At 53.5% G+C, this 141,300-nt stretch overlaps 2 protein-coding genes across 2 annotated transcripts; one reads left to right on the top strand and one right to left on the bottom strand.

Moving 5' to 3' along the window:
• Positions 1–43,371: 43,371 nt before the first annotated feature.
• PITRM1 (pitrilysin metallopeptidase 1) lies at positions 43,372–87,052 on the top strand. Its single transcript, XM_055331984.1, has 27 exons — positions 43,372–43,482; positions 47,231–47,330; positions 48,862–48,968; positions 49,489–49,640; positions 50,215–50,329; positions 50,404–50,500; positions 51,658–51,818; positions 58,812–58,938; positions 59,432–59,520; positions 60,326–60,454; positions 61,090–61,203; positions 61,388–61,484; positions 62,193–62,327; positions 73,311–73,449; positions 77,549–77,665; positions 78,763–78,895; positions 79,998–80,118; positions 80,212–80,288; positions 80,496–80,661; positions 80,893–80,993; positions 82,438–82,558; positions 83,175–83,246; positions 83,718–83,830; positions 85,058–85,183; positions 85,881–86,026; positions 86,452–86,554; positions 86,630–87,052. The coding sequence occupies exons 1-27, from the start codon at positions 43,430–43,432 to the stop codon at positions 86,721–86,723; spliced, it is 3,105 nt and encodes a 1,034-aa protein (XP_055187959.1). The 5' UTR covers positions 43,372–43,429; the 3' UTR covers positions 86,724–87,052.
• A 710-nt stretch (positions 87,053–87,762) lies between these two features.
• Positions 87,763–131,422, bottom strand: PFKP (phosphofructokinase, platelet). The gene is made up of 22 exons (XM_055331807.1): positions 131,240–131,422; positions 121,191–121,264; positions 112,556–112,633; positions 109,387–109,576; positions 108,321–108,486; positions 107,268–107,312; positions 106,996–107,104; positions 104,371–104,466; positions 103,653–103,745; positions 103,127–103,252; positions 102,726–102,790; positions 102,235–102,304; positions 101,969–102,115; positions 100,570–100,640; positions 99,729–99,816; positions 99,101–99,253; positions 93,768–93,932; positions 93,403–93,464; positions 93,031–93,142; positions 92,105–92,204; positions 88,439–88,541; positions 87,763–88,147 (listed from the first exon to the last, which is right to left on the bottom strand). Exons 1-22 carry the CDS (start codon positions 131,349–131,351, stop codon positions 88,000–88,002), a joined length of 2,373 nt encoding a protein of 790 aa, XP_055187782.1. The 5' UTR covers positions 131,352–131,422; the 3' UTR covers positions 87,763–87,999.
• Positions 131,423–141,300: the final 9,878 nt, after the last annotated feature.

The following is a 141,300-nucleotide window of genomic DNA, read 5'->3' as shown; positions in this document are numbered from 1 at the left end:
GGCGGGGATCCCCGGGTGGCTCAGCGGTTTAGCACCTGCCTTCGGCCCAGGGTGTGATCCTGGAGTCCTGGGATCGAGTCCCATGTTGGGCTCCCTACATGGAGCCTGTGTCTCTGCCTCTCTCTCTCTCTCTCTCTCTCTCTCTCTCTCTCATGAATAAATAAATAAAATCTTAAAAAAAAAAAGATACACCGTGGCAAAGGCTCGCAGAAGCTGGATGCCAGAGAGCTTCTGACCGAGCCTTGCGACTCTGTCATTAAGCTCTAGTTTTATCTATTTATCACCATGGTCGTCAGAGCCGTTGGTAAAAATTCAGATGCCTTGTGATTTTTTTTTTATTGTCTACAATATCATAAAAAAATATATGGGATGGATGGAGGGGGAGCATATGACGAGGTGGAGCATGGATCTGTGGGACAGTGAAAGGGATCTGAGTGACGCTGTGATGGTGGGTACAGGTCATCACGCACGTGCCCAAGCCCAGAGCACGTACGGCATGGACCGCGGGCCCCGATGCAGAGCACAGACTTTGGGTGCCCATGGCGTGCCGGCCAGGTTCAGCGACCACACCAAATATACCACCTGGGGGAGGGGAGTGGGGGGCGCTGGCCGGAGGAGACTGTGCATGTGTCGGGACAGGGACGGGGCACATGTGGGAGATCTCTCTACCTTCCTCTCAATTTCACCATGAACCTAAAATCGTTCTAAAAATATTTTTTTTTGATCAAACGCGCTGTGATATGGAACCAAATCCCACAGCACCTTGCTTTTGGAGGTGGCCTGGTTGGAAGACAGAGAGGGGCAATGGGAAAGTGCTCTGTGGCTCCAACTGATCCATAGACACCTAGAGCATTATTATAAGTGTAGGTGTTTCTTTCTACAGGAATAAAGTAAGTTGAGTAGAACTTTCTAGTTGGAAAGAATCACTTCAACCAACCATCTTCAAAAGCCCATGTGAGCCTTCAATGTCCACCTTCCAACACAGCTCCTTTCTTTCCTCCAGATGATTTATGCCTTGGTAAGATGAGTCTTTCTGTAACCATTGCCGCCGCCTCCAGCTGAGTGTGACACAGGTCATGCCCCCGGCTGCTGAGCCCACTCATGCATATGGATGGACGGTCCAGCAGCCGGCTGCCCGGGATAATGAAGGCCCATGCTGCAGGGATCGTACTCTAAAAATGCTTACATCAATGCTATCCTAGGACCCATGGAGTACAAGGGCACTGCTTTTACTTCCATTATGTCTATTTTTGATAAAATGTTTTTATTCTGTTGATAATGGGTAGGACTGGTCAGTTGAGCGTCTATGCGATGATAATGGTTAATACAAACTAATTAATTTATCAGCTCGTGTTAGTGACATCAGCACCGTTCTTTCATAGTTATTATTCTTTGCTTTTGGATATATTTGAATATTTTTGAATTTATACATGGTATGCGGTTTGAATACATGAAAGCCTATTCTGGGGAGACGGTACCTTCTGCTTGCTCACCGTAACCACAGTCTTATAGATCCTTCCAGATGACCTAGATTACCCATATTTATTAATTTTTATATTTTGCTCAGAACTGTTGCCCTGGGCCAGGTCTTGCCTCTCTCCTATGTTATGCCCTCTGTGTTTTTTTTTTAATTTTTTAAATATGTTCAATGTGGTTAAAATACAACATGCATTTTACCATTCAGTGGCATTACGGACATTCCCGCTGCTGTGCAATCATCTTCCCAAAGGAGAACTCTGTCCCCATGAATACATATTCCCTGGTCCTCTCCTGGGGCCCCTGGACGACCATCCTACCTTCTGTCCTTATGACCGTTGACTCCTCCAGGATCCTCCCAGAAGTGGCATCATATGGTGTTCATGCTTTTGCGTCTGGGAGTCTTCCACCAGCATGAGGTCCCCAAGCTCCGTCCGTGCCGTGGCAGGTGTCAGAGTGTCCTTCCTTCTCAAGCCTGAGTAATATTCCAGCACACAGCATGTTTTCCTTGTCCATTCAGCCATCGACAGACACTGGGCTCGCTTCCACTTTGTTGCCTTGTGAATAGTGCTGCTGTGAGCAAGCGCGGGTGTGCAAGCATCACCCTGCTTTCACTTCCTTTGACTAAGCACCCAGGACAGAATTACTGGGTCATGGGATGATTCTAGCTTTATGTCTGTCTTCTGTTGTTAATGCTCCTTCTTTTCCTTTTTTTTTTTTTTTCTTTAAATTTTTGCTACACGGTCTAGGGGGTAATCTCTCTCTCTTTTTTTTTTTTTAGTAGTTTATTTATTTATTCCTGAGAGACACAGAGTGAGGCAGAGGCACAGGCAGAGGGAGAAGCAGGCTCCCTTCGGGGAGCCAGATGCAGGACTCCATCCCAGGTCACGCCCTGGGCCAAAGGCAGAGGCTCCACGGAGCCACCCAGGGGCCCCTATGAGCGTGATCTTTACCCTGCTTGTGCTTCTGCCTCCTTTCTTTTATGCTAATTTGAAAGTATCTCCATTTTGTTCTTAATTCTTTTACTGGACATTTAAAAACTATTTATAATATCCTTAATTCTCTGTCTCTGGGCTTCCTGTTCAATATGAAATCAGCATATTTCCGACTTGTCTGGCTTCCCTTTTCTTGCCTCAGTAAATCTACTTTGTTATTTTATCACCCTTCGCTCTTCTAATATGTCATTCTTTCCAATACGCGTGACTCGCCAGTGCCGTGCAAGCTCTTACGCCCCAGACCAGCCAAGGAGGGGGCCGCGGTGTGTCTGCACCCCTCCCCGACATGGCCAGTGAGCGGCGGACCGCTGGCGTCACCCTCCCAGGAGCTGCAGCCGTCCCCACATGCCCATGGCTTCCGTGATCGCTGCTCGTGCTGGATTTTAGTTTCCCCGTGTGTCACGGGGACATCATGTCGCAACTCCTCCGGGGCAGCGCACCTGCCTACCTCATCTGGCCACGACCCCACGAGGCTTAGACCTGAGTGGCGGCGCACTCCCGCCTTCTAGAATTAGACATGGCTACCAAGCCGGGGGGGTGCCTGAGGTTTCCCCTTACGACCGTGTCCTTTGTTCTGTGTGGTTGGCCGCACACCTGAGGAACCTGGATCTACAGACATGAACCCGCTGTGTCTGTCTTCTTAGCGTCCAGCACGTCCTTGCGTCCGATGATGGCAGCTTCCGTTGTTTCTATACTGACCTCGGTCTGTGCTCATTCACCTTCTCCTCCTTGAGGGGCCTGCACACGAGCCTCTCAGCCCCGGGCTCACTCCGCCCGTCCCCATCCCCCCCACTTCTCAGACCTGCCGGCAGCACCCAGTGGGGATGCGTGTCTGCCACGATGTCATTGTCACCGCGTGCAGTCTGTCCAGCGCTGATGTCCCAGTGCAGATCTCTGCCCACCTGGGCCCGTGTCTCCCCTGCGGCATCTCCAAGAAAGGTGCCCGCTGGGCCGCGACCACTGGACACACTGTTTGCACCTGCTCCCCGGCCTGCAGTGGGCGGGCTCCTGCTTCCTTTATGCTTCTCCTCCTTGTTTCTTATAGTGTCTTTAACAGATCTGTGCCTTTCCCTTTCCTACGGAATCCAACTTTTAATAAAGGGAACCTTTCTGGACCGGCTATTCACACAAGATACAAATGGGGTCAGGTCCGTCTTCCCTGGTTCAGAACAGATCCCCTTCCTTGTGACTCGGGGCTGCGTGCATGCACACCTGTATACTTGTGTGTGTGCATGCATTATTTTCCTTTTTAAAAGATATTTATTTATTTATTTATTTATTTATTTATTTATTTGAGAGAGCACAAGCAGGGGGGAGGAGCAGATGGAGAGGGAGGAGCAGATTCATGCTGAGCAGGGAGCCCGATGCAGGACTGGATCCCAGGATCCCGAGATCATGACCTGAGCTGAAGGCATCCACTTTACCGATGGAGCCCCCCACCCAGGCGCCCTGCATGCATTATGTTAGCCGTGATTTCTCCCCAGCTCACAGGAGGTGAGGATGCAGGTTGCCCCCAGTCTGGAGCCCCTCGCCCTCACCCCACTGAGAGGTCGCCTTCTGCAGAGCTCACTTGTTAAAGGACCAGCGAAAATGCTTGGCATGAGGCCTGACACACAGCAAATGCTCACAAAGTGCGGGCTCTGTCGTGAGGCAATGTCTCCTGCTCCTTTGTGGCACCCGGGGAACGTTCTCCTGCAGCCCCGCATCGGCTCACACGCCTCCAGAGGGGGACCCTCTGCAGTGTCACTTGAGAAGCTCCGGAGCCGCTGGTTGAGTCGGGGACCTGCAGGTGGGCACCCTGTCCTCCAGGCCCCACTGCGCCCACTCGACCCCATGTCCAATGTGTCATACACGCCATGGCTCACGGCCACACAGCCTCCCTGAAGGGAGAGTTTGCTTTCTGGATTTCTGTTCATCCTCGTCTCTGGGGATAAGTTTAGAAGGGACATAACAGATGTTTTAATGTGGGCTCAGTGTGCTGTTTGCATTGAAGAGACTGAAAGGCCAGCCCATCCAGGGCGCGTATTCATTCGTATGCCCACCATCTACAATGCAAGTCGGTGTTCGTGTTGGTAATCTGGTGGGTGTTAGGGATGTGCAGATAAACAAGACCTGAAAGAATGGAAAGCACGGACTCAAACACCTGTCTCTGCGTCCCTGTTCACAGCAGCATCATTCACAACAGCTAAACAGCAGAAGGAACCAAACACCCATCAACAAGTGAATAGTTGAGCAAAATGTGGTAAATGCACAGAACTAAGCATTATTCACCCTAAAGGGGAAGGGAATCTGACCCATGCTACAATAATGAATCTTGAGGACGTTATGCCCAGCAGACAAGCCAGTCCCAAAACCAAATCCACTAACTTTGGTCTGACTCTACTTCCATGAGGTACTTAGAAATGTCATGTTCATCAGATGGAATGGTCAGTGCCGGGACCTGGGGTGGGACGATGAGGACTTTGTGTTTCAATGGGATGGAGTTTCAGCATGAGATGGAAAGTTCTGGAGGTGGACGGTGGTGATGTTTGCACGACCTGTGAGTGTAGATCATGCCTCTGAACTGTGCACCCAAATATCATCAGGATGGAAGATTTTACATTGTATGTATTTTATCATAATTAAAAATAAGCAAAAAGGGCAGCCTGGGTGCCTCAACAGTTTAGCACCACCTTCAGCCCAGGGCCTGATCTTAGAGACCTGGGATGGAGCCCTACGTTGGGCTCCCTGCATGGAGCCTGCTTCTCCCTCTGCCTGTGTCTCTGCCTCCCTCTCTTTGTCTCTCACGAATAAAAAAAAAAAAAAAAAAAAAAAAAAACATTGTATGGTCTCATTCATTTGGGGAATATAAATAATAGTGAAAGGTGAAAGGGAATAAAGGGAAAAGGAGAAAAAAATGAATGGGAAATATCAGAAAGGGAGACAGAACATGGAAGGCTCCTAACTCTGGGAAACGAACTAGGGGTGGTGGAAGGGGAGGAGGGCGGGGGGTGGGGGTGACTGGGTGACGGGCACTGAGGGGGGCACTTGACGGGATGAGCACTGGGTGCTTTTCTGTATGTTGGCAAATTGAACACCAATAAAAAATAAATTTATTATTAAAAAATAAAAAATAAAATAAATAAATAAATAAATAAATAAAATCTTTTAAAATATATAAATAAATAAATAATAAAAATAAGCAAATGAAAGTAAATAAGCAAGTAAGACACAGTCCCAGCGTTCAAGAAACCCACAGAAGGGTCAAGGAGTACTGGGAAGGGACCAGACCCCTGCCCTCTGGAGCTTTGAGACCTCCCTTGCCCTTTGGGACTTTGGCCCCTCCACCACAAAAACCCTGGACTGAACCCACAGGTTCTTCGACTCCCTGTGACACTCTGACACCGCTCTGCATCACAGCCCCCAAAAGACCGTGAACATAACAAAGTTGTTATCAGAAGTCCCCGCAGCTGTGCACAGCCGCTTGCCCCGGGGCAAACCGAGGTAGAAGCATGGGGTTTGGAAACCGGCCCCCGGAGCCGCCCAGCTGCCCAGGCCGACCCAGGCAGTCCCACAGCCCCATCGGCCTCTCTCCACCAAGAGGTCTGCATTTTCAAGCCACACAGTTCCTGTAGCCAGCTCTGGGTAGGCCTTAGCCCAACGTGGCAGAGGTCAAGTTAGAGTAGCTCTAGTTCCAAAGAACTCCAGCCCTGGCTTGGCTTTGCCGTGGATGCAGCCAACCAGAGCTCGGAGACGCTGAGAGGGACAGTGCACCAGGAGCCCATAAATATGTCAGAGACAGACGGCTGGAAACCCTGCTTTATTACGCTGGAACCCGCGGCGCGGAGCTGCGATGAAGGATGAGTCTGGGACTTGGCTTCAGAATGACCAAACTCGGGCTAATTTACATCACTTTTTGGCCTAAGCACTTGGCCCTTACATTAGGTTTTATTTCTGTTCCCCCGACCCCTCCCCAAAGACTCTTCTCTCTGGTCACAAATAGACTTTTACTAGCATTTTTGAAAAGAAAAAGGAGGAAAGGATTGAGGTCAGGTGGCCCACGTCGACTTGGCTCTGCTTTCTGCGGTCATTACTCACTGGAATTTGAAATGCATAGTTAATCATCTGCAAAGTGAGGAAAACAAAAAGCAGAGCCCTGGCCCGGCTTCTCCAGGAGGTCGGCCCGGCCTGCCGCACGCACTCTGGGGAGTCCTCTGCACGCAGAGATGGGCAGGCGGAGGCCCTGGAGGGACACACATGCAGACACACATACAGACACACAGACACATCATGCAGACACACAGACACATCATGCAGACACACACACACACACAAAAGTGTAGACACACGTACACAATGACACACGTAGACACACACACAGATGAAGAAAATAAAGGACATACTTGGTGTTGACACAGTGCTGCTTTAGGCATTAAGCAGGAAGTTGTGGCACCAGAACTGATGCATCTTATAGGCCCCAAGGAGTCATGAGCAAAGCCCATGTTTAGAGGCCTGTGTGGAGTGTGTGGGGTGGCCCACCCTGCCCTGGAATGACACTGGGACCCCACGGCTCACCCCGACTCTGACCTGACCCCCTGCCCTGGAATGACACCGGGACCCCACGGCTCACCCCAACTCTGACCTGACCCCCTGCCCTGAACGACACCAGGACCCCACGGCTCACCCCGACTCTGACCTGACCCCTTGCCCTGAACGTCACCGGGACCCCATTCCAGTCTGGGATCTCGGAGTCATGTCCCTGCCCGCGTGGAATTCATGGTGTGTAGGGGTGTGGGAGCCTGGCTCAGCTCACCACCCTGGCCCAGACTCGGAGACACAAGGTGGCACCCAGCCCGGGGCACCAGAGAGGGACCCCAGGGAGAAGGGAACACCTACAGGTTTGTGAGGTTGCCCGGGGGGCTCAGGAGGCCCAGAGAAGGAGGCAGGAGGGGATCCGTCGCTGTGCTGGGCACAGGCCACTGCAAGCCGCCGTGTGGACAGCAAGGTGGGCCGGGAAGGCAAGTGGCCCAGCTGGGGAGAGGGACGGGCAGGGCTCCAGTGGCCTCCACCTCCCAGAAGGGCTGGAACCTTCCAGAATACAGAAATGTCTTCTCACTGGTTGGTAAACAGCAGCTGCTCTGAAGCCCCTACAATAGCCTCCTGCTGCCCGGTGACCCCACCTCCACCCATGGCCCCCCAGCTCCCCCAAACCCAGACAGTGAAAGGCAAACTCCCAGCCGAGCACGCCCCCCCCCCCACCGAGACCCGGCCCTACGCGTGTGAGCGGGACCCGGGGCCACCACGCTGTGCTGCTTGCTAGATACCCCAGCCTCACCGATGATCCTAGAGGAGGACGACCTTCCGGAAGCCGCCGTGCAGGGACAGACTGGAGGGGCGCCTGCCACAGTGGAGGCTGGCTCCTTGTCCTCGGGGGTAAGGATGCAGGCGGGGGGCAGGTGCAGGAGCATCCGCCGGGCCTTCCAGAACCACGAGGCGTCGCTGCTGACGCCCAGGAGCTCCGGCCCCTGCTGGGGGGCGGGGGGGGGGGGTGGTGACAAGCCCCCGTCCTGACCAGAGACCTGCTGGGGCTCAGAGCCGCTTTCACGCTTGGCCGTGAGGGTGAGACGGCTGCAGACTCCCTCCCAAGGGCCTGCAGAGGACGGTCCCCTGCCCCAGCCCCGACCCCAGACCCCCACCCCCTGCCGAGCATGCTCTGAGACCTGGCGCTCCCCCGACGGCCAACGGTGCACGGGCCCGGAGCTCGGGGCTCCAAGGGCTCCTGGCCAGGTTTCCCAACAAGTGGAAGGAGAAGAGCGGCCCTGGGCCAGGGAGCCGTTTGCCCCTTGCAGGCACCTTGGCAGCGAGTCCACGCATCAGCGGGCCTTGGCCGCGGGTCTGGGCCGCAGGACGCCCGGGTGCTGCTTGGCATTACCCCGGGGCTGTCCGTAAGGATGTTTTTAGAAGACAGGGTGGGAGATGAAGTGGAGCGGATCGTCCGCACCCCAGCCTCAATCAGTTGAGGACCCAGCGGAGCAATGGGGTGAAGGGGGAGAAGCTGCCCTGTGCCCAAGAGCACGTCCGGGGCCCTGTGTGCATGCAGAACCCCAGCTGACACGCCCCCGCGAGAGGTGACAGCCCGGGGACTCCGGGTACGACGGGTGATCGACATTCATCGGGCAGTTTTCGTCCCTTCCAAACCAGACCCTAAGTTTTCATCGCCGTGTATGTAGCTCGGCCGTGTGCGGTGCCTGGAGCACAGCAGATGCTCAGGAAATGACTCGGGGTTTTGTTTGTCTGTTTTAGATCGGCTTTCTGGACAGGCAAGGTCAGGAGGGAGGTTCCAGGTGCCCCTAAACTCGTGTGCTAAAGGTGTGCATCTGTTTTTTTATTTATTTTTTATTTTTTTTTTAAGATTTATTTATTTATTCATGAGAGACACAGAGAGAAAGGCAGAGACATAGAGGGAGGAGCAGGCTCCATGCGGAGAGCCCGATGCGGGACTCGATCCAGGATCCCAGGATCATGCCCTGAGCTGAAGGCCAATGCTCAACCGCTGAGCCACCCGGGCGTCCCATGTGCATCTGTTTTTAAATCGGCAAAATAGTCTGCAAATCTCATACCATCGGGAAGTTAAAATGAGCCCAGAAACAGGAAAACAGATTATGGGAAAAAAAAAAAAAAAAAAAAGCTGCTCTTGGATCCACAGGCCATGTGCCAGCCTCGACCCCGAACTGATGCTGTGCGGATCCACGGGACAGTCGGCTTCTGCCATGAAGCATCTCCGGTGCGGGACCAGGGCACTTGGGGGGCACTTTCCTGCCCAGGGCTGCCCCCCCTGGGCCCCCGTGCAGGACGCTCACTTCTTATCTCCAAACGGATGGACCAGCTGTCTTCCGGGGAAACCCTATAATTCTAGCAGGGCCCGTGCCTTGCACAGAGCTCCGTGTTTAACATATAGGCTGTGCTTAATGCCCCCCATTTTATTCTACAGTCCCTGTTTGAGGCAACACACTCATAAGGCAAAGCAACTGCTCAAAGTCCCCGACTAACAATCAGCTGGCCAGAGCCCCTGTCCCGGGCCTACATCACCTGTGTTACCTCCCGTCCCCAACAGCATCATTGGTTTGAGTGGAGGTGCTGCAGACGGAGTGTCTGTGTCCCCAAACTCCTATGCTGAGACCCTAAACCCCCAGTGGGATGGTGTCGGGGAGCAAGGCCTCGGGGAGGCCACGAGGTCAGGACGTGGAGCCTCACCGGGGTGAGTCCCCTCACAGAAGGCACCCCGAGGTGCCCCCCCCGCCCCTTCCCCTGCATGAGGACACGGCGAGAAGAGAGTGTGTGCCCCTGGGACCGGGTTCCTGGCCAACACTGAATGTTCCGGGGCCTCGGTCTTGGTTGGCCAGGCTCCGGAGCTGTGGGGAGCACACTTGCACCGTCCACAAGGACCCCAGCCTCGTGCACTAAATCACAGGGTCACATGAGAATGAAAATGCCGTGAACACCCAGCAGATGAGCACCTAGGTCGGGGCTGTGGACACACAGAGTAAGGGACAGTACTCCCCGGTGACAGCGTGCTACAAATAAGTGGTGCATTTGTTCATTTTTCACCTGGTGGAAAGAGCAGCGTGCTCTGTTTTATGCTCCTGGACCAGACTCGTGTCCCCCAGGCCAGCGCATCTGCCTGCCTGATGCGTGGGCAGCCTGGCTCCGTCCAAAGGATGGAAACCCCATACCGATTTGTGGGGCTGGGGTTGTGTCTCCCTCTTCGCAAGCAAAGCCGAGGATATATTTTTCTTCTCTCTAGGGCTTGAGGCAAGCTTGAGCTACAAGTTAATGGAACCCAAAATATCTCTATTTTATGTTATTAAAGGTAATCTTCTTTAATTAACATAATCTGAGGTAAATAATACACTCTGGAGGCCAAAGAAGTGGCATATCTTAGATCAAAGCTTCCTCCTGGTGATTGTGTTTGATTATCTTTTAAAAACATGCATCATAAGAATTTCTACAATGTAGTCATTTGACTCTTGATTTTATTTATTTTGTAGGTACTTATTCTGACTTTTAAATCATAAGACAGTTGGGCTGTCCTTTGCTAATGTTTACAATGTTGGTAACCCAGAGGGAGAAAACGATATAAACTATACATTTTCTTAATGTTGGGTTTTTTTTAATAGAAGTATTTCTAGAACTGTAATTACTTTTTATAAACAGCTTCGTTGAGATCAGAGCATACCCCCTGTCGGCCCTCCTTGTTTCTAGAGCCTTCCGCTCCGTCCGAGGGAAAGTAAAAATAAAAAGCAGTAGCCCCTCCACCTGTGATGCTGGTAGGTGTGTGCTTCCAAGAACAGCAAACCCAGACGAGGTTAGGACTTTGTACTTCACGTGGAAGATCTGTTGACCGAGGCCTCGGCCAGCCCTTCGGAGAACCTGACTGCTTGCCCTGCTGATCTCGCTTCTGCAGGGTAGAGCAGGTGCAGAAATAAATGTTATAACACACACAAAGTGCTTGCATGGACCCGGCCCGTGGTGAGATCAAGGCGCCATGAGAGGCGGTGTCTGGAGAGGGCGCTCTTCCTGCTTTGTAAACGGTTCCCTTCTCTCTGTGTCTGCACAGGTTAGAGAGAGAGCTCTCTGGCGTCTCTTCCTCTTCTTATGAAGACCTCCGTCCTATCAGATCAGGGTTCCACCCTCATGACCTCATTGAACCCTAATGACCTACCCAGAGACCCCAGCTCCAAACACCACCCCACTCAGGATTAGGGTCAACATGTGAACTGGGGGTGATGGGCACAATCCGGTCCCTGACTGGGAGCAAGGGGACTCCTCATCCACACACAGTGTTGTTCTTTTGCCTTTTTTCACCCTCAATCTTTCAGTATCCCTAAGACCTCTCACCCCAAAGAAAACGTGGAATCTCATGGGGAAAGTCTAAATGCAACATTACTTTTACCCATGATAACTCCTCGTATAGCAGGAAACAACCGGTTCTCACTGTGGGAAATGTGAATATGGGAGATGGTGTGTGGAGAAGACGCAGACCAGAGCCACCTGTGCGTCTACACCCAAGGCTGTCTCCTCTTGTCAAACCAGATCCGGCAGGTTCTGGAGAAAAAGCTTCAGAAAGGTAAACTAGGTTCTTTTTTTTTATTTTTTTTAATTTTTATTTATTTATGATAGTCACAGAAAGAGAAAGAGAGAGAGGCAGAGACATAGGCAGAGGGAGAAGCAGGCTCCATGCACCGGGAGCCCGATGTGGGATTCGATCCCGGGTCTCCAGGATCGCGCCCTGGGCCAAAGGCAGGCGCCAAACTGCTGCGCCACCCAGGGATCCCGGTAAACTAGGTTCTGTCTCCAATTCTTTACTTTTCCTCTCATAGCGCTCAGGCTTGGAGTCACGATGTAGAGTCCTAGGGAACCTGCCAAGCATTCCCCTACCTAAAGAAAAAGAAAAGTAGGAGAGTCTAAAGTCATGTGCAACTGGGAAAGTCATGAGGTCCCAGGATATCAAGTGCGAGGACCCTGGAGCAAGGCCGGGCATGGTGCTGGAGCAGATGCCTTGAGAGGAAGAGCCTACCTTCTCATGACTTGACTCGTGTGAATTAGGACAGCTCTCCAAGCCTTTGACCCTCATTACCACTTTCCTTGTCACATCTCAGAGGACAGATGACACAGCCATGTAAAGCAACCCAGTTATTTCTAAAAGACAAAGTCCAGGACCTGAACTCTTTTAAGTTCAACAACCAGTTCGACGTGCTGCAGCGGCCTCATTTACTGTGTGTTTTATTGGCCTACCTGAGACAGCTTCGTGAGGCGACGTGAAAGCTTCTGCTTGAACACAGGGACCTGACCTCAACTTGAGCAGTCAGGCTGAAACAATGTGAACACTGCAGAGATGAAGAGTGATTTTGCAGGATCTATTTTGCACTAAAAATATTGGACATGCTTCAGAGCACCTAGGGGCCACCGCTTGGGGTCAACTTGCATACTGCTAAGTGTCCTTGGAGATGTCACAGGACTAGTGCTTCTCAATGCAAATTTAAAGAATTCATGAAAAGAGCAAGGTGTCTATAAAATTATAATAGAGGGGAAAGCTTGGCTTCAGAAGATAATCTTCTCCTTGACTGCAGACCTTGATAGGGTTTCCTGCTGCAGGTTGACTTAGGGGCTGCATCTTACAGCAAACTCTGAAGTTGGATAGTACGTCTGTAGGAAACCATGTGATGGATGTAAAGCCAGGGAAGCGAAGACCAAGCAAAGCACGTTCTTACTCTTATACAAGACCAGCCTGTGTCCTGTCTGGAGGGTTCCAGGGGTTCCTGCGTGCCCCATCCCACACAGACAAGCAAAAGCCAACCGGTCCAGAAGTGAGAGGAACTCTTATGACCAGAGACCACCAGTAGACATCTCAGTCTGGAAAGACAACTGATGAAAAGCATTTGGATGAAAACTTTGGCACGATCAAGTAAATTTGGTGAAGGAGGGGAATTTTAGATTTGAAAGGTGATTGCAAGAATGTCTTTCCAAGACACAGAACAAGAGTGGAATGCATTATCCCAGGCAAAACATGACTGCAAAGACTACTGTTCTGGAAGCACGTCTGTGTAAGATCATGAATTATCCATGAGAGACTGGTATGGTGAAGCTTCGGAGCTGGGCACGGACGTAGAGAGGAAACATGTAGCAAGCTAAGCTATGCATTGATCCGTGGCCATGATGCTCCTCAGGCTCTTCTAGATCACAGCACAGAGCAAACCGGTGCAGCTGGAGCCATGTGCCTAAGGATCACAGCAGCACATGGCCCGAGTGTCGGAAGCGAATCGTAGCACGTGATCTGCATGATCCCACGTGCAGTGCGGGAAATAGAGAAACACCATCTAAGTCATATCTGATTCATATGGCCGTCGCATCAATGTGGAGTCATGATCCATTTGGGATGCATTCAATATTCCTCCTTCTATAATATGTTCATTTCCCTAGCAAGTGTCTCAATATCCTCATTAATCTTTGTCTTGCACATTCCTGGTCTTATTCTCCCAAAGGAGTTCTCATATTGTCTCTTCTGTTTCAGTGATACTTTCCATGGATGGGAACCCCAGACTTGAAAGGGATAAAGAGCTCGTTGACATGTGTCTTAGGGAGAAGTGACTAGGGACTTCTGCTGGGATTTCCAATGGAGGGGTCCAATGGGAGAAAAAGCTCATCCTCTCCGACTGTAGAAGGGCCCCGGGTTCTTGGAACAGCACTTCACTTCCCTTTGCATGGCATTTATCACGCATTAGAGTAGGTTGGCACCCCAAGGGAGGTGCCCACCACATTGCTAGCTGCGGTCTGGTACCCGACTGGTTATACGGGGTTCTGAGAGTGTTCTATGTTTTCTTCAGCCATATATTCGTCATGACCACAGAACGTTATGTCTTCTCCTTATGTCCTTAAGGTACTCTCCAGTTGGGAGACAAAAAGATCATTGGAGAGAATTGCATTATCTTGCTGGGGTTTCAAAGAGTTCTACCCTGAGGAAGAAGCCATAAATATTCATAACAGGTCCTGCTTCCCTGGATTCTGATAGAGATGAAGACTTTGTAGGTTTTTAAGAAGGGTGTTTAAGACGTTAGCTTTGGTTGATAGCGTATTTGTTTTTAATAAAACTCAACAAAATATATCTGTCTCGCATCTCCCCAGGATATTAGATTTTTGCTACATTTGGTTTCCTAATGTCCTTTTGTAAACTGGAAGGACAGGGGAAAAAAATCATTCATTAGCAGAGGGAAAATTAGATAATCCACTGCCTTTCTGGAGGTTTTGTCAACCGACTGGCCTGACCTTCAGGATGATGTTCTTCATTTTGCCCTTATCTCCTTGAATTACTGCTATGCTAATAATGCCTGATTTTTGTGTTATTCCCATGGTTGGATTTTCTCAGGCTTTTTTACTGAGGTCAAAGCTTTCAGATATTCCATTGTTATTGCTCAAAATAAACAGTCTCATTATTGAACTTAACCTGGTACTCAAAACAATGAAAAGTTTTCAAAAAGGCAGAAAACCAGGAGATATTCAGCTCTTTCAACTTTTGGTTTCAGAAACTTTATCGTGGTCATTCCAGGAAATGGAGTCTACCCAGGCAGCAAGGATTCAAAGGGAAAAAACAAAACAAAACAAAACAAAACTTCTGAGACACACATAAAGAGAGTCTCTGGGAACAGAGCACTTGGCTGACGTGAAGCTCTGGATGTGCACCGTCCAGGGCTCTTGCCTCCCTCCTGGCGATGTATAATTACCCCCAAGTGCTGAGGTAGTCCCTCGGGCTGTCTGCCTGGACCCCTTTGAAGACCAAAGAACTATTGCATTTCAGATTTTCAGATTCCATGGCAAATATTCTCAAAAATAATGTGTAGATTCACCTCTGCTTGCGTATCAGAAAATTCAATCATCGTGGCTTGAAAGTGGTCATGTAACACCTGACTAAGTAGAGTAAGGACTAAATCCAGGGCCTCAGCACACATGGGCAAAGGTAACGCAGTGGACAACGACTGCTCTGAAGGCCTCCAAATAGAAGATGGCCTGTGATTCTGTAGGTGGAACAGGACCATCTGGCTATTGATTGGCACCCCCGTTGGAATGGAAATAATCAACATCACCAAGAAGCCCATCATCACCAAAGCCTTCAGTCGGAGTTTCTCCCAGGCATCCCGAGCTCCTCATGAGCTTCCAAACTTGTGTCTCAAAGGCAACTGGCCCCTCAATCACCATCCCCCAGCCTGGAGCACCTGCCTCTCCTGCCACAATATGAGCTGGTCCTCAACAGGAACCAGCACACTTATGTCTATCTTTCCAGAGCCCCGTGCACAGCCTGACACCCTTCTAGGCCTCAAACAAGGATTTATTGAGTCAATGAATGAACAAATGAAATGATGTACTGTGTTTCAAAAATCTTTTTTTTAATAAATTAATTTTTATTGGTGTTCAATTTACCAACATACAGAATAACACCCAGTGCTCATTCCGTCAAGTGTCCCCCTCAGTGCCCGTCACCCATTCACCCCCACCCCCCACCCTCCTCCCCCTCCACCACCCCTAGTTCATTTCCCAGAGTTAGAAGTCTTTATGTTCTGTCTCCCTTTCTGATATTTCCCACACATTTCTTCTCCCTTCCCTTATATTCCCTTTCACTATTATTCATATTCCCCAAATGAATGAGAACATACACTGTTTGTCCTTCTCTGATTGACTTACTTCACTCAGCATAATACCCTCCGGTTCCATCCACGTTGAAGCAAATGGTGGGTATTTGTCGTTTCTAATGGCTGAGTAATATTCCATTGTATACATAGACCACATCTTCTTTATCCATTCATCTTTCGATGGGCACCGAGGCTCCTTCCACAGTTTGGCTATTGTGGACATGGCTGCTAGAAACATCGGGGTGCAGGTGTCCCGGCGTTTCATTGCATCTGAATCTTTGGGGTAAATCCCTAAAGTGCAATTGCTGGGTCGTAAGGCATGTCTATTTTTAATTCTTTGAGGAACCTCCACACGGTTTTCCAGAGTGGCTGCACCAGTTCACATTCCCACCAACAGTGTAAGAGGGTTCCCCTTTCTCTGCATCCTCTCCAACATTTGTTGTTTCCTGCTTGTTAATTTTCCCCATTCTCACTGGTGTGAGGTGGTATCTCATTGTGGTTTTGATCTGTATTTCCCTGATGGCAAGTGATGCAGAGCATTTTCTCATGTGCATGTTGGCCATGTCTATGTCTTCCTCTGTGAGATTTCTCTTCATGTCTTTTGCCCATTTCATGATTCGATTGTTTGTTTCTTTGCTGTTGAGTTTAATAAGTTCTTTATAGATTTTGGAAACTAGCCCTTTATCTGATACGTTATTTGCAAATATCTTCTCCCATTCTGTAGGTTGTCTTTGAGTTTTGTTGACTGTATCCTTTGCTGTGCAAAAGCTTCTTATCTTGATGAAGTCCCAATAGTTCATTTTTGCTTTTGTTTCTTTTGCTTTCGTGGATGTATCTTGCAAGAAGTTACTGTGGACACGTTCAAAAAGGGTGTTGCCTGTGTTCTCCTCTAGGATTTTGATGGACTCTTGTCTCACATTTAGATCTTTCATCCATTTTGAGTTTATCTTTGTGTATGGTGCAAGAGAGTGGTCTACTTTCATTCTTCTGCATGTGGATGTCCAATTTTCCCAGCACCGTTTATTGAAGAGACTGTCTTTCTTCCAGTGGATCGTCTTTCCTCCTTTATCGAATATTAGTTGACCATAAAGTTCAGGGTCCACTTCTGGGTTCTCTATTCTGTTCCATTGGTCTATGTGTCTGTTTTTGTGCCAGTACCACACTGTCTTGATGACCACAGCTTTGTAGTACAACCTGAAATCTGGCATTGTGATGCCCCCAGATATGGTTTTCTTCTTTAAAATTCCCCTGGCTATTCGGGGTCTTTTCTGATTCCACACAAATCTTAAAATAATTTGTTCTAAGTCTCTGAAGAAAGTCCATGGTATTTTGATAGGGATTGCATTATACGTGTAAATTGCCCTGGGTAACACTGACATTTTCACAATATTAATTCTGCCAATCCATGAGCATGGAATATTTTTCCATATCTTTGTGTCTTCCTCAATTTCTTTCAGAAGTGTTCTATAGTTTTTAGGGTATAGATCCTTTACCTCTTTGGTTAGGTTTATTCCTAGGTATCTTATGCTTTTGGGTGCAATTGTAAATGGGATTGACTCCTTAATTTCTCTTTCTTCAGTCTCATTGTTAGTGTATAGAAATGCCATTGATCTCTGGGCATTGATTTTGTATCCTGCCACACTACCAAATTGCTGTATGAGTTCTAGCAATCTTGGGGTGGAGGCTTTTGGGTTTTCTATGTAGAGTATCATGTCATGGCAAAGAGGGAGAGTTTGACTTCTTCTTTGCCAATTTGAATGCCTTTAATGTCTTTTTGTTGTCTGATTGCTGAGGCTATGACTTCCAATACTATGTTGAATAGCAGTGGTGAGAGTGGACATCCCTGTCTTGTTCCTGATCTTAGGGGAAAGGCTCCCAGTGCTTCCCCATTGAGAATGATATTTGCTGTGGGCTTTTCGTAGATGGCTTTTAAGATGTCGAGGAAATTCCCTCTATCCCTACACTCTGAAGAGTTTTGAAAATCTATCTACTGTGCCTGTGATATATAGAGATGGGAAGCCCTCACAGGACAGTTGACTTTGTCACTCTTAACCCTATACGGTGTGACTGATGGAGCTGGGGTCTGACGTCTGCTCCCCTCCACTTTAGCATGCTTGCACCACCAGTGTTGGCTTGGCTTCCTTCCTTCCTTATTGATCTGGATGCATCAGGATACTGAACCTCCCCCGTGACTTCTTTCTTTCCTGCTTGTGCCTCTCCATCCCCCAGTCCCGTGGCCCCCGACACCAGCTCTGACTTGAAATCATGTTGCAAAACCCAGCAATTTCAGTCATGCGGAACTCTTAACTGCTGACCTGATTTTCAAAGCAGAACGATCCAAATGTCCTTGGCCGTCAAGGGGGCTCCATGTATTCACCTGCCTGCACACTGCAAGGTGTGCAGATGTGGGATGAGCAGCTCTGTCGTCAGATCCTGAACGTGCGGCCTGCCCTCCCCGCTGCTGCCCTGCTCGCTCTCTCAAGTCAGCACCCCCAGCCCACCAGAGAGCCCCTGTACCACAACGACTCCACAGGTGCAGCTTCTCAACTTGGACACACGTCTCTTGGGTAAACCCCCCCAACAGCCACCCGGGTCAGCTTCCATCCTCGGGTCATGAGGGGCTGCCGCTGGGCTTCCTGAACGCCCCGGTGCCGGGTCCCACCCTCCATTCCTCGGCCCCAGGACTCAGACAGGTGCTCCTCCTTCTGGATCCCAGGCTAAAATTTCCTGAAGGCAGCTCTTTTTCCAGATGTGTGGAAGTCATCCGTGATGTGCTAGGCACCCTAAGAAGTGAACAAGATGGACTTTGGCCTAACTTTATAGAACTTTCCACTGGGACAGGACAAGCAGACAAGGAAACTGGCAGATTTTCAGGTGGTGGTCTGTGCTGATGAGGGACCCCTCCCATGGGCGGAGTCCTCTGCCCGGAACACAGCCACGGGGGATGCCCGGCTCTGGCCCCGCCCGGGTCCAGTTGGTTCTGGGGTAGGCAGGCCAGGACCGTTCCAGCCAATATCAGAGATGTGGCTGCTACTCAGGCAGGGAGGAGACCCATGAGACCCAACTGTCGTCTTCCCCAACTGGGGGAGTCCTCAGGGCAGAAGCTGGGGTGACATGTGGGGAGGATCGCAGAGCCAAGGCCAGGGAAATGTGCTCACCCCGCAGGCCCGGCATAGAGCGTTGTTCCTGTGCCCCGAAAACACAGCTTAGAAGATGAGATTTCAACACCGGGCAGCCTCGATACCCTAGAATAGCATAATCCACTTTGGGCCTCGTTGGGCCTCCCAGCCTTGGTCTTGGACTGTTTTTAGCAAACATTTTTCTAAACTTCCAATTAAAATCTCTTTTCAAACCAGTTCACATAAACTTCCTGCTTCTTGCCACCTGTTCTCTCGAGATTTTTTTTTTCCTCCTGTCACTTAACTTTTCCTGAATCAAGCAACATTTCTTTCAGGAGAGGCATGAGATATATAGGAAGGATGCAACTTTGATCCTCCCAGATATGATTCTGATAGGCAAACAGAATGATCAATAAATATGTATGGAGAACCAACGACGTGCGTAGACTCTACAGCAGGCTTGACAGGACCTCGCAGAGAGAAGCCGCTCGCTGCACGACAGTCAAGTTAATATGACCAAGGGGCCAACAGGTGCCCCTTCGCTTTGTTCAGGAAATCTGTGGCTACTGTAACCAAAAGTAAAGAAGCTCTTTTGAAGCATCGTTGATGCCTGCTTTGAAAGAAATAAAATCTTGGGGCTTTTCGGTGGCTCAGATGCTGAAGTATCTGCCTTGGGCTCAGGTCATGATCTCAGGGTCCTGGGATGGAGCCTCACGTCGGGCTCCCTGCACAATCGGGAGTCTGCTTCTCCCTCTCCCTCCTGCTTGTTCTCCCTTTGTCTCCCTGTCAAGTAAATACATACATACATACATACATACATCTTAAAAAAAAAAAGGAAAGAAAGAAGTAAAATCTGCCACCACAGGCATGTTCTGTGCATATGAAATAGAATTCAGTTTAGAAACAAAAAAAAAAAAAGGAAGAAAGAAACAGGGGTGTATGGTATGGCTGGGTGGCTCAGCGGTTGAGCATCTGCCTTTGGCACAGGGTGTGATCCTGGGGTCCTGGGATGGAGTCCCGCATCGGGCTCCCTGCATGGAGCCTGCTTCTCCCTCTGCCTGTGTCTCTGCCTCTCTCTCTCTCTGTGTGTGTCTCTCATGAATAAATAAGTAAAATCTTAAAAAAAAAAAAAAAAGAAACAGGAGCGTGGATAAGGACGTATCCACATGGACTTGGGCAGAGGGCAGGGATCGTGTCCTAAGGGGATTGATTTTTATTTTTAAATTTGGAAGACAGCAGCCAAGGGAAAGCGAAACAGTCATCATAATGGGCTAACCGAAACTGGAAGCGCTGTTAGAGATTCCATTTTCTTTTTTTTTTCTTTTTTTTATAATAAATCTATTTTTTTATTGGTGTTCAATTTACCAACATACAGAATAACACCTCATTGCTCATCCCGTCAAGTGTCCCCCTCAGTGCCTGTCACCCATTCACCCCACCCCTGCCCTCCTCCCCTCCACCACCCCTAGGAGATTCCATTTTCTGTTATAATAGGGATAAAACTTAGAGATGGAAATTGTTACTGTTTTCATTACTAGAGAGTCCTTAAGCACCAAAAACATTAACTCTATTGAATTGTAATCACCTGATATTCAATCCTTGTTACAATCCTCCAAACCAGTGTCCCAGCGGGGGGAGGCTTTTGCAAGTTTGATTTCTGCAAAACAATTTGCAATTCACCAAAATATATTCAACACAAAACCTAATCATATTAATATCAGTGCCCGAAATGAACAACCGGTGACAAGGGGGGGAACGAAGAGAGAAATGAGCCCCCTTCTCCCGACCTGAGGAGCACGGGCACCGGGGCTGCCTCCTGCCAGCCGCAGGCGCCTCTGCTGCCACCGCTACCAAGGGGACACACGCAGGCATCACTTCTGTCTACAGGTGCGGCTCAACTCACTGCAGAAGTTCCTCCTCTTGCATTTCCTGTTGGAATATTTTCTCCCAGAAATGACTGTGATTAGAGGCGCACTTTGCTAAAAGGAAGTGTGTCTCGGGTTAGAAAAGCCAGGAGCTTCCTAGGATAATTTAGGGTTATTTTTAATATCCAGGGTGATGTTGTGCATCTCAGAATGAAGATGTTGTAAGACTTAAACTGATAGCGCTTCTGACAGCAGAATGGCAGAGGGGAAGGCAGGGTGGGCAGGGACGCGGTCTGATGGTGGAGTGGGGCCGCGTAGAGCCACGCGGGAAAAAATGCCAGCAGGAGGCAGCATGTGAGACACCCAGGTCTCAGATCACAGCATCCGTATGACTGTGTCTTTATAAACATGGACAGAGGAAAAGCTAGAGGTAAAAGCACCAAATATTGGTAGGGGAGGCGAAAGGGCTCAAGGCTTAGGGGGTCGGTCGGGGATGGCATCACAGGTGAGCCAAGTCCTATAAGAAGTGGGGCAGGGCAGCCTTGGTGGCTCGGAGGTTTAGCGCTGCCTTCGGCCCGGGGTGGGATCCTGGAGACCCGGGATCAAGTCCCGCGTTGGGCTCCCTACATGGAGCCTGCTTCTCCCTCAGCCTGTGTCTCTGTCTCTGTCTCTCTCTCTCTCTCTCTCTCTCTCTCTCATGGATAAATGAATAAAATCTTTAAAAAAAAAAGAGAGAGAGGGAGAGAGATGGGGCCGCAGGACACAAGCTCCCCAAGCAGAAAAGACACACCTTCAGTTCTCCGCCCATTTGGCGATCTCCCTCCAGTCCCAGGATGTCAGGCTGTGACGCCGACATGGAGGAGCAGGTGCGTGGATAGACCTGAGTCCGGTCTCCCCGTGGGGTTGGAGACGTGGGCGTGCTCGTCATGGTGAGACTGCTGCAGCCCCGTCCGCGTCGTCGGTTCTGTAATTCTCGAGCCAACATGTGGGTGTCCCGTGCTCTGATCCCCGACACACCAAGGACCTCGAAGATGCAAAGCGAGTGAAGGCAGGGGAGGGGAGGCTTTTCCAGGAACGAGGCAGTTTGTCCAAAATTACGGCGAGAATTGACAGGTGAATTTCGGCTTTGGATCTCCGGGAGTTTGGGTTGTCAGCAGGATAAGTTGACCTAAAACCATGAAGCTGGGGGCATCTGGGGGGCCTCAGTGGGTGAGCGTCTGCCTTCGGCTCATGACCCAGGGTTTTGGAGTGGAGCCCCACATCCAGCTCCCTGCTCAGTGGACTCTGCTTCTCCCTCTAACACTCCCCCACCCCATGCTCTCTCTTTCTGTGTCAAATAAATAAATTAAAAAAAAAAAAAAAAAAGGCTGTAAAAACCACAGAGTAGAGAGAGCCCCAGACAAGACCAAGCGTGAGGTGCAGGGAACACGGGAGTCCTGCTCTGCCCTCTCCTGGCTTCCTCCGGCGGCCCACGCAAAGAATGGAGTAGCTTCCCTTAGAGTCCCCAGAAGAGTTCTAGAAAAAGGAGTTTGTAGTGACGTGGCTCCAGTGGCTCCTTGACTCTTTAACCCCATTCCTGGGTCTGAAGCGAGAAAACACTGAGGTGCAGGCCTGAGGGCCTGTTCACACTGACTTCCGTGGACATCAGGACCGGGAGCCACGCGGGACTCATACCCAGAGGTCGCAGAAGAGAGGAAGGTGAGGCACCTAAGAAACGAGGCAGCCCACGCGCCTTTCGGACCCCAGGCCCTGGGCCGGTCCGTCCTGAGACACTGGCTCCGCGTGTATTTACAGATGGTCAAGGCTCCAACAGTGAAGCTCCACGAGAGCTCCTAGGCTTTGGGAAGCTCCCCTTTGCATCTCTCTCTCTTTTTTTTAACAGCAGTAATTGTTTTTTATCTCACATTTCCTTTTGACAACAGTCACCCGCGCAGTACGAAGTGGTTGTGCATCGGAATAAGTGTCACGGATGCGATGTCTGTAAAAATAAATCAACCCCCGTTAAAGGACGCGTTTACTCAAGATCCTACTTCTTGCCGAGGAGACGGAGGATGTGGAAGGCAAGGGCCCCATCTAGTGGCCGCGCTGCCCACGTGGTGGCGGGTGGCTTCGCCTGTGGATTTGGGAACCCAGCTCTGTTTGGGGGGAACTCCTGCACCAGCCGGAGGAAGACTGGCCGTTAGTCTGTACATTCAAAACTAAGCCTACATGTTAAAAAAAAAAAAGAGTTAAAGTTATATACTAAATAAAATTCAATAACTTAAAAATGATGGGATGAGCACTGAGTGTTTGCTATATGTTGGCAAATTGAACTCCAATAAAAAAAAAAAAAAAAAAAAAAAAAAAAACCTAAGCCTAGACCGAACTGCAAACCACGAGGGTGTGCATCGGAGGGATGGGTCTACAGAAACTACTTGCATTTCCATTGGTTGTGTCTGTGATATACTGAGCCCTGCTCCTGCTTCCTGCGGGAAACTAAGGTCTCCAGCACGGGACTGGGGAAGCCTGCCCGTGATCCCAACAGGTGCGCTGCATTCACGGTCGCGGGACCCCACACGGCCACCGCTGGCTTGACCACAACGGCCAGCGCCGGAAGCCTTCGTAACCTGAGGCTACGTGGAGGTGGCAAGTCCCCCACATGTGTTATGTTATGGCGTAATATGACATGACAGCATTTTATTTTATTTTATTTTATTTTATTTTATTTTATTTTATTTTATTTTATTTTATTATTTATGAGAGAGAGAGAGAGAGGCAGAGACACAGGCAGAGGGAGAAGCAGGCTCCATGCAGGGAGCCCGATGCAGGACTCGATCCCAGGTCTCCAGGACCACACCCTGGGCCAAAGGCAGGCACTAAACCACTGAGCCACCCAAGGATTCCCATGACAGCATTTTATAAGGTGAAAATCCACTACCATGAGGAAGACGTGTATTTTAGGACGACGTACAGATGCAATAAGAATCTGTGATAAAATAGTAAAGTAAAGTAAAATAAGGAAGTAGTTCTCTTGGGTTGGAGGGAAGAGGTTGTACCTACTTCTCCAGGTACAAAATTGCTCTTGTCACATCTTAAAACATCACAAAACACATAAATACATGTCACGATGGGTACTTACTTGTACACTAGAGGTCTGGCCACCTGCTCTGTTCCTTGGCAGGATTTCCATTGCGTCTGATGTGAAACCGGGTCTGAGCGGCTTCGGGAGACAAACAGACAGAGGTCTGTTTCCCCTGATGTTTACAGGTTTCGAAGAAAAGAGGGAGATACTTGTTTAAAAGTTGGAGTTCGGGGATCCCTGGGTGGCGCAGCGATTTAGCGCCTGCCTTTGGCCCAGGGCACGATCCTGGAGGCCCGGGATCGAATCCCACGTCGGGCTCCCGGTGCATGGAGCCTGCTTCTCCCTCTGCCTATGTCTCTGCCTCTCTCTCTCTCTCACTGTGTGCCCATCATAAATAAATAAAATTAAATTAAATTTAAAAAAAAAAGTCGGAGTTCTCTGCAGTGTCATCTGTGCTGTCCAACCAATTCCTCGAATAACAGAATGTCAGAACAGAAAGAGCCCTGGGAGGCCTGCTGGAACCTCTTTAATTCTGTAGAAAAATGAATCGGAAGGCCAGGGAGGTCAGGTGCATCTCCCAAAGCCACACAGCCAAGCGGGAACGAGGCTCAACTCCCAGCCCAGGGCCTTTGGAGGCAGACTTCTACACAAGTACACAAATACAATTCAAGATCGGAATCACATCCAGGGCCTTGTTTGGCGTGACCTTGCCTGCCTTCAATCAACACTTGCAACGTGCCTGCCAAAAGCCTGGGATAGAACAGTTAACCTATGAAGTCCGAGGCAGAGTAGATGCATTTAAGCAACAGCTTTATTTTGTCCAGGAACTGAATGGAGTTGATGGTGCACAGAAAAGACTTATTTTCCTTGCAAAATGTTTCATTAAAGTATTTCCACCTCTCAGATCCACTGAAGTCTGATCGCTTCTATTAGATTTTACATAAACTGTTGTCGATCAACAGCCACAAGGTAGATTTCAATATTCACTATTGAACCTTGATGAAAATACCACTCTGGGATGAGAAGACACAGACCATCATATTCAGTATCCATGCAAAAGAAAATAAAATGACACTGAACGTGAAGGACCGGGCAGTATGTGATCCACCGAGACCTGCCATTTGTGTTTTTAAGAACATTATAACATTTTGTTATCAAAGGCACGCAAAGGTTTCCTCAAGAAGGCATCCGTCGTCACATTGCCTGTACTTTGAGAAACGTGCAACTTCCCATCAAAGTGAGGGTGATCTAAGGTCCCTGTGTCCTTGACTGACTCAGCACTGACCCTCGATAATCAGTTCAACTTGCCAACATTGGTCGTAAGAGGGCTTGATTGTGAGTATGCATGAGAGGCAATAAAGAGATTGAATCTCAGAGGAAATGTCTAAAAATCCTAAGAGGGCCCGATGTGGGCGAGTCAGTTGCACAGTCCTTCAAAGCCTCTCCAAGATCCCATAAGGAGGGGCCCTGGGACCCCACTCCCCATCAGCACAATTCAACTACTCTGTATTCTACACAATCCCCTCACTTCCTACTGGCCTGGCCTTTCCTTGACTTCCAATATAATCATTAGGAGAACCCTTCCGGTCGGCTCAGCTGATAGCATCAATCAATCAATCAATCAATCAATCACATCTAAGTGGACCCTTTGGCCACAGACCCAAGGCCAGCCTGTGAACCTACCATCACTGGTGGAGGAGCAGGTTTCTAAATCAATCTGGGCAGAAGGATGTGGTCTTGGGGCTCACACTGTCCCTGACAAACACCGGATGCCCCACAAATGTGGCTGTTGTCCTGAGAGGCTGTGGATACATCAGGCTGTGACTGATTTGTCTCAGATGTGTGTTAATTTAAGGAAATCCACCGCACATTCTTTCTGCAAACGCAAGAATAAGCCTTGTTGAACGGTATTTCGTAGAGGGCTTGGCTTACCTGGTCCATTGGCTGAGCGCCCGTTGGGTACCTGTGTTGTTCAACCAGTATCTCTTAAGTTCAAAAGTACTTCCATAGTAATATGTCAAAGTATGTGTAGTCGAGAACTAACCATACCCACAGAGCATTGGCGTTTGCTCCCCCCTCCCCCGCCCAATACTGGAAGTTCATCTCTACAATGTCCTGCCTGATGGGAATATCTGTTTACCTGGGGCCATGGGCCATACAGATCTGATCATCTACAGTGTCATTTGTGGTGGGACATGTGGTATCAGCTCAAGGTCAAGAGGGTCTGGTGACTAAATGTCAGACAGGTGGACAGTACCCTAAAAAATACTCTGAAGACCAAGGCTTGGGAAGCTTCCCTGGTTGGCAAACTCCATGCATCATCGTCACACATGATTGCCAGGAGAAGTCAGTGCTGCCCACAGTTGCTGGGACAGGACAACTGGAAACTCCGTGCCTGGGCATGTCCTGGTCACCACCCCCAGGCCCCCTTCCCTTGGCTGACTTTCCTCTCTATCCCTCTGCTGTAACAAACCACAACCGTGAGTGTACCAGATTTCCATGATTCTGTGCATCCTTCTAGCACATTATCAAATCTGAGCTTGTCTTGGGACCTTCCTAAGTCTGCAAAGTATGATTATCCTTTGTTGAACTTCTATGATTTAAACGATTAGCCAAAAGAACTTCAAGTAAAATGCGTGTGCAATTTAGAAAAAGGACAAGCGTAAACACATGTACAAAAATAAGCCACGACAGGTGCATCTCGGGAGTTAACATTCAGCCTCGCTGGGGAAATGCCTTCATCAGGTGTTGGTCAAGGGCTAGGAGAAACATCCTTGGCCTTGCCAACTTCTCTCAGTGTCCTTGTTCTGGCTCATTGGAAGTCCTTTTCTCTGACCCGGCCCATGTTGTTCTGTGTTATGTTATATATTGTTACTTTCTTATATGCATCTGTCTGCAGTTGCCCGGATATTTGGCGTGGCTCTCGGAGATGTGCTGGAGCTGGCTTGGCTGGTGGCAAAACGCAGGCATTAGCACCTCTGCCCCCCGGATTCCCACGTTGGTCCCTTGGAGTCATCATGGGTGTGTTTACAATGAGGGCATCTGCAGAGGCTACAGATTAGGCTTTCCCTCCCCTGCCCCTCAAGGCAGTTCAACATTTACCTGCAAAACACGAGCCTTTAACAATTCATTTCTACATCCATCTGCTGCATTTAACCACCAGCTATAAACCATCAGCTACAACTCCCATCTAGACTAGAATCCCAACCTCTGCCCAACACACTGGCTGTTTGTATGTTTGTGCTCCAAGCCACATCTTGTAGATCACACCGTATGGAAGGGGGTCTGTAGGTCCTGTCTTTTCAGTGGACGAGTCGCATCCAGGGGCTGAGCGACCCCTGAATAAGTGTCTCTCATTGCAGTGAAAGTGTCCCTCTTCGTCAGTACTTCCCTTGGTTCAGGACCGGTTCTGTATTTCTTTAATTTCCAATTCTGATGGATTGATTCTTCTCTAAAATACAAAAAAAAAAAAAAAAAAAGGAGTCCTTAGAAAGAAGAAAAAATAGGAACTCTACATTTTTAATATGAGATTTAAAGAAATAATATTTCTGTTAGAATGCTATAAAAGTCTCTAAACTTTCTAAACTCAATTTCTACACTCAAGTTTTTCCATTTCTAACCTCCTAACTTCAGTAGTTTACCCTCCAAATGCTCCTGTAGGCTTAACTTCCTGAGGCCAGGAAGACACTGTTCGTGGGCCACACCGAGCAGCACAGACGACGATCTAATCGCTGCCAGAGCAGGTGAGCATTCACCTGTTAATGTTACTATGCTCCCGGTCATGAAGGTTATACATTCCTATTTTCCATTGTTAGGCATCAGGCCTCGTGAGTGAGAATAAATCACAATTTTGAAACTCAGTTTCATTTCATGTAATAACTGATCACGGACAAGCCATTGAACCCTAACCAGGTTGTTCCAATTAAGTAAATTTGTCTATTAACCCACTGTATACTGATCTGGAGGCTAAGTCTTTATAATGCAATGAATTAAGTCTATTGGAATTCATTGAGATAATCATAAGGCAATTGATCAGATCCCCAATTAGTTGATCCAAATCATTTATAATGACAACCAGGACAGCTCAACAGGCACACCGTTACAAACAGATTTTCTCTGACTTTTAGCTCTGTGCTCCTCTTACAATATTCTAAGAAAATGAAAATTCAGAAGGTCTCCTAAAAGCCAGAATCTGTCTTGAAAGGGTTATACATAACTTATATTGAAAAGATAAAGCCCTACATGAGACACGTTGATGTGATGGCTAGATTATCTAATACAAATGCGGTGAGTAAATGCAGAAGAGTAAGTGTGAGGCTCCATTTGATGGAAATCAGTGGAGGGTGTTGCAATGGGTTACATCTTTATTGGTACTGGGGAAAAAAATTCATTAAATCAGGATGATGCTCTAACTACATGCTTCTGTAGCATACAGTTCATGTTAACATCAGAGCTAAAGTGTCAGGAAATGATTCAGAACCCTTGAAATGCACTTGCTAAGTGGACGCCCTCCAGAGCTGCTGAAGATCTGGAAGACAGGTGAGTACGGCCGACTCCAGACAGCCCCCCGCCTCTTGTTAGGGAGCAAATACGGTACTACTGCAAGAGCGATTTGTGGGACGATGTGATTGGCACTCAGATAGTGTCTCCTTAAATTTTAGCAAAATCCTATGAGATGAGTTCTATTATGACCAGACCCACTTTGTTTGACAGAGGAGGGTAGTTTTATGCAATGAAGCACGTGTCTGGGAAAGTCTACGATGATCTGTTCCTTTTGGGTGAACTGCAACTCTCTCTAAAATATCAATGTCAAATTTAAATCTTTTCAAGAGAGGGAAAACTTTCCGCATTTATCAAAATTGCAAAGGCATAAAAAATTGTAAGCAGGGCAGCTCGGGTGGCTCAGCGGTTTAACGCCGCCTTCAGCTCAGGGCATGATCCCGGGGTCCTGGGATCGAGTCCCACGTCGGGCTCCCTGCGTGGAGCCTGCTTCTCCCTCTGCCTGTGTCTCTGCCTCTCTCTCTGTCTTTCATGAATAAATAAATAAAATCTTTTTAAAAAATTGTAAGCAGTTGTGTTCTGTGGATATGTATTTTAAAGTGACATTTCTTACCCAAGGAGTAGATACCATAAGAAATCTGTTTGGGATAATTTAGATTATTAGAGAGCCAGTTACCACTACAGCAGCCATAATTGATAATAGCTCTAAAGCTTTTAAAGTACCATCTCTCTTTCTATGTGAAAGAAACTCTGCTAAATACTTTATATTTTCTGTAAGATAGCTAACATGGTCTCTATTGCACAGGAAACTGAACTTTTTAGAATTTAGGTGATGCACTGAAGGTCAGATGATTCATAAGTGGTGGAGCTTCTCTGACCACAGAACTGTATTCCCTACAACGGTTTCCTCTTGATGCAAAGGATAATCCTAAGAAGTTTGATGGGAATCCTAAGAAGTTTATGCATTCTAATCAAAAACAGTAGAGTTGAGTGAAGACGTGTTATAGGAATAAAGGCAGTGAAGCATTCGGGCAGGAAGACACCAGGTGTCGGGATCCCCAGGTGGCTCAGCATTTGAGCGTCTGCCCTCGGCTCAGGGTGTGATCCTGGAGTCCCGGGATCGAGTCCCGCATCGGGCTCCCCACAGGGAGCCTGCTTCTCCCTCTGCCTGTGTCTCTGCCTCTCTCTGTGTATCTCTCATGAATAAATAAATAAAATCTTAAAAAAAAAAAAAGAAGACACTGGGAGTCTAACTAAGCCTCTTCTCTTTGTTTTTTTTATAAATTAATTTTTATTGGTGTTCAATTTACCAACATACAGAATAACACCCAGTGCTCATCCCGTCAAGTGTCCCCCTCAGTGCCCGTCACCCATTCACCCCCACCCCCCGCCCTCCGAACCCTCCACCACCCCCAGTTCATTTCCCAGAGTTAGAAGTCTTTATGTTCTGTCTCCCTTTCTGATATTTCTCACACATTTCTTCTCCCTTCCCTTATATTCCCTTTCACTATTATTCATAGTCCCCAAATGAATGAGAACATATAATGTTTGTCCTTCTCCGATTGACTTACTTCACTCAGCATAATACCCTCCAGTTCCATCCACATTGAAGCAAATGGTGGGTATTTGTCATTTCTAATGGCTGAGTAATATTCTATTGTATACATAAACCACAGCTTCTTTATCCATTCATCTTTCGATGGACACCGAGGCTCCTTCCGCAGTTTGGCTATTGTGGACATGGCTGCTATAAACATCAGGGTGCAGGTGTCCCGGCGTTTCATTGCATCTGTACCTTTGGGGTAAATCCCCAACAGTGCAATTGCTGGGTCGTAGGGCAGGTCTATTTTTAACTCTTTGAGGAACCTCCACACAGTTTTCCAGAGTGGCTGCACCAGTTCACATTCCCACCAACAGTGTAAGAGGGTTCCCTTTTCTCCGCATCCTCTCCAACATTTGTGGTTTCCTGCCTTGTTAATTTTCCCCATTCTCACTGGTGTGAGGTGGTATCTCATTGTGGTTTTGATCTGTATTTCCCTAATGGCAAGTGATGCAGAGCATTTTCTCATGTGCATGTTGGCCATGTCTATGTCTTCCTCTGTGAGATTTCTCTTCATGTCTTTTGCCCATTTCATGATTGGATTGTTTGTTTCTTTGCTGTTGAGTTTAATAAGTTCTTTATAGATTTTGGAAACTAGCCCTTTATCTGATATGTTATTTGCAAATATCTTCTCCCATTCTGTAGGTTGTCTTTGAGTTTTGTTGACTGTATCCTTTGCTGTGCAAAAGCTTCTTATCTTGATGAAGTCCCAACATAGTATTGGAAGTCCTAGCCTCAGCAATCAGACAGCAAAAAGACATTAAAGGCATTCAAATTGGCAAAGAAGAAGTCAAACTCTCCCTCTTCGCCGATGACATGATACTCTACATAGAAAACCCAAAAGCCTCCACCCCAAGATTGCTAGAACTCATACAGCAATTTGGTAGTGTGGCAGGATACAGAATCAATGCCCAGAAATCAATGGCATTTCTATACACTAACAATAAGACTGAAGAAAAAGAAATTAAGGAGTCAATCCCATTTACAATTGCACCCAAAAGCATAAGATACCTAGGAATAAACCTAACCAAAGAGGTAAAGAATCTATACCCTAAAAACTATAGAACACTTCTGAAAGAAATTGAGGAAGACACAAAGAGATGGAAAAATATTCCATGCTCATGGATTGGCAGAATTAATATTGTGAAAATGTCAATGTTACCCAGGGCAATTTACACGTATAATGCAATCCCTATCAAAATACCATGGACTTTCTTCAGAGACTTAGAACAAATTATTTTAAGATTTGTGTGGAATCAGAAAAGACCCCGAACAGCCAGGGGAATTTTAAAAAAAGAAAACCATATCTGGGGGCATCACAATGCCAGATTTCAGGTTGTACTACAAAGCTGTGTTCATCAAGACAGTGTGGTACTGGCACAAAAACAGACACATAGATCAATGGAACAGAATAGAGAACCCAGAAGTGGACCCTGAACTTTATGGTCAACTAATATTCGATAAAGGAGGAAAGACGATCCACTGGAAGAAAGACAGTCTCTTCAATAAATGGTGCTGGGAAAATTGGACATCCACATGCAGAAGAATGAAACTAGACCACTTTCTTGCACCATACACAAAGCCTCTTCTCTTTGTCAGAGGAAACAACAGAGGCTGCGGGGGACGGGGAGGAAGAAGAGAGAGAGACAGGAAGAAGGCATCATCTCATCTGAGATGCAAAGGGCATGGCGAAGGGGGATTGCTCTCAGCCTACTCTGTTTTTTTCCAGGGATTGGCAAAACCAGTCGACAACAACAGAAACCGCTAAGTGCTCTCTACCTGCTAGAAATGGCCCTGGGAATGGCAGTGGGGAGCACAAATATAAATTGCACCCAGTCCCTGCCTTCAAGGGACCCCAGACAAGCAGAGGAATATACCTCTTTCCCAGGAAAATGAATGCAGAAAAGCAAAAGCAATGAGCAGCACACTCTAAATTGACCCAGGAAAGGAGCCGCCTGGAAGCCTGAGGCTTTTCCATGTCATGGTCTTGATATACCTGCTGGTGAGCGTATCTACAGAAATGATACACTTTCCCACTCCGGGTATCTATTGAAGTCATAGCTACAGGTGAAAAAAGGTTTTAGAAAGCTGCAAAGGGAAGGATAAATGTCCTCGATCGCCCACATCCGTTTCTACCCTCCACAACCATTCATCATGGATCTCCATGCTTCCAGGCAGTTTTAATTGCTGTGACATCGATATCTGTAGCTGCATTTTTATTTTTAAAAAATTTTTATTTTGTTGGCAAATTGAACACCAATAAAAAATAAATTTAAATTAAAAAAGACAATTCAAAAAAATTTATTTTAAAAAAAGGATCATACTGATGGTTCTTCAAAAAATTAAAAATAGGACTACTACATGACTCAGCAGTTGCATGTCGAGGTTTTCACCCAATGGAACTGAGAGCAGGATCTCGAGGAGGTGTTTGCACACTCGTGTTCACAGCATCATTACTCACAGCAGCCGGAAAGTAGCCCAGCGCCTGTCGACAGATACGTGGACAACAAAATGCGGTAAATACGGACAATGGGATGTTTTTCCAGCCTTTGAAGGGAAGGACATGCCGATGCAGGCTACAACACGGATGAGCCTTCAGGACGTGACGCCGAGTGCAATCCGCTGGATGCAAAAATCCAACATTGTGTGGTCCCGTCCACCTGAGACGCTTGGAGTAGTTGAATCTGTAGAGACAGAGCTGAAGGCAGCTGCAGGGCCCGGGGAAGCGGGGAGAACTATCTTTGGGGGGTGCCCCGTCTCAGTCCCAGACGATGAGCGATTGGGGATGGACGGTGGACACCGGGACCCAGCAGTGAACGTGCTTAGTGCCGTGGAGCTGTACACATAAACGTGCAAAATGGTCAACTTTCTATTATCTGCATTTTAACCAAATTAAGAGTCATGTTTTTTTTTTTTTTTTTTTTTTTTTTTTTTTTTAAATTTTTATTTATTTACGATAGTCACAGAGAGACAGAGAGAGAGAGAGAGGCAGAGACACAGGCAGATGGAGAAGCAGGCTCCATGCACCAGGAGCCCGACGTGGGATTCGATCCCGGGTCTCCAGGATCGCGCCCTGGGCCAAAGGCAGGCGCCAAACCGCTGCGCCACCCAGGGATCCCAAGAGTCATGTTTTTAAACAATGATTTGCTGTTTTTCGACAATGCTATTCATGGGCTGTCCTGTCATGTGGGTGCATGTAGCCCCGCTCCTTGTTATAATATGAGAAGACTGAATGGATTGTTCCCCTATTTCAAGCACCTACTCAGAGCAGGGTCAGGCCCACGGCCCAGGACACCAGGGCGTGCATCCCATAGCAGGGGGTTGAGAGCCCTATGTCGGTAGAAATCTGGGAGGCTGCAGGCTCCCGACCCTGGGAGCTGGGCGAGCATAGCTGAACAGGCCTGGACCTGTGACTGGAAGGCCGGGGATCTAGGTCACTATCCCAGGCGAGGTGGGGTCGGAATGTGCCACTGCAGCGGCTGCAGGAGATGGGAGGACGGCCTCTGGGTGCGATGGGGTGAGTGCACAGGTAGCAAGACAGAGAAACAGCACCTGCTGCCCGGGCTCCAGCTGTTTGATCCCCGGGGCATGCTCTCCAGGATGGCAGGCACTTCCAGCACATTCCACGAGAGGGACATTTAATAGGCTGCTAGATGACACTTGGGCATGTCTGCATTGACTACGATCCTGCTCGATCCGTTCCTCAGTCCTTTGGGGTATATACGCCTCTGCTGAGCGGCGAGAGGGCAATTGGCCTCTCTCGGGAACATGCACTATTGCACCCCTTCTCCACCAAGACAGGTGCACCCTATGATCCCTGCAGGAGTCAGTGCTCCCACCACAAGCGCGTGCAGGGTTACCCCAGACGCCGGCAGTTGTCAAGCGCTTAAACCTCTGCCAACCGGATTGGCTAAAAACGGTTCCACATTTTCATTTTAATTTCTGTTGCCTTTGTTGTGAGTTGGAGGGCCTTCCTTTTTTTTTTAATTGATCATTTGTAATCCTATGTGTGAAACTGCTTTGCCTTTTTTAAATTTTTATTTGTGGTTTTCTGAGAGATTCGCAAAAATGATTTATATGCTATAGCCTTTTCCTGCCATGTGATTTGCTTTTCTTTGGGGGGAGGGGGTTGGTGGTCTTTGGACTTTTTTTTAAGATTTTATTTATTTATTCATGAGAGACACACAGAGAGAGGGGCAGAGACACAGGCAGAGGGAGAAGCAGGCTCCATGCAGGGAGCCTGATGTGGGACTCGATCCCGGGTCTCCAGGATCAGGCCCTGGGCTGAAGGCGGCTCTAAACTGCTGAGCCACCCTGGCTGCCCAGGTCTTTGGACTTTTTAACAATACTTTTGTTCCACACATATTTTTATATTTTATACTGACCAATGAACCAGATTATTTATTTATTTAAGAGAGAGCGTGCACATCCGGGGGAGGAGGGGCAAGCAGACTTCAGGCTGAACACAAAGCCCTACCTGGGGCTCCATCCCAGGACCTCATAGCAATTCAATTTTTCACCTGAGCTGAAATCAGGAGTTGGATGCCCAACCAACTGAGCCCCCCAGGTGCCCCAAACCAGTTTTTTAAAAATGGATTCTGGATTTTTATATCATCCTTATAAATAATTCCCAAATTGTGTTTTAAATGTAACCATCTTGGGGATCCCTGGGTGGCTCAGTGGTTTAGCGCCTGCCTTTGGCCCAGGGCATGATCCTGGAGTCCCGGGATCGAGTCCCACATCGGGCTCCCTGCATGGAGCCTGCATCTCCCTCCTCCTGTGTCTCTGCCTCCCTCCCTCTCACTCTCTCTCTCTCTCTCTCTCTCTCTCTCTCTGTCTATCATAAATAAATAAATAAATAAATGTATCCATCTTTCACGTTTTTATGGACTCCTTTTATATTAAACCCATTGACCTATCAGGACTCTCTTTTGGTATAAAGAACGGGTCTATATCGAACTGATTTATTGCAGCGTCATTTCTTAAATGACCATCACTTTCTCGGTGATTTAACATGCTTCCTTCATCCCGATGAAAGTTCCCTATGATCTGCTATTTCTGGACACTGTACCTGGGGTCCCCTGTCTGTACTGCCTTCCTGGGGCCCCCACAACCAGCAGCACAGACCAGGAGCTCTCACAACAGACTTCTTTGTGTCCCCATCAGAGATGCGGGCGTGGGCAGGGCTGGCGTCCCCCCGAGGCCTCTTTCCCTGGCTTGCCCACGCCGCCCGCCCCCCGCCCCGTGTCCTCACATGCTCTTCCCTCTGGGTGAGTCCGTGTCCTCATCTCCTCTTCTTACAGAGACACCAGTCAGATTGGATCAGGACCCATTCACATGACCTCAATTTACCCTAATCGCCTCCATAAAAACCCCATCGCCAAATACAGTCACATTTTAAAGTCCTGGGAGTTACGGGGAGTTAGGGCTTCAACACAGGGAGTTTGGCTGAGAAACAGCTCATAACACCATCTTATAACCACAGATAAAGGATGGTTTCGGTGGAAAGATAAAATCAGTCGGAAGATAAATGCCTGTCTGTTTAAACCACGATGACTCAGGTTATCCACCGTCTGCCTTCAAAGCCTTGCTGATGATCATGGATGGATGTCCCAACCTCCAATGTCTCTGGAAGCATATCAGACGAGAACACAAATTCAGGAAGGAATCTGTGAGTCAGAAGGTGCAGAATTCCAGATATCTGCTCTACGCACACGTAGCACATGTGCCAGGGTTGGGGGGCAGGTGGGGGGTAAGATAGATGTGAGTACCAACCAAGGACCGACAGGTGGTGTGCAGAGGCCCCTCAGGAGCGCGTGCCTTTCTCTCATCCAGTCCCCGATTCTTAGTGCTGTCTCCCCTTGCATTTAGATTTAATATACAAGTTGAGTTTTCTTCCCAACTTTGTATTTTCAGACTCAGCTCCCCAAAGACACTTGCATTAGACGCTGGACCAGTCCTGCTCTTCCCATGGCACGCTAGCTGTGCGGAAACCAGGGCCAGCCCTCACCCATCCTGATCCACTCCTGGCAAAAATTCATCTGGCCCCTGACCCAAAAGGCCCTCATTGTTCCCCCAAGAAGTGTATTTCAACAAGGAAATGACTCCTTTGTTATCAATGTTATCAATAAAGGAGTCATTTTGATGATCGATATGTCAAAAAATGTGTTGAAATGAACACACTTTAGCAATGATGTGTTCTCTGAATTTAACAAAGAACCAATTCAGAAGTAACAAAAACAGCTTTTCTCTCATTGAGCTTTAAGCTATATAAATATGCTCTTGCCTCTGGCTTGTTTCCACTAAAAAGACATTTCACTAATGAATATTTATTTCACTGCCATGGATAATAATGCATAAAAATGCTAAATAAATGCCATCTTGGGCATTCTCTCCCTTCCTCTCTCCTCTGATATGTACCCATTTGTTCTCTCTCTAACTGACAGGTATTTGTTTCAAAGCTCCAAAAAGTGATGTCTGGAAATTCAATTATAATATTCATCTCCTTCTATTCCTGGAGTGTCAAATTCCTCCTTCAAACAAATAAGCCAGAATATCATAGAATGTTTTGCTGAAAAGACCAACAATTTGCAATAGAATGTCACATTTGTTGTGTGAAATAATGATTTCGATCAGTGAGTGGAACTCAGGGAAGAAGCTCAGGGGAAAAACCCAGGGAGTGAGGGTGGGGAAGGAAATGTATATACACACACTTCCTCTTTTTAGGATAGGAACCTGACAGTTGTATTCTAAAGTACCCATAGCATATTAGTAAAATACTAATTTTAACAATATGGCATAAACATAAATGTTTCTTTTTTTAAGATTTTTAAAAATTTATTTACTCATGAGACACAGAGAGAGAGAGAGGCAGAGAGAGAAGCAGGCTCCATGCAGGGAGCCTGATGTGGGACTCAGTCCCGGGACTCCAGAATCACGCCCTGGGCCGAAGGCAGGCGCTAAACCACTGAGCCACCCAGGGATTCCCTAAATGTTTTGTTTTTAAAGATTCTTCTAGCATTTCATAATACAGAAAGTTGGCTTATTTTAATACAGTGGTAGGCAACATAATGGGCCCCGAGAATGTCCACATCCTAATCCCTGGAACCTGTGAATATGTTAGGATGCACGTCAAAGAGGATGTAAGGTAGCAGATGGAATTAAAGTTGCCAATCAGATGATTTTTTTAAAAGACTTTATTTATTGGGGATCCCTGGGTGGCGCAGTGGTTTGGCGTCTGCCTTTGGCCCAGGGCGCAATCCTGGAGACCCGAGATCGAATCCCACATCGGGCTCCCAGTGCATGGAGCCTGCTTCTCTCTCTGCCTATGTCTCTGCCTCTCTCTCTCTCTGTGTGACTATCATAAAATAAAAAATAAATAAAAATTTTAAAAAAAGTCTTAAAAAAAAAGATTTTATTTATTGATTCATGAAAGACACAGAGGGAGAGAGAGAGGCAGACACAGGCAGAGGGAGAAGCAGGCTCAATGCAGGGAGCCCAACGCAGGACTCCATCCCGGGTCTCCAGGGTCACGCCCTGGGCTGAAGGCAGGCGCTAAACCACTGAGCCACCCAAGGATTCCCTACCAATCAGATGATTTTAAGATAATGAGATTATGTTGGATTATCTGGATGGCCCAGCATAATTACAAGGGTCTCTACATAAGGCAGCAGAAGGCAGAAGCATTGATCTAGAGAAATGGCATCAGGAGAAAGGCTGGACCAGCCACTGCTGGTTTGAAGATGGAAGAAGGGGCCACAAGCCAAGGAATGTGGGCGGCCTCCCAAAGCTGGAAAAGGCAAGAAAACATATTCTTCCCGGCGTCTCCAGAAAATTGCAGCCCTTTAGACTTCTTTTAGCCCAGGGAGACCTGTGCCACACTTCTGACCTGCAGAACTGTGAGATAATTAACTCATGTTGCTTGAGGTCAGAAAATGTGCTGTAATCTGTGGTAGGAAATAAATACAAAACATATGACATTATTTATTCATGCACTATTTGGGGAAAGTCCAATGTGTCCCCTTCCCCAGGAAGGCTTCTCTGAGCCACCCTTTGCTGGTACTATCTTTGCCTTTGCCCTCCCGGGGGCACTGCATTAGACAACACGGTAATTTTCAACTTATTTTTCTACAACCTACGCTAGACCAACAGTTCCCTAAAAAGTGGGGACTGCATCTTTAATCTCTGCCTGAAGAGCTAGTTTCTAAATCTTTATCCAAATTTCAGCAGCAACTCAGTAGCCTATGCTAGGAGTTCAATAAATATTTATCCAACCAGAGTGATGATGAACCCATTGCACTCCTCCCTGGAAACCAGTCACAAACACATTATCAGTTTTATAAGACAATTTGTCATATGAAAGATGTAACCCATGTCACAGACAGATAAAAGGTCACGCGCAGAGCCTGGACTGGATGGATAATTCTGTGTCATAACCAACCGACCGAGCTGTGGGTTGGTTACACCAGCTCCCAAGTCATTCACAAGCAAACAGCAGCATTTGGGTTGCAGATAAAACACCGGAACCTACAAAACCATTGGAATGTGAATAATGGCTATTAGCCTTGGAAAGGAAACATTCGAAGAAAATAAACTTAGACTTTCGAAGTCCCCAGGGTTTTGTTTTCCCCTCTCCATTTTATTGTTTCTACCTGGTGATGACACTGTCCTAATAGCCTTCCACCCCACTGCTCAATAAAAGTCAGTCTCAGCGCAAATTTGGGGGAATGAGTACTTGCATTGGAAGCACTCTGATCACTTTGGAGCGCTCGTCTGTCTCCTGCTAAAGTATTTCAGGCACCAGTAAGTCCGTGCTAAGGACGAGATGCACGTGGAGGTCCTTTCTCTGCCTGGGCTCTCACTCTAAATTTGCACATGGGGATGGGGCGGGGTCGGGGGTGGTGTCCAGTCTAACAATTTATTCTGCAGGCGTTTTAATCTTGAGGATTTCTCTGTTACAGGAAGCAGAAACAAAATTCAAATTATGGGTACTAAAAGTATAAGTGAGAAGAGTAAAACCTTTAAGCCCTTTAAGAGATATAATGTTATTCTGGCTTTGGGGCAGGTGCAGACTGATTTAAACCAGCAATTCAATTTTTCCCATATAAATTACAAGATTTATTGAATCTGTTCTCCAGTGACCTACTTCTAGGGGTATATTCCTGGCTTTCTTTATATTCCCTTAGACTCCTTGACTCTCTCGGTGCTAATATTAACACACTCTTTTTTTGTTATAGCTTTTATAGACTTGTAAACCTAAAAGTCCTGAACATTAAGACTTGTCTTAATATCTGCTAAAATAAGTTTCACACATTGTCCTTCTTCAAAATTGCTTTGCCTGTTCTTTTTTTTCTTCTAAGATTTTATTTATTTATCCATGAGAGACACACAGAAAGAGGCAGAGACACAGGCAGAGGGAGGAGCAGGCTCCCTGCGGGGGGCCCGATGCGGGGACTTGATCCTGGGACCCTGGGATCACGCCCTAAGCTGAAGGTGGACGCTCAACTGCTGAGCCACCCAGGCGTCCCTCTTTGCTTGTTCTTGAATCTTTTCTCCTTCATCTGTATTTTAGGATCATTTTGTGTTCTAATCTGTTGGAAATGTGTTTTTTTTTTTTTTTTGGTTTGTTTTGGAATTGCATTGCATTTTTTTCTGCAACGACATCTTTATCATTCTGTGTTTCCTATTTATGCATATAGACTGTCTTGCCATCTATTTAGTCTTCATAAATTTCTTTGATTAGAATATTATGTTAGCGGGGACACCTGGGTGGCTCAGTGGTTGAGCGTCTGCCTTTGGCTCAGGGCATGACCCCAGGGTCCTGCAGGGAGCCTGCTTCTCCCTCTGCCTATGTCTCTGCCTCTCTCTATGTCACTCATGAATAAAATCTTTTTAAAAAAATGATATGTTAGGTCCGTAACTATCATTTCCTTTCGACTTATCCTATTCCAAGAGTTTTAGCCCCATTTAGCTTTTTTCCTTATTAATTTGTGTTATATATATATGAAAAATAATGCATATCACTATTTTAGTATCTGTGTAGTATTTAGTTATATGAGTATCATATATTTTATTAAAGAAAAGTCTTCTTGGTAGACATTAATGCTGTTCAATATTTGCTGTTGAAAGTAGTTGAAAATGCTGCAGAGAACAGCAGTAGTTGAACAACAGTAGTTGAAAATACTGCAGAGAACATCTTACCCAGCATTGTGCCCTTGTGAGAATGGAGCTATAGGGTAATTTTTCACTATTTTATTATTAAATTATTATTAATAATTTATTATTAAATTATTAAAATATCACTATTTTAGTATCTGTGTAGTATTTAGTTATATGAGTATCATATATTTTATTAAAGAAAAGTCTTCTTGGTAGACATTAATGCTGTTCAATATTTGCTGTTGAAAGTAGTTGAAAATGCTGCAGAGAACAGCAGTAGTTCAAACAACAGTAGTTGAAAATGCTGCAGAGAACATCTTACCCAGCATTGTGCCCTTGTGAGAATGGAGCTATAGGGTAATTTTTCATAAGAAGTGAATTTTTTTCTGAAAGAGTATGCTCACTTAAAGTTTGTATAAGTAGCGCCAAAGTGCTTTCCAAAAGGTAATACATAGAGAGAGTAGCACATTAGTACTTGGAGCATAAAAGCACCTGATCCCTGTAACTTCATTAGCCTCACTGGCCTTAAATTTTATCAAATCATCACATCTAATAGATAAAATAATATCCATTGTTATTTTAGTGTACTTTTTCTGTAATTCTGATTAATCCTGGATTTTTTTTCATATATGTATATATAAATTTGTAAGATATTTTAAAAATTATTATTATTATTATTGGCTTAACCAAGAGGAATCTCAACAACATCATGTATTTTCTGAAACAACTTTTCAAAACATCTGAAGTCAAACTGCGTTCAAAGGAAGAGCTTATCTCCACCAAAGGTGAATATCAGAGAACATGCCTAGAAGCAGAAATGAAACCAAAATCTGTCAAATTAATGTGAATTTCTTAATGGGTCTTTAAAGACACAGAAGAAATAAAGCTCAAGGATGGAGTCAATACTGTACCAACATCACAGTTAAGACCCAAGATCACACAACTTGGAATCTCAGGGTTGAAAGTCAACATGCAGAAAATCACAGGTTTATTTTTATGAATTCTACAGAGAGATGAAAGGCTTTTGTTCAAACTCAAGGTGGCAGAGTTCAAGTTGGCAAATAAGTGACATACAATAAATGTTTGTTGAATGAAAAGCAGTGAATGAGCACTAGGATTGGATCCTAGGTTTCAGTAGGGGGATCTTTTGCCTTATTCCATGTTATTAGCAGTGTTTGTTGACATTTTACATATTTCTACAATTTATCATTTTAAATGTGGAAGCACTGAGCTAATCCCTTATCTTGCAGTTCTAACAACCATCACTTGTGGTTTATGATAGACTCAGGAGTAAAGGATTTCCAAAAAGTATGCATTTATGCCAATGACATGCAATCCCGGGAAACAACACATGCAGTTGAAGACTTTGTACTTTTCTTTGGGAGGTGGAAGGACCTTGACTTTTCTGTCTTATTCAGATGGCTGGAGCGGCCATTGCAAAATACCACAAACCAGATGATTTAGAACAACAGAAATTCACTGTCTCATAGTCCTAGAGGCTGCAAGTTGGAGATCAAGGTGTCGGCAGATTGGTTCCTTCTTTTTTTTTTTTTTTTTTTTAGATTTTTTTTAGATTGGTTCCTTCTGAGGCTATGTGGGGGAATCTGCTCCATGCTTCTCTGGGAGCTTCTGGCATGCCAACAACTCTTGGTGCACTTTGGTGTATAGAAGTGTCACCTTGATCTTTGCCTTCATTTTCACACGGCCTCCTCTTCATGCCAGGGGGCCCAAATATCCCCTTTCTATGAGGAAACTGCTCATCTTGGATTAGATGCCTATCCTAATGCCTACCTTCCAATTTGATACCCTCTACAGAGATCCTTTTAAATGAGGTCACAACATATCTTTTTGGGGAGATATAATCCCATCCGTAAGCCTCAAATATTCATTCCGTTGCTCTTCTACATCCCAGACAGCCCCTCTTCTGATCAATGCTCATCTTACTAAAACAGTTTCGTTATGACATTGGATGTGTTTTTGAAACATAGGATATTGTATAGACAATTCTTTAAAGAATTGCAATGATTTTTAATATAAGTCAAGATGACATACAAGTGTTAAAATTATATTGGGTGCAATTCAAAATAATTATTTATAAATTACTGTGTGTGTGTGTGGGCAGGTAGGTAGCCATCAACGGGGCTGTATGCTGTGGGAAGATATCAGTAAGTGGCAATTACTGGATTTATATAGCATCCATTCTTCAGAGAGATCAAAATACTCTAACTTCCCAGCACTCATTTCCCTAAACACTGTCAGTAGTGTTATAGTGTTAATGATACCCAACCGTCCCGCAGGATCACAGAGATGCCGTGGTGACTCAGTAACATTTACCACCCAGATTCTCCAAGGAAGAAAGTTTTACACGCGGAGTGTGTTTGTATTAGTGGCTTCCTATCATCACCTCTGTTTGTTCTGGTTTCCCTGTTTTCTTCTCTGGATAAAGAGCTACTGGGTTTACCAGCAGAATACATGGCACCCTGGAGAGGTTTTTTGGAGGCTTTGGTGTGTTTGGTGACCCTCTCCATTGCGACTTAGAAGTTTTTCTTTAGAGCCCAGAAGTGATGGCAGGGATATTTGAGAGGGGCCAGGGGGGAAAGAAATGAGGGAGAGAGAGATCTCTCTGAGGATCTGGCCCTGAGGATCTGCAGACAGAGGTGGGGCAGGACTTCTCCCCGCCGCTGCAGCACGCAGGTGAGGCTAACTGACCCCAGGTGCGCAGGCCCACACGCACGACCTGCCCCGCTGAAGCCTGGCTCTGCTGCTCCAGAAGGGCACGTGGGTACTTCGGACAACGCAGAAGTGCGGAGTCTTCCCAGACGTGAGATGCAGGTGGGGAAGGCGGTGAGCACCTGTGCAGGTGCTGTCCCGCGGTTCCCTGGGGACACACTGAGCGGACCATTCATAAAGAGCGTGACATCATGGTGTGCTGACCCATGGTGCGGTCCTCGGACCATTTCTACAAAGCCCTATAGTCAGGGGCTGAGGCACCAGGTGGGCCCCCGCTGGACATCCTTTACTGTCACTTAACTACCTGCAGACAGAGCTGTGAGCACCCACGGGTGCAGGTGCACGACCTCCCCCAGGAGACCAATGCCCCTACGAGCAGGACAGGCAGCTCACTTGGCCGGCCTGAGTCAGCCCCACACCTGTGCCACACACTCCACTTGCGGGGCCCCGCCCCTCCCTGCGCACGCCCCGCCCCTCGCCCTCACAGGCCCCGCCCCTCGCCCTCACAGGCCCCGCCCCCAGCGCCCGTCCCTCCCCACGCACGTCCTCGCCTGCCCCGGGCTCCGCTCGAGAGCCCCGCCCCCGCCGGGCGCCGACGCTCGGAGGCCGCGACGCTCCGCCCCCCGTCGCCCCGCCCACCTGGGCGAGTCCCGCCCCCTTCCTCGCCAGCCTATTGGGGACGGCGTCGCCGTGCGCGTCACACCCCCGCGCCGTGAGTACGGATAAGCGGAGCCGCGGCCGCGACCCTGACGTGGGTCACCAACCATGTGGCGCTGCGGCGGGAGGGCGCCGGGCTTCCTGAGGCGGCGGAGCGGCGGGTGAGGCGCGGGCCGGCGGGCGGGAGGCGGCGGCCCCGGCCGCGGGGTTACCCGGGCGGCTCCGCGGTCTCGTCCCGGCCTCGCGGTGCCGCGCCGCAGCTCCGTGCCCTGGGGCCCCCGGACCCCGACAGCCCGGGCCCGGGGAGCCTGGACCCCGACAGCCCTCACCTGGGGACCCCGACAGCCTGGGGACCCCGACAGCCCGGACCCGGGGGACCCGAGACCCCGACAGCCCTCACCTGGGGACCCCGACAGCCCGGGCCCGGGGAGCCTGGACCCCGACAGCCCTCACCTGGGGACCCCGACAGCCTGGGGACCCCGACAGCCCGGACCCGGGGGACCCGAGACCCCGACAGCCCTCACCTGGGGACCCCGACAGCCCGGGCCCGGGGAGCCTGGACCCCGACAGCCCTCACCTGGGGACCCCGACAGACCGGGCCCGGGGAGCCTGGACCCCGACAGCCCTCACCTGGGGACCCCGACAGCCTGGGGACCCCGACAGCCCGGACCCGCGGGACCCGAGACCCCGACAGCCCTCACCTGGGGACCCCGACAGCCCGGGCCCGGGGAGCCTGGACCCCGACAGCCCTCACCTGGGGACCCCGACAGCCCTCACCTGGGGACCCCGACAGCCCTCACCTGGGGACCCCGACAGCCCGGACCCGGGGGACCCGAGACCCCGACAGCCCTCACCTGGGGACCCCGACAGCCCGGGCCCGGGGAGCCTGGACCCCGACAGCCCTCACCTGGGGACCCCGACAGACCGGGCCCGGGGAGCCTGGACCCCGACAGCCCTCACCTGGGGAGCCCTCACCTGGGGACCCCGACAGCCCGGACCCGAGGGACCCGAGACCCCGACAGCCCTCACCTGGGGACCCCGACACCCCGGACCCGGGGAACCCGAGACCCCGACAGCCCTCACCTGGGGACCTCGACAGCCTGGGCCGGGGGAGCCTGGACCCCGATAGCCCTGACCCGGGGAGCCCTCACCTGGGGACCCCGACAGCCCTGACCTGGGGGAGGCCAGACCCTGACAGCCCTCACCTGGGGAGCCCTGGGACCCCAGACCCTGACAGCCCTCGCCTGGGGAAGGCCGGACCCCGGACCCAACAGCCTGGGCTCGGGGAGCCCTCACCCAGGGAGCCCAGACCCCAACAGCCCTCGCCTAAGGGAGCCTTGGGACCCCAGACCCCGACAGCCCGAACCTGGGGAGCCCTCACCTGGGGAGCCTGGACCCGTGGAGCCCAGACCCCGACAGCCCTCTCCTGAGGGAGCCCTGGGACCCCGGACCCCAACAGCCCTGACCCAGGGGGTCCAAGACCCCGACAGTCCTCGCCTGGGGGAGGCCAGACCCTGGGAGCCTGGACCCTGACACCCCTCTCCTAAGGGAGCTTAAGGACCCCAGGCCCAAACGGTCCTCGCCTGGAGGAGCCCAGGCCCCAGCACACCTCACCCGGGGATCCCAGGACCCCGACAGCCCTCTCCTGCGGGAGCCTGGACCTGGAGACCCTGACAGCCCTCGGCCGGGGACCCTGAGACCCTCATGGCCCTCTCCTGGGGGACCCTGAGACCCCGACACCCGTCTCCTGGGGGAGCCCGGACCCCAGGCCCCCTCGCCCGGGGAGCTTTGCAGAGCCTGGGTGATGGAGGCGCAGCGGTCCCCCTCCCAGGGACTCCCCTGCCAGAGGAAGGGGGTTCCTGTGCCTGGTCGGCGTTGGGAGCGGCAGCCAGAACAGCGCGTGGGTGAAGCCGGTCAGGCGAGGCGCCCCGGGCCCCTGGGAGGTCAGGCGAGCCCAGCCTGGGGGGCGCAGTGCGGGTGGGCCTAGATGTGGATCTTCCTGCGTGATTACAGCAGCTGCTGCGGGCCTGTGGTTCTCATGAACGTGACCTGACCGCCCTGTTTGTGGGGAGCAGGGAGTCCTCTGGACACCTGACGCTCGCTCGGTGCATCGGAGCTCCTGGAAATTGAAGTTTGTCTAAATGACTAGGTTCTTGTAAAGAGCGATGGAGTCCAACCTTCAACAACGGTGGCGCTCCCGCGTCCACAGGTCGGTTTTGTCTCAGGCTGGTTCGCAGGAGCCTGTTTACTGCTGTGCCGGTGCCCTGGCGGGGCAGCAGGTGCCCTGGCGGGGCTGAGTACCTAGGGAAGCCCCCGTGCCTCGGGCGTTTCTGCATTTTCAGCCTGAGTACGTGCTTCGGGGACTTGTGTTCTTGAGCGTAAACACATCTGAACATCCTCTTTCTTTCCGGATGTGGCCAGCTTTAGAATTAGGACCGTGTTGCTCCCGTGGTCTGACAGCGACTGGCTCAGTGGCTTTCGTTCCTTTTCTGTGTTTCCTTCAAAAGAAGTATTTTTGTGACATATAGTAACGTAGAAAATTCTGTAAAGCATATAATACAGTTGAGAGAAAAATTCTTAAAGATAGCGTCCCTGTCACCCAGAGTAAGGTGAGCCCTGACAGATGGGGAGCCTCCCTGCATGCCCCTCAGATGGGCCCTGGCTCCTGGTTCATCCCTTGCTTTTCTCCGTAGATCTGTGCACGGGAGATGGAGCTCCAGAGTCCCTGGGTCCACAGACCCTCTCCCCCTCCTCCCCACTGGGGACATCAGTAGTTCTCTGTGGTTAAGAGTCGGTTTCTTCATCTGCCTCTTTTCCCTTTGCTCATTTCTCGTTCCACATGAGCGACGTCCTATGGTCTTAGCGTCACCCTGTCCAGCTCCACCCATAGTGTCGGCGTTCCTTTATATTTTCACGGTCTGTGTATTCCTACCACACAGGTTACCTACTTGGGATGATACTGGGTCCGTCCTTTGTATTTGTCTTGGCTTAGCGTTATGCGACCCACATTTTTGTTACAAGTGGTTGTTCCGTCCATTCTTATGGCTAAGCTTATCTATTGAATAGTCCACAATCTACCCATTCGGAGGACGGACGTCCTGGTTGGTGGAGTTTGGGACTCCTAGGAATGGTGCCAACGCAAGGCCTGTGTGCTGCCACGTGATGAGGGCAAGTTCTCCAGGACACGTGGAGGTGAATCCTTGCTCATTTAAATGATGCCAAATGTTATTCCAGAATCGTTCTTATTTGCACACCTCAGTTACACCGCAGGAGTTCCTGCAATGCTAGATTTCTTACTTTTTACCAATTTGGTGGATGCATAATGGTAGTTTATCGAGATGCTGTGTACTAAAAAAAAGAGAGAGAGAGAGATGCTGTGTACTGAGATGGAAGAAGTCCTTTTGACGTGAGAGCTGTTTTTCATATGGGTAAGGAAAGTTGGTATCACAATTATAGTTAATGAACATTTGCATGTAATTGCAACATGCAGTTATTAGTTGATATGAAGCTTTAGCTGAGTAGTGAAAATGATCATAGAATTGAAAGAACTTGGGCACCTGAGTGGCTCAGCTGTTGAGCGTCTGCCTTCAGCTCAGGCCGTGACCCCAGGGTCCTGGGATCAAGTCCCGCATCGGGCTCCCTGCTTGGAGCCTGCTTCTCCCTCTGCCTGTGTCTCTGCCTCTCTCTCTGTTTCTCAGGAATGAAGTCTTAAAAAAAAAAAAAAAAAGAATTGAAAGAACTTTACTAAAGATTCAGGAAATGAATTTTCTGGAGTCTATTTGGAAGTTGTACAGCTTAAATGTCTTCATCATTTGAACATTTGAAACTGTTTTTGTGATGTTGCTGACTTAGCCACACAGTTGTCCTGCAGGAGCGTCTAACCTGTGTTCCTCTCCTCCCGTGGAGCAGGGCCAGCCCCGGAGCATGGAGGAGGAGGGGCAGCAGCGCCTGTGAGAGGGCCCAGCAGCACAAGGTGGGAGAGCAGATCCACGGCTTCACCGTCAGCCAGGTGTGTGGGGCTCACCCTGTTCCACCTTGGGCTCAACTGGGCAGAGTGTGCAAGTGAAGAGATTTCCTGATTCTTGGATACGTACAGATCCCTGGTCCCTGCCCTGAACCTAGCCCCTGAGGCCCCATGTCTCTGGATTGTAGAATGAAGTCACACGCATTGATGTTTGTGTGTCCACACACTTGACTGGTTACTGTGCTGAGTAAAGTGCCCCACATCTGTGCAGGTCACGTCTTCCTAGCACATGCTAGGAAGTGTGCTCCACACACAAAAACTTTATTTTGGAGCCATCTGGGTACAGAGATTGTGTTCCTGGACCTTCGTGATGTTTTCTCTTTAATGTAATCAAAAGGTAGTGTACACCATGGATTGGCTAGTTGGCTTCATGCGATGGGTAACACTCCTACAGCTTCAAGAGGCGGGCAGCTCTCAGTCCAGGAGGGTGCCAGTGTAGCCGCAGCACGGCGGAAGTGCAGAGACCAAGAGGACGATGGGAGGGGAGGGGTGCCTAGGACAGGTTCACGCAGAACTAGGGGGTGTGTAAGTGGAAGGACGAGAGCTGCACGCACCCCTGGCAGCAGTTCCAGACATTGCGGCGGGGGGGGGGGGCCTCAGGACAGTGGGTGAGAGCACGTGTGAAGTCCCTGAAGGCCATGTGGGGGGGTTGGGACGTACGACAGTGACTGTTAGGGAGGACCTCACTGCGTTTTTCAAGTGTTGTAGAAACTTGTCATAAAACATGGTCCTTGTTTGAGGAGTGGGGGAGGCAGACAGTTCCGTGTGTCAACTGATTTTAAATACATTGATCATCTCTTGCAAGGTAAAGTCTTAGATAATTTAACGGCTTGTAAACCAAGCAGAGGCCCCTTAAAACGATGTGGTGCCAACGGCCACGGAACCTTTGTGAGGCTTACGTAGGTAGGAGATGACCGTCCTTGGGGTGAGGATGCGCTGGTTCTTATTGGAAGTGATTTGGACCCTCCCACTGGGAGCAGGTAACTGGTGGTAGCCCCAGCACCCCCCTCGGGACGCCTCAGAACTGCAGAGACCAGGCGAAGCACCCTGCAGTTCCGGGCTGTGGCCCACTCCAGTGTCCCCTCCCAGCGGGGCCATTGTGGGCAGTCCTGGAATGACGTGTATAAAAAGGAAGCCACACAGCAGGCTTGGCGGGTGAGAGCAGGACCCCTCCCAGGCAGCCTGGTGTGAGGAGTGGGGTCTGCTTCCCCGTCTGACTGCTCCTCGGAGCCTCAACGGTTTCCTCTGCCAATGGGGCTGAGGACCCCCCCCCCCACAGTTACCCGTGAACTGTTCAGAAAGTGTCTAGCAGACGGTAAGCCTTCAGAAAGAGGGTGCGTAGGATGGTCAGCACGAGGCCTGCCTTCGCTCGTTTGTAAGATTAGGGTTTGAAAAAGGTGTTGCTGATGTGCTGGTGCTGCCTGGTGACGCAGACCAGGTCCTGCGGTGCAGTGCCCGTGCCTGTCCGAGTGCCTTTCCATCTGACTAGCTGTTCACATGTTTCTCGTTCATTCAGGTGACGGCCATTCCTGAACTGTCCCTGACCGCAGTGAAGCTCAGCCATGACTGCACAGGTGCAAAATACTTGCACTTGGCCAGAGAAGACACCAACAACTTGTTCAGGTGTGGGGGGCGTTGTGCATGCACACTCTTGACTGTTTCCACTGACGGCACCTGCCACGCCACAGCTAGTTTAAAGGCTTTGTTTACTCATCTTTTATTTTTTTTTTTTTAAGATTTTATTGTATTCATGAGAGAGAGAGAGAGAGAGAGGCAGAGACACAGGCAGAGGGAGAAGCAGGCTCCATGCAGGGAGCCCGATGCAGGACTCGATCCTGGGACTCCAGGACCATGCCCTGGGCCAGAGGCAGGAGCTAAACTGAGCCACTTAGGGATCCCCTCATCTTCTATTTTTATTGGCCATATCTTGAAAACAAGGGAAAGTTTAAGTGAATTTATGTCCTCAGCGACATAGTTAAAGTTTGGGGTCTGAGTTAGTGATCTTCTGTGTTGTCGTCAGAGACTGTTTTTGTGCGAGGGTACGCGGCTGGAGGGGTTAAGGCCAGTAACCGCGGTGAGCGGAGTCCTGGATGCCGAGCTGTGCGCCTGAGCCCGCCTGCTGGCTCCTCTTGTTTCCCTGCAGCGTGCAGTTCCGCACCACTCCCATGGACAGCTCTGGTGTCCCGCACATCCTGGAGCACACCGTCCTGTGCGGCTCTCACAGATACCCATGCAGAGATCCTTTCTTCAAGATGCTCAATCGGTCGCTGTCCACTTTCATGAATGCCTTCACAGGTAAGCTGGCCTCCTGCGCTGGGGCTGTGCCGGGGGCCACTGGGTGTGGGGGTGCTTGGCAGCCCGTAGGCGGGAACACGCGCACCACTCTCTGGTCTGGTTGAAAGCTGCTAGAACTTTAATCCTTTGGGAAAGCCGCATTGTGGTCAGATTATAAAAACCATAGTTTTAGGGAAGAGGCACCTGACGTTTTTCTGGAAAATGTCAAAATAATACTCTTTTGGAAACATTGCAATAAAAGTTGACCTCTGTGGCATTAAGTTAATGTGGCAGGGGGGGTGTTTGGGCTTTTAGGAACTGGGGCAGCGGGTAGGCTGATGGTGTGAGAGAAGTGCCCTGGGGCCCACAGTTCCCAAGTGCGTTAAGTCAGCAATCTGGGTGAGGCTGTCTTTGCAGGCATGTGAGGTCATGGCTGGCTGTGCCCGTTCCGCCCGCCCCAGCCAGCCTGTAGCAGCAGGGTGCTCCCTCTATGCCAGGGGCAGTAAGGGCTCACCATAGAGGGGTAGGAGGTGGTAGACGTGACTATTCCTGTGGGAATCTGTCCAATTTTAAAACTGTTTTCATTTACACCCAGCTAGCGATTATACTCTATACCCATTTTCCACACAAAATCCCAAGGACTTCCAGAATCTGCTGTCTGTGTATTTGGATGCGGTTTTTTTCCCATGCTTGCGGGAACTGGATTTCTGGTACGTAATGATTGATTGATTTAGACTTTAGTATTGGAGTCCCTGTCACTGTGTAATTACTTATCATTATTTAGGCAGGAAGGATGGCGACTGGAACATGAGAATCCAAGGGACCCCCAGACACCCTTGACCTTTAAAGGCGTCGTCTTTAATGAAATGAAGGGAGTATTCGTGAGTTGTGGGTTTTTTTGTTTTGTTTTGTTTTGTTTTTTCCTTTTTAAAACTGTGTAACACTGATCCTCCTGTGTGAGATATTGAAATGTTCCTGGGTCTGGAAGACAGTTGATGTTATCTCACGTTGTTTGCTGGGCTTGTTGAACCAGCAGCTGGACGGTAGAGGGCCCAGCTCCCAGTGTTGCAGCTACAGCTCTCCAGCTGCGGTGGGGGCCTGGCCTGGGGTCTGCGGGAGGTCCGTGAGGTAAACCTTGTCTTCTTTTCCCACGCTGGCCCATGTGCGGTTTCCCCGGGCCTGTGTTAAGAGTTTTGTGATAGTTGATCGGATACAGAAACAAATATATCAGAGTCCAGCTGTCTCTTATTAGGCCAGACATCAAGGAGATTTGCAAAATGTGCAAAAGCTTTGTCTCAGAAATAGTTTCCAAAAACTATTGTTAACATGTAGTGATGGGTTAAGATAATGAGTGAATAAGTAACTTTTTTAAAGGTCTCAGATTTTTAATTTCTAATACAGAAACATTATGTGTGTGCACACACACTCCTGTGCAGTCAAGAAACCCACATCATCAAAAGCTCTTTGGGGGCCTCATTGATTCTGGGGAGCATGAAGGATCTGAGACCAGGCAGTTTGAGGACCTCTGTGCTGGGGCCCGTCCTCCCAGCGCCTCTGACTGTGGAGTCCTGCCTTTACATGTGGGGCTGCTTTGCTGCACCATAGGGCTTCCTTACCCTTGAATACTCAATTAGGATTTAATTTCTTCCACCAGCTCCTGGAAATTCCTGTTAGAGTGGCTGCTTTTGCTCTGGAAGCCCTTGGGACCCCTCCCCACAGCTCGTGGGCAGGGGTCCTTGCGCATCTTTCCTTGTTCCGCACGTCTCTCCCCTGGCCCTCAGCTGTGCAGCTATTGGTGGCCCGTGCACAGTGCAAAGTGTTTTCCCTCTGGCAAGAGCCCTGATCCCTGGGTCCTGTGCGGGAATTGTGAGTGAGTTGTGTGCTTTGTTAGGATCCGCTGGGAGCGCCTGGTATACTGCTGCGACAGTGTAAATTTCAGGGTGTTACTCCCAAAATGTGGTTCATCTGTGTGGTTCATCTGCTGTGTTGTAACAGTGGGTGTTATTTTTCACACACATATCTTTTCTTTTCTTTGAAGACTGACAATGAGAGGATATTCTCGCAGCACGTTCAGAACCGACTCCTGCCTGACCACACGTACTCCGTGATCTCCGGGGGCGATCCCTTGTGCATCCCAGACCTCACATGGGAGCAGCTTAAACAGTTCCATGCAACCCATTATCACCCCAGTAATGCTAGGTAATATTTCACGTTTGACATTTAATTAATGGTGGGTGATGAAGAGTATACTGGTGTGCATACACTAAGTGATACGGCTTCTCTCACATTTGGCAAAGGATTGTTTGTGAAGAGCTACGTAGATTTAGAGGATTCTTCCCTTAATGGATTGACGTTAATTCTGCATGTCTACAGCAGCAACTTTTCTGTGCCCAGCATGATAGTGACAGCGCCTCCTAAAGGAGGATCCGGATGCTGCCACCGTCAGCCCCCTGTACCTCAGCTTTAAGATGTAGGACATGGATGTACTGGTGACTGTCCCCCCTCCTGAGGTGCTCGAGAAATGGCAGTTACCCTGGCTAAACTGGGGAACTTGCTGGTTTCAGCTGTTACTAATAACAAAACACCAATGTGTGTATTTATAAATAAAATGCTGATGGAAAATCAAATTTTCAAGATTATTTAAAATGTAAAAAAATTTGAATTTTGATAATGAAAACTTTGAAGCATACGAAAAACCATAGAGCATAGAATGATGAACTTCATAGACATACCACGTAGATAATATCCTTTGCCAGTATAAAGGAGACGACAGTCCTCATAATGGTCTACCTCTAATACTTAAATTCGGGACCCTGAAACAAACATTTTATGACATCATACCATATTCAAATACTTGCATGAAAGCACCTACTAATTATTCCAAATCTGGATTTCCTGGTAGTACCCAAAATAACATGTTCAATCCAAATGAGGCGCATATATTTTGTAAAGCTCTGTTTTTCTCCCTGGAGACACAGGCCATCTGCAGGGTTGGTATCCTGGCATTCTGTGAATATTCTGTTTCTTACCAAGCTGTTAATGTTCTTAGATTTATTTACTTATTCATTGTTTGGTGTGTTCACTGCCTGGAACAATTCCAATAGAGTTTGCAGAGTTTTCTAAAGAATTCTTTAATTTTGGGGGACACCTTGGTGGCTCACTTCGTTCAGAGTTCCAGCTCTTGGTTTTGGCTCAGGTCATGATCTCAGGGTCCTAAGATAAAGTCCTGTGTTCAGCTGTGCACTCAGTGGGGAGTCTGCTTGAGATTCTCTCTCTCCTTCCCCATCCCTGCTCCCTGTGTGTGTGCATGTGCATGCGCACACTCAAATTCAATTTCTTGTATGTTTATTAGCTGGACTTGGGTGAACATGAGCTTCTCCCATCAGTAGGGACTGAGGGTTAGCCTGAAGTACAACTGTAATGGGAAGGGCGGAGACAGGCTTCTTTTCTTTGGCTGTCCAATTTTAAAGGGAGATGGTGGCAGTAGCTCCTCCAATGGTGACAGAGGAAGCTTTTTTACTTTTACTTTCATATGCTTTATTTTTAATACCATTGTTATCTCACAGAAATATTTTTTGTTTTTTTTTGTTTTGTTTTGTTTTTTAAATTTTTATTTATTTATGATAGTCACAGAGAGAGAGAGAGGCAGAGACACAGGCAGAGGGAGAAGCAGGCTCCATGTACCGGGAGCCCGATGTGGGATTCGATCCCCGGTCTCCAGGATCGCGCCCTGGGCCAAAGGCAGGCGCCAAACCGCTGCGCCACCCAGGGATCCCCAGAAATATTTTTTGTATATGTGTATACTTCAAATTATATAATTGAATAGGATCTTCATTTTTTTTTTATGCTTAAAATTGTTTCAGCCGTCATTCAAGGGAATTCCTTTAAGCTCATCTTATCTAATGGTGTCTTTAGTTTTCAATAACTAGTTTCTGTATCCTGCCCCAAATCCTGGTTCATCCTGCTCCTGATCTGTAGCTACTTCTTTCTCCAAGGAGTCCTGAGACTAAGTGGAGCCCGGCATTTAGAGATCAGCATCTCCATGGACACCAGGGGTGCTACTTGTTATTGCAGTGCCACTCTCTGAGCCACTGAGTGGAAAATTTTGAAGGGTCTTTAAGATACTTGTTCCCCAAATCAGATGTGTTTATTTTTTTGGGATATAACCAACATATTGCAGAGTTGTAGGTGTGCAACAGAACAATTTGGGTCATGCATATGCCATGAAGTGATCACCACAATAAGTCCAGTTAACATCTATCACTGCACATAGTTGTAAATATCTTTTTCTGATGAGAACTGTTAAGATCTGTTAGCAGCTTTTAAATATACACTACACTATTCAACATAGTCACCATACTGTATGTTATGTGCCCATGATGTAACTGGAAGCTTGGACCCCTCCTACCCATTGTGTCCACCCCCTGCCTCTGGCAGCCACCAGTCTGTTTTCTGTATCTGAGTCTTAGCCCAGAAAACAGCTTATTAAAAAAAAAAAAAATCAGTGTCATTGTACTCTTTTTCCCTAGATGGATAAATATGTTGTCCTAAAAACACATAATCTGAAATTTGTAGCCTGAAATTGAACTTTGTGAAATTCCTTACTTCGACAGTAATAGATGGGTTACTGTACTCCTGTAGCTAAGACCATCAAATATTTTAACATATGAGTTACTTCATTTTTGAAACCCCTTTATATAGTACATTTAAAATAAGGAGCAACTTCCGGCAGATTTACATTTAATTAATTACTTTTACATGATTTGTGTTGTGTTTCTTATTAAAAAAAAAAAATCAAAGCCAATATTTGGTCTTTCTAGTTTAGGTAAGTAAACAGGGGCCCCTGGGTGGCTTCGTTGGTGAAGTGCCATAGGTTGGGATCGTGTTTTCAGGGTCCTGGAATCCAGCTCCACATTGGGCTCCCTGCTCAGCAGGAAGTCTGCTTCAGGATTCTCTCCTCCTCCCCCACTCCCCCCTACCCAGGTGCACGCAGCATGCACACCCTCTCAAATCTTAAAAAACAAAAGAAAAACCAGTGAATGCAATATAGTTCTATACAAACTTCATTTCAACATGGGAACTATTGTGCTATGATGTGCTATATATATGTGTACTTTCTGGTTTTTTTAAAGATTTTCTTCACTTAGCGCTAGCCGGGGGAAGGGCAGAGGGACAAGCTGACTTCCCACTGAGCAGGGAGTCCAACATGGGGCTAGATCCTGAGACCCCGAGATCTTGACCTGAGACAAAGTCGGACACTTAACCAACTGAGCCACCCTGGCACACCAACGTACCTTCCATTTTTAAGTTTGTTTTTTTAATTCTCCTGTAATTAACATACAGTGTTATATTTGTTTCAGGTGTAAAATAACATAATTCAACACTTAGCATATGTTATTCAATGTTCGTCAAGATCCCCATCACCTATGTCCCCCATCAACCCACCACCTTCCCCCTAATAACCATGAGAGTGTTCTCTAGAGTTAAGACCGTTTTTTTTTCAGTTTTTCTTTCCCCCTTTGCTCATTTGTTATCCTAAATTCCACATGATTGAAATCATACAGTAATTGCCTTCCTCTGACTTAATTTCACTTAGCATTCTGTTCTCTAGCTCCATCCGTGTTCTTGCAAATGGCAAGATTTCATTCTCTTGTGGCTGAGTACAGCTCCATTATATATACCACATCTTTGTCCAGTCGTCTGTCGACGGACACTTGGGCTGCTTCCATATCTCAGCTATTGTATATAACGTTGCTATAAACACAGGAGTATGTGCATATATCCCTTCAAATCAGGGTAATATTGGCCTCATGGAATGAATTTGGAAGTTTTTCTTCCTCCTGTATTTTTTGGAAAAGCTTGAGAAGAATAGCTATTAACTCCACTTTTAAATGTTTGGTAGAATTCGCCTATGAAGCCAAACTGGTCCTGGACTTTTATTTATTTGGAGTTTATTGCTAATTCAATTTCTTTCCTGGTTGTAGGTCTGTTGAAATTTTCTATTTCTTCCTGATTCAGTTTTGGTAGTTTTGTATGTTTCTAGGAATTTATCTATTTCTTCTAGGTTGTCCAATTTATTGGCATATAGTTTTCATGACATACTTTTATAAATGTTTGTATTTCTGTGGTGTTGGTGGTTGTTTCTCCTCTTTTATTATTAGTGTTTTTGTTTATTAAGGTCCTCTTTCCCCCCCCTTTTTTTTTCTTTAATCCTGGCTAGAGGTTAATCAATTTTGTTGCTCTTTTCAAAGAACCAGCTCCTGGTTTCATCTGTTGTATTTTTTTAGTTTCTATATCATATATTTCTGCTTTCATCTTTATTATTTCCTTCCTTCTGCTGGCTTGGGGTTTTCCGTGTTATTTTTCTATGTCCTGTAGGTGTAAATTTAGGTTGAGATTTTTCTTGCTTCTTGAGTTAGGCCTGTATTGCTATAAACTTCTCTCTTAACAAGCACTTTTACTGAATCCCAAAGATTTTGGACTATTGTGTTTTCATTTTCATTTGTTTCCTTGTGTTTTTTTTTTTTTAATTTCCTCTTTGATTTTTTGATTGACTCACTCATTGATAGTAGAATGTTGTTTAACCTCCGTGTATTTGTGGTCTTTCAGACATTTTTCTTACTGTTGATTTCTAATTTCATAGTGTTGTGGTCAGAAAAGATGCATGGTATGACTTTGATCTTTTTGAATTTGTGGCCTAACATGTGACCTACTCTGAAGAATGTTCTGTGTGCACTTGAATGTGTATTCTGTTTTAGGATGGAGTATTCTGAACATATCGCTTAAGTCCATCTGGTACAATGTGTCGTTCAATGCCATTGTTTCTTTGTTGGTTTCTTGTTTAGATGATCTGTTCATTGATGTAAGTGGGGTGTTAAAATCCCTTACTGTTATTGTCTTCTTATTGTAAGTTCCTTTATAATTGTTCTTAACTTTTTTTTTTAATTTTTTTTATTTATTTATGATAGAGAGAGAGAGAGAGAGAGGCAGAGACACAGGCAGAGGGAGAAGCAGGCTCCATGCACCGGGAGCCTGACGTGGGATTCGATCCCGGGTCTCCAGGATCGCGCCCTGGGCCAAAGGCAGGCGCCAAACTGCTGCGCCACCCAGGGATCCCTGGTTCTTAACTTTTTTATGTATTTGGCTGCTCCTATGTTGGGTGCATAAGTATTTTCTTTTTTAAGATTTTTTTTAAGATTTTATTTATTTATTCATGAGAGACAGAGAAAGAGAGGCAGAGACACCGGCAGAGGGAGAAGCAGGCTCCATGCACAGAACCCCATGTGGGACTCGATCCCAGGTCTCCAAGATCAGGCCCTGGGCTGAAGGCGGCACTAAACCGCTGAGCCACCCGGGCTGCCTGGGTACATAAGTATTAGTGTTAGTAATTGTTGGATTGTTCCTTTTATGATTATATAGCGTCCTTTGTCTTTTTTTTTTTTTTTTAAGATTTTATTTATTTATTCACGAGAGACAGAGAGAGAGAGATAGAGGCAGAGACACAGGCAGAGGGAGAAGCAGGCCCCATGCAGGGAGCCTGACTGTGGGACTGGATCCTGGGTCTCCAGGATCACACCCCGGGCTGAAGGCGGCGCTAAACCACTGAGCCACCAGGGCTGCCTGCGTCCTTTGTCTTTTGTTGCAGTCTGTTTTAAAGTTTATTTCATCTAATGTAAATATTGCTACCCCAGCTTTCTTTTCACTTTGTTTGCATGAGAAATGTTTTCCATTCTTTAAATCTGCAGGTGTCTTTAGGTTTGAAATGAGTCCCTTGTAGGCAGCGTATCAATGGATCTTGTTTTTTTATCAGTCACTCTCTGTCTTTTGATTGGAGCATTTAGTCAACTTATATTCAAAGTAGTTATAGATATGTATGTATTTACTGCCGTTTTGTTACTTGTTTTATGGTTATTTTTTTGGTTTTTCTTTTTCCTCATTCTCTCACCATAAGTTAGTTTTTTTTAGTGATATGCTTAGAATCTTTTCTGTTTATTTTTTTCATATGACTGGGTTTTGATATATGGTCACCATTAGGTTTGTATGTAACTTTTGCACATAGCAGTCTGTATGTAGCTGATGGTTGCTTATGTTTGTACACAGTCTCTACTCCCCACCACCATATATGGTGCCATACTTTACATTCTTTTATGTTGAGTCCCTTGATTTTTACAGATATGCTTATTTTTACCATTTTTGTGTTTCCTGCTTTTTTAAAACTCTTAACTGATGTTCTTTTTCCACTCAGAGTCCCCATTAACATTTCTTGTAGTGCTAGTTTAGTGGCCAGGAACTCCTTTAACTTTTGTTTGCCTAGGACACTGCTTTATATCTCCTCCTGTTATGAATGACAGCCTTGCTGGATTCAGTGTTCTTGGCTACAGATTTTTCTCAGCATTTTGAATATATCATGCCACTTTCTTCAGGCCTGCAAAATTTCTGTTGAAAAACCCACTAGTAGTAGCCTTTTGGGGTTTGCCTTTTGGGGTTTTCCTTTTACATAACTTTCTTTTGTTGCTTTTATAGTTCTCTTTATCACTGCTTTTTGCCATTTTAATTACTATGTGGCTTGATATGGACATCATTGGGTTTATTATTTTTTCCCAATAGGGGTTGGACTCTCTGGCCTCCTGAATGGTAAATAGCTCTCCCTCCTGGATGCTCCTGCCTTTTCACACTGCTGCTTTAGTGGTGCTCTTTCAGGGCAGGGAATCAGTTTCCCATCACCCTCCAGGTTCTCTCAGAACATACCCTGCTCATGTTGAAAGTTCCAGCTATAAGTCCCATTGATTGTCAGAACTCCTAAAACTTGGCCCCTCTGGCTTTCAAACCCAGATGTCATGGGGATTCATGTTCCTGTGTCGGCTCACCAGTGTGACCCTCTCCCCACCCCCAGGTCCTTCCCTCCAGCAGACCGACCCCAGGTCCCTTTAGCCCCCCACAGTGACTCCTCCCTCCCTTCCCACCCTCTCCATTGTGGTCTCTTCTCCGCATTCCATTGTGGCATTTGTTCTGCTGGTGTCAGGTGGTTTTCTGGGTTATTTACCCTGACATAACTGCCCTAGTTGTATCTGGGATGAGGTGAGTTTAGGGTTTTCCTACTCTGCATACCTTCCATTTTATATAAAAAGCCATCTGTGTTAATTTCTAATCTTTGAAACTAAGGTAGACTAATATATTCTCTGAACATTTCAGGTTCTTCACTTATGGCAATTTTCCACTAGAACAGCATCTGAAACAAATTCACAAAGAAGCACTAAGTAAATTTGAGAAAATTGAGACAAACACTGCAGTGCCAGCTCAGAAGCCATGGGATAAACCAGTAAGTGCCCCATCCAGAGAATAAGCAGTGTTTTTACCTACTAAATACACTGAGATGGAGAGTCAAACTGTGTATTAGTAATAGGATTTTCAAATATTGGGATCCCTGTGTGGCGCAGCGGTTTGGCGCCTGCCTTTGGCCCAGGGCGCGATCCTGGAGACCCGGGATCGAATCCCACATCGGGCTCCCGGTGCATGGAGCCTGCTTCTCCCTCTGCCTGTGTCTCTGCCTCTCTCTCTCTCTCTCTGTGACTATCATAAATAAAAATAAATAAATAAAACTTTTAAAAAAAAAAAGGATTTTCAAATATTGTGGCCTCTAACTTGAATATAAGAGCTTCTTAACTCAAAGGAATGGTTATTTGTTTGAAAAGAAGGTTAACTTAGTGGAAAGCATCTCTTGGGCCACTTTATATGTATTCGGGTAACTTCTGCTAGTTTAAAGGCAGTCGTTCATACTCTGCACCTACTTAAAGCATCACCTCCTTTTACAGAGGGAATTCCAGATAACATGTGGCCCGGACTCACTGGCTGCAGATTCCTCTAAACAAACAACCGTCGGGGTCAGCTTCCTCTTACCAGAGTAAGTGTCTGCTATGAAGTAGGAAAAGTGCACCGTAGCAGGGCTGGAGGCAAATGCTCCAGGTATAAGTTCGTTGATGGTTAGGATTTAGGAGTCAAGCAGCTGTTGGATGGCAGGGAAGATTTTAGCATCTGGGATGGTTCTGAGGAAATTGCCACTATAGTAGCTATCCAAAAAAAAAAAAAAAAAAACTTATTTTCTTAGTGCATTTTAAAGCTCATTTCTGTGGAGAAAAGTGGCTTGGATGGCAGTTGTTAATATTTGTCGGGGTGGGACCACAAGGGCCCTTGCACGTGGGAAGAGCACAGTGAACACAGACTTCAAAACCCTGCACGGCACGTGATACTGTGTAGTTGTGGAGATCTGGCACCCACGGGGCACGTGGGCAGGCCGCCATCCTCTGCCATCCCACATCGGGACTGGCTGCCCTGAGTGGCCACACTGCTGGACCTGGTCCCCCGTCTCCTTTCTGTTCTTGTCTAGGTGTGCACAGTGCGCTTTTAATTGAGATAGTGTGGGTCAGAGTGCTTGGCACACTAATGTGATGGCATTCAATATACAGCTAAGTCAACTTCATGGTTTGGGACCCCAAAGTAATCTGGTTTATGAGAGCTTTGCAAACCAAAAAACAATTACTCTCTTTTATCTTTATAATTTAAAGTAAAGGTTAAAATACAAGCGTTTGTAGAACATCCACTTCTTTGGAAGTAAAAGTGTTGATTTAGTGGTGATTTAGTGATTGGAAAAAATTTATGAGGAGCAACAGTTTCCCTTTTTCTCTCCCTGCCCCCGCTTTTAAATGAAGCATCACTGATACATTTGAAGCCTTCACGTTAAACCTCCTGTCTTCGCTCTTGATCAGTGGACCCAACTCCCCTTTCTATAAAGCATTGATTGAATCTGGACTTGGTACAGACTTTTCTCCTGATGTTGGGTAAGTTTCATTATCAGATCAGGTCAGTGGTATTTGCACTTGGGGCCAGTTTGAACATTTGACAGTGTCTGGACAAGTTTTTGGTTGTCACAGCTGGGGAGGGTTATTAACACAAGGTGAGTGGGGTTAGGAACAGAGTATGCACAACGTCCCACAGTCACAGAGTGGTTCCCTGCTCCCCAGCACCGTACAGTGCATGAGATGACAGGTCCAGTACAGCTGTCTTCTGTCCCCTGAAGGGGACTTTGGTGGGGGGGGGGGTGTGATAGCTTGTCCAAGATCTCAGAGTGGTGTACTGCGGCCTTCTTTAAAAGCCAGGTTGTTAAATATTCTTTCAAATCTTAAGATTTTGTAAAACTCAGCAGTTTTATTTCCAGATTTAACTTAGCATAACTCTGAAGGTTAAATTGCAGTGAATTTTAGAAATATAAATGTGGACACAAATGCACGTGTGACCAGTTATATCTGAGGAGCAGGTATCTGAGGACCCTGCTTCAGTTGGCTTTTTCGTGGAAAACTTGGGAGGTTTAAGTGTCCATAGCTTTCTTCTCTAGAGTGTTGGATCTTTAAGTGAAGCATGTTGTGATGATCGAAGCCATCAGAATTCTGCTGTGTGACTGAGTTGTATGTTGCAGGTACAACGGCTACACGCGGGAGGCCTACTTCAGTGTGGGCTTGCAGGGGATCTCGGAGCAGGACACCCAGTCTGTGCGGGACATCATCGACAGGACGATCGAGGAAGTCATCGAGTGCGTGTGGCTGGTGCTCACATTCCTGACACTGTCCAGTGAGGGAGCTCACCTCCCTCCATGTTTGACTCTCTTTACCTCCTAAAATGTGTTCATTCATTCCAAGGTGTTTAAAGATGATCTCTGCTGCTTTGGTGCTTTGGTGTATTGGTTCCTTTTTAACATCCCCATTCTGTTTCTGTAGGAAAGGATTCAAAGAGGACCAAATTGAGGCTCTCCTTCATAAAATTGAAATACAAATGAAGCATCAGTCTGTCAGCTTTGGCCTCACCCTGACGTCTGTGCGTAATTTCTCTTTTACCTCTTTCCATTTGTGCTTTCTTTGTTTTTACTGTTGTGACCAGTGGGTACTTGACGGCACTGAAAACACAGGTAGCAGCTACTCACAGCGCCTTTCATTGGAACCTTGAAAGTTGTGCTATTTGGGGTCTGATATAAATTTAATTTAGTTTTATAAACATGTCTTTTTACCAGCCTAATTGGCTTTCTGATATCTTATTTTTCTTTTTAAGAATCATTTGTTATAGAGAGAGAAAGAGCATGCTTGGGGTGGAGGGCTAGAGAAAGAAAGAATCCTGAGCAGCTTCCACACTGAGTGTGGAGCCCACCACAGGGCTCAACCTCAAGACCCCAAGATCATGACCTGAGTAGAAACCAAGGTCGGACACTCGACTGAGACACCTAAGCTCCCCTTATATCTTCTATTTTTATATAGGACAGATTCACATGGAGTATATACAGGTAGAGATTCATAACTGTAGGTCTCTTGGTAATCATATTTCCTAAAAATAATTTTAATACCTGTGCTTGCTTTACTAGAGAAAAGACAGATTTAAAAATTTCCTAGCCAAGGAATGACTTAATTTTGGTTATAATCAAATTTTGAATACAGAAACCAAGATGATAATAAAATGTCACGTTTGGTATTGAGTGAGCTGACTAGAGTTCGCCGTGTAATGTGCATGTGGATTGGATGTTCTTGGTTGCAGTACATTGCCTCCTGCTGGAATCACGACGGGGACCCTGTGCAGCTCCTGAAGCTGGGGAGTCAGGTGGCTCGATTCAGGCAGTGCCTCAAGGAAAATCCACAGTTTTTGCAAGAAAAAGTAAAACAGTATTTTAAGGTAAGGAAATTGGAGAATTTATGTGAATACATGACATAATTTCTTAATTATTAATTAATGCTCCTATTAACAAGTTTAGTTTTGATTCTGACGCAATTTGGCTTTTTATATGAACACATGAGTGTTTTTTTGTATGTGAGTATATGTATACATGTGTATAAACAAAAACATCTGTAGGCATTTCTGTTCTGCTTCGTTGAAAGATTGTATTACTCCTCAGTTTTGGGGAAGGTTTTGATAAGAGTTGTTCACTTGTCATTAAAAGTTTGGTGGACTTCACCTGTGAAGAAATACAGTTCTGGGATTTCTTCATCAGGAGTGGTTGTGTGTGTGTGTGTGTGTGTGTGTGTGTGTGTGTGTGTGTTCATTACTGATTCAGTGCCTTCGTGAGTTACTGATCTATTCGGAGTTTTCTCTCTTCACACTTCAGTCTTGGAAGGTGATGTGGGTTTTGGGGTCTGTTCATCTAGGCGACTGGTTCATGCCCGTAGATTGCTGTACTGCTGGTGCTGCCAGGCCTGTTTTCTTAGTGTATCAGAAGGGTTGGCACTTTTGTCAAATGTCTGAAAAAAAATCTTCTCTGTGTTAGGAGTTTCATTGTTTCCTGTGTTCTGCTACCGTAGGTCTGGCTGGATCTCACTTTTCTATTTACTGAGGGTACGGAGATAGTTTAAAAACTCATTGGTCTTTGTTTTTAACGTATGTGTGAACTGGGTACGTGTCCCTCTTAACACTGATTCTGTGGGGTCCTGTAGTTCTCAGTGTGTTCTGCTTACGGTTTCATTTGTCTCAAGGTATTTTCCAAGGTCCCTTATTGACTCTTTAATCTACTGGATGTTTAGGGATGTGTTGTGTAAATTCCATATACTTGTGGATTTTCCGGTTTTCTTGTACAGGCATTCCTTGGAGAGATCGCATGTGTGGTTCACACCATCGCAGTAAAGCAAATAGAGTTGAATCAATGTTTTGGTCTACCAGTGTACGTAAAAGTTAGGTTTATACTACCCTGCAGTCTGCTAAGCGTGCAATAGCATTATGTTTAAAAATAACTATATTCACATCTTAGGTAAAAAATACTGCTAAAAAATGCCAGTTATCTGAACTTTCAGTAAGTCGTAATCTTTGCTGGTGGGGGATCTTGCCTCAATGGTGATGGCTGCTGAAAGTGGGGGTGACTGGCATTCCATAAAATAAGACACTGATGAAGTTTGTCACAATGGCGGACCCTTCCTTTCATAAAAAATTTCTCTGTAGCAGATGGTACTGTTTGAAAGCAGCATTCTACCCATGGTACAACTTCTTTCAGAATTGGAGTCAGTCCTCTCAAACCCTGCCATTGCTTTATCGACTGAGTTCATGTAATATCCCAAAGATTTTTATTTATTTATTTTGGGGCAGAGGGAAAGGGAGAGAGAAGATCCCAAGCACACTCCACACTGAGCATGGAGCCTAACATGTTGGGCTCGATCCCAAGACCCAAGCCAAAATCAGGAGTCAGAGCCTTAACCAGCTGAGCCATGCAGGTGCCCTGTTCATGTAATATTCTAAATTCTTTGTTGTAATTTCAGCAGTCTTCACAGCATCTTCACCAGGAGTAGGTTCCATCTCCAGAACCCACTTTCTTTGCTCATTCATGAGAAGCAACCCCTTATCTGTTCAAGTTTGATCATGAGATTATATCCATTGAGTTCTGTCTTTAGGCTCTACTTCTAAGCCTGGTTCACTGGCTGTTTCCACCTCATCTGCAGTGACTTCCTCCACTGAAGTCTTGACCCTCTCAAAGTCATCCATGAGGGCTGGAATCAACTTCTCCCAAAACTCTGTGAATGTGTATATTGGGACCTCTTCCTGTGAATCATGGATGTTCTTAATGGCATCTAGGATGGTGTATCCTCTCCAGAAGGGTTTTAATTTACTTTGCTCAGATCCATCAGAGAAATCACTATCTATGGCAGCCATAGTCATATGGAATTTGACTTAAATTTCTTAAATAATAAGACCTGAAAGTTGAAATGATTCCTTCATCTGCAGAATGGATATTTTCTTATCAGGCATGAAAACATTATTAATTTCACTGTTCATCTTGAGCAGAGTTCTTGGCTGACCAGGTGCTTTGTCAATGAGCAATCATATTTTGAAAGGACATTTCCTGAGCAGTAGGTCTCAACAGTGGGCTTAAAATCAGCCAACCATGCTGTAAGCAGATGTGCTGTCATCCAGGCTTTGTTGTTCCATTTATAGAGCGCAGGCACAGTAGATTTAGCATAAATCTTAAGGTTCCTGGGAGTTTTGGAATGGTCAGTGAGCACTGGCTTCAACCTAAAGTTCTAGCTGCCTTAGCTCCTAAAGGTCAGCCTGTCTTCGAAGCTTTGAAGCTTTGAAGCTACGCACTGACTTCCCCTCTCTGGCTATGAAAGTCCTAGATGGCCTCCTCTTCCCCTCTAAGGCTGTTTGTCTATGTTGAAAACCTGTTGTTTAGTGTGGCCACGTTCATTAACCACCTTAGCTAGATCTTCTGGACGCCTGGCTGCTTCCCTTTTCACTCTCCTATCATGGAGACGGCGTCTTTCCTTGAAGCTCAGGAAGCAACCTCTGCTGGCTTCAAGCATTTCTTCTGCAGCATCCTCACCTCTCTCAGCCTTCAGGGAATTGAAGAGAATCAGGGTGAGGCTTTGGCTCAGGGGTGAGTCTTTGGCTTACGGGAATGTTATGGCTGGTTTGCTCTTCTATTCAGACCCTTAAAACTTTATCCATATCATCAGTAAGTCTCTTGCTTACTTAACCATTCATGCATTCACTAGAGTACCACTTGCAACTTCCTTCAAGAACTTTCCCTTTGAATTTACAACTTGGCACACAGTATGGTGCAACAGGCATAGCTTTTGGCTTCTCTCAACTTATGGCATGCCTTCCTCACTAAGCTTAATCTTTTCTAGTTTTTTTTTTTATTTTTTTTTTTTTATTTATTTATGATAGGTACAGAGAGAGAGAGAGAGGCAGAGACACAGGCAGAGGGAGAAGCAGGCTCCATGCACCAGGAGCCTGACGTGGGATTCGATCCCGGGTCTCCAGGATCGCGCCCTGGGCCAAAGGCAGGCGCTAAACCGCTGCGCCACCCAGGGATCCCTCTTTTCTAGTTTTTAAGTGAGAGTTGTACAACCTTCCTTTCAGGAAGCCATGGTAGGGTTATTGATTGGCCTGATTTCAGTGTCGTTGTGTCTCAGGGAAGAGAGAGGCCTGAGGAGGGGACAGTGCCTGGGCATGGCTGGTGGGTGGGACACTCAGAATGCACACGTTTGCTGACTTACGTGGGTGTGTGGTTCATGTCTCCCCACAACAATCACGATCGTAGCCTGAAAGATCACTGGGCACAGATGGCCATAGTAAATACATGAAGATGTCTCACATGTTGGTAGAATTACCAGGATATGACACAGACACAAAGGAGCAAATGCTCCTGAAAAAATGGTGCTGCTAGGCTTGCTCGGTGCAGGGTTGCCACAGGCCTTCAGTTTGTGAACAGATGCAGTGTTTGCAAAGCACAGTAAAGTGAGGTATGCCTGTGTAGAACACACGAGTAGTCACCTAAATTTGTGGATATTCTGGCTATTTTTGTGAAGGCTTCTTTTTTTCCCTGTGTCAACTAACCATCCATCCCCCCGTGATGCTGTCAAGTACTACTGACTCTCTTTCTTAACGCTGGGTCCTTTGCGTCCTTGTGACTTGCTTATTCCAGAACTGAAGCCTGCACCCCCCAGCCACTGGCTCCCTTTTCGTTCACCCCACCCCCACCCCTCACCCATGGCAGTCATCAGTTTGTTCTATTTATGGGTATGTTTCTGCTTTTTAATTGGATTATTTGGGGAGAAGGGGTTGGTGTTTAGTTGTATGAATTCTTTATATATTTTGGATATTAACCCTTCCCAGAAATATTATTTATTTGCCAGTATCTTCCTCCGTTCTGTCGGTTGCCTTTTCATTTTGTTGACTGTTTCCTTGGCTGGGCAGAAGCTTTCTATTTTGGTGCAGTCCCAATAGCTTATTTTTGCTTTTGTTTCTATTACCTAAGGAGACATACCCATAAATATGTTGCTAAGGCTTTGCCCAAGAGATTACTTACTGCCTGTATTTTCTTCTGGAAATTTTATAGTTTTAGGTCTCACTTGAGGTCTTTAGTCCATTTGAATTTATTACTTTTGTAAGTGTGACATATGGTCCAGTTTCATTCCTTTGCATGTAGCTGTCCAGTATTGTAATGTTTTAATTATTAGGGCTTTGTAATATAGCTTGAAGTCTCGAGTTGTGATGCCTCTCCTTTTGTTTTACAAGATTGTTTGGCTATTTGGAGTCTTCTTGGGGTTCCATACAAATTTTAGTATTCATTCTAGTTCTCTGAAAATTTTTTTAATACTTTTGGTATTTTGATAGGGATTGTATTAAGTTTGTAGATTGCTTTGAGTCTTACAGACTTTTCAACAATATTTGTTCTTGTAATCCATGACCATGGAATGTCTTTCCATTTCTTGCATTGTCTTGAATTTCTTTTATCAGTGTTTATAGTTTTCAAAATATAGATCTTTCAAGTCTTAAGTTTATTCCTAGATATTTTACTGTTTTTATTTGTAAATGGAATGGTTCAGTTTCTATTGTTTCATTATAAATGAATAGGAATGCAGCAGATTTCTGAACATTGATTTTTATATCCTGCAACTTTGCTGAATTTGTTTATCAGTTCTAGTTGTTTTTTTGGTGGTCTTTAACGTTCCCTGTACGTGGTATCATATCATCTGCAAAGAGTGAGAATTTTACTTCTTCCATACCAATTTGGATGCCTTTTATTTCTTTTTTTTTTTTTTTCTTTTTCTTTTTTTGTCTAATTGACATGGCTAAGACTTCCAGTGCTTTGTTAAATAAAAGTAGCAGGTGCAGACATCTTGGTCTTGCCTCTCACCTTAGGGGCAGAGCTTGCAATTTTTCACTAGTGAGTATGATGTTGGCTGTAAGTTGTTTTTTTTTTTTTTTTTTAAGATTTTATTTATCCATTCATGAGAGACACAGGCAGAGGGAGAAGTAGGTTCCCTGCAGGGAGCCCGATGCAGGACTCTATCCTAGGACCCTGGGATCACAACCTGAGTCAAAGGCAGATGCCCAACCATTGAGCCACCCAGGCGTCCCAGGCTGTTTTTCATAGAAGGACTTTATTATGTTGAGGTATATTCCTTCTATATCTACTTTGCAGAGGGTTTTATTATGAATGGATACTGTGTTTCGTCAAGTGCTTTTTTTACATCAATTGAAATGATCATGTGGTTTTTATCCTTTTTTTTTTTTTAATGTGACATCATGTTGATTGTTTTACAAATATTGAACCACCCTTGCAACCTGGGGATAAATTCCACTTGATTGTGTTGTATGATGTTTTTAATGTGTTGTTGAATTTGGTTTGCTAATAATTTGTTGAGAATTTGTGCGTCTTCATTCATCAGAGATATTGGCCTGTAGTTCTTTTTATGTGGTATCTTTATCTGATTTGGGTATCAGGGTGATACTGGCTTTATGGAATGAATTTGGAAGTTTTTGTTCCTCATCTGTGTTTTGAAATAGTTTGAGAAGAACAGGAATTAACTGTTCTCTAAATGTTTGGTAGGACTGCCTGTGAAGCCATCTGGTCCGGGACTTTGGCTTATTGGGAGATTTTTGATTACTGATTCCATTTCATTGCTAGTAATTAGTCTGTTAAACTTTCTATTTCTTCCTGCTTTAGTTTTGGGAGGTTATATGCCTCTCAGAATGTATCCATCTCTTAAGTTTTGGAATTGTTGGCATGTAGGTGTTCATAATATTCTGTTACAGTTTGTATTTTTGTGGTGTTAGTTGTTAGTTCTCTTTCATTAGTGATTTTTGTTTATTTGGGTCTTTTTTTTTTTTTTTCTTAATATGAGCCTGGCTAGTGGTTTATCAATGTTGTTGATCTTTTCAAAGAACTAGTTCCTGGTTCCATTGATCTTTTTTAGTTTCTATATCATTTATTTCTGGTCTAATCTTTATTATTTCCTCCCTTCTGCTGATTTTGGGTTCTGTTGTTTTTCTGACTCCTATAGGTATAAGGTTGAGTTGTTTGAGGTAGGCCTGTATTGCTAGAAACTGCCCTCTTAGAACTGCTTTTGCTGCATTCCAAAGATTTTGTACTATTGTGTTTTCATTTTCATTTGTTTCCATGCATTTTTTTTTTTATCTTTCCTGGTCTACTGATTTATTGTGTAGTTGCATGTTACTTCATCTCTGTGTGTTTGTGCTCTTTCCAGATTTTTTCTTGTGATTGATTTCTAGTTTCATAGTGTTATCATCAGAAAAGATGCATGTCAAATGCTTTTTCTACATCTATTAAATTGATCATACAGTTTTTGTCCTTTCTGTTATTGATGTGATGTATCACACTGATTGCTTCGCAAATATCGAGCCTCCTGTGCATTCCTGGAGTAAATCCCACTTGATTGTGGTGTAGGAATTTTTTTTTTTTCTTTTTTGAGCTTGTTAAGACTTGTTTTGTGGCCTAATATCTGATCTATCCTGGAGAATGTTCCTTGCACACTTGAAAAGAATGTATATACTGCTGTTTTAGGATGAAGTGTTCTGAATATGTTCAATCCATCTGGTCCAGTGAGTCATTCAGAGCCACTATTTCCTTGTTGATTTCCTGTTTTGATGTTTTCATTGATGTATGTGGAATGTTAAACATCCCCTACTATTATTGTTTGGCTGTCAATTTATTTATATTTGTTATTAACTGTATTATGCATTTGAGTGCTCCCATATTGGTGCATAAATATTTACAACTATTATATCTTCTTGTTGGATTATCCCCTTCATTATGATGTAGTGCCCTTCTTTGTCTCTTATTACAGGCTTTGTTTTAAAATCTGTTTTATCCAATAGAAGTCTGCTTACCCGGGGTTTGTTTTCACTTCCATTTACATAATAAATGTTTTTCTATCCCTTCACTTTCAATCTGCAGGTGTCTTTAAGTCTGAAAGAAGTTTCTTGTAGGCAGCATATAAGTGGGTCTTGTTTCTTTATCCAGTCTATCACCCCATGTCTTTTGATTGGAGTCCATTTATTCAAAGTAATTATTGATAGATATGTACTTACTGCTAGTTTGTTTGTTTTGTGGTTGTTTCTTTAGATGGTCTCTGTCTTCTCATGCTGTCATAGTTTACCTTTCTTTAGTGGGTTCCTTTCTTTTTATTTTTTCAGATCTATTACTAGTTTTGGATTTGTGGTTACCATTGTTTGTATATAACATCTCCATCTAGGAGTCTATATTAAGTTTACCAGCTACTTTAGCATTCTTTACCTCTCTCTCCCTCACATTTTAAGTATGCAGTGTCATGTTTTACATCCTTTTATTTTATGAATCCCTGATCCAATTTTTGCAGAAATACTTATTTTTACTGCTTTTGTATTTTTAATCTCACTTATGGTCTTTCTTTTCCACTCAGGGTCCTCTTTAATATTTCTTATAGGATGAGTTTAGTGGTCATGAATTCTTACAGTTTTTGTTTGCCTGAGAAACTCGTGATGTCTTCTATTCTGAATGATAGCCATGCTGGATAGTGTATTCCTGGCTGCACATTTTCCCCTTTCAGCACTTTGAATATGTCATGCTGCTCCCCTCGGGCTTGGTCCTGCTAAAAAATTCACTCGTAGCTTTAGTGTTTGTTCCCTATGTAATGTCTTCTTTTCTCTCCCTGCTTTTGAGATTTTTTTTTTCTTATCAGTACTACCATTTTAATTACTGTTTGTCTTGGTGTGGACCTCCTTAGGTTGAATATTTGGGGCCACCTCTGTGGCTCCTGGATCTGTCATCTGTTTCTTTCCCCAGGTTAAGGGAGTTTTCAGCTATGAGTTTTTCAAATAAATATTCTGTCTCCTTTTCTGTCTCTCATTTTGTAACACGAATGTTATTCTGCTTAATGGGAGACACTGAGTTCTTGAAGACTGATCTCAAATTTGCATAGTTTTTCTTTTTCCTCTCGTGTGTTCATCTTGATTCCTTTTCATTATTTTGTCTTCCAGGTCACTAATTTGTTCCTATACTACTTCTAGCCTATTCATTCCATCAGTTGTATTTTTTTAATTTATTGTGTTCTTCATCTCTGGTTCTTTTCATCTCTCTGTTAAGGGTCTCACTGAGGTCCTCTACTCTTTTTCAAGTCCAGTGAGTACTTTTGTGATCATTACTTTAAATTTTCAACCAGGCATACTACTTAAACCTTATTACTTAGTCTCTCACTGTGGTTTGGTCTTTTCCTTTCATTTGGGACTTATTCCTCCATCTCCTCATTTTGTCAACTCTGTGTCTGTGTCCATGTGTTAGGGAAGTCAGCTATCTCTCTTGCTCTTAATGGTAGTGGCCTTAGGAAGAAGAGATCTTGAAGTGCCCTGCAGTGCACTGTCCCCTGTTCCCCAGGGCCTGGAACTTCAGGGAGTGTCTCCTATGGGTGCTGCATATGCCTTGCTGTTGTGTCCTGGCTTCTTTTTCCTTCAGTTTTCTCTCCAGGCTCTTTGTTTGTTGTGGACAGTATTTGTTTCCCAGCAGGAGTGGGGCACATTTTAACAAAGTGTCCAGTGGTCTGCTTGTGAAGTGATCTTGCCCCCACTGCCACCAGAACTGAGTTTCCCTCAAAACGCATGGGTCAGAGATGTGGTATTGGCAGGGTTTGTAGCAGTCTTCACGGGGAGGGGCCCACAGTGCCACGACTGAGTGCTACTGGTAGTGACAGATCCGCTGAAGCATAGTGGAGGTGTGGCTTGGTGCCAGTAAAATGAGGAGTGTCAGTGTAGTTCTGGATCCCACAGATGACCATTGTTTAATGCTGGGGGTAGGAGAGGAAAGTGATGCCTTCCAGCTCCCTTGTTCCTGCAGGGGTCTCCCCTTGATCCCTGTCTCTGGGCCACACTCTTGAGATGAGCAAATCACTCTCCTTCCTGCCTGCCCCTAACGGTTCTGAAACTGCTGGTTCCATGCTAGATCTGCAAGGCTGTTTGGTGTGCTGTCTCTTTAAGGGTGGAATTCTGCTTCCTAATACCCTCTGATGCCAATGTTTTAGATTCCAGATTCTGTGTCCCATTGGATGTAAGAACTCATGACATTCGGCCTCTCTCATTTCCAAAAGCATATGTTACAGGGATTCATTCTCCCTATTGGTGAGCTCCCCAGTGTGAGAGTCTGTTTTTCACCATTCTCTGCATCACCTGCCTCCTCCCTGCTGTGGACAACCATGGTTTGTTTCTCTCCCAAACTGCGTCTTTGCCCTTCTGACCTTCTCTTACGTGGCCTCTTCTCTACCTGGAGAAGTTTTACTTCTTCCTTACCGATTTAGATGTCTTTTTATTTCTTGTCTAATGGCTACAGCTACAATTTCCAGGACTGTGTTGAATAAAAGTGGTGAGAATGGACTCCCTGTCTCATTCTTGATTTTAGAGCAAAAGCGCTCAGAGTTTCACCATTGAGTATGATGTCAGCTATTGGTTTGCCAGATGTGGCTCTTATTCTGTTCAGGTATATTCCCTTTAATCCCATTTTGTTTAAAGTGTTTATCACAAACGATGTTAAACTTTATCAAATGCTTTTCTGTACCTATTGGCAAATGATCGTTTTTATTTTTTTAAAGATTTGATTTATTCATGAGAGACAGAGGCAGAGACATAGGTAGAGGAAGAAGCAGGCTTCTTGCAGGGAGCCCATTGCAAGACTCTATTCCAGGACCCCGGGATCACAACCAGAGCCGAAGGCAGATGCCCAGCCACTGAGCCCCCCAGAGCCCCAGCAAATGATCGCTTTAATGTTATTGTTGAATGTGGTTTGCTGATAATGTGTTGAGGATTTTTGCATCTTGGTTTATCAGAAACAGCCTGTCATTTTCTTTTTTTGTAGTGTCTTCAGTTTTGGTACCAGGGTAATGCCGACCTCATAGAATATATTTGGAAGCTTTCCTTCCTTTATGTTTTATTAGAATAGTTTGAGGAACTTAGGTATTAACTCTTTAAATGTTTGGTAGAATTCACCTAAGAAGCCATTGGTACCTTGACTTTTGTTTGTTTGAGAATACAAGAACAATCACCTAAATGCGTGGATATTTGGGCTGTTTTCTTGATGAATTCTTTTAGGATTTGCTCATTTATTTGCATTTGCTTCGGGGCGTTTGTACTTGGTGTGTATGCCCTGGTAGATTGTCATGAATGTAGTAGCACCTCCAAGGCTTTACCACAGAGATTAGACTGGTTCTGTATGTATGGCAGCTCTGTTGTGCTGTGTGCCATTTTGGCTTAGGTTTGGCACTTGACCTGCCATCTCATCTGTCTATTCCTCAGAGTTACTTGGCATTAAGTTTATGCTGTAGTCTGGTTCTCTTTCCTCCCTGTAATATTGCAAATAGATGAGCTCTGTGTATGTGTTGAAGAAAGAAGCACATTAAATCACCTAATACTTTTACATTAAATGGATGTCTAGTTCATCCTCTTGATTTACAAAATGCTGAATAAAGAATTTAGTTCTAACTTTTTGAGAGGTTAAAACTAAAGAAGATTCAATAAAGATTATATTATTTTATTCTGTTATTTTCAATTTAGAGTGAAAGATTTATAATTTAAAATGTGAACAAGTGAGGTGTAAAGAAAATGTTGAATGTTGATACTTTTGGGGTTTAGACATAGTACCCATAAGAGTAAGCATCCCAATAGTGAGAACCCCAGCATGTGTGACTGACATAGTTACTTTGTGATGAGCGTGGTGGCTGGAGTGTCCCATACCTGGTGAGATTTCTGCAGGACGGCCTTTGAGGGACGGATGCTCTGTTGTCCTCACTATTCAAAACAAGTGGGTATATCCTGCCCCAGCATGTGGTGCTGGAAACTGGTCAGCATGTTGGGCTCCAGTGAGATCTTATTTCAGTTTGGCCTTTGTTGCTGTGTCTGTTGCAGAATAATCCGCACAAGCTGACTTTGTCAATGACACCCGATGACAAGTATCTGGAGAAACAAGCACAGATGGAGACAGAAAAACTAAAGCAGAAGGTCAACTCTCTTTCCCCGAAAGACAAGCAGCAGATCTATGAGAAAGGTAGATGTTTTCATCCTAACTCCTAGCCTTCAGCCAAACCCAGTGAGCTTTGTAAAGGGAATGTACAGTTGGATGCAAGTATCAATTCCACTAACAGACATTTATTGGGCACTGACAAAGGTCAGTGCTGGGTGTGATGGTTTCAGTGCCAGGGTTTGCCTTTATTCTCAGGAGATTCATCCTCTAGTTCAGCAGGAAAGGCAGAAGTTGTAGGAAGGAGGCCTTACATTTTACAGATTTTATAAGTACTTGGTACTTACCAGGGGCTGTAATATACCACTAAAATATGTTGCAATCTGTAGTTATAGTTAATCACCAGGTGAGCACTGCAGACTGTATGATTTTGAGCTCAGAAGAAGTGAATCTCACTAGGGGTGGTGGAAGGGGAACTAGGGGTGGTGGAAGGGGAGGAAGGCGGGGGGTGGCGTGAATGGGTGACAGGCACTGAGGGGGGCACTTGATGGGATGAGCACTGCGTGTTATTCTGTATGTTGGCAAATTGAACACCAATAAAAAATAAATTTATTATTAAAAAAAAGTAAGAGAAAAAATAAAAAGAAGAAGAAGTGAATCTCGGTGAGGGATGAAGGCCTTGTCATGAGGTCCCGCCCATGTCTGTGTGGTGCAGGTGTGGGTGAAGACAGAGTCAGCTACATGATTTCTTACTGTCTAAACACACACTTACTATTAGGACCAGTGGTCTGCTCCAGAGTATTTGCCCAAAAGAAATGAAAGTGTATGTCCATACAAACTTCAGGGGAGCTATATTTCCATCAACATGGTATATCTGTACTGGGAAATAACGGCTCAGCCACACAAAGAGGAGCAAAATCCTGGTACACTCCATAGTGAGGAATCTCTAGAGCATTGTGCTGGGGAGTTAGCAGGCACAAAAATACCTACTCAGTCCATTTACATGAAATTGTAGAAGTGGTAAAACCATCCTAGCAGAAGCAAGTGAGGGCAGGGGGTCACTTGCAGGGAGCCAGGAGGGAACTTTCTGGGGAATAGAAATGTTCTGTCTTCATGTGATGATTACATTACTTTATGCATTTGTCAGAATTCATTGAATTATCTTTACAACTGTGGATTTTGTCATATGTAAATTCTATATTAACAGAGTCTACCAAAATAGGTATACAGAACATACAGACACCGCCTACCTCTTCAGAGTGGTAGTTGGCTGGGATTATGTGAGGGATGGTATTGTTGGCTTTAGGTAGGAAGTGAGTAATGCTAGATTTCATGATTTAATCTCATCAAGGCAGAGTTAATTTCAGCATGTAACCTCTCCCTCTGTCTCAGAGTTCTTGTTTTGACATACAGCTATTCATACATTTAATAGCTAATTGTGAGTAATATAACAATCACTTTTGTTGCATGTGTGCCAGCTGACAAATGCCAACTTGCTTTTTTAAATTGAGATATTGATTGCTTCTTGGCCTTTGGTTAAGATCAACTGCAATACTGTTCTGATACATTTAACACATGATGATGCATTTCTATTCGGGCACAATCTATTAGGTGGATTTAAGTAAGTAAGTAGAGATGTAAGTGGTACGTTATGAGTTTCAAGAGTGTAGCACCATGAATGGCTATTTGTGCAGATTGCTCAGTGATCACAATGCACCTCATTGACATCTGTCACCACACAGTTGGAATTTATTTTTCTTGTGTTGGGAACTCATGAGATCTACTCTTAGCAACTTTCAAATATGCAAATATTTGAAATATGCAAATACGGCACTATTACCCAGAGTCACCAGTGCTGTGCGTTGCATCCCATGACTTATATCTGTAAGTTTGTACCTTTTGACCCCCTTCATCCGTTCCTCCCACCCCAGCCCCCAACCTCTGGCACCCACCAATCTGTTGTCCATGTCTGTGAGCTTGGTGTTTGGTTTTTCGGGTGCCATTTATGAGTGGGCTCATAGAGTATTTGTTTTTCTTTGACTTCTTTTACTTAGTGTAATGATCTCTGTATTGCCATAAATGACAAGATTTCATTGCTTTTCTATAGCTGGATAATAATCCATTGCATATATACCACATCTGTATCCATATGTGGACACTTAGGGTTGTACTCATGTTTTGGCTTTTGTGAACAACACTGGAATGAACATGGGGGTACAGATACCTTTTCGAGTTAGAGTTTTTGTTTTCTTTGGGTAAATGCCCAGAAGCAGAATTGCTGGATAATGTAGTGGTTCTGTGTTTGATTGAAGAGCTTCCATACTGTTCTCCACAGTGGCTGCAGTTTGCATTCCCACCAATAGTGCACAAGGGCTCCCCCTTTCTCTGCATCCTTGCCAACACTTATTTCTTGTCTTTTTGACTTTAGCCGTTCTGATGGGTGTGAGGCCTCATCATGGTTTTGATTTGCATTTCCCTATGTTGATTGTTATGGAGCGCTTCGTATTCTTGTTGGCCATCTGTATGTCTTCTCTAGGAAAGTGACTGTTCAAGTCCTCTACCCATTTGTAACGTTTTGGTGTTGAACTGTGTAAGTTCTGTTACATCTTTGGGTATTAGCCCTTTACAGATGAGGCTGGCCGTATTTTCTCCCATTCCATAGATCGCCTTTCATTTTGTTGATGGTTCCCTTTGCTGTGCAGAAACTTTAGTTTGATGAAGTCCCACCCATTTTCCATTTTTGATGAAAGTCCTTTGTAGCACAGAACATAATTCCAGGTCTAAGCAACAGAACGTACATTCTCTCAGTTGTCAGATTGTTGGCGTGGCCACGGTGGTATGCTCTTGTCCACACCCAACATGTGAGTGGATGGAGGCTTATTTTACAAAAGCATGTTACTTCACAGATCACCACAGAGTTCCATTAAGTAGGAGATAGTGCTAGTGCATGTAAGGGGGTATTGCAGGTCATTAAGTCTTAAATGAGGACTTTAGTGTGAGCAATCTGTGAATCAAAGTTTAATCTGTAGCTGACCACCAATGAACATAGTGAGAATGGGAAGTTAATTAACTTTAAACCGTCCTCCAGTTTAGAGCATCTCTGTATAATGGGTCACATGCTGTTGTGAAGGGTGTAGCCTCTGCCATGGGGAGCGTGTTGCTGGCCGAGGAGAAGCCGCTGGTAGAGATCGCTGTGTGCCTGCAGGTGCTTTGGGAAAGGAGTAGCAGGTGTCAGGGTGTGGCTGCCAACAGGATGAGGGGTGGGCCCTCCAGCTACTCCCCAGACTAGGTGAGGGGAGAGGCAGGAAGCAGGCTTTCAGGTCCAGCACACAGGTCCAGGGGTGCAAGGGGCAGGAGGGGCAGGGTCAGCCTAGTTGGTCGATGGAACAGCCTGGTGGGGGCGGGCCTGGGAATTCTGTGGGAATTTGCAGGAAGCCTGCGCTTTAGTGCCTCCCTCAGCGAGTGCTGTGTGCCAGGCCCAAGAGGCCAAGTCCCTGTGTCAGGCCACCTTGAAGGCCCCTGGAGGTGATAGGTGCTAGGGACCGCAGGGGGCCAGACATGGAGGCAGCTCAGCCCAGCTCTTCACACTGTCACGGGAAATGAAGCTGCCACGTTTGTTTGAAAGAACTTTACTGGAGTCTTTGCTCATGTACCATCCAGTGCTGTTGTCAGCGCGTGCGCTGAGCCTTGGTTCTCTCCCTGATGGGCTGGGCCGTTGTGTCTCCAGGAAGGAGGGGGTCTCCCCCTCTCCCCCTCTCCTGAGATCCGTGAGGGCTCAGGCCCAGAAGGAGGTGTGCTTGAATTCGTAATTTGTGAAATTTATGTGATTACAAGCATGGTGCTGAAATTAGTGCAGATGAAATAAGAGTAGACAAGTTCAAAAGTTGGAGCTTCACGCCAGTGAGAAATGGGTTGAAAACTCTGGCCCACCACCACCCTCCTCCCCGCGAAGTGGTTCCCTTACGTGATTGAGAGGAGGAGAGTTCAGAAAGCACGGTCTCCTGAGCAGGTTACTGGGCCTTGGAATGGGCTTGCTGGGAAACACGGGAACTGTAAAACCACAGGGCTGGTGGTGCGGCCAGGCTGACTGTCAGGATGAAAGGCTGCAGCAGGGATGGACAGACAGACGAACAGCATCAGACCTCCCAGTGGCCGTCCTGAGCATTCGTCACCCGCTTTGTTCTAGGCTTAGAACTACAGGATCAGCAGAGTAGACCTCAGGACGCCTCTTGTCTGCCAGCACTGAAGGTGTCAGACATCGAGCCCACCATGTCGTTCACGGAGTTGGAGGTGGCCCTGGCAGGTCAGTCCCTGGGCACGGTGTCTGCAGGAGGTACCACATGTGAATGATTCCCATGAAACGTCCAACCGCCCTCTTGATAGGCTTGCTCTTCATGGTTCGTGTAGGTGGGATTTCCTGTGCAGTGACAGTAGACTTCCCTACTCAGGGATGTTCCTCCCAGTGGGCTCACGGGGCGCTGCTTCCACAGTCCCACGAGGCTCCTGATCACCCGGTAGCTGTACTGAGCGCAGCCTGAGGGCCACCGGCACCCTCCGTGCCCCTGGTCCAGCCTCACCCCGTCAGGAGAGGCGGCAAGCCACGCAGGGAGCCCGAGCACACAGCAGGGCCGCGGCGTGGTCTCCTGCCAGCTCCTTCCGGCCCACCCTGCATTACTGCTCATGGGGAGGCGTGCGAGACATGCTGCGGGGCAGCAGCACACTGTTGGGTGCCGGTCTTGGGCATGCTGTGCCCGAGGAGTCCTGACACCCTGCTGCACTCCCACCAGGGCCATCCCACTGGTTCCTAGGGCTCCTCCGTTTACCATGCTGATGCATGAGTGTGCATGCACGAATGAGATCTTTGTTTCTGGGTGAGGCCTCCACAAAGTGGGGTTACTAACGTGTTTGAGTTTCCCCTAGCTATGGTTTATCAGTGAGGTTCATTAAGTGTTCATTAAAAGAATTAGTGAAGGTAGACCACGGGTTGTCCATAAATGCCCTGCACCCACCGCTGCTGTAAGAAATTGAGCCCGCAGCACCTGCCCCCGAGGGCCTTGGGACTCGGGAGGCCATGGGGGCCACGGTGGGTCCTCAGACCCCGGGTTTGGGGGTGGCATTTGGGAGGGGTGAGGGAGTGGGAGCTGTCAGCCCACCGTGACAGCATGGAGGGCTGCAGGTGGGCACAGGCAGGGTCCGGCCTGCCCGAGCACCAGGGCAGCTCCAGAGCCTGAAGAACGTTCCTTGCCCAGCCCTCCCAGAGGCGTGGGTTGTTTAGTGGTCACCAGGAATGGGCAGTAGTCTTTGCTGATGGAAATTTTAAATACCCTTGAAAAGCACCAGCATTTTAAAGATACTAAACAATGATCATGTGATTCAAAAGTCTGCTTTTTGCCTCTGCAGCTGGCGAGACCCCCGTGCAGTACTGTGCCCAGCCCACCAATGGCGTGGTGTACTTCAGAGCATTTGCCAGCCTGCACACCCTCCCGGACGAGCTCCGGCCCTACGTGCCGCTCTTCTGCAGCGTCCTCACCAAGTAAGGGGACACACGTGTTGATGCAGTCAGCACGTCTTCATGTATTTTGTTACTGAATTTTTCTGTATAGGTATTTATTTTGCTTTGGTGCATCAGCAATCACTTTTCAGCATATCTCAATTTTGAAAACCCATAGTGTTATTAAAGCGTGAGTAAAATGTGATATATTTGTTGAGAAGTTCTACAAAAGCTGTATTTTCTTACTAAAATGTAAGGACTTAAAGTATTTATAAGCCCAGAGTACATGGTGATACTTAGACATATCTATGTCAACAACTTAGTTCCTTTTAAAATGGTGAGAAGAATGATTGTTGCATCATCAGCATATGTAAGTCAACAAGTGTGCCACATAGGCACGGGGTGACCTTGCGAGGCCGAGGCATGTGCCCTCCTCCGTGGAGCCAACTAGCTGCTGCTACTCTAGGAAGCCATTGTCTGCATCCGTGTGGGAACACAGGGGACCCAGGTGCCAGGACAGCACGGCAGGGGGACTCTAGCGAGTGGGCCGGTCGCCCCGATCCCCCCATGTGCACAGCCTTCTCCGAGAGGGAGCCCGAGGATGTGGGTTCCGTGTGAAGACGCCTCCAGCCATTTCCACGTTCTCCTCCCCTAGGCCTCCTGCTGCTCGTCCTTCGGCGGCACGGCCATTCCAGGGGGACCTCATGAGTGGCGCTGTGGCCTGAGTTATTACCCAGGGAATAGGATGTTGCTCCAAAAAGCATCATCCACCTGAGAGGACTTCTGCTATTCCTGAAACTCAGGAAGGCTTGCTCTCCGGATGTCCTTTCTGACCTGAGCATTTGGGCAGGGGAAGTCTGTGCCAGGATGTCATAGAGAAAGGAAAGTGTAGCGACCACCAGAAGCCCCAGAAAGCTTGGTGCTGCCACAGCGGATCTTAGTGTCCCGTTAGCGCTGGGCAGCCGCTATGTCCGCCTGGAACGGGGCGCACGGTGGGACGCACAGCTGTGCTCGAGTGTTGCTCGGGTGTGAGGGCGGGGATGCAGAGGGTACGGCCTGGCCGACCTGTAGGCAGCTCGCAGCTGATGGGGACGCGGCCAAGACCATGCTGGCAACTGGGGGGACCGTGCTTTGCTGTCGACAGGCTGGGCTGCGGTCTTCTGGACTACAGGGAGCAAGCACAGCAGATCGAGCTGAAAACGGGGGGGATGACCGTGTTGCCCCACGTGCTGCCCGACAATGCGCATCTGGACACGTACGAGCAGGTAATGTGGTGCTTCTGCATCCCAGGGCTCCACGGGGGTTCTCCAGCACCTTTTTTCCCCTCTTAAATAACTTTTCTTTCTTTCATGATTCAGGGTGTGCTTTTCTCATCTTTCTGCCTCGATAGGAACCTTCCGGACATGATGCACCTATGGAGTGAAATATTCAACAGGTAACTGTTAGTAAAGACCTAATTCTGGGGCTCAAGGGTTGTCAAAGCAGTTTCTACTCATTTCTCTGTGGTGGTTGGTTTCTGAGGTTAGTTTTAGTTGTAATTCCTGAGGGTACTTAAATCATTTGGAAACTCTAATTTTCCATGATATTGAAAGGGGTTATGGGCGGGTGTCGAGGAACTTAACGCATTTTTCTTTTTACAAAGCCCGTGCTTTGAAGAAGAAGAACACTTCAGAGTGTTGGTAAAGATGTGCGCTCAAGAGCTGTCCAACGGGATCCCGGATTCAGGGCACCTGTACGCGTCCGTCAGGGCGAGCAGGACCCTGACGCCCACGGGGGACCTGCAGGAGACCTTCAGCGGGATGGAGCAGGTGAGGAGCCAGGTCTTCCAGAGTTGGTGACAAACTGTTTACATCCCAGAAAACCAAATTTCATAGGAAAGGTTCTTTTAATTCCCCCTCATTGGCCCACCCGTCCCCGAGCTGAGCTGGGCAGGTGCATCCCATCCTGGCACAGTCGCATTCCCGACCAGGAGGGAGGAGCACCTGTGGTGGCCGCCCCGCCCCGGGGTCCATCTCTAGGTTTCGGCTTCTCTGGCTCAGGTGAAGTTGATGAAGAGGATCGCAGAGATGACAGACCTCGGGCCGGTGCTGAGGAAGCTGCCGCACATCCAGAAACACGTGTTACACCGGGACAACATGAGGTAGCGCCTCCCCCGCTGTTCCCTGAGTGCGGTGTTTAGATTCTTCTCACTTGAAGTTGTAGTTACGTACACTCACCTTCAATCAGAGAGAGAGTCTGGGGCTTGGGGTCAGTCATGGAATTTGTTCTGGATTTCAGATGTTCCCCATCATCAAGAAATCATTTTTTATGGGAAAAAAATATTTTAAGTTTAGTAAATGTGGAAGGTGGGAAGGCAAGCTATTGCAATCCTAGAACTGCAAAGTAGCTATTATCTTGCTAGTGTCTATAAGCATGAGACGGGAAAGGTTAGCTTGCTTTAGAGCAAAGATGCAGTTTCTCGTGAGAGTAGTTACCTGATGACACGAGCCACACACAGTCGCCCTCAGGCCCGTGAGCACGAATGACATGGTAACAGAGTTGACAGTGTACTCTGAGTGTCTCACTAGCAGGGACACAGATGTGGATTAGCTTTTAGTTCCTCGTAGAGGGTCCACCAGGGCTTCCTGGCACGGCCCCTGGCTGCCACTTCTGGGCCATGGCCCCCCTGCACCCATGGGCACTCAGACCTTCTGTCTCCTCTGTAAGACACGACTTGGCAGATTTATGCAAGAAGTGGATGATGGCTCCCGCGTGTAGTCAGTAGTAATATGATGGGACCTGCTATTAATTACAATAAATTCAAAAAAAGAAAAACAAAACAAAATAATAATTACAATAAATTCAGGAGCTACGGCCTGAAGGGAGAGACAGACGCCATCGGTAGTCTGTACCGTCCAGTAACTTGTACGTGAGAACAGTATTTGTGATCTTGTGGAATTTCCAATAGTACATTTCTGGGAGCCTGGGACGTCTTTGGCAACTGCCACTTCTCCACTTCAAGGACCAGTTCACGTTTCAGGGTGTTGATTTCTCTCCTAGACGGTAACGTAGGTTTTCTGCCTGCAGACAGAGTGTGAGTCCGAAGGCACTGTGGGCAGACCTGCCTGGGTCCTGGGCTGTCCACGGAGCCGAGCAGCGGCGGTGCGCTCATGGCGTCTGCGTGGCCATCCCCCGGCTCTGGCCCTGACCTCACGGGAAAGCACTGTGGAGACGGCTCTGTTACGTTTGCATTGGCCTTCTCTTTCCTTCTAATATTTTTGAAAACTATTTTTTTTTTTTTTAAGATTTTATCTATTCCTGAGACAGAGAGAGAGACAGAGACACAGGCTCTGTGAGAGGGAGAAGCAGGCTCCATGCAGGGAGCCCGATTTGGGACTCGATCCCAGGACCCCGGGGTCACGCCCTGAGCCGAAGGCAGATGCTCCACCGCTGAGTCACCCGGGGGCCCCTTGAACATTATTTGATACAAAATGGATGTAGTAGTCACTTCCTTGTGTTACTTCTACAAAACAATGAGTGAAACAGTGTTTTATGTTTTATAGTAATGGTTTCTGACATATTTGTGATTTTTTTTTTTTGCACAGGTGCTCCATGAATGCTACACCTCAACAGATGTCTCTGGCAGAAAAAGCAGTAGAAAAGTTCATTAGAAGCCTCAGTCGGAGTAAAACAGAATGGGAGCCTGTGTGCCCGTATGTGGTCGAGGTGAGACCTGCTCCCTGGCCACAGGGCCGTCGGCCCCTTTCATTCCCACAAGGGTCCCATGTAGGGGGTACGATATCTGTGGTGTCCCCACGGCATGGCAGGGCGAGGTAAGAAGTGAACTCAAACCGGGTAGGCTGGCCTTCGGCCCCTTATGCCCTTGTCACTCGAGCCTTGGAGTGAACACTTCCTGCCGGGGAAGAACAGTGGGTTTGAGACCCGCACCATTGGCGTGAGAACAGCCCAGGACTGACTCGGTGTCCCGTTCCCCGCCGAGCAGGTTTAGTCTGGCTCAGCAGAACCGTCAAGGAGCTTCTCCTGGGGGAGGTGGACAGTGCAGGGGTGTTACAGAGCATTCCTGCTCCCGTGACCGTGGCAGGGCCACCGGGCCTGTCTTTCCAGTGCTGGAGCCCCCAGGAAGGGGGCATGCTCCTGCCTCTCTCTGACCATCTGGAAATCCATACAGAAATGTCATGTGCTTAAAGCGGGGTTACTGAAAACACGTAAGCCCATGTGCCCCGACACTTGTCACTGGCTATGAGTTTTCGTGACTGTATCTTATCCGTTTAAGGGGAGTTTGGGGTTTTTCTCATCTCTCTTGGAAACATTTTACTTTCAGAAACCTGCTCCTGGTGGATCCAGCGTAAGCTCCCACGTGAGCGGCCCCCGAGTCCTAAGGAAGCTGATCACAGTAAGTTAACACGGTCCCCGTCACCTTGGAGAGAGCAGGTCCGGGCTTGTCTGCCCTGCCATCAGGTGCCTCACCCCCTGGGGCCTCTCCCCTGCGAGCAGGGCTGTAGCCTGTCCTGCACCTGTCAGGGCCCTTGGGCTCCCCGCCTCGCTGTCACCTGGGCACCCTGCACCCTCTACTTGCACCGCTGCGGTGCATGAGGGCTCCCATTTGGTTCATCAGAGGATGGCAGTGTAACATGTTTCTGGAGAAAAACGCAAAGATGAGGTCACCAAGTCACTTACGGGTGGAAACAATGTAGGAGGAAATGTTTCTAACCGAGAAACTACACACTAAAGCCCTAGATCAGGGTTGAGTGCTTTGTTGTCCAGAGAGCTTGTGTGGAAGGACGTGGTCACCGTGCCCTTAGCCGCGAGGGCGAGGCCGGGGGGCCCGCGGGAGGAACCCACACGGCCTGCCTGTCCTCCTCAGGACCCCACATTCAAACCATGGCAGACGAAGACGCACTTCCTGCTGCCCTTCCCGGTGAACTACGTGGGCGAGTGTGTTAGGACGGCCCCCTTCACAGACCCGGACCACGCCAGGTGCGGGGCCAGGGACGGGATGGCCGGGGTGGGTGTGCAGGCCCGGCCCCCACGGCTGCTCTGGGGGTTTCCGTGAGGATAGAATCACAGGTGGCACTCAGCTGTTTGGCCAGTTTGTTTCCATGCTCCCAGGAGGTGAATGTGTGTCCTGAGTGCTGAGCCCTCGCACCAGGGGTATGTGCTCCCCTGTTGTTGAACAGGCTGAGAGCACGGACATGTCCTAAGGAGGACCATGGCAGTAGCAGTACCCGTATTTTTTCCCCATTCTCTGTTTTTGTTAGTTTTCCAGCAGTGAACTCGTTTTCTTTATTTAAAAATAAGTGGGAAGTCAGCCCCCAGTCCCCGCTGGAGAGGGGGGCACCCGTCTGCACAGGTCTGGCACCGTGAACCCACGATATGAGCGGCTCCCCACCCCCCGCCATCTCCAGGGGACACCTGTTGGCTCCTGCAGTTGGCGGCTGGACTGAGACCAGTCAGTGGGGAGCGAGCAGGGTCCCGCTCAGTCCTGGAAGGTCCTTGCTGGAACCATCCGTCTCTTCCAGCGCATCGGCCATAGGTGCACTGGATCTGAATGTAGGACTCAGAAGTGCACTCTCGGAGTGTGTACACCTGCGGAAATCTCCTTAGGAGCTTTCCGTGTTTCAGTGGAGATACACGGCCACACCACTGGGGGATCTAAAGAAAGGATGGTTTATATATTTGCCCGAGCGATAAAATTTAGTCACCTCTTCCCTTGCTCAGTTTCGGTGTCCCTGTGTGCTGTAGCCAGAGGAGCCCGTAAGTGTCGAGGGGCGTCCACGTCCCTCTCACCACCTCTCCCCGCAACCCTGCCTTAAAAATTCACCTCACGTTGTTCTCGTGATTGTTCTCTCTTGTTCATTAGAAAAGGGGAGACCGGGATCCCTGGGTGGCGCAGCAGTTTGGCACCTGCCTTTGGCCCAGGGCGCGATCCTGGAGACCCTGGATCGAATCCCACGTCGGGCTCCCGGTGCATGGAGCCTGCTTCTCCCTCTGCCTATGTCTCTGCCTCTCTCTCTCTCTCTCTGTGTGACTATCATAAAAATAAAAAAAAAATTTAAAAAAAAAAAAAGGGGATACCATAGTGCATCTTGGTTTTATCTTAAGCCAGAAAGACATCAAGTGCGTAACTACTTTGTTAAGTATGGTACTTCTCTGGCAGGCCTGCGGCTTTTAACATGTGCTTTTTTTTTTAATCATTCATTTCAGTCTTAAGATCCTTGCACGTTTGATGACTGCCAAATTCTTGCATACAGAAATCCGAGAGAAGGGTGGTGCTTACGGTGGAGGCGCCAGACTCAGCCGTGATGGGGTGTTCACACTTTACTCGTACCGGTGAGTCGGCGCCGCCCCTCCCGACTCTGGCTCCCCCAGGCATCTGCAGGTCCCCCCATCTTACGTGTTGGGGTGAGCCTGTGAAGAAGCGTTTCCCCTTGTCTCTTGCTTCTTGGGCGCCTCCCCACACCCAGCAACATCGTCTCATGGTCAGTGCCTACGAGCAGCGGTACGTAACAGGAACTTTGGCCTCAATGTTTACCTGTTACCAAACACCAAGATTTAGTTACAGACAAGCCGAGAGCTTCGCGGGCTCCTGTCGGGTCCAGTGTGGGTGCTGGGTGCTTCATTGTCACGACCCCTGACTCTTCTCGCCTTTTCTAGAAGGCTTCTGAGTACATGCCTTAGAATACCCCAGGGGCGGGATGAGGCTGCCGCCCCCGACGCAGGTCACGTCCTGGGACCTTTAGAGGACGCGTCTGCGCCTGCAGGACAGGAGCACGGCTGTGACCTGTACCTCCGCGGCACCTGCGGGGGCACATGCTGCCGTGAGCACAGCAGGAAGGAAGGGTGTCCGGGCTCGCTGGCCCATATGTGGGGGGTTATGTGTCTATTCTGGGTGCGTCTGAAGGAAGTGAGGCGTTTTACTCTTAACTTCTGCACCTGAGTCTCCTTCCCTGTCTGACTTCCCGTGTCCGTGAAATCGGGTGCATTTAATCTGTGGTGAAGTAGGTCATGGGTGTCTCTGCCCTTCTAGGGATCCACGTTCAACAGAGACGCTGCAGTCTTTCTCTGAGGCTGTGGACTGGGCTAAGGCAGGGAGGTTCACGCAGCAGGACATTAACGAAGCAAAGCTTTCTGTTTTCTCCGTCGTGGACGCCCCCGTGGCTCCTTCAGACAGAGGTATTTGGAATAAGCAACAAACCACCTGAGAAGTGGTGTTGCCCAAGCCCCTGCCCTGAGCTCCTCTGAGCTGTGTGCCTGTCCTCAAACCCCTCCGACCCTCCTTTAGGATGCGTAGACATCCCCCTTGAGCTTCTCAGCACCCAGGCTGGAACACTGCGTGTTGGCCACTCACAGAGTGTGGAATCCCGTCCTCTCAGAGCTTGAGTGATGGGAGGCCCAAGGGGCCCCAGGAGCACCCCAGGGCGGGTGGCCCGAGTCTGGGGGAGGAAGCCACTCTGACTTGGCCTCCACACCCGAGGGGGGAGGCTGGATGTGAATGTGAAGGTCACCAGCGTGACTTCTGGGTGTGTGTCCCTCGGGTGCCCTTAGAACGGGCTCAGCTGCCCCTGCCAGCCGCTCTGAGTTTCCATGTCCATGGTCAGGGCTGGACCACTTCCTGTGTGGCCTCTCGGATGAGATGAAGCAGGCGCACCGGGAGCAGCTCTTCGCCGTCAGCCGCGAGGGTCTCATCGACGTGAGCACCAAGTAAGTACGGCGTGGCCCAGTGTTCAGGGCCCCCCATGTGGGAAACACCCTGACGTATCCCCGCCTGCCTTCCAGGTACCTTGGCGTTGGGAAGAGCACACATGGGTTGGCTCTGCTCGGACCAGAGAACGCAGAGATCGCTAAGGATCCGTCGTGGATAGTAAGATAGCGAGCAGTTCTGACTGTACGCAGGGGTTGAGCGGCACTGGCCGGCAAGTGAGGCTGCTGAAAATGAAGCCTGAGCTCATTTAGTTGGGAAGGTGAGAGAAGTTACTGGTTCCCTGCACATTTTGCTCACATCATTCTTAAAATTTTGCGTGGCCCAGTTAGACCAAGCTCTTCTGTCCTCGAAGGAAAGATCATGAAGAAATGAATTGAAATCATCATGTATTAAGTGCTGGAGATGCACAAATTATTCTAAGAAATGGATATGTTTATTTTACCTGGAACACTTAACTTATTTTTAAAACGTAAAAATAAAAGACAACTCTGACCTGACCTACCTGTGATTTAGTCATTATTTTAAGTGACGTTTTGCTAGAGAAGTTCTTGGGGCCTTTACTGAAAAACAAGTGAACTGACTCTTGATTTGTGAAACCGGTGTGGTCACACCACAGATGCTGGGGAAGTCTGTAACAGATGGGCAGCCTGAAGGATTAATAAGCACATTAAGCTTCTCCCACTGTCTTTGGGGGAGGGAGCATCTGCTGGCTCTCGTGGCCACGCCGCCCTCAGGTCCCTGATGGAACTCGACTCTGCAGCTCCCTGTGCCCAGGGAAGCCAGGGTCTCCGTGTCCCCCTGGCTGGGAAGGCCCGCGGCCCTATGGGGCCCTCCCCTGGATCTCCCCGACACAGCGATGAGTTTCCTCGGCAGGAGGGCCTCGGCCTCCATGTGCAGTGAGGCTCCAAACTCACCTTGTTGTCGAAACACTTCCCCAGTTCCTATTTTTAATTCTACCCCTGGCCTCACTCGAGTTGGGTCGCCCCACCTGGCTGGTGTCCAGTGCAGGGCCCTTCTGCACACTTGACAAGTTGCACCTCTACCGTGGGTCAGAGCGGAGCCTTTGTCCTTTGTGACAACTTTTTATGTGCAGAGGGCCTAGCTCACCCATCCCTGCCCATAAAACTGCCGGGAAAGCCTCGACGGTGGCTCACAGATCCCGAGGCTCTAAATCCCTGTGTAAAAAAATAGAGTACCACAATTGGGGTCGTAGCTCAATGTTTAATTCTACTGGCCACGCATGTGGTAAAGCAGGACAGTACGGAACACAGAACACAGCTTGTGCTGGAGTCTCGGGGCCCGAGGGGGTGGAGGAGACAGGACGGGGGTTCCGTGACTGGGCATTCACGTAGACGATACTCGCAGAAAAGTGCCGATAAATAACTTAAGTGCTAGAAAACCAGGCAGCAAATGGAAGTCCACTGCAGCGCGGGGCGGGTGGCGTCTAGATGGCGGCGGGCTCCTCGTGGCCTCGGTGGTGCACATGCTCCAGCTGGCCAGAGTCGGAGACCTCGTAGCTGGCCTCGTACTTGGCCAGGATCTTCATGAGGGGCCGCAGCTTCAGCCACCACTGCTCTTTGGGGATCCTGTGCCTGCGGACAGGAGGAGCGGCGGTCAGGATGGCCGGCCATGGCCCGGAGCACGGCTCTGGCATCGGGGGTGGACACGGCACTGGACGACGGGGCGGCTTTCCTAAGCTACGTGAGCCCACTCCATTATCTTCCCAGAGATCCCCCCCCTGCTCCTAAAAGGCTTGTCTAAGTTGATTTCCTGGAGCTACTTCCCGGAGTTGCTGGGCTCAGCAGTTAGGACCCCAACTCCAGCCGCGCATGGGGTCCCTGCAGGGCAGGGAGGGCTCCCCTGGCGACGGCTTGTTTACTTACTCAAAGTCGGTTTCCTTCTTCAGCTCTGTCACCGGTTGGAAGAAAAGATTTCTTTTGCTTATTCCCAGCACGCAGATGGAATCATCGGTCACAAATCTTTTTCCTGTAAAAGATGGAAAAAATGATGTCAGAACAAATAATCGGGCCTGCCAGGCACAGGAGAGGTGCGGGAGAAACGGAGGCTTGCCGGCGGCGGGGGGGGGGGGGTGGGGCAGAGAAGAGCTGCAGCGGGAAGCCAGGCCCCGCACTACCCGGGGCCTTCAGACGAGGTGGGGGTGAGGCCCAGGGAACTGCCGCACAACTGCGCTTCCTCGGGGGCTGTGGGCACCGCTCCGGTACCGCTGAAGCCCTGGGACTACAGATGGAGGGCAGAGAGGAGGCGCCCGGGGCCACAGCGTGGCCCCTCTCGCTGCACACTCACACCCAGAGGGGCCGGTGACCTGCCCTTGGCAGCGCCCCCAGAGCTCAGGCCGGAACGTGCTTCCAGGCGGTGAGCAGGTGTCTCACTGCACACGCCGTGGGAGCACCCGCTCCCTCCGCACAAAGCGCCGGCTCCAGTGACCTAGCACAGGAAGCCTGCGCTCCTGAGGGACATGGGGGAGGCTGCAAGGGCAGGGGAGGAGCATCCTCAGGCCAAGTGAGAACACCCAAACCTTGAGGCAGAGTCAGCTCTCTGAAGACTAAAATGAGGCTGGATCTGTTTGCCTCGCTGCTTTTTAAGTCAAGGGTTGGACGTAAAACTAAACACACAGACTGGTCAGGGCAACAGTGGTGAGGTCAGGACGCGTCTGCAGTAAAGGGGGCTAAGCGTGCCACGGGAGCCAGGACATTTCCTAGAAAGCAGACTGAAACTGATTACAGAGCTGCTTTGTTGTTTCTGGAAACATTGGAAACTCTGAAGTCCACTCTCCCAAGGGAAGCAGGAGGCCCGACGCCGTCCCAGGGGAGTTGTCAGGCGTCCAGAAAGCAAAATACAACTGCCGTCTCAGACTCTTCTGACAGGGACAGAACAGGAGGGGAAGTCTCTGGGGCAGGAGGCCATCACGGGAGACGGTGCAGGAGCCGCACACAGACCCCCCCCCCACCCCCACCCCAGGAGGCAGTGCACCCTGGGAAGCAAGGTTGGGCTCGACAGCAGCTCATCAGTTAAAGGAAGTGCCCACCTCGGTCAATGCTAAAGGGTGTACGGGTATCCCCCACTTTCACAGAAGACCTGCACTGGTACCTGTTTCCGCCAACTGAAAGGAATCCAGAGAGGATTTTCAGTTTTACAAAAAAAAAAAAGGCGAGAAGCAGCGAGATCCTGGGGGCAGCGGGAGTGGCGCCACCCCGCACCTTCCCTGGGAACTGCATGCGGCGTCTGCATATGGAGCTGCCTGGGCTGTGCCTGCGAGCGCCCGGCTCAACCTTGATAAGCCTCCTGCGTCCGTGAGCAGTGCATGTGTCCTGAGGGATTCTGGGGGCCTGGGGATGCTCAGGAGTCTTTCTGTGTGAATTAATGGCTTCGTCATGCCATTCTGGCTCATGAAATGGTCTTGTGACATAGCGAAGGAAACCCAAAATATCCTTTTGTGATCAAAAGACTACGTAACAAACACCAGCATCACGATCCCCAGTTTCTCACAGACCTACGGGTGTGACCACCAGAAAGACCTCCGTTAAATAACAACACTGGAAGCATTCCCCGTGCCACCAGGGCTGAGGCCTGGACGGGAGCTCTGCTCTCACTGCACCTCTTCGGGATTTCTCTGGAGCAACACCCACCCGCCCACAAGTAGCAAGGAAGAAGTAAAAGGTTGTATACGGGACGGGCATACGTCCATGGCTGTGAGAAACAAAACGTCCACAAATAAGGGCTGGAATTCAGTGTGTAGGAAGTTGTGGATTGCAAACTGTGTACAAAAATTATGTTTCCACAGGCCAACAATAAAGAAAAATACCACTTACAACACATTTTTTAAGACTTCAAGTCAGGAATAAACTTAGCAAAAGACCTGCAAGATCTACATGCTTTCATAAGAGATAAGGAAAGGCCTGAATATATGGAGAGAGAGTCCATGAATTAGAAAATATTTTTAAGGGACGCCTGGGTGGCTCAGCGTTTAAGTGTCTGCCTTCGGCCCAGGGTGTGACCCCAGGGTCCTGGGATCGAGGTCCGCATCAGGCTCCCCGCAGGGAGCCTGCTTCTCCCTCTGCCTGTGTCTCTCCCTCTCTCTGGGTCGCTCACGAATAAATAAAACCTTTAAAAAACAATATTTTTTTAAATGTCAGTTCCTCCTGCAAATAATTTGTTGATTTAAACATAATTCCCTCAATCAAAACATCCAACAGAGTTTTTGGAGGACCGTGACAGTCTGATTCCATTTCTGCGTCGGCACAAAAGGCCAAGAGAAGCTGAAACCAGAAGCAGCCCCGGGGGAAGGGCCTCGCCTTACCAGCTATCAGGAGTCATCTACAAGGCTGGGATACTGACGATCAACACTGATGGCCCAACCATGAACCCCGCAACCCAGCTCGTCCCGCCAAGTTCACAGGTACCTGGTCTGTGGAGATTAGACTTCTCAACAAATGGCTCCCAAGTAAGGGATCATCCACATTAAATCAGACCTCAGACTTCACATCAAGTGGATCAAAGTAGTAACGCATCCAAGTGTTTTGGCAGAAAAGAGCTCAAACCACAAAGAAAAACGTTCACCGTCTACAGAAAGACTGAGAGGACGTCACTAGGAGATGCCCTGCACAGCACGACCAGCCCCACGATGCCCGTCTGCACCAAGGAGGGAGCAGAACATGAACCACAGAGCAAGCTTCCGCAATCAAAATACGGTTCAAAAGCAAGAAAAAGTCAATAAGGTAAGTGTTCGCAGGCAACGGAAAGGTAGGCAAAATGCCAGCAGAGCTCACGGGAGCAGCAGAGCCTGAAGGCAGCCTGAGGGCAGCTGGCTTTCCCTCCTCACTCTGGAAGGTTCCCCTCAAGGCCACGGTGAAACTGCCACGTCACAGCGACAGCCCGAAAGGACGGGTCACGTGGTGCCTGGACAGGAGGAGAGAGGCTGCACTCCCCATGGTGGGCCTGTGCGCAGGGCAGGGCTCGGGGCGGCTGACCCCCGCGCCCCAACACCAGCCGGGCCCCAATGCCCTGCATAGGGACTGCGCCCGGGCTTCCATACACCTAAACACACACCCGCTCAGGCGTGGGAGCCTGCCGAGGCGTCGCCCAGGCAGCAGGGCTACAGGGTGGCAACTTGGAGGCCCCGTGGGCCGGTGGGGTAGGAGGGGGGTGGAGGGTACCACACAGACATCTGCCAGTTCCCGGGTGTCTCTGAAAAGAAGGCTCCCTGTGTCTGTCCAAGGTGCCGCCAGGGAGACCCGGGTAGGGGCAGCATCCTCCCGGAAAGGAGCCCCGCATGCAGCTACCTGGGCCCCACAGAGCAGGAGCACAGCACGGCCTCGGCCCAGCCACTCACGCCTAGGGGCGGCCTAGATGGAGGGTCACACAGCAAGTGCAGTCGGGCGGCGGTGTGCCACGTGCAGCCCGGGCCTGGGTGCGTGCCCACAAGGAGCTCCCCAACACCCCACACAACCGCCAGTGTGCCGCGTGCAGCCCAGAACTGGGTGCATGCCCATGAGAAGCCCCCCCACCCCCCACCTCACACGGCCCCGTACCTTTGCCCGGAGACTCCTTCAGTTTCATGCTGATCCACTGCATGGCTCTGGCGGAGATTTTGGTTCCGAAGTTTCTATCGAACGGTGAGGGCGCTCCACCCTGCAGGCGGTCAGTTACGGAGGTCAGCGCCGCGCCCGCCCGCCCGCCCCTTTTGCAGATTGCGCTGGGAGGTACGTGCACTTAACACAATTCAGGTCACACGCTTAAGAGACTCCACTCTAGACAGCGGTGTGGGGGTTCTGGGTTTTTGTTGTTACTCGTCTTCCCTGCCCTTCCACCGTTGGGGCCTGCAGCTGGAGCTCGGCCCGAGGCCTGCATCCCTGTGCTCGCCCCCCACCCCCCATCTGCACCCCTGGCAGCTTCATGGCTTCCAATCGTCCGTCAGGGTTTCTTCGTCTCATTTTGGGGGGGGAGCCGGTCCCGGTTTCCATCAGGTTCTGACCGACCTGGGGGCTAGCCCCCACAGAAATACAGACACCCACCATCTCGGCACACACTGGGAGCTGGGGCCCTGGGAGCACACGAGCCGACCCAGGACGGCGGGGCTGGGAGGCAGTGCTGGCACCAGGACGGGCCTGTCACCCTCGCCCGCTGCCGGCTTTGTGGTCCGCCAAGCACCCCCAGAGCACTCCGATGGTGTGCAAACCTCAGGCGTCACAGTCACTAAGGCCCACTATCCAATGACGTACCCAATTCGATCAGGTTTCCCCAATCAGCGGGTGTCAACTCTACCCGTCGATGCTTTGCCTGAAAACTGCCCACCCGCCTGCACACAGGATTTGTAGGGCTGGGGAGTGGGGCGGGACTGTTAAACGGAACCGTAACGGAGCAAAGCAGATGCCGAGGTGACGACGACCGTGTCTCCCACACCGACGCTCCCCGGGGCTAACAAGACCTCCCACCAAGCGCCTGGGACGGGCCGCACCTGCTGCATGTGGCCCAGCACGTTCTTCCTGCAGTCAAACACGCCCTTGCCCTCCTCGGAGTACAGCTGGTAGATGAAGTCCGTGGTGTAGTTCTCACTGCAGCTCTCGTTCCTGCAGGGAGCACGGGCACGGGCCGTCGGGGGGCGCCCAGCCGGCCCCACGCCCACCCGACTCCACCGCCCTTCCTTGGACATGCCGGTGCCTCAGAGAAACGACTTGGTGTAGCCTTAGCAGCAACTACGAAGCGACCCTGGACTCCTCATTGTACCGTGTGGGTACGCCCGTGTACGCAGCCTGCAGCACTCTGTGCAACGGCAGCCCTGAGCCGGGCCCGGGAAGGGGCTCCGTGGGCGGGGACGGGGTGTCCTTACCTGAGCACGAGTCCCCTCTGAATGGTGGTCTTCATTTTCTCCGTCAGGTGCTCCACGTTGGACTGGGGAAGAGCAGGCATTCAGGTGGCTCGGCCTCATAGGTGCCACCCGCCGTGCTGTGTCCTCGGCATCTCGCCACCCCGGCAGGCAGGCCGCAGCGCTCCAGGGATGTTCTCCAGCCACCGCGGACCCTCCCACACGGACACCCATCCAACCCGCGTCAGCACGTGCCCCTCCACGCGGTGACAGGGTCACTGAAAGTGTGTGGAACTTGGTGCACCGTCACCCCCGTCGCCCGCCCCTCAGAGCCAACCCCATCGGGGCCTCAAGAACCCTCACACAGGGGCCCTGACGCATGGCCGTACCTGCAGATCTCGGATGTCAAACGGCTCCTCAAAGATGTAGGCGGCATCGGCTCCCGCGGCGAGCGCCCCCATGTTGGCCAGGTAGCCACAGTAGCCCCCCATGGTCTCGATGATGAACACGCGCCGCTTGGTCCCGCTGGCCGACTGTTTGATGCGGTCGCACGTCTGGCCACAGAGAAGGACACGGTCATGCCTCCGCAGGGGCGGCCAGGTACCGCGGCTGGGGGCCCTGCCCGCGGCTGGTGTGGTCACCGTCCCCGCGCCCTGACACCGCCTGCCATGGGGCACCCGCGCCCAGCTCACTCCAGCTGCCCTCGCAGCCTCGCGGGCACCCTAAGGTTTCACGGGCACGTCCCTTGGGTCGGTTTCTGAGAGCTCCCGGTGACCTGCGCTCTGGGCGCCCTCATCCTAACCCTAAACGCTACGTCCCGGAACGGGATGTGGCTCCTGCACACAGGCCCCCGGGGGTCTTCTTAGGAAACGCCCGCCACACAAGCCGGAGGGGGGCAGCAGACGCGGCCGTGCACCACCCTCCACCACCCTCCACCGCCGCACCCCTGCAGAGCACCGCGGGTGCTCCTGGGGCGGCCCACATCGGGCACCAGCTCCAACTGCAGCCTTGCTCTCAGCATGGGGGGCGGCGCCCCCAGACCGCCCGGTCCTCCTCCAGCAAGTGTGGCCACGGCCCTCAGTTACGAAGACCACCGCCGACCAAAGTCGCGGCACCAGGCGCAGCCCCGACCCACCAGTGGTGCTGGCAGGGGGACCTCTGGGGGACGGGGAGGACTCCAGGGCTGCTCATGTCCCTGGCCTGGCCCAGTCGGCCCCATCCACGGTGGCAGCCCCCGCCTCCCAACGCAGACACCCCGCGGCGGCAGCCACGGCTCTCCGAGCACGATGGTCCAAGCGTGGAGTCACGGTTCCAGCACTAACACATCATCACACTCGAGCTTTAAAGACACACACGACGAGATTAGGTGGAGCTTGGCGCGGGGCTAACGCAGAGCCCGTGGACCTGGACGTGAGGACGGGGTTGTGCTGAGCCCGGGAGCCCACGCTTAGCCCCCGTGACGGGGGCCTTCGCAACAAGTCAGCGGTCTGCTGAGCGTGGGGGCGGGGCGGGGTGTCCCATCTGGCCACCGAGACGCCCCCGGCGCAGCGCGACGGACACAGGGAGCCTCAGAGCGGGTGGATGCCTGGCACCTCACGGCACTCCGTGGCCACGTTGGCCACGCACACACAGGCAAGTCCATGGTCACGTGCGGGACCCACGGGAGCTGCTACCCTGGGGAGGATCTGGTGCAAGAATGAACAAAAGGCCCCAGGTGCAGGTGCCACATCACAGGGTAACGGCTGGGGCACCGGGCGCTCAGGACAGAGCTGTCCCCTCCCCGTGGTCCGGCTCAGAACCTCCACCTGGACCCTGGCTGCACACTTCCGGGCCTCTCCAGCCCCCAGGGCAAGCGCTGCAGGCTCTGCAGCCGGCCCACCCCTGACCACCTTCCCTCCTGTGTGTGTTGGGGGACCACACCCCAGACAGCCTCCACCCCACAACACGGACCCCAGCGACCAGGGGGCGCCAGCGGGGCCTGCCTCTGCCCGCACAGCCGAGGGTGCATCTGAGCCGCGGCCGCGCCTGTCCTCCAGAGAACTTCCCCCTCGGGCCTCTGGACACCCAGGGCGGGCTAGCTGCCCCCCCCTGCCGCATGAGCAGCCGCCTCAGGCCGCAGGAGACCCCCCAGGGTGCTGGGGGCCCTCCGCCTTCCAGCCGCCCAAGTCCCGCTCAGCACCAAACGGGGCTCGCTCCTTGCACGGCGTCAGGCGGGCCAGCTCCGGCCGTCCTCACGGGGCGGGAAGGACCCCGAGCAAACGAGGCAGCGAGGGCCCGCTTACCTCCATCACGACATTGAGGCTAGTGTCACAGCCCAGGCTCAGCTCCGTGCCCGGACGTTGTTGCTCATGGTGGTGGGCAGGATGCACACGGGCACGCAAAACTCCCGGTGCTGCTCGCGCGCCTGAGCCAGCAGGAGTGAGCTCTCGAAAGCCTGGAGCGGCGGGAGGCCAGTCAGCGGGGCGCCCCGGGGCTCCTGGGAGGTGGGAGGTGTCTGGGGGGGGCTCCCGGGGGAGGCGGCGCGAGCAGGTGGGCAGCAAAGCAGGGGCCGGAGGCGGCCGCCGGTCCTTGGCGTCTGGGAGGTGGGCTGGGGCCGTCAAAGGGCCCGGGAGCCGCGAGCCTCTGTGCTCCCCAGGCCCCCAGGACCCCTGCCGCCCGCGACGCCAAGGACGTGGGATGTGGCCATGCGCAGGCCGAGGTTAGTGGAAGTGCTCATTAGTGTCCGCCCCCCACCATTGCCCCGCAGCCACGCGCGCCCCTCCGCTCAGGACTCCCTCCACCCCTGCCCCAAGCACCGGCCCGCTGCGGGGCCACACACAGCTGGAGGCGGAGCCGGCCTCGGGAGCATGTGCTCCCCAAACACCCCGCTCCTGGGGCAGTGGCTGGGGCGGGCCTGGGGGCCTGTGCGGGTAGTGCACAGAGCGGCCAGCACCACGCAAGGGGGCGCTCCCTGGCCCCTCCGTCCGCGGCCGCGCGTGGAGCCCAGGCGGGCAGGAGGCTGAGCCCGGGAGGCCAGCGGCAGCTGGCACCTCCGAACCCGGGTTAAAACCCCAGGAACGCCCTCCGTCCTGGTTCCTGTTGCTCCTCCTCCTTCCCTTCGATCGGGAAGCCACCGGGCCCTCCTGCGGGGACGGGACAGCCTGCCAGGACGGAGCCGGCACCAGGACTGTGGCCCAAGGCCCGGGGGCAGCAACGCACGGCTCGGAGCTCTGAGCGCACAGCGCATGGAGGCAACAGGCCCCACGGAGAACGACCCTGACTCCAACTCCCCGCGCTCCTGACCCGGGCCTGCCAGCGGGGCGGCAGCCACCCTCTGGCATTCGCGGCACCTCGGGCTCGGCATGGACTGGGACGCATCATGCCACTTCTGGGGACCCCAACGCAGCCGTTGGGGGACGGCTCTCTGGACCCCTGCTCCAAGGGGCCGGGCCCGCAGCCTCCACAATGTACAACACACACAGAGCTCCATCCATTCTGAGGGACACCGGGAAGCGGAGCGTTCACACTGGCAGAAGGAAGTCACCCGTGAGGACAGTGACGGAGGAGCCCAGGAACGCGACAGTCCCTGCGGCAAGGCCACCTCCCGGGGCCTTGGCACTGCGGGCGGCAGGGCCATGCTGGGTCGGGGGCCAGCATCATCGCTCGGCATCGCCAATGCACCCCGGGGGCCAAACCCAAACACCACTGGTGCTCGGCCCTCAGCACGGCCACATCTGGACATGAGGCCACAGGCCCGCGGGTGGCCCATCTGGGAAGGAGGTCCTGAGGGAGGCACACAAACCCACGGTGAACTCACTCTGGCCCCTGGTCCCCAAGGCCCTCTTGGATCCTGTGGAGCAGATGGGGAGGGACGTGGACCGCCCAGTGACCCATCACCTCAGTCCCCTGGGGCCAGCCCTGCCGGGTTCCAACCCAGATCCGAACCTCCTGAGGAAGACGCACCTTCACTGCGGCTCATAAAAACACAACCCTGCAGGAAACCAAGGGATGTGCACACACCGTGCCTGCACCAGGGTCCCTACAGCACCAGGACCATCTCCCCACGCTCAGCAATGGGCACCCAGGCTCCCACCCAGGTCACCCCAGGTCACAGGCAGGACCCAACGGTGTGCACACGCCATGCCCACATCAGGGCCCCTACAGCACCAGGACTGTCTCCCCACACTCCGCAGCGGGCGCCCAGGCTCCCACCCAGATCACAGGCAGGACCAGGACCACGGTGCCGGGCAGGTCACCCGTGGGCTTGGGGCTTCGGCGAGCACCTACTCGCCCAGTGAGGGTGGGCCTGGCACCAGCACCTACACAAAGCTGCCCACTATAACTGGGTAACTGGCTTTGAGCAACTCCGAGGAGAAACCAAATTCAAGACATCACAGGACAAATTTCCAAAAACCTCCACGGGAAGCAAGGCACCAGGATCACTTCGAGCTTCCCTACATGTTTCGGTTTTCAAATTTTGAGCAACACCCATGTATCCAATCTTTATAACCTGGAAAACATGTCTCGTAGCGGAGGAGCCTGGCAGGTGCCAGAGAGGGCGCGTCGGATGTAGCAGGGAGACGAACACCAGCCGGGGCCAGGGCCCCAGACAGCCCCCCAGGCCCCACCCGCCCCGGGGGTTCCAATCAGGTGACAACGAGGAAACACGAACTTCCACTTGCTTCTACTGAGCGTAAGCAAACTCCAGCCAAGGGCAGAGGAAAGGGCAGTAAAGCACTGGTGAAGGTCACAGACAGTGAGGGACGGACATCGACCCTCCCGTGGCAGGTGCAGTTGGTCAGGAGCGGAATCGGCTCACGGTGGCCAGAGCAGGAGCAACAGTCACCAGGACGGGGCGCACGGTGGCCCAGCAACGGGTTAGTGGTGCCAACAGGGCAGCTCCAGCGGTGGAGACCCCGGAGACACGGGGCAGAGCTTTTTAGTAAAGAAACCACAGAAAGTTTAAGGAGCACAGAAAAGCGAAACAGCACAAAACAGAAAAACGCAAGCGTGAGGCATTCCTTACCATTCGTTTTTTATTTAAAAAGCATTTCTTTTATGTACCGGCACTAGAGACAGGTTTGAGCCCACAGGGTCAAGGAGGAAAATCCGAGAGCAACATTCACAAGAAAAATACTGGGGAATCTGCAGCAAAAGTTCAAACGCCAGATTATAAAGAAGAAGAAACGTGCCTGAAGCTCCCGCGCCATCTCCACAGCGTGGCCTACACGCGTGGTAACACGGGCCGGGTCTGTCCTGCTACTGCCCTGTGGCAAGACACAGGATGGATGTCATGGGGACTCAGGTCGGTGAACAAAGTCACAAGATCTCAAACGTCCATGCACAGCCATCAGACCCAGGATTTATCACAATAAATCACATCATGGGAGTGAAGTGAACTTGGCCCCAACAACAACAACAAAAAAACTACACTGACTTTAACGAGTATTCAAATCACAAAACCCTAATACACAAGTACTTGAGCTATAGATGCTCCCTGTCATTCGATGGGCCTTAGCGGGCACACGGCATCTTGGCCGCGGGGCAGGAGAAGAGGTGGCAAGAAGCCACAGCTCTGGGCATTGGATTCAAATCATCAGGCTTTTTTTTTTTTTTTTTAAAGACCTTTCTGGAAACAGACCCAGGTGTCACTCCGGTCTCTAGTGCGCTGGCAGATAAAAGCGGGCCAGGCGCCCTCGGGTTAGTGTCTGCGGCACCTGCTTTGCTGGCCACGCCCACTTACGTCAGTGATGGTGTTCAGGGCGGTGTCCGCGCCAATGCTGAAATCGGAGCCGGGCACGTTGTTGGAGACAGTGGCTGGGACCATCACCATGGGGACACAGAACTCCTCGTACTTGTCGCGGGCGGCTGACAGCTCCAGCAGGCCCAAGTAGGCCTGTCAGCCAGTGTGCAGGGGTGGGGGCGGGGGGGGGAGGTGGGAGGGGTGCAAAGGGGCCGTTAAAAACACAGTAAGGCATTAGGGTCACAGGGAAGTGACACCATGTCTCCTGTCCGCAAGGGTCGTGTTATTGGAGGTCCTTAACGTTTTCTTCAAAGCAAATGGGAAAGTTACTATGGGACCGATCTTGGTTAAATAGACCCGTTAAGGAGTGGGGTCCAACGGGCACAGGACGCCCCGCCCTGTCCCGGCTCCGGGCCTCAATTGCAGGGGGACGCCCGTTCCTGCCCCTGGAAACGCCACAGAACATGCCGGGCGGGGACGCACTGGACGGGGGTCCCACTCTGGCTCCCAGGTCAGCGGCTGCCACCAGGGGACCAGGGGTGCCCCCACCCCACCTGGAAGCCTACACACAGCTCACCCCAGCCCTCTGGTCCTAAGGGACCTGTGGGGGCAGCCACGGGGGATGTACCTCGAACCCGCCGATGATGAGCAGCGCGTTGATGCTGTGGGTGCGCATCTGCTGGGCGATGTCCTCCAGAAACTTCCCGGGCAGCGTGCTAGAGGCAGTTGGGGGGGACGTGAGACCGGCCAGCCCTGCCGAGGCCACCCCCGCCCCCGCCCCGGCCCGCGGTCCCCAGGAGCAGCGCCAGGGAAGCAAGGCTCTGCTGTATTCAAAAATCAATCGCTCCATCAATAAATGGGAAGAAACGCGCGGCAGCCAGACCTAAAAGAATCCTACTGCCTCATCGGGAAAGAACACAAACTGCACCACAACAGCGTGTGAACATTCCCAGTAACACTTTGAACGGAAACTTCCTATTTGGAGTCCGGTGCAAGCTGCGCCCACCTGAAGCCCCACGCGCTCCCACTCACGCCTCTCCTGCTCTATCACCTAGAACCATTGGCAGGGCGCACGCGTAGGGACCAGCAGCCGCACGTGGGGGCGCAGGCGGTGGGGGGCCTGGGGCCCGCGGTGCACACTCCTGCTCCCAAGGGAGCCTGCAGCCCACACAGCACCCCGGCCAGGCTCTGCGGGGCCCTGCTGCACCCACCATGGGGCCTGCACTGCCCCAGCGGTCAAGGACCCCAGGAGGACAGCCCCTACATCGTGGGCCTCATCTCTGCCCCAGGGCGCACCTCAGGGACCCCCCAAGCACGACCCAGGGCTCTGGGGGGGTACTGGCCCGGGAGCCCATGCCAGAGCCCAGCCCTTCAGGATGCCTTCCCAGAGCGAACAGGCGCAGCTGCTGGTCTAGGACGGGGGGGACCCCCCTTCCTGAGCACGGGGCAGGATGGACCCGGGGATTTACCGTTTGGTCCCGAGGATGGAGCCTCCTTGGCCGGTCCAGCCTCCGACATCCCCCCAGCCGATTTCCTTCACCTGAGGAGCACACACACGGTCCGACGGGAAGCGACCAACGAGATACCCGCCCCTATCGCGAGGCTGAGCAGCTCCGGCGGCCCCGGGGTGAGGCCCGGCCCCCACGTCCCGCCGTGCACAGCAGACCCAGGTGTGGCCATGCTCTACCCGTGGGAATCAGGTGCGTCTTGGTTGACGTAAGAGACCCCCCTTCAATAAGGCTGGAGGAGACGAGAGGGACCCAGCGGCAGCCAGCCAGGTGTGCACCCGTGCTCCTGGTGCTCCTCCTGCCTCGCTCCTCAGGGCGAAGGTCTCATCCTCCGACCGGCGCCCTGGGGGTGCCCTCTGCCGATTCCCCCCCAGCTCCATCTTCGGCCCATGCTCCCTACGGCCCCACTGCTCCCCCGGACGCCTCCCCCAGGCCATCCCGCGACCCCTCCACCTGTCCCCATCCTGCCCTAAACCCTCTGTGTTCCCCGAGCAAAAGCTAAGTCCGCCCAGTCACCTACAAGCCCCCGCCCCTTCCACCTCTCCCCTGCGCCCCCCAACCCCCCGCTGCTGGGCCCCCTGAGCCCACCATCCCAACCCCAGCGCCCTGGCGCTGCCTCCGCCCTGCCGGCACGCCCTCGCAGCAACGGGCTCGGCGCCTCCGTCCCCAGCCTGAGACCCCCTTCCCAGGGGCGTGTGTCTGAGGGTCCCAGAGCGGACCCTGCTCTGTGCCCCGTGGGCGCTGGCCCTGCTCGCCGCCCACACCCTGTGCTCCGCCTCCCGAGGCTGCACCCCCGCCCGCAGAGGGCGCTGTGCTTTCTCCCTGAGCCAGCTTCCGGGGCATAAGGACTCTGTGCACTGCCGGGAGGTAAGACGACCTATGTTGTCCCACGGGGCACGCTGTGGCACACGTGAACCCAGGTCACGTTCACCAGTGTCTCTGTGCCTCAGTTTCCACGTAAGGAGAAGGGGGCTAATACTGCAGGTTTACTGTGAGATTTCAACGAGTTAACGTGTGCGCATCCTGCAGGAGCAGGAAGTGTATGCAGTAACCGCTCAACATGCATTTGTTCGCTTTTTCCACCAAAGCTTCTGTCCGAGTGCTTGCTGGCCTCATGCGCTTGGCCTGCAGCGTCCCAGGTCCCCCCCCCCCCTAAGGCCGGAGCCCACGAGCCCCGCTGCCTACGGCTCCTGGAGAAAACTGCGTGGCGCACTCCACGCTGAGCGTCAGGGCAGGGCCCAGGACGCGGCCCCAGACAAGTCATCCCCGAGGGCAGCAGCTATGTTCACCACCCGACGGAGCCCTGGTGTGAGGCTGGGAAGGCAGCTCCTGTTTCCCGCGACGTTCCCGGGGGCCTCACCTGGCCTTTGGCGAAGCCCTCAAAGCCGTCGTAGATGGCGAGCATCTTGTGGCCATCGGCGATGCCCACCCGCACGGCCGAGCGCACGGCGGCGTTCATCCCGGCGGCGGGCGCCCCCACGTTTATGACAGCCACGTTACAGTTGCTCTGCAAGACGAGAGGGCACGCTGCGTCCCCACCCCACGCCCCGGGCGCATGCTGGGCAGACGGCCCGGGAGGCCGGGGGCGAGGGTCTGCGGAGAACACGGTGGGGGGGTGTCCCCTACCTTCACAATCTGATCATCCGGAAACTTGATGGCAAGCCGCTTGTAGGTGTTCAGGTTGGTCTCGAAGCTCCTGGAAGGACAGGGCGCCGCGGGCCCGAGGTTAGAAGGGCTCCCCTGGGAGGTCACCTGAGCCAGATGCAGACAGTCCAGGCACCTGCCAGGGGCGCTTGGGGCAAGCAGCAGGCCCTGGCGTCACCCCGCGCCAAGGCCCCAGTATTCTGTTAGATAAGGAGCGTGCTGTGTACGCGGCCGAGAAACCTGGTCTCTTGTACACCCGAGTGTCTCTCAAAACGCCATCCTTGGGCGACTTTCCATTGTCACCACGCTAACCTCTCCTCCACCCCACCGGCCAGAACAGAGACAGCAAACCAGCGCGTGCCCCCGACTACCCATCGCGTCCCCGCGGCCAGAAGGGGCGCAGCCCCGGAGCATGTCTCAGCGGCCCCGCAGCAGCAAAGGCCCCAGGGACGCAGGGCCCTGCAGAAGGTCACCTGCCGCGGAGCCGCACGGCATCCTTGAATCTCCTCTCGTCCATGGCCTTCTGCACGTCCTGGGTCTTCAAACAAACATGCAAGAGAGACTGTGTCAAGGCTCAGATGCCCGTGGACGGGCCACTGTGCTGGCCGCCTCCCGCGCACCGACCCTCCAAGGCCGCCAGCCCGACACCTGCCACTGCCCGGCGGCTGCCAGGGACAAGCCAGGCCCACCCGGTTCAGGCTGCTAAGAGGGATGTGAGGCCGCGGCCAGCAACGCCAGGCGGGAGGTCCCGGATCCACCTCCCGCCCCACCTTGGGGGCCGCCCGGGTCCTGGGGAAGCTTGCGGAAGCCCACGTGGCACCGACCAGCCACAGACTACGGACAGGACGGCGAGCGCGTGGACGCTGCAGCTCACCATCTGCACGCACTCCACCAGGGGCAGGCGCACCGCCTGGTTCCCGCTCAGTGACACCACGCAGGCCGGCGTCTCCGGGGTGGCCTGGAGGAGGGCGACCACGGCCTCCACCCCCATGCGACTGGCCTGGAAAGGACAATCGCGAAGGTCACAGACGGGGTCAAAGGCCAAGGCAGCAACACCCCCACACCCGGCCCCTGCTCCACAGACGCACGACCGCCCCCTCAGCAGGTGCATCCGTGGGCGGAGGCCTGTCCCCCGTTACTCAGCCAGACTCCAGCTGCCTCCCTGCCTCCCATCCTCCTGGCCTGGGCCTCTGCTGACCCCAGGGCCTGCGTGCACAAACCACACGGGGGCTCTGTTCCCGGGGTCCCGGCCACCCTCGGTCCCCGGGTCTGGGGTCTCCCTGCATCTGCTAGACTTGGGGCCGGGCGGCGTCCGCACATCCTGGATGGGCCACCCCAGCACAGGCACAGACTGTCCCCTCTCGCCCCCAGGGAGGGCACCTGACCATTTGCATCCTCACCAAAATCCGGTCAAAGGCCGAGGGAGTCCCTCCTCTCTGCACGTGCCCAAGGATGGTCACCCGCGTGTCGTATCCCAGCTGTGTGACCACGAGCTGTGGAGACACAGAGCTTTAACGCAGGGGCTCGGCTCGCACAAGGGGGCGAGGGGCAGTCATCCTTCCCCTCCCCCTCCTGCTTCCCACTGACGTGGAAACAAATCCTATTTTCCAATCTTCACTTCCTAGAAGGTTTAATGTTGAGCTTTTCTTTTTCTTTAAAGAATGTCTTTATTACCAAAAAATAAAATCCTGGCCTGTCCTGCCTTGCAAACGAACATAAGTAAGGTGATCAAAAATAAAGAAACAGAGACGTCTCCCTGACCATCGCGCCGGTCTACCGCGGTGTCCCTCGGGCAGGCGCCACCAGCGGCTGGGCCCCCGTCCTCGCCTGTGTGTCTGTCTATCGGGAACGTGTGCCGTCGCCTGCCCAAGTGGACGGCCTGCCCCTGGGACCCTGCCCCCCGCCCCTCCGTCTCCCTAGGACCTCTGGGAATATTCGCGACCCTAAGACTCAAGCGGTTAAGAGTCCTGAGTCATTACAGAAGCATCTCCAAACCCCAGGAAGGACAGAAAGCGCTTTCGTGACGACCACACCCGCTCCAAGGGCGGACCCCGCGCCGCGGGAGGCTGCGTCCCCAGCTGGCCACCGTGAAGAACTGCAACCAACGGACACACTCACCTCCTTGATCTGCTCGGAGGTGATAGGCTTATTCTGGGTGTCTATGGCGCCCTCGGCCACAATGATGATATTCAGTCTCTTTTTCCGGGCACGGTTCTAGGAAAAGCAGAAAATGAGCCACCTCAACCCCCGAACCGTCTCCGTGACAGACAGGCCCAGGGCCCTTTGCCCTGGGCGAGCTGGCCTCTGTCCAAGGGGAAACCTTCACCGGATTTCGCAAGCGGGGTTTCCAACTACCTGGGCGGGTAGGTGGAGGCGGCGGGAGGGACACATGGCCCCAGGCGCGGCCGCGCTCCTTTGCCATCTGGCCCCAGGAGGCAGTGAGCTCAGCCCCGGGCCCCCGCAGCGCGTCTATACCACAGGCCAGGCCTCCAAGCTCCTCCAGCAGCCAGCGCAGCCCGCCACCCCCCTGCAGACCTATCCAGGAAGGCCGGACTTCCCAGCCCCTGCGGCCAGAGCACAGGGCCTGGGCGCGCAGGAGTCAGGAGGGTGGGGAGGGACGGCGGAGGGGCACACCTGCACCTGCACCTGCGCCCGCACCTGCGCCCGCACCTGCACCCACACCCGCACCTGCCACCCCACAGGCCCTGGCGGCCATCACCCAGGAGCGCCCAGAAATCCTCCTCGGCCCGTCTGCTCTCCATCACATCCCACGTCACAGCCCCTCCCGGCCCCTCCCGTGGAGGCGTGGGCCCCAGAGCGGCCAGTGCCTGAAGCTGTGAAGCTGCCCCTGCCCGTGGCACCCGGGGCGCGTCACCCAGGGGGTGGTTCCACGCAGGCCCACCCGGTGCCTCCTCGGGCATCACGCGCTCGCTGGTTTGTCTTTGAATAGACATAAACGTGGTCAACTTCGAAGAACTTGCCGGTCACAAGTATTTTCTAAAAGGTGTAAAGCTGTGGCTTCCAGAGTGGCTGTGACGTGTCCGTGAATGTGGGATGGGCCCCAGAGCTACAGCGTCCACACACCACACTCTCCGGAGGCTCCCAGAGGAACAGCGTCCTCTCCACCGCGTGGGAAGATAGGCCCCTGGCCCCACAGATGCCCAGCACCTAGACACCCCCCCCCCCAGTGCCCGGGGAAGCGCTCGGGTGGCAGCGGGACCCACGGCCCATGGGGAGTCAGGACTCGGACGTGGGGGACTGAGCCCAAATCCCGTCTGGGGGGTGAAGCCAAGACCAGCCCTAGGCCCGGGGCACCTACCCTCATGTGGAAATGCCCGGGACGTGGGGCGAGGGCCCGGGCCTGACAATATGTTCGGGAAGACTCGCAGTGAGCAATGAGAATTCATTACAGACGTGGTGAATTCAGCTGCTTCCGCACGAGGAGCCCGAGCCCTCCGCCTCGGCTCGGCCCACGCTCGGGGCAGGGGCACAACACACTCCCGCCGTCCCCGCGGACGGGAACGCACGGATCTGAAACCCACGGAGTCTGCAGATGAGACCATGCGGTCACAGCAACAACGGGCACCTAAAGCTCAGCTCCTAAACCCAAATAGGGTGTCGGCCCCGCCACCGTCCCTGACCTCCACCCTGTGTGCGTCCTCCCCCCGACCACCTCCCTCACCGAGTGTCCCCTCCCCCAACCCATACCCTCCCATCCCCCCTGCTCCACCATCGTGCACCCTGACCCCCGACCTCCACCCCTGTGCACCCCCTCCCCCCAGCTCCACCATCACGCACGCCCTCCCCCCCACCTTCACCCCCATGCACATCTGTGCAGCGGGCCTGTTTCCTCATCTCCGGGTGCTGCCTGCGGGACTTGGCCTGACCCCGGGGGCCCTGGACCAGGCCCGGGGGCATCACGGGGGCGGGAGGACAGCTGGCGGGCACAGGCACCGCCCTGGGGAATGGGACCACGGGAGCGTCCCTGCGACTGCAGACTCCGCACATATCCTCAGGCCACACAGAGGTACCGTCCAAGACCAGTGCCACCCCGTCAGGCAGCCACGGCCCCACGGTGGCCACCGGGGAGCGCTGCCCTTGTCCCCAGCCAGAACCACGACAGGACAGCAGCTTGAGCGCGTGGTCGGTGATCCTGGGGCCTGGGCGCGCGTGCCCTGACCCATCCGCAGCCGCCAAGCCTCGGCCCCAAGCACACGGGGCCTTCCAGCAGTTCCCCACCTCATTGAAGGTCAGCAAAGCTTTTCGGTACGTCCCCCAAACACCTCTCTTGGACCCTGTCACCTGGAAGGTGGTGGCAGGGTCTCCCGGCACGCAGAGCGCGTGTGCTTGCTGAATACGTCCGTGACTCGCCTGGGCCGCCCGCTGACAGACGGGAGCCGGGGCTTCTGCACCAGGAGCGAACCTCGCACACCCCCCAGGGAGCCGTCCCCCGGGAAGCCGTCCCCCGGGGACAAAGAGCGGGGCACACAGGCCGCCGCGGGCCACACACGGAGAGGCCTGGTCAGAGCCACGGGAACCCCACCCCACCTGACGCACGCCCGCCGCTGGGGACACGCGGGTAGCCAGGTCACACACACCCCACGACACCGCTCGGACTCGCTCCAGAACCGCAAAGTCTCCACCTGTGTGACCCTGAGCCAACGGGGAATCCCCCAGGCCGCCACGCGTCGTGGTCGGGCAGTGGGACCAGCAGCCCCGGCCGTCGAGGGACACACACGTTACCTCTGAGAGCTTGATGCACATGTTCTCTTGCCAACCCTCTTCTGGCGGCGATTCCGGGAGGAACACCCAGTCGGCGCCGCAGGCCAAGGCGCTCACCAGGGCGAGGTACCTGTCCGGAGCAGCAGTGGCCGTGTCAGGCTGCCGCCAGGAACCACAGCGCAGAGGCCACCGGAGCGACGCGCATCGGGGACCGTGGGTTCCACCGGGCGGCATCGGTGCTGTGGGGCGCAGGGCTCTCCAGGGGCCACGCCGAGGCAGCGACGCGTACGTACCCGCAGTGTCTCCCCATAACCTCGAGAACAAAGGTCCTCTGGTGGCTGCAAGAGAGACAAAGGAAACGTCCGTTTACCACCACGCAGCCCATGTGACAACCAAAGAGGCACGTGCTTTCCTCACCAGCTGTGCAGAAAGCCTGCCTCATGTCGGCGGCGGGCACCTGTGGGCCGTGGGCACCTGCCCCGTGATGGCACCTGGCCCCTGGGGACCGCGGGCACCTGCTCTGTGACGGCACCTGGACCCTGGGGGCCACGGGCACCTGCCCCGTGATGGCACCTGTCCCCTGGGGGCTGCGGGCACCTGCCCCATGATGGCACCTGCCCCGTGATGGCACCTGCCCCGTGATGGCCGTGGGCACCTGCCTGGTGATGGCACCTGCCCCATATGGGCCATAAGCACCTGCCCCGTGGTGGCACCTGCCCCTGTTGGCCGCAGGCACCTGCCCCGTAATGGCAGCACACAGCTGAGCATCCAAAGGGCCCGTTGTCTGCAAAAGCAAGCAGGTGCCACTGTGCTAGCATCTCGAGGTTGTATGGGCAAAGGGCCTCAGGGTTACACCCACCCAGCGTGTTGCCCACACGCGCTCACACCCCCGGGCACCCGCCGCATTGCTCAGCACACACAGGACAGCGAGCCGGCCGCCTCCGTGGCCCTCAGGCGCCGACAGCCACTGGATCACGGACAGGAAGCGGCGCTTTCCCCGCGCCCGCAGTGTCCTCGAGCGCCCACCGAGCCAGGCCCGGAGCCATGGCCGGCCTGCTGTTCCCGTGGGGACCTTGCTGGGGTCCCATTGGGGTCGTTTTTTCTAAAGTTGGGGGTAGGAGTAACTTTTTAAGTCGAAAATAAAAGTCAACAGGAAACAGTTTTCTAGCTCTGGTTTCGGAACTTCAGGAGCAACGCCGTATCCGATCACCCACCGGGGACGCCCGCGGACGTCTACACCGTGGCACAGAACATCCATCTGGGGAACCTCCTAGGGCCGACACGGACGTCCACACCACAGCACGTGTCAGCCCCATGCCCCTCCCAGGGCCCTGCATGTGCGTTACCTCTGGGCGGTGGTCATGATGGCGTCAACGACCTCGATGATCCTGTGCAAGGCGGAGTCGGTGCCGATGGTCATGTCCGTCCCGCAGAAGTCGTTGTCGATGGAGCCCACCATGCCCACGACGTTGAGGTACGCATGCTTCTGCACCTGCTCCTTGTCAATCTCGCCTGCGTGGGAAACGGACCCCGCGTGACCCGGAGCCTCCCCCCCCCCCCCCCCCCCCGGCAGCGGGCTGCTGAGCACTGGGCGGCGGCCGCCGGCCTGCTGTTTCAAACCACCTCGTTCTGCACATGTGGGGCGACGGGCGCATGGGGTCCTGACACTAACAGGAAGGAAGACCTGTCTGTGCCGGCATCGGGCAGCGGCCCGGGCACATGTCCCTCCGGGGAGGACGCAGCCCCGTCAGAGGGGCTCCTGGGGGCACGCGTTCCCGGCCACGCTGGGGCTGCTGGTGGCGGGGACATACCCGCCGGCTTGTGGCAAGGACTGTGCGGTTGTGGGTGTGCAATCGGGAGGGGCAGTCAGCAGGGCGCCGGGGGTGGGGGGGACCAGGGCCACCCGAGCCACCACGACGACGGCTGATGGCCACCTGCGCTCCCGGACAGACCCGGGGCTAGGGGCGACCGACTGCCTCTGCCTCGTTCACACCTGAACACGGAGGGTTCCGGGGCGGGGGGTGGCCCTCGTGGCCTGGCTGGTGACAGGGAACCCAACAGTGGAGCGCGACTGCATCTCCGCTCACATCCTGGCAACAAGCAGACACTCGGGAGCCCACGCACCCTCCCCTGGCCCCCCACGTCCCCGCATGGGGACCCCTGGGAAGCCTATCTCAGAGCACCGTGAGCACCACCCGGAACCGGGTCAGACAGGCGGTGCCCGGTGGGGAGCAGTTGCGCAGGACCCGCTGTTCCCGAGGCACAGAGTGCAGGGCCCGGAGAGGGGGGACTGGGCAATCGCGCCGTCCCCAGCACGTGCATCTGCGCAGTCGGCTGGGTGGATGCGAGAGCTCGGAGCTCTCTGGGGGCAACGGAGAGCCCACGGGCGCGACGCGCAGGCCCGGGCTGTACCGTGTTGGGCCAGCTCCTCCAGCAGCCCGCTCCACTCCTTCCGGAAAATGTTGGCTCCCGTGAGGCTCCCGTCCCCGCCGATCACGCACAGGTTGGTGATGCCCCGTTGAACCAAGTTACACGCGGCTTTCAGGCGACCCTCCCGAGTCCGGAAAGCTTTGCAACGGGCACTGCCGATAATGGTCCCTCCCTGGAAGACAAAGGACGTGGCGTTTATCAACCTTCCTCCTGTGGGACAGGAAGCAGCGGAGCTGGCACATGTGCCACCTGCAGGACCCGCAAAATCTGGGCTCCCCTGGGCCCATGTGTTCAGGTGTGGGTACAGCGGACAGGGGCTCGGCACCGGGCCCAGGACGTCAGGTAAACGCCAAGGAAGAGAGTCCGGAGGTGCCCCAGCCTCCCGGGGGGCCTGGGGTGGAGGTGGCCAGACCCCACCGCCTGGCCTCCCTCGGGCCCAGGTGGCACAGCCCTGTCTGCCAGAGCTCGCCATGCGCGCAGGCTAAGTGGGGACCTGGGAGCCAGAAGATTCCTGTTTGCCCAGGAGCCCCGCCCCCACCTCTCCAAGGCCAAGTCTCAGGAAAACTCAAGTCAGATCGCGCAAACTGCCGAGAGCGAGAGGCCAGGACTCCTCACACTTGCCCTTTCGATCACGAAAGATTCCTGGGCATTGGGAGAAAAGAGCAGGACCCTTCACATTCCCCGCGATGTGCTCACAAACCTCGGCGGTGCGTCTTCCTCCAAGGACACGCCCAGGTCGTAAGCAGGGGGAGCAGCGGGAGGGCCGTGGGGACAGTGGGTCCAGGTCACCAGGTTCACGGCCTGGCGTGCAGGCCGGTTCCCTGGATCGGACCTGACCGGGAGCCATCGGAGGGTCATGGGATTTCGCCCCACTGGAAGCTGCCCGGGCAGCTGTTGCACACCCAAGGGGTCACATGCTGGTGGCTCGGTGGGATGCCGCGGCTGAGGAAGGTGCAGAGGTTGCGGGCCTGTCCTGTGTCGCCGGGTGGGGACAGCGCCCAGCACAAGGCGGCCCCCCTCATGGGGTTTAGGGTCAGGACCTCGGAAGACGCCGCCCTGATGCTGGCATGTAGTGCTCCCCGCAGAGGCCTCACCGGCCAGTCTGCCTCCCCGGGAGGACAGGGCACAGGGGTCCAAGCGCAGGCCCCACCAGCTTACAGGGTACGCCCGCCATCACCTCCTGCGGGGTGACAGGCACCAGCTGATCCAGAACGTGCTGCGGGTCCGGGGGCACAAGGTGCCGGGTGCCCACGCCGTGACGGGTGTTCTCAGCAGCCGCATCGTCGGCCTTTCTGCCGTGGGAACGTCTAAGGCCTACGTTTTTAGCAACGTCCAAGGTCATAGTTATCGTGCAGCAGCGTGGACGTTCCCGAAGGTGCGAGGCATGACGATTTTACACTCGCCCTGTAGGGTGATCACCATGCTCCAACTTACGAGCTCGTCCGTCACCTTGGGCTCCTGTCTGTGTGTGTCGACAGCGAAGGTATTCTCAGCAACTTTCAAGAGTACAATGCGGGGTCCTTAACCGCAGCCGCCGCGCTGTACGTTCCAGAAGCTGTTCACCTTCTGCCTGAAGTTGGGGCCCGGAGTCCAGCAGCGGGTCCCTGTCTGCACCCCCCCCCAGTCCCCGGCAGCCACCGGCGTGTCCTGCTTCTGAGCTGAGCTTAGGTCCCCAGGTAGGGGGTGGCGCGTGTCCATCTCTCGGCGGCCGACCCACGTCAGCCAGCGGGTCGCCCCGGAGGTGTGTACGCCGTCCAGGCCGCACGGGTCCCCTCGCCTCTTACGGGGGAACGTGCTCCACTTACACCCGGACACCACAGGAACAGGATCCGCGCTGTTGCGCAGGCGCCCACGGCAAGGCTGTGCCAGCTCGTGGCTCCCTCCTCTTAAAATATTAACGGGTACGTCTCAACAGGTCCAACCGCCAGTGAAGAGCTTATTGTCAAGTCCGTTCTTCCCACGTAATCCGCCTCGTAATCCACCTCCCACCAGGCCTGGAGGCTGCCCTGAGCTAGTGTTTGGGGAATTTGCAGGCAGGAAACGACCAGGCAGATTTCTTTTAAATTCAAAGTAAGCAATTGCTCTGCCTGCAGCAAGTACTTGCCTCATTCTTGTGCACATCAGAGCAATTAGCCCCGATGGCTCAGGCTGGAACAGGGAGGCTGTGTTCCTCTAAGGCCCTGGGAGGCCCTGGGAGGCCCTGGGAGGCCCTGGGAGGCCCTGGGAGGCCGCCCGGGGGGGGGGGGGGGGGGGGGGGGGGGGGACCGTTCCCAGGCCTGCTTGCACTGACACCAAGTGATGGAGAATCCAGGGGGCGGGGGCATTGGCCGAGAATGAGGCACCAACACACCCAAGCCGCCTCCGGGCTCATCCGCTCTTAAAACAAAGGCAAACCCCGAAACCACTAGGAGGACCCCAGTGAAGGCTGGCGGCCGCTAAGGACCCTTGGCGGCAGGAACACTGCTCCTCCGTCCGCAGGATGGAAAAGCCGACCTGGGAAACCCACACGAGAGCCGTAGCTTCAGGTCAAATCCCTACCCGGCTGGCTGCCCACAGATGGATCCCGGGGAGGGGCGCGTGACCATCCTCCAGGGCCTCGGGGCCGCCCTGGGGCTTCGTGCTGAGCAGGAACCTCATCCCAACGCAGCCCCCTCCCCGCCCCGGGTCCCTGTCCCCCTCATCACACGGTGTACAGTCAGCCACTGCTTGCCCACCCAGTCCTGCCCCGGGAGCCTGGGGGGCCCGACACCCCCGACGGCGCCCCTGTGCCCCTGGCAGGTGGAGGCTCAGGGACAGGGCATGGCCAGAGGGCGAAGGGCAAAGCCAGACAGGAGCTTATGGCCCCTCACAGACCCGGAGCCACCCGCTAGGGACCCGGGACCCGCTGGCCCCACCCACACCTCCTGAACCTCCGCGTCACCCTGTGTGTCCGCGCGGCTCATTCTCTGACTCCCTGCGATCCTGCAGCAAAGCTCCTTGAGGACTTGAACCGAAGGACAAAGCAAGGCTGTTTCCTCACCGGGCGAGGAGGGGAAAGGAACGCGGGCAGCAGGCTCACGCGTGTCACATGCCGCCGGCGCCTCAGCATGAAAGGTTTGCAGGTGGGACGGGGCGGGCTTTAGGGACCCGGAGCATCGGACTCAGCACGTACCACTTGCAGGATGCTCGAGACGCTTTCCCAGTCGGCCTCCACGATGTTGCTGCCACCATCGACCATGCCCTGGTAACCCTGCGGGTGAGAGCGGGAATCCTCGTGAGATGGGGTGACTGCTGAGCAGTCAGGTGGACCCGTGAACCCCGTGGGCGCGGATGACGAGGACTCCGAGCCCCGAGGGCCCCAGGGTTAGAAGCAGTGCGAGAGCAGTGCTGGCCCGACGCATCGAAGGTGCACGAAAGCGCCTAATGGGTGTGACACGTGGGACCTTCTTGCCAGACCCATCCCAGGTACCGGGGGGAACGAGACAGCGTGCCTGTCACCCCACAGCGCCTGAGCGCCTCAAACAGGGGGAAACTTACCCAAAAAGCGTCTGTAGTTTAACAAACTCCCGTGCAAACAGTGCGGTCAATCACACTGCACACAAGAGCACATGCCTGTCGGGGCCTCAGTTTCCCCTGGCGATCCATGCTCCCCCATGGTGCGTCTGAGAAAGCAGCGCAGCCAGCGGTCCTCCCTACCTTCCAGGTCGGGGCTGCGGGCTCCCCGGGGACGGCGTCAGCCCACACTTTCCCCGGAAGCCCGAGGGCCGCACCCTTCAGACCCCAAGCACAGCGGATCTCCCCGGGCTCCCCCCCGCAGGCCGCGCGACGCCGAGGAATCTGGGAACACCCACAAGCGCCTTTACCTGCGTGACTCTCCCCAGGACGCTCAACCTTACAAAGGAATGGACCTAGCAGGTCATCAGTGGGGACTCGGATGTCCTAACCAGGAGAGGTCAAGAGGGAAGGGGAGGGAAGGGGTCTTCGAGGCGGCCCACGGGGCAGGGGACCGCGGCTGCCTTTCGGGGCCAGGGATGCGCGCTCCTACTATGCCCCCCCCACCAGAAGTCCGGCACAGACTGCGTCGTCTAACGAGCAACGCGCATCCACAGGGTGTTCAGTGCACAGAACGCGTCACGGTAGCTTTACATTGTGAGACGTGGGGTTACAGGATTCTCTCTATGCCGTAGACAGTGCGTTCCCTGGACTTCTGGAAGTTACACGGGATGAACCTGCTCTCGACGTTCAGTCGGAGCCTCCGTCCCCCTTCCTGTGTCACACGTAAATGAGGCTTCCATCAGCACCCGCGTCTGTGGATGCATGTGTCTCAGGTCACATAGATACACGTTGTGTGACATGTAATGTGTCGTGGATGTTCACCTACTTATAATCCATCGATACAATTACAATATTTTATGTTACACGAAGCGTACATTGTACATTGTAGATACGTTAGACCTTGCAACCATGTGGTATTTTATACACAGTCTGTATGGATAAATACACATATGCCTGCGCATGTCCTCGTCACATAGGCAGCACGTGTGCCAAGCAGCAAAGGGACAGGTGCACAGGATGAAGGAGCACGGAGAGGCCGATGGCAGGCTCGTGGTGGAGCCAGCAGGCCTTCCCGCGCCCCCGGACAGAGGACGGATGCTGGGGCTCTGGCTCCCGCAGCCCCCAGAGCAGCCCCGCCGTGCACCGGGCAGTTTCCGCCAGCTCCAGATAACGTGCTGAGCCACCGCGGCTGTCACGTGCAGGAGTGTGGTGGGATCCAGGCCCGGCCCTGGAAAGCCGGCTGGTGAGAGAGGCTGTATCCACGCCGGGCCCGTGCGTGAGCTGCCCAAGCACAGACGCCGCTGGGGGACGGGGCACCCAAAGCCAGCCGTCCCCCCAAGTCCCGGGGATCGTCGGCAGGAACAAGCGGGGCCCCAGATGACAGTAGGCGGACAGAACAGGCGGGGGACCCAGACGGAGAACGCCCCGCACTCTGCACACCCCACACCACAGACTCCCATCAGCAGCTCCCCACCATCTGTGCCATCTGTGCACGCGCCGCAGCTCGCCCTCTCCCCTGCAGCTCCCTCCTTGGAGGCCTGGGTGGGGACACCCCACGTGAGCGGGCCTGCGGGCCTCCAGACCCTGGACATGGATGCAGCCCTACGCAGAGGCCTGAGGTCCTAGCCCCCGGCCGCAGGGGGTGGAGGGGAGAAGCCGGTCCTGGGGAGCCCAGGAGGGCAGGTGCACACGGGCCATCGGGGCAGAGCAGGGCAGGTGCGCACCCACAGGCTTTGGCAAAAGCAGAGCGGACACCCTAGCGATGCCCCCAGCCGCTGGAGGACTTTCTGCAGGCTCCCCCGGACCCCGCAGTGCTGACAGGACACGCGAGGCCCCGAGAGCGATCCCAGCAAGCGCATCGGGGGCCTCCAGCGCCCGCCTGTGCGCCCGTGCCCCCCGACAACACCGTCCATGGTCCGCTCGGCAGGTGCCCCGCTGGGAACCCAGAAATTCCCTCCGCCCCCGCAGTCACTGCTCTGCACGTCAACACGGACTTAATAAAAACACGTAGAAACCCCTTTGCTGCGGGAGCAGGAACGTGGAGAACCGCGCTGCAATCACACCACGTACCTCCAATCGTAGAATGTTCTCCAGAGGTACTTTACGTCCTGGGGTTTAGAGGCGCCTCGAACAGCTGGTGATAAAGGGCCACTCAGTGACCCGGGGACCCGAGAGGGTGCTGCTGGCCGCGCGGGGGCAGGAAGCGACTCACCCCCTCCGCAGGCTCCTGGAGCTGGGGGGGGGGTGTCTGAAAATCCTTCCCAACTGCGACTCTCAGCTGTCTTCCACTTTCAAGGAAGAGGTCACTGAATAAGAAAGGACCGGCCTACACGAGCGTCCCCTGAACTATAAATCCGGATGAGTGGTTCTCCCCTGACGTCTCCTTGCAGGTTTGAGCACTTATTCCAATGCAACCAGAGCCCGAAATATTTTTCTAGGATTCTCCTTGGAATTTGCCTGCAGAGCCAGTTCTGTGACCCACGGAGGAAGAAAACCACAGAACACCCTGAAGGGCCACACGTAGTTTTTCACCCGGAGTAACACTCCCCACCCCGCACACACAGTGTGCCCCTGAGTGGCCGCGGCGGGCGCATCGCCCTGCAGGAACCTGCTCCGGGGCCACCGGGGACACCTGAGCACGCGCCACACGCTTAGACAGGACTTTGTTTTTTTTTGTTTGTTTGTTTTAATTTTTATTTATTTATGATATTCACAGAGAGAGAGAGAGAGAGAGAGGCGCAGAGACACAGGCAGAGGGAGAAGCAGGCTCCATGCACCGGGAGCCCGATGTGGGATTCGATCCTGGGTCTCCAGGATTGCGCCCTGGGCCAAAGGCAGGCGCCAAACCGCTGCGCCACCCAGGGATCCCTCGGACAGGACTTTGAAGAGCATCCTGAGCAAAGTACACCAGGTCCCCCGATACGGCGTCCTCTGGAGACCGCGCTGCACTCGGGGGTCACGGTGGCCTGGGTTTTGGGGCACCTGGTAAGCAGGTCCTGCATCAGAGCCTGTCCACGGCGGGTGGCTTCCTCGGAGAAGGGACCTCCCACCACGTAGAGTCTAAATCAAGGACCCAGTCCTGTGCCATGTTTGAGGAGCACACCTATCACCTCACATCTGATAACGCTTTTTTTTCCCCAGACCTGATTTCCTGGATTACTGGGTCAGCAGCCCACGGGCAGAGAGGCAGGCGTCCCGACTGCTGGGGGAGCAGCCTCTGGGTATCACAGTGACCGATGCCAGACTTCTCCCCGGAGCATTGCCGCCCAGGGGACATATCTGCTCGTGCTTCCCTCCTTCTAGCTAGAGCAGGTCGCTGCCAGAACCTGAGAGCGAGCACACCGCGAGGCCGGACTAGGCGGGTGGGAAAGGGGCGGCAGGGGCCCCCAGGTTCCGAGTCAGGGACTCGCAACTGTGTGGCTGCGGGCGTTGACCGCAGAGCCTCAGGTCTGGGTCCTGCCCATGCCCACCCGCCGCCGGGCGCCCCCCACCCCAGGGCACGCCCCCAGGGCGCTCCGGATGCCCAGCAGCCTCCTCTGCTCTAGGAGTCCATGACCGCGGGGCACCGTCTACACAGTCGCCTCTGCTTGATCCCCTCGACGTGTGGACCGGCTCGGAGGCGCCAAAACAGGTTAGAAGCCGGGCGGTCACAGCAGAGCCCTGTGCCCCGGAAACCTGACAACAGGCCGCCCGGCGTTGTCAGGTGGCTTGGATGCCAAAGCTGGGGATACCCAGTTCCAGGTACCTGGAGAATCCCGAGGCCGCAGCAGGACACGGTGGGTCCGCATCCTCAGGTGGGAGAGCCTGCCCCCCGCCGGCCGCTCAGCCAGCCCCCGGGGTGACACAGGGACCCCCTAGCGACTCAAACGCCCGGGGGTGAGATGGCCGAGCCGGGGTGAAGCCCAGGCCATGGCGGCGGCACGCGGGGCAGGGGCCCAGGGAGGGGCTCGGCGTCCCCTGTGCAGCAGCCACGGCCCTGGGGCGTCAGCGCGGGGACCCGGCGGCCAGGCTGCTCTCGGCAACGACCCTCCACGCCTGCCAGCAGCGCAGGGGACGTTTAACCGCACATCCGATCCCGTTACTATTCTTAGACATTTTGTGGTCAAGAGGCTCCAACTTTCAGGAAGTTGAAATGCAGAAGCAGCGACGTGTGAAACGTCCAGTTCACGGGGCAACGTGGTTCTGGTCACCTTGCCCGGCCTGCCGGCACTGGGGGCAGGGGGAGGCCTAGGCGGGGCCCACACGCCCCCCAGGGTCCCGGGGCTCCCTGGCCTGCCCCCCACCCCACCCCACCCCCCGCAGGCGGCGGACCAGGAGCTCGGGCTCAGGCGCGACCCGACACCCAGGGGGACCCGGGGACCCCCCAGGACAGGAGGTCAGGCCGGGCGGGAACCAGCCCCGCTGCGCGAGGACCTGCGGCCTCACCGGGAAAGGGGGGGCGGGGCTGTCGGGGTTTCTCTGCCGCGAGCCAGGCAGGTCTTACTTCAAAAATTGTGAAAGCAGGCAGCCCGCAGCGCCAGCCACGCGTCCACGGCCAACAGACGGCTTCCGTCCGCAAGGGGAAGCAGGTAGGAATCGGGCGGACGCATTCAAGCTTGTTCGCCGAGGATGACGTGGGGCCTGATGCACAGGACCCGGGCTGCTGGGCCCCGTGCCCCTCTGGGGGAGCCCCGGTGTCCTGTGTAGACAGGGGCCTGAGGGGGGCCCTGGGTGGGGGGAGCCCCTGGGTGGAGGGAGGCCCCAGGTGGAGGGAGCCCCTGGGTGGAGGGAGCCCTGGGGCCGAGGGAGCCGGGATCCCAGGAGAAGCCACTCGGGGTGGCAGGGGCAGGTGGTCAACCTGCAAGGGGAAGGCCTGACCCCACGCGCTCAGACTCCTGTCTTAGCCCCATCGGCTGCCCACCGGGCACGACGCCAGCCTTTCCTCGGGGTTCAGAAGACAGGGAGATGGAGACACAGGGGCAATGCCCAGGCCCAACTGGAGGTGTCATTTCAAAGAGGAAAAGACTTTCAAGCTAGTCCCAATGACAGGGCGAGAACTGGGGCACCTGGTTTAGCGCTGCCTTCAGCCCAGGTTGTCACCCCGGGGTCCTGGCATCAAGTCCCACGTCGGGCTCCCCGCAGGGAGTCTGCTTCTCCCTCTGCCTGGGTCTCTGCCTCTCTCTGTGTCTCTCATGAATTAGTAAATAAAATCTTAAAAAAATAAACAGCTATACCCATTGTCAATCTGTAGGAAAACCTTCAGCTACAAGGACTTCGAGCCTGCTAATTGCATGAAGCAGGACGGACCTCCTATTCCCGCCAGGAGACCACAGAAACAGACCCCAGCGGGTCTCCTCCCCGGCCCCCCAGAAGCCAGGGCATCTGCAGACCGGAGTCTTGCCAGGCTGAGGGACGGAGGTGCCACCACCATCCCCGAGGGGCCGAAGACACCCGTAGGTTCTGCGGGGAAAACCCTCGCCTGGAGGGGGGGCATCAACAGGTGCAAGGAACGGGTTAATCCTGCGGCCGTCGTCCCCCAATGGTGCCCAAGGGCCGGGCCAGCCCAGCCCGCACAGGCCTGGCCCAGATCTGCAGCAGCCCCGGCTGCAGCCAGACAAACAAACCCGCTGCCAGGCCCCGAGCAGAGATGCCAGCGTTTCCCGCTCAACACACCTCCCACAGACTTTCTGGAAGGAAAAAACCCAAGAACCCTGTGTCTACAGAGCAGCACCCTGTTCAACGGTCCGGGGGTGTCGGCACGTTCCACGGAGACCCTCATGGCCGTCCAGGCGGGCCGACTCTAGCCCGTGGCCCCGGCTCCCGGGTCGTGCCCACGGTCGCCCCCCGGGTCCTCAGATGGCCGCCCCCCGCGGGGGGCCGGGTTCCCCCCGAGCACGGGGCGTGGGTCAGGGATGTATCTGTTCGGACGCACGCTCCATCCTCACGCATGAAGAGTCACGCTTCCCCACCCTTTTCATCAGGATGTTCGTGACCTCAGCTCCTGGTCCTCCCCGTTTCGGGAGGTGGACTTGAGGCTTTTTTCCTCCCACCTCCTTGTCTCTGTGTCTCGCTGCCTCTTGAATCAACCCTTTCCTTGCCGAAAAAAAAAAAAAAAAAGACAATAAACGAGCAAAACGTGTGGAATAGATGCCTGAATGAGGTTTAAGAAGATAAAACTAAGGGCCCCTGGGTGGCTCCGCGGTGGAGCAGCTGCCGTCAGCTCAGGGTGTGACCCTGGGTCCCGGGATCGAGTCCCGCCTCGGGCTCCCTGCGTGGAGCCTGCTTCTCCCTCTGCCTGTGTCTCTGCCTCTGTGTGTGTCTCATGAATAAATAAATAAAATCTTAAAAAGAAAACAAGTCCAGTCTGAGAAGGATTAGTGTGGAAGTCGCTGTGTCTCCAGTTTCCACACCCAAACACTCAGCAGGCGCACGGCCGCCAGGCCCACCCTGTGCGCTCCACGACACGCGCACCAAAGGCACATCCAGCCCTACCATGGGGCTTCCCGACCTCGGCACCGCGGACTCTGGGGCGAAATCACGAATTCCTCGATGTGGGAGCTGCTCTGGGCTCAGTGGCCCGGGAGCACCAGCCCCGGTGTCCACGCCCGAGATGCCAGGAGCGCCACTCCCACCCCGATAATGGGACCGTCAAACGTCTCCCGACACATCCTTGGGGTGGATCACAGCCCTGCTACAGGCTCCACTGGGCGCGTGAGCTGTCACCCCAGCCCCACCAGTGACAAAGACACGGAAAATGCAGACTTCCTTTTACCGACGAGCCACGGGTCCATTCCTTTAACTGTGAAATACCGGATAGGACTTGCTTGTCCCCCCACTGCCACCCCCGCACCCCGTGAAGCCCAGTGGGGCGGGGACCCAACAGCAGTTCCGCAGCATCACCGGCCATGGCGACAGGCACTGCGGGCCCGTGGGCCACAGGAGCCACGGCCCTGGCACATCCGCCCTCCGAGAGAGCCTTCCCCAAGCCCGAGCCTCAGGAGCTGCCGTCAGGCCAGGGGTGCAGTATCCCTGCGGCTCTCGGGCGAACACAAGCCTCCCCAGAAGGCTGTGGAGCGAGATCAGGAGGCAGAGCGGCCTGTGCGCACATGGCCAGCAGCCGCCGCGGGAATGCACATGCATGTGTCCGCCCGTGGGACCCTGAACATCGGGGACAGGGCGGGGGGGACGGGGGATGATGGGGGACCCGGGACGGGGCAGCGGGGTGCTCCTCCGCACCGGCCAGCGGCAGCCGTGACCCCGAAGCGCCCGACACGGGGACCGAGCGATGGCCTGCAAATGCTCCGCGGGGCCCATGGCCTTCGTCGCCCAAACGGGAGCAACAGCAACCCCGCGTCAGAAGCGCCGCGCGGGGAGGCCGCCCAGGGCAGCGGGCAAAGCAAACTCCCTCCCACATGCGCTGCACAGCCCAGGGAGCGGCGGCCCACGAACGGCCTCCTCCTGGGGCAAAAACACACGCCACAGGCACCGGCTCCGCACCAGCTCCCGGGCTCGGGTGGAGCCGCGCACGCGGGACAGGCACCCACAACCAGCGTCAGAAACTGCTGTGGCCCACGGCACCAAACCCGGCATGAGGGACAGTCACCGGGGCCCAGGGTTGGGATCAGGGTCATCCTGGGGGTCTACATCCAGGGCAGGCCTCCTGCGTCAGGACACGGGCAACGTGGGCTGTGACCCACAGCGTGCAGCTGCCTGGGGATGGAGGGGCACCGGGGGGATGGGGGGGTCACCAGGGGGACAGAGAGGATCCTGGGGACAGAAGGGTCACTGGGGGGATGGGGGGGTCACCAGGAGGACGGAGAGAATCCTGGGGACGGGGGGGGGGGAGGAGGGGGAGGAGGGGGAGGAGGGGGAGGAGGGGGGCTGCAGATGAAGACATCCATCCCCCAAGACCACCAGGTGCAGACAAAAGGGCATTATGTCCCCATGTGCTGTCCCTTCCTGCTGCATCCCCGGCCCCCCATCTCACAGACCAGCATCTAGCCCCCCACCCCCCATCCCTGCAAGCCCCCCCACCCTGCATCCCTGCAATTCCCCCCCAACCCCACTCCCTGCACCTGGACCAGGGAGCCCCCCACCCCGCATCCCTGCGAGTCCCCCACCCCGCACCTGGACCAGAGAGTGCCACCCCCTCCCCAAAGGCCCCCCCGCCTGGATCCCATCTCCCGCCACCTGGTGCCAGGTTGCAGAGCCCAGGCCCATGCCAGGCACCGGTCCCCGAGCCAGACCAAGCTGCAGGGAGACGCAGCACCGACCTCATAGATGAAGTACACTTTGGCTCCCACGTATATGCCCATGCGCACGACAGCTCGGACGGCGGCATTCATACCTGCGGAGGGAACGGGACAGTCGTCAGTGACCAGCCGGAGCGACTCTGGCGCTGCCCTCGGACCCACCCGAAGGCTCCCCACCTGGACGACGGGCCTGGGGCGTCCCTCGGGGGTCCGGGTCTCAGGCCCGCGGAGTGTCACCGTCAGGGGCCCGGGCACCACCCCGCGGGGTCACAGGCCACGCGCCCCGTCCTTGAGACCCGGGGGAGGACGCAAGGTTGTCAGCGAGCCAAACTCCCATAAATACAGAAAATGACAGTCCCCGTGACGTGAGGGGGAGAGAAGAACACGGGATTTCATGAGCAGCTACTGCAGTAAACGACTCCTCAGGCCACGGCTGTGAAAGGCTGCAAGTCCCGTAGCCGGACAAGCTGTGCACGCTCGGCGTCAGTCCGGGCTCGTCACCCGAGAGGTCGACGCAGACGCGGACAGGTGCACATCCGGGGGCCTCGTCGCCTCACGTTCTCGAATCTGAACGACCTACTAACGGGGATGCTCGGCCCTCCAGACCCTCGACTCCCTGCATCCAGGTGCGAGCGGCCACTGTGCCGTGCTCACGCCCCTGCGCGTGCACCTGTGCGGAGGCCCACCCCCACACCCCCCGCGCCCCTGAAACGGACATTTCCCCCCACACCAGCTCCAGATCCCACCACATCCCTCTGACGTCACCCACGCTGTGGCCAGAGTGACTTACAAACACAATCTTGTTTTTTTTTTTTTTTTTTTTAAAAAAGATCCTGGAAAAGGCAAAACTATGGAGATGGCGACGAGATGCGGGGCTGCGGGGGGGGGGGAGGCGGGGGCCGTAGCAACTGGTCCTCGCCACCGCTGCATGGTGGCCGGGGTCCAACCACATCTGTCCAAACCCACAGGACGCCCCCCAGCAGCAGCGACTCTGGCGGCGGCTCCGGGGGAGGAGGGCGCGTCCGCGTCCCCCGAGGCGGGCTGTACAGTGGGGGAGCTGAGCACGCGGGGGCACGGGTCCTCCTTGTACCTTCCATTCAGGTATGAACGGGCCAAAACGGCTCCAGAAAATAAGGTCTTTAGAGCACGGGCTGGGGGCACCTGGCGGGCTCGGTCGGAGGGGCCATGATTCTAGATCTCAGGGCTGCGTGTTCGAGGCCCACACGCTGGGTGTAAAAGTGACTTAAAGATAAAATATTTAAAAATAAGTTCGAAGGAAATGCTGGCCTGCGTCCTTTCCCCTGGGCTGCCCCCGCAGCCGGCCACGGAGCCCCACGGCTGCACCGTCCCGGCACCAGCCCGAGAGTGCCCCTCCGGTTCTCCAGAGGTTACCGGGTGGGAACCCATGGGCACCAATGTGGCCTCCACGGGACCTGCACGCAGCCAGCCACACCTGTGGGGGGAGGCAGTCCCCCACCCCACCCTCTTACCCTGGAAGGGCCGCCCCGCGCCCATGTGCACACCGTGTGGGGTGCTCACGCATCTGCACCTGGACAGGTGCGCTCTCCATGGCCCGGCCAGGTGTGCACGCGGCCTGCGGCCTCACCCCGAGGCCTTACGGATGGAGGAGCACAGCTGCTCACTGTCCCTTCCGACAGACCCCAGGATTCTAGGCCTGGCTCCGCGGCCCCCATCCCAGGGAGATTAACCCCAAACGCTCCACCACGTGAACACCATCCCCGGGGGACCGGCACCTGCAGGCCTGCGCCCACCTGAGCACCCTTTCCTCAGGAGGACGCTGGCTCCGGAGGTGGGGGGAGGTGGGGGGGTCCTCTTGGAAAGGCCTCCCTTTAGGGGAGTTTCTAGAGAACGTAGGACACGGCAGGAGGAAACTGTGACGAGTGACCCCCGGAGACCCGGGTCACAGAGATCCGCAGACCTTCACGCCAGCCCCGCGCCCAAGTCCCAGCCTGGCCTCTTGGTGTTAACCTGAGAGGGAGGCTCGCCGGGTCACCTGTGGCAGTGGGCGTCCCTGGGGGGCGGGGGCTGGGGGGGCTTCCCTGGTGGGGAGAGGAGGTTCCTGGGAGGGCGAGGGCTGCTCACCCTCTAGCAAACAACTACCCCCCAGGCCTGCCAGATTTTATTCATTTGCAAGTGAGTGCACTTTGCTTAAACCAGCGGGCCTCCCCCGGCTGGGGCCCCCCTGCCCGCCTAGGGGCCCACCTGCCCGGCTAGGGGCCTGGGAGGTCGGTCGCGCCTCCAGCTCTGCAGCAGGTGGACAAGCTCCGGGGGAAGAGGAAGTCTGGTCCCCGCAGACAACCTGAGAGCCAGGGGAGCAAAATGAACAAACGGCCCTGCTGGAGAGAGAAGCTTAGTCTCTATTTTATCTTCACTTAAAAGGCGAGCGGATTCCCTCGGGGCAGGCGCACCTGCCCTGCTGTAGGATGGCCCCAGAGGAGCGAGGAAGAAAACAGCCTGCCGGGCCCCAAGGGAGGGCTTCCCAGTTTGGGGCGGGGCCTGTGCTGGGTCAGCTGGTCCTGGGAACAGGGTGGGGCCAGGTGGGGCCATGGCCCTGGGGGACGGCTGCGAGGAGCCGACCCTCCAGGACATAAATCTAGCCTTACAGAATCGCCCATGCCCCCCTCGACCCCAGGGCCTCGGTCACACACAGCTTGGATGCCGCATGCATTCCTTGCTCTTTCACTTTTGTTTCAGCACCAGATCTGGGAATTTACGACTCTCCTGGTGGCTCCGTCCTGGAAGCCTATGCCTGGGGCTCAGGTCATGGTCCCTGAGGTCCTGGGATCGGGTCCTGCTTCTGCTTCTCCCTCTCCCCCTGCCCCTCCCTGTATGGGCTCTCTTGCTCTCACTCGCTCGCTCAAATAAATAAAATCTTAAAAAAAAAAAAAAAAAAAAAAAAACAGATCAACAACAACTCTCCTAACGATTCCCACGGGCAAACGTCATCCTGCTACCAAGTCAGAATCTTAGAATTTGGAAACACTAGCAGCTGACGGGAGCCGTGAGATCCTCCCTTCAACCCAACAGATGGAACAGGTGCCCCAAGCGCTCCCCGGATGTCACGGACCAGGAAGCCCCTGCAGGTGAGGGCCGGCGGCCATGAAGACCATTCCTTCCTCAATTAAAATAAGAACTCAGGAAAAAAAAAATGAATGACAGAAAGGAATGCAGAACCAATCACTGTCCTGGACGTCCAACACGAATGTAACTACGCTGCAGTGAAAGTAAAGATGGTTAAAAAAATAATTTAAAAAAATGACTTAAATGATGTTTTTAAAAAAAACTTTTAAAAACATCATTTAAATAGGGGATCCCTGGGTGGCTCAGCAGTTTAGCGCCTGCCTTCAGCCCAGGGCGTGACCCCGGGGTCCTGGGATCAAGTCCCCCCCCCCCATCGAGTTCCCCGCAGGGAGCCTGCTTCTCCCTCTGCCTGTGCCTGTGCGCCTCTCTCTCTCTCTCTCTCTCTCTCTCATGAATAAATAAATATTTTTTAAATAATAATAATTTAAATAATTAAAAAAAGAGAAAAAAAACATCCTTCCTTCCCCGAGGTCACAGAGTGCAGTGGCCCCGTTTCCAAACGCCTCCGGAGGTCTGCTCCGAGGGAGGCCAATCTGCAAGGAGCGAGGAGTCCGTTGATGCTGATAAAGTAACAGGGGCTCATCCTCATCGGCGCAGGCTCCTCACTTCGCCCTTCCGACCCTCTGGAGTTACGTACCCCGCCCCCAACGCTGCCTCGTGACTGCTCCCTCACTAATTAAACTCCTTTTTGAAAAATCAAGTGAGGTTGTTTAGTCGCACTGGCTTCCCCCTGAAATCCTGTAGACCTCAGCTTCGGACCGAGGCAGAGATGTCAGGAAACAAACTTAGAGCCCCTCATCTAGCCCTTGCTCCTCGAGTCCTTCATAAAAGCTTCCCCCTTTAACAACGGAGGAGTCCCAAGGACACCCGCGCCCCATCAGCGGCCAAGCCGGGGCTTCCTGCATCCTGCTGCACAGGAGGCGCTGGGCCCCCGGGGCAAAGGCGTGAAAGGTCAGAGGGCGGCCTGCAACGGGTGTGCGAGGGCAGGCTGGCTCACCGCGCGCCCACCCGACGCCCGCGGACGGGGCACCCTGTCACTGATGCATCGGCAAGCGTGGCCTGCCTGGCTCCGGGGGGCGGAGAACAAGGCCCGACGGGCACACGGTGCTGCCGCCCTGGCAGGTGCCGAGGAGAAGCATCCAAAGCACAGCAGGGCTGGGGGACCCAGGGAGGGACAGCGGGGGACGCGGGGAGCCGGCGCGGGGCCCTGGAGAAGCTCTGACGCCCGAGAACCGGACGACCAGCTGAGGGGACATCTGCACAAGGCGACTCCTGCAGGCCCTGCCGGCATCCCCTGCGCGCCTCCCGGACTTGGCCACGTGCACGCAGCAGGGCCCCTGGGTGCTCCCCACCGCGGCGTGGGCCTGATGGATCTCGCTGATGACGCTTATCCTGGGAGGCCCGGAAACCCTAGGCTGCGCAAGACGAACATTCACAACGAACTTCTCCGGTTTCTTTTCCTCTGGAGACGTGATGATGTCACCTTCCCCTCCCGGCCGCTCTGCTGCCCTTATCAGAAGCACCCAGTCCGCCCAGGTGGCTTCCCTGCCCCTACGAGGTAAGTCCAAAGTCCTCCCTGCCTGCCCCTCCTCACAGCCTCACCCAGCGGCCCCTGAGCCCTCCTCCCGGCCCCGGGCACCCACCTCGCCCTCGCCCTCGCCCTCGCCAGGCTGCTGGGCACTAGCTCAGCCCTCGGCGCCGGGGGGGATGAGGGCAGGAAAAGGTGAAACGAACCCCAGGAATACTAAGCCAGAGCTGAGCCAACGAGGAGGAGGGGCTGCGGCCAGTGGCCCTACAGCACCCTTCCCACCATTTTCTGCCCAGAAGGGACGTCCAGCCTCGTCACATATTTGCACCTTTGTACACAAGGGGTCCCACGGTCATGAACCTTGCAGTCGAGGTCCTCCTCGAGGTTAGAAAGCCACCCCGTGAAACTGCCCCGGGAACCCAGGACACAGGCACCAGCTGTGGTTCTCAGGCCGCAGCAAGACCCACAAAACCAGAATGTGTGCCTCACCAGGACCCCAGGGCAGCCGCTACACAACCCGGAGGGAGCGCGTGAGCCCCCGGGGATGTCGGGCCTGCAGGGCCCTGGGCTGGGCGCTGCCTTCCCCCTTCTATCCTCCTTCTACAGAAGACGTTCACTGGGGAGAAGGGAGGAGAACAGAGGGATTCTGTGTCCTTCATTCTGCAAATGAGAAACAGAGGCCTGCCTGCTGCCCTGAGGAGAACCAGGGAGGGGCCCATCAGTCAGTCTCCTGGTCCTGCAGGCGGCTCCACCACGCGCCTGCTGCGGCTTGCCCTGACAAGCACAATTGCCGGAATTCCCAGCGAGCTAAGCCAAGGGTGGCGGGGACGCGTGGGGCGAAGGACACGGGGGCGCTCGGCCGCGCATGGAACCGGAGCACCAGCCCAGGCCTGCGGAGAGGGAGTCGGACGGCACCTCAGCCTCCCGCTTGACACAAGGCCCTCCCGACCTCATCACAACCACGCGGGGTGTGCAGTTCGGGGTCCCAGTGCCTGCCTTCCCCGCGTTGCCGGCCGCCGCCTCCTTTCTAAGGGGGACGGCTTCCTTCCCAAGTCCCGCCGGCCCCAGTTCTCCCCGACGAAAGGTGTCCGTCCTGAACCGAAGCCGTTTGTTCCCCGTAAGGCAGGTCTGGGGTTTTCGGACCTCAGGGTGTCCAGCTCCTAGGAGTCGCCCGGACCGGCCACACAGGGAAACGGGGCAGCGGCTGCAGGCCCACGGCACTCGCGGGGTTAATGCTCTAACCCCAACATGCTGCCTCCTAGACGCACCCATACTTGCTAAATTAACCATTAAATGTTACGTGGGGAAAAAAAAATCCCAGTACAGAGCGTGCATACAGAGTTCCAGGCCTGGAAGGGGCCCCAGGGAGACGAGACGCCCACGGGTCCCCCGTTTCCGCGGCGCGCTGGGAAGCTGCCTGCCGGGCTCGGGGCGAGTGCACGGGGAAGGCACCCCCTGGAGGTGTTCGGGGAGCGCGCAGTCAGCCGCAGGAGCACCTGGGCCCTGGCCAGCGATGGGCGCCTGGCGTCTGTGACGGCAGCAGGAGAGCTCGGGGCACCTGCCCTTCCCAGGTACCGCTGCGCAGGTGGAAGGGAGCTCCTGAGGAGCAACGGCCCAGGTCACTGAAATGACTTACTGAGAAAGGGAAGCGGCCAGAGCTGGCAGTTGCCCCGCATTTTATGAAAGGGGAGCGGCCCACAGGCCTTTGCGGGATTCGGAACCGACCGCGCAGCAGACAGGAGAGCCTGCCGGGGTGGCGCACGGGGTGGCCGCCACAGAGGCCCCCGGGAAGAGGCTCTTGGGTCCCGGCCCCACTGCCACTGAGAACGCAAGGCACCGGGTCCTGGCAAAGCTCACTGGCCTCGGCGGGCACCGGGCGTAAGCTAGCAGCCCACCACCAGCCCCCGCTGCTCCCGATGTCCTGTCGGACCTCTCCGACCTCTTCGGGTCCCCTGCTCCCTGCTCCATCCACTTGCCCGGAGGCGAGGGAGGGAGGGCTCGAGGCGAGGGAGGGAGGGCTCGACCTTCCCAGCCACGCTGCCGCCCCCCAAGACACTCGATTTCCCCTCCTGCTCCTCTGCGTCAGGGCCCACGGTCTGTAGCCAGTGATTCATGTTCAGCCAGTGACACAACCTTGCTCGCGGGCGGCTACTTAGTCACGGAGAGGCTGTCCGTCCGTCTGCCCGGCAAGGTGCAAGTTCAGTTTAAACTTGCAGGCATTCCTTGCGACAGCAGAAGAAACCCGAAGCTTGAGAAAAATAACTAGCCCTGGAAAGACTCTGCCTTCGGGGGCGGGGCTGAGGCAGGATCCTCTTCCTTTGGTTTTTTTTTTTTCCTCATTACTAAATTCGTTTGGAAAACAAAGCACTTTGTTGGGCGCAAGGATGTTGCCGTAAAAAAAAAAGATGTTTTCTGCTCTGATACCAAAGCTGTTTAAAAATCATCGGGGTGGGGAGTGCCCGGGGGGTTCAGAGGGTTAAGCCGGGCTCAGGGCCTAGAGATGGAGCCCCAGGTGGGGTCTGTGTCAGCAAGGAGTCTGTTTGGGATCCTCTCTCCTTCCCTGTCCCCCACCCTGCAATACATAAATACATACATATAGAAAAGAGAAAAAAAAAAACCTTTAAAACCTGGACTTTAACTTTACAACCACGCCTGAAGAGCGTGGCCCTACTGGGAAGGAGGTGGGATCCAGACCCCACAGAAGTCGGTTTAAAGCCTGTCGCCTGCCACAGAGGACCTGTGTAGCCCGGACCAGGTCACGTATGTCCTTGTGGGTCTTTCTCCCAATCCTCCACAGTGAGGACGTACCTATCTCGGAGCAATGTGAGCAGGCCTGGGGAGAACCGTAAGGCTCCCGGAACCCAAAGCATGCCCAATAGACAGTCGCTGCTGTTTATTGGCTTCCATCCCCCGTGGAATCTTACCATAATTTCACATTTGATCGGAAAACCTGAGATTGAGATTCGCGTCTTTAGCGAGGAGCGGAACTCTCCAATCTCAGGGAAATTCTGCTGACAGAATCTGGACTCAGCCCAAAATGGCAAAAGAACCGAGCGTCTGACACATTATCTCTGTCGGAATAACCTCGTCTAAGAGTCTGTGAACGTGTTGCTGCTAAGACCAGACCCTCTGAGCGCACGTCGGGATCAGCTTTCTCGGGAGGAAACACATCCAGAGGCTCCGGCAGGTCTAAGACAGGATAAAAGCAAGAGATGGCACTTTGCATGCGGTCCAAGAAAAACCCTGAGCCAGCGGCCCACCCTTGGAGTGGGGCCCTGGGGCACGTTGGGCTCTCTCTGGGGCAGCCCAGAGGTGCCAAGTCGAGAGCATCCGTCACCTCCCCTGACCTCACACCAACAGCGCAGCCTTCTCCTGTAATTTTGCTTCTCAGACTATCCCGTCCCACTGCCCATAAGGCGTGCAGCCTTACTGACCTCTATCGTAACTACTCCCAAGTGGCTGAGCCAGGCTAAGCAGTGGAAAGTGCTGACTCTGTGTGTTGCCCCAGCATCTCCAGGGCCTGCACGTCAACTACCAGGTAGCTGAGCAAACCCCAGGACAGGGATTCAGAAGAATGACCCACTATATATTTTTTTTAATTTTTTTTTTTAAACAGACACAACACCTTAATTGTAAAATCACCTGGAAACTGGCCTTAAAGCCTGCTGCTTAGAGCCTCCTTCTCTTCCTCTGCCAAAGACGCATTTCTTTCAGGTTAAGATTCACTCAAAATGCTTCCTACTTTGGGGCACCCAGGGGGGGTCAGTGGTTGAGCACCTATCTGCCTTCGGCTCAGGGCGTGACCCCGGGGTCCTGGAGTCGAGTCCCACATGGGCTCCCCCTGCATGGAGCCTGCTTCTGTCTCTGCCTGTGTCTCTGCCTCTGTCATGAATAAATAAATAGAATCTTGGAAGAAAAAAAAAAAAAAAGCAGATGCTTCCTAATTTGTGCTGGGGCAGGCAGGTCTCCAGACGCAAGTGCTTGCTAGGCCATGTGACAGGGAAGCCGCCGCACCCCACCAGGCCCCACGTGGCGCGCCCTGGGGTGCTCGTTCAGGTGCGGCTCCGGGGGTCGGGGCCTGTGCTCTCCAACGGTTTCCTTCCCCGGGAAGGGCAATGTCTACACCGGGGCCCGTTACTAGGACGCCAGGGCACGGAGCCGCCGGGGCTGGGGGCGGGGGCGCAGCGGGCACCCGAGCGCCCTCCCCGCGCCCAGGGCGCGCGCCGCCGATGCCGAGGCCCAGGGCGATGCCGAGGCCCAGGGCGCAGGGCGCAGGGCGGCGACTGGCCGGGCATCACGTAGACGCGCGGCGGGCGGGGCTGCGGCCACCGCGCCCCGACCTGCCGCCCCCGCGCCCGCCCCGCCCGGCTCAAGGGCGCCGGGAAGGTCACGAGCGCGGGGGGCGGGATGGGGGACGCGGCGCCCGAGCATCCCTGCATCCCTGCACCTGGCGTGACCTGGAAGCCTGGGAGAGCCGGGCACCGGGGCGGGAGCAAGGGGAGGAAATGACCGAACCCGGCTCGGGGAGGCGTCCCCAAGCGGTCTGTGCGCTCCGGGGACGCGCCCCGCCGCACGGCGGCCATCCGCTGGCTGGCGGGGCTGGCTCCTCCGGGGGTGCACCTGCATCCGGGGCGCCCCCGGCCCCGCGCCCCCTGCGGCCCCACGTGCACGCGGCGCCGGCCGGGGCGTGGCCCCGTCACCCTCCGCTTTAGGCGGTGGAAGTGGTCTCTGCGGGTGTCCATGGGCCGGGGCTGGGCGCCCCCCCCCCCCGGGCTGCCCCACGTGGCGGGGACGAGCAGGGGCGCTGCGGGGCGCGCCCGGGGTGCCCGCTTCCTGCCGGCGGGCGGGCCTAGGCACCCATTTCAGTGTTCCGTTGGGTCGGGAGGGCGGCGGACAGCGCCCCGCGGGGCATCCCCGGCCAGGACCCCGCGCCCCCCGCGCCACCCACGCGCCCCCCCTGCGCCCTCCCCGCGCCCCCCCGCCCCCTGCGCCCCCCCCGCGCCCCCGCGCCCCTCCAGGCCACAGCAGGGACCCCGCCTGAGCCGCGCGCCGCGCACCCGGCCGTTGTTCCTGCGCGGTGGGGGCGGGGGCCGCGCGGCTCGGGCCCCCAAGGGGACCCCCCATCCCCCGGACTCGGACGGGGCTGGCCCGGAGGCCCCGCCGCCAGCCTCAATCTAAAAACTAAACGTGGAGGGGAAAGTAACTGGTCTTCCCGTTAGAGGAGCCGCCGCATCCCCCCGCCCCGCAAGGTCCCCGCGGCCCCTGGGCTTCCCCGCCTCCCCGCTCGCCCCGCGGGCCCGCTCCCCTCGCCTCCTCCGGGAAGCCCCCGCGCCTGCCCCCGCCGCCCCCGCCGCCCCCGCCGCCCCCGCCGCCCCCGGCCCGGCCCCTCCCCCGGCCCCCCGCATCCCCATCCCCGCGGGCGGGGTCGGGCGCCGCGCACCTTGGGCATCCCCGCCGCTGGTCAGCACGCCGATGGCCTTGCCGGCCCCGGACAGGTGCTCCAGGAACGTCCGCAAGGACACCTTGCTGTCGGAGGCCTCTTCCCCCGCCATGGCGAGCAGGCGGACCGGCGCCGGGGCGGGAGCGGGAGCCGGAGCGCGGCAGGCAGGCCGGGAGGGAGGGAGGGAGGGAGGGAGGAGGGGGGGCCCCGCCCCGCCCCGCCCCGCCCGCGCCGCCGCTCCGAACCCTCCGCCCCACCCGCTCGGCGCGCGCCAATAGGCGGCCTGGGGCGGGCTCCGGGGCGCGGGAGGGCGGGGTGGGGCGCTCCGAGGCGGGGGCGGGTAGAGGCGGGGCGGCACCGCGGGAGGGGGGGCAGCTCCGGGCGCTAGGGAGCGCCGCAGGTGGGGGGATGGAGGCAGGGGCAGCGCCGCAAGTGGGGGGGATAGAGGCAGAAGGAGCGCCGCGGGAGGAGGGGCAGCTCCAGGCTCAGGGGAGCGCCGCAGGTGGGGGTATGGAGGCAGGGGCAGCGCCGCGGGTGGGGGGTGGATGGAGCAGGGGAGTGTGCAGCAGGTGGGGGCACAGTGTCGCAGGGGGGTGTGCAGCAGGGGAGGGCGCACTGTCGCAGGGGGGTGTGCAGCAGGTGGGGGTGTACGAGGGGAGGTGGGCAGGAGGACCCGTCAAAGGGAGCGCCGCAGGTGGGGGGGCGGAAGGAGCAGGGCAGTGTGCAGCAGGTGGGGGTGCACCGCTGGTGGGAGGAGGACCGGGTGGGCCGGCGGGCCCCGGGGGCCAGGAAAGCCCGGCAGGTGGGCGGAGCACCTGAGAGGGTCGGGCACAGCCCCGGGGGGCCTGACTCGCGAGCGCTGGTGGGGGAGGGAGCGGGGAGCTTCGGGGCGCCCGGGACACCGAGGTGGGCGGGGTCGCGGCGGGGGGGGGGGAGCCCGCGGGGAGGTGCTGGGGGGCCGGACCCCGACCGCAGGGCCCCCAGCTTCTCCTAGGAGTAGCCGACTCCGGGCCTGGCCTGCAGCCCTGGGCTGGGTGCACCTGCCGGGGGTCCCCCAGCTGGTGGGCAAAAGTGGGCGTCGCTGGCTGGGGAGGAGACCCGGGCCTGCTCCCCTCTGGAGGAGGAGCAGGAAGTGACCAGAGGGGCCCTGGCGCCACTCTAAGCCGGATTGGGATGCAGAGAAGCCTGGGGGGGGGGGGCAGGAAAGATTAGCGGGCAGATTAGACCTAAATTCTCACCTGGGGACCCTGACCTGTGCCAGGTCTGCTGGAAATCTCCAAACCTAGAACATGCGCATCCAGTACCCCTGGGGCGATGCATGAACCCCCGCGCCCACTCTGCACAGAGCTCAGCTCAGGACCAGGCCCCTGCTTCGGATGTGGAGCTGGGCCCTTTCCGGGGCCTCCTGTCACCGGGCACACAGCTATGTGCTTGGAGTACAGGAGACCCCAAGAAGCGCCGCTCAGAAATCCCCCACCCACAGTTCTCCCTCCGGAAGGCCTCAGCCTGCAGGTGGATGCGCAATAGAGGTTTGTCAGGTGAACATGAGAGGGAAAAAGAACTCGAGGAAAGACTTGCTGAGATAACCCGAAAAGTCTGTAATAGCAACCCAAACGAGCTACTTGGGCCACCCCAGGGGAACGGTGGGGGCACGAACCTTTAGGTTGGGGTGCTCGGCCCTCCCAGCTACCCCTCATCCTCGAGCTCGCCCCTCTGAGCAATAAACAAAATTTATTGTAAAAGAGAAAGACCAGGCTGGAGGGCTGACCTCTCCTCGGCCGGAATTATTGGTGCCTCCATAACCCCGCCGGCGTCAGAACCACCCTGGCCTGATTTCCGCAGCCCCACCAGAACCGCTGAAGTCCAGCTTTGGGGTGCTTCCCCGAGAATATGTGCTTTTAGCAAGCTCCCGGTGTCTTCTGAGGATTGCAAAGCCTGAGAGTGACTGCTCTGAGCAGGGCAGGGGCTGCTGGAAAGGAACGCTGGGCCTTCTGGGGGTGGCAGGCGGGTGCCTCTCACTCTCCCAGGGCAGGGGAGCCGAGCCAGGCTGCGCCCAGAGGTCCTGCACCCCCCGCACCTCCCACCTAGGACTTGTGCTCTAGAATCGCTCCTTCCTAGAGCATCCTGCACTTGCAAAAGTGGGTGCACGCTGAGCTTTAATCTGAGCCTGAGGCCCTTACCATCTTATACAATCGGTATTTTATAATGTAAAGTTAGAGATGGGTCATTTGTCTTTGAATTGTCCATAACGTAGAGAACAGTGGCTATACACGGGGTCCAAACACGACAGTGGGTTAAATAAATTATGGCAAAAGTCTACACTGGAATAGTTGTCAATTATTGTGCTGAAATAAATATGTGATCGCTAATATCCAGTGTGGGCCAGGTCTGAAGGCCCAGCTGAAGGCTCCCCCAGGGGAAGGGTCGGCCTCTGCACACACTCCTGGGGTCCGGGCAGACCTGCTTTCCTCGGGGCTGCTGGAGGAAGCGTCTCCGTCCTCCCTCCCAGTCCTCCCGGGCCTGCAGGCTTGAACTCTTCCCCTCATCCTGGCAGTTGCCTCGCCTTCCAGCCTTCCAGCCGTCCCTGTCCCGCTAGCTCCGAGCTAATCTGCACACACACCACCTGGCCTAGCCTGACCACATGCCCCGCATTCCCTCTCCTCCTTCCTAGAAAGTCCACGCACAACGCCCAGTCATCTGCTAAACTAGGCGTTGCCGCCGCCCCCGCCTCCCCGGGGCCCGTTGTCTTTCAGTGTCCTTGTCCACACTTAAAAATAATTGTGCTCCATGCCTAATAGCTAAACTTTGCATTATATATAGAACGCTTGGATGCTTTCCAAGACCTTGATGCACAATCTCGTCCTCCGGAGCCAATGAGAATCTCTAGAAACTGGGAGGCGGCGGGTGCAAGGGAGCAGAAGCCAGTCTCACTATTTCTGCCAAGTATGTGGCTGTTCCGAGTTTCCACCGTCGAGAGGCAAACTCCATCCGGAGACTGGAACCTCTCACGGGGCAACGGTATTCCCTTCACGGGGTAGGTTGGCAGCGGCGGGGCCTCCTCCTTCCAGCAGGGCTGGCCTAGCAGGAGGCCCCAGTGATGGTGAGGGAGGGGGTGATGGGTGGAGGGGCTGTCCCCGCAGAGGAGCATCACCCGAGCACTCCCATGGCTGCCGGGGCTCTTTCCCCCGAAAGCAGAGGGAACGAGGGGTGGCTGTCTTGAAAACGAAGTTGCAGATGCATCTCCCAGCTGGAAAAGGAAATGGTGATTCGAGCCACGTGAAGGACTGACGGGTGACTTTCTGTGTCGGGCTGGCCGGGCAGAGGCCGCCCAGATGTTCCGTTAAACATTACTCTGGGTGTGTCTCTGGACGGGGTTCGCATTTGAATCCAGTGACTCAGGGAAGCAGATTCCCCTCCCCAGTGTGGGGGGGCCTCCGACGGTGCCCTGAGGCCGAGAACATAATAAAAAGGCAGAGGGAAGGAGAATCTGCTCCTGCTGCCGAGCCAGGATGCCCTGTCCTCCTGCACCTCTGGTCCTCGGCCTGTGGGTTTGCACGAGGATCCCACACGGCCTTCCTGGATCCCCAGCCTGTGCCTCCAGAGCCCCGCGAGCCTCAGATCCGCGCGATCACCCTCCCCATGTGTGTGTATAAGTATATCCCACAGGTTCTGTTTCTCCGGAGAACCCTGAGGAGTTGAGTCCCTCCCTAAGGCCAGGTGAGGTCCTGCTCCGGCTGAGAAATGCGAAAATCTGAGCGCTGGTTTTCATAGTGTCTCCGCAGACCTGCGTCCTCCGAGGGCCCCTGAAAGTTTGGATCGATAATACCCGGTTCATGTGGGTCCAGCTGAAATGTTTCTCGGCTGAGGCGTTCCAGGGCAAACAGCCTGAAACATCTGAACGCAAAGCCATCGACAATAACCCTGTTTCAGTTTGCAAACGGGCACGCGGGCCATACGTGTCTTAGTGGCACATGCCAGCATCCAGCAGGTGATTTTTAACATTTTGGGGGTACACTGCCTGAGATTCTGATGCAAGCCACGGACCTCTTGCTCTGCCCAAGAGTACGTATGTGCACACGTAACTAGCACCTGCTGCACACAGTCCGGGGCACTCCAGGCCTGGCGACTGGCCGGGCGGCCCAGGGCTGATGGCAGAGGGCAGAGCGGCGGCCGCAGGCCCCGGGGCACACGTCTCCGACTCTGAATGGTCCCTGGCTGCCCACCTGCAAGCCCTCTTTTCCTAGGCGGCCAAGCCCAGCTAGTGGGGTGCAAGCCCAGGGTAATGGGAATGAGCGTCCTACGCCCTGGGGAGGAAGCAGGTGTTGGGCCAGAGTCTGTTGCCCATTGGTGCTCAGACCCCCCTCCTGTCCGAGCACCTGAGACCCACTTCAGAGCTCCTGTTTCTCCCACTGAGGGGGGGCATGGGAACACCCCCGAGCACACTGCTCTTTGATGAGCCTCTCCAGCCCGGGCCCATCGGGTTGGCTGTTTGTCCTCTCGTCCGAGGCACTTCTGTGGAGCAAGGGACTGTTGCAGCCATGGGACGTGCTCTCAGGGATGCCTTCTGCACAGGCCACGTCCTGGGGACCTGCTTGTCCCTCCTGGAGTGGCCTCCTTCCTCACCTGGGTCCCGACAGGCGGCGGGCCCAGGGGCCCCACTCGGCTTTCCCTGGCACTCCACCCACCAGGTCACCAGGGGCTCAGTGCTTGGGGCACAAGGTGCTGGCCAGCCCCCCAGACTCCCAGCCCCCCAGGCTCCCAGGCTCCCAGCTCTCAGGCTCCCAGGCTCCCAGGCCTTTATGGTCAGGGTGCAGGCGAGGGTCATGCTGGCCAGCCCCCCAGCCCTCCAAACCCCCAGGCTCCCAGCCCCACCCCCACTCTCAGGCTTCCAGCCTCCCAGCCCCCCAGGCTCCCAGTCTCCCAGCCCCCTGCTCTCAGGCTCCCAGCCCCCCAGGCTCCCAGGCTCCCAGGCCTCTGTGGTCAGGGTGCAGGTGAGGGTCATGCTGGCCAACACCCCCAGCCCCCCAGCCCCCCAGGCACCCAGCCCCCCAGGCTCCTAGGCTCCCAGGCCTCTGTGGTCATGGTGCAGGTGATGGTCATGCTGGCCACCCCCCAGCCCCCCAGGCACCCAGCCCCCCGCTCTCAGGCTCCCAGGCTCCCAGGCCCCTGGCCTCTGCAGACGGGGTACAGGTGAAGGGTCATCCCGTGGACAGCCAGCTTGCTTAGTTAGCTTAGGAGACTGGAGGGGTGCAGAGAGAGAGGGAGGGAGAGATGCACCCCTGCAATAGGAGGATGCAGAAGCGCACCTGGCTCCAGCTACCACCTGCCTGCCTCTTGCAGGGTCCCCCCCCCACTTCCAGGGGCCACCAGACCTGGTAGCAGCATGTGGGGCCCCTTCCTTGCACACTCGCAGCCACACTCCCTCCCGCCCCCTGTGTCTGCAGACACCTCCCTGCCCCAAGGACCAACCAACCAACAAGAAAGCTCTTGAAAGTGGTGAGTCCGGTCCTTGTTTCTCAGCTGCGGTGAGGCCGGGGTGCTGTCTCCCACACCCCCTCCCCGCTGGGGTTTCACTGGAGCCAGTGGCTCTCTTGCATGAATCAACGTTCTTCCCGCGAGGTCTTGCGGGTTATTTTGGCCACCAGCGCCCTGCCGTCTCCCGGCCCCTCACGATGCTGCGGCTGCCGTTCGTGGCTAACCCCGTCCTGACTCAGGGTTGCTGGCCCGGGGGCTCGCAGCCGCCCCAGACTCGCCACGCCGGCCAGCTCTGATCTGCCCGCCACGGCTGCTGATACAGGGGCATCGGGTCACTGAACAAACGGGGGGGGGGGCGGGCATCACACGGGGAAGGACAACCGAGATGGCCCCCTCCCGCTGCTATTATTAGGTAGAGTCGTCAATGTTTTCTCAACATTCGCCCTTAAACTGAGCGCTATAGGCCCATTACCATCTGCTTTTAGTGCCAATAAAAGAAATTCCAAAAAAAAAAAAAAAAATTCCAGAGCCCTTTCTTAAAAAAAAAAAAAAGTCTAGTTTTACTTAATGTATTACCTACTATCCTAATTCTTTATTTTATTATCTTTTTTGCTTAAAGAGCCTTGGAGATGGAGATGTCCCCGCTGCAGGCAGGGAGAGAGGAGGCTCTCCCCACAACCGGGTGCACCTGTCCAGCAGACACCAGCCCGGGGACGGGTGTGCGGGTCCCGGCGCAGCGCCGAGGCGGGAGGGAGACCCCCGGCCCCTGGGATGCCCACTGCTCCCTCGTATTTGTAATCTGCAAACCGTCTCCCCAAAGGCAACTGCCTGACTGGTGGGTCCCGGGGGAAAAAGGCCTAGGGGTCTGTGCTCCAGACCTCCTTGGCTCTGTGCTTGCGCGGCCGCGTCAGCACCTGCTCCACATCCCCTCATGGGGACTCGGGAGGCTGGGCAGGAACGGGCCAAGGCACCGTGGTCGGCGAGGAAGACAACAGTATTTTGGAGACGGTGTGGTTGGTCACCGGAGATGCGGTGCTGATGGTTCCTTGGTCCCCCCTGGCGGGCAGTCGGGGCCCTGTGGGGGATGCCCGCGCCCCTTGGTCCAGGGCCGTCAGACGCCAGCACCGGCCTGCGGTGGCCCGGGCCCCTGGGGACGTGGGGGAAGGCGGGCCAGCCCCGCGGGCATACTCCCTGAGGAGAATCACGCGGATTCGGGCCCCGGCCCCTCCGGGAGGCCGTCCTGTCCTTGCCTCATTCGACCTCCGCCTGGCTGGCCGGCACACACTGCCTGGGGCGCCTGGGGCCCAGGGAGCCGCACACAGGGACCTTTGTCCCCCCCCCCCCCTCCGCCTGGCCCTGGTGAGGAGGCGCCGCCCTGGGCTGCCTGGCCCCTGGGCTTGCTCTCAGCTCCAAGACTGACCTCAGCAGAGGGTTCAGAAACTTCCTCTTAAAACTCATTCTTGTTTTTTTTTTTTTAAGGCAGACAAACAAAACAATAGACAAAATAAAAAGAATTGGCTGTGAGAAGCAAGTGTAGGCACTGAAATGAACCCTGCGGGCACGGTGGCCACCGGCAGGCCGACTGGGGAGGCAGGTGCTCTGGCCATGAAGTCTCGGGTTGGGGATAAAGTGTGTGCAAATGGTATTTTTCTTGACTTCTAGCGATTTGGAATCCCAGAGATCAAACAACAAGTAGCGCGGGCTTTCGAGGCGGGCAAAGTAACCGCAAAGCAATGTCCAGAGCAGGGGCGGTGTGGAACACGGGGATGCGTAGGAAGGATGCTGGGTTGTCTTGAGGGAGTTTCCCCCCAAAGGGCTAACTGGGGACATGGAGAGAGAGACGCAGAGAGACAGAGGCAGAGAGGATCAGGCTTGCCCAGGGGTCCAGGGACCGGGCACGGGCGGTCCGAGCCCTCCCTCGAAGCATGTTGGGGAGCGGCCGGAGCAGCTCGTGCGCTGTGCTTTCCTGGGCTGTGACGAGGCTCAGGCCGCTCTGCTTCTGCTCTTCACTCTCTATTTTAAAAAGGAGGCTCTTAGGATCGGAGCTTATTTCCCATCTTGCTGGCTGTGGCTCGGTGACGTGCCAGAAGGGACTGGGATCCCAGGAGCACATGGGTCGGGTGGGAGCTCCTGAGGGCACTCAAGGTCGCCACTTTCCCGGGCTCCTTCTGCGGCTGCGTTAGGGCGTGTGCGTGTGTGTGTGTGTGTGTGTGTGTGTGTGTGCGCGCAGGGAGGTGAACAATGGATTTGTACTCCTGGCTGCCCCCAGGCCAGGCAGCGGGACTCAGGGCACCCCTGGCAGTGGACACTGGGCTCCCCGCCCCAGGGCCGCCTATTGCCAGAGTTTCAGGGCCTCAGGCCGCGTCCCCACCTCTGCACCGTCCTGTCTCCAGGCCGCTGAGCCTCTGGCGGCCACCTGGCCAGCATGGGGGGGCAGCCCTGCAGGAGGTTCTGAGGGTCTTAGCAGGTCCTGGGGGTGTCACTGGCTTCCAGACCTGGTGATGTGACCCAGGGGGGATGATGTGGGCAGGAGGATGTGTGCAGTGGGTGGGCACAGGGTGCAGGGAGGGGCTGGGAGAGTAGTCTGCAGGCACTAGGAGAGGCTGTGGCCCTGTAGAGAGAGGGCGCAGGGAGAGTAGGGGAAGCAGGGGGGAGGATGGGGAGAGCAGGGGGGGAGCAGGGGGAGCAGAGGAAGCAGGGGGAGCAGGGATAGCGGGGGTGGGGGGGGCAGAAGGAGAGCCCTGTTCCCAGTCTACAGGGGCACTGAGTTGCAGGGGAGCGGGGTGGCTGAGAGGTGAAGGGCGGGAGCTGCCCCCTGACCCCCTGCGCCCTGGGCCCCTGGGCGGCCGGTGGGCGGGGACTCCCAGCACCAGGGCTGCGGGCAGGGGTGAGGCCCCTCCCTCCCAGACTTCCGCCCTGCTCTTCCAGGGAGGAGGGAGGGCCATGGGGGGCGGTGGCCTCCAGCAAGGAGGAAACCCGCGTGTGACCGCCAGGCCCCCCCTCCACAGCGCCTGGGTTGGGGCTGACGTCATCCTGGGCAGGGACTTCCTTATGAGGCTGAGCAGGGCAGCAGCGGGTGGGCTGGGAGCAGGGCTGGGGGAGCCAGTGGCAAGGGAGGAGCAGGGCTGCAGGGGGAGGTGCAGGGCTGGGGCGGGGGGGGGGGTGGCAGGGTGGCTGGGTCCGCTCCACATGGGGCCTGTTCCAGAGGTGGAGAGGGGGGAGCAGGGGAGCGGCTCGGGCTGGGGTGCAATCCCCACCTCACAAAGCAGGGTCCCCAGGCTTCAGTAGCAGGAGGGCTGGTGGGGGGTGCGTCCTGGTGCCCAGATGGGTGGTGGGTGGTGTGTCCCTGGTGATGCCGGGAAGTCAGGGCGATGGAGTGGGTGGCTGTGGGTGCGCACGCGTGGCCTGTGACACTTGTGGGGGCCCTTTCCTGGGTTTCATGGTCTCCAACAAGCAGGGCAGCCTCCTCTCGGGGAAGCTGTGAGAGGTCCCCAGGGCCCTGAGTTGGGACCCCGCAACGCTGTCCCCCTCGCGGGTGGGGCAGATGGCTGCACGCCGCGAGGGTGCGTGGGCCCAGGGTCAGGACGTCTCCATGCTCAGGACAGGATGCCGCCCTCTGAGGCAGCCCCACTGGGCCGTTTGGGGACCGGACTGAGTTTTTGGCACCGGGGTCCGCGGTACCCCTGCTGCCCAGCGTGGGACTCACCATGGGTACCCGAGGCATGAGCACGGTCCCACATGGGAAACCAGACTCACCCTCTCGGCGCTTTCCCCAGCCAGCTGAAGCTGGGGTGTAGAAAGCACATACATATATAAAAAGCAATTTCAAATAAAGAAGCTCTATCCAAGTGTTAGGATGACTAGAACAGCCAGAAAGCAAAATGGTGATCGAGCTGACCTGGGATTGCATTCGTTTCTGGCGCGCTGGCCAGCTGCTGGGTGCGGCTCGGATCCAGCCAGGAATCTCCCCGCGGAGCACCCTGGGATGCGCCGAGCTGCACAAAGCCACGGTTCTTCACGGGAGTCAGGAAAACGCGCTGTGTGCCACATCGTATTGTATTATTTTTCAGGTTTCTATCACATTATTAAAAATGACCCTCCATGGGGCTCCTGGGTGGCTCGGTTGGCTAAGCGTGTCGCTCTTGATCTCGGCTCAGGTCTCAGTCACACAGTGGTGAGTTCGAGCCCCAAGTTGGGCTTGGCCCTGGAGGCAGATCCTACTTTTAAAAAACGACCGTAGGAGCGCGTCTGCATGTGTCCTCGCCGCCTCCCGCACCCTCCCTACTGCAAGTGTGCTCTGTGCTCCTGGGAGCTGCCCCCCCACCCCCAGGGATGCAGGCCCCGGGCTCCCTGGCCGCTCCCTTCTCCAGGTGCCTTCATGCCCCATAAGATGCGAGAAGCACTTCAATCACTGCACGTTAGCTTCTTTATTATTATTTTTTAAAGATTTTATTTATTTATTCATGAGAGACACACAGAGAGAGGCGGAGACACAGGCAGAGGGGGAAGCAGGGTCCAGGCAGGACTTGATCCCGGGACCCCGGGGTCACGCTCTAGGCCGAAGGCAGATGCTCCACCACTGAGCC

Source organism: Nyctereutes procyonoides, unplaced genomic scaffold (assembly GCF_905146905.1).
Source record: "Nyctereutes procyonoides isolate TBG_1078 unplaced genomic scaffold, NYPRO_anot_genome, whole genome shotgun sequence".
NCBI lineage: Eukaryota > Metazoa > Chordata > Mammalia > Carnivora > Canidae > Nyctereutes > Nyctereutes procyonoides.
This window is presented reverse-complemented; position numbering and strand designations above follow the sequence as displayed.

Excerpts from the sequence above, each read along its gene's own strand:
- PITRM1 (XM_055331984.1), top strand. The coding sequence starts at position 43,430 with ATGTGGCGCTGCGGCGGGAGGGCGCCGGGCTTCCTGAGGCGGCGGAGC. Across the intron at positions 60,455-61,089 it reads GACTTTTCTCCTGATGTTGG|GTACAACGGCTACACGCGGG; the intron begins GTAAGTTTCATT and ends TGTATGTTGCAG. Across the intron at positions 80,662-80,892 it reads CCTTCAGCGGGATGGAGCAG|GTGAAGTTGATGAAGAGGAT; the intron begins GTGAGGAGCCAG and ends TCTCTGGCTCAG.
- PFKP (XM_055331807.1), bottom strand. The coding sequence starts at position 131,351 with ATGGCGGGGGAAGAGGCCTCCGACAGCAAGGTGTCCTTGCGGACGTTC. Across the intron at positions 121,265-131,239 it reads CAGCGGCGGGGATGCCCAAG|GTATGAATGCCGCCGTCCGA; the intron begins GTGCGCGGCGCC and ends TTCCCTCCGCAG. Across the intron at positions 104,467-106,995 it reads TGTGCATCAAGCTCTCAGAG|AACCGTGCCCGGAAAAAGAG; the intron begins GTAACGTGTGTG and ends TGCTTTTCCTAG.